Source organism: Centropristis striata, chromosome 15, assembly GCF_030273125.1.
Source record: "Centropristis striata isolate RG_2023a ecotype Rhode Island chromosome 15, C.striata_1.0, whole genome shotgun sequence".
Classification (NCBI taxonomy): Eukaryota; Metazoa; Chordata; class Actinopteri; order Perciformes; family Serranidae; genus Centropristis; species Centropristis striata.
In genome coordinates, this window is record NC_081531.1 from 36,238,922 (window position 1) to 36,351,665 (window position 112,744).

General features: G+C 37.3%; 2 protein-coding genes across 2 annotated transcripts; both read left to right on the plus strand.

Annotated features, from left to right (window-relative positions):
• Positions 1-7,590: 7,590 nt before the first annotated feature.
• Positions 7,591-55,691, plus strand: LOC131986455 (short transient receptor potential channel 4-like). The gene is made up of 15 exons (XM_059351426.1): positions 7,591-7,924; positions 15,593-15,823; positions 19,249-19,467; positions 28,048-28,188; positions 28,806-28,982; positions 30,049-30,249; positions 45,344-45,689; positions 46,653-46,792; positions 48,040-48,240; positions 49,121-49,242; positions 49,992-50,187; positions 50,967-51,161; positions 51,443-51,484; positions 52,877-52,966; positions 55,015-55,691. The coding sequence occupies exons 2-15, from the start codon at positions 15,665-15,667 to the stop codon at positions 55,675-55,677; spliced, it is 2,892 nt and encodes a 963-aa protein (XP_059207409.1). The 5' UTR covers positions 7,591-7,924; positions 15,593-15,664; the 3' UTR covers positions 55,678-55,691.
• Positions 55,692-64,005: 8,314 nt separating this feature from the next.
• Positions 64,006-100,399, plus strand: LOC131986456 (periostin-like). The gene is made up of 22 exons (XM_059351427.1): positions 64,006-64,318; positions 64,994-65,092; positions 72,952-73,016; positions 73,100-73,257; positions 73,925-74,089; positions 74,901-75,047; positions 76,081-76,222; positions 79,670-79,882; positions 79,980-80,114; positions 80,952-81,100; positions 81,499-81,635; positions 83,952-84,082; positions 85,256-85,386; positions 89,324-89,426; positions 89,559-89,626; positions 90,155-90,200; positions 90,296-90,331; positions 93,937-94,365; positions 95,453-95,476; positions 99,140-99,226; positions 99,308-99,343; positions 99,643-100,399. The coding sequence occupies exons 1-22, from the start codon at positions 64,200-64,202 to the stop codon at positions 99,696-99,698; spliced, it is 2,676 nt and encodes an 891-aa protein (XP_059207410.1). The 5' UTR covers positions 64,006-64,199; the 3' UTR covers positions 99,699-100,399.
• The last annotated feature ends 12,345 nt before the right edge of the window (positions 100,400-112,744 follow it).

The window sequence follows — 112,744 nt, forward strand, 5'->3', positions numbered from 1 at the left end:
CAAGGCAACAAACTTCGATAAAATTTTAAGTTGGACAATTAAACTTAATATTTTAAGTTTTGTTTTTGAGTTTGCTCAACTCTGAATTCAGATTTTTGTCAACTCAACTGTAAGTTGTACTAACTTATAATTTTACATTGTAATAACTTTTAATCCTTACTTCTGCTAACTTCTGCAATGTGCTGAAGTGGCACGATTGTAACGCCGCTATGAAATGTCAGCTAATGTTGCGACCACAATGTTGAGTTAGCATTGATACGCTAATGGCTACTCTTGTAGCTGTAACAAGCAGCGCCGCTAGCATCAGTTAGCTGCTAGCATCAGTTAGTCGCTAGCATCAGTTAGCCGCTAGCTTTCGCTAATAACCAAATTTCACTGCTTTCCCACATTTCCCAACAAAGAAATAAGAGTTATCAGAACTATTGTCCCTTGTTGTGAACCCCAACTTAAAGATATAAGTAACAACAACTCACCAACTTGTTTTTGAGCAGACAACTGGCTTCCTTTGTTGTGCTAACTTACATTATTGCCTTAAATGTCAACAATTTATATTTGCAAGTTTTACCAACTTAAATCACTGTTTTAGGCCAAAAAACACAAGTTGGCTTTTTTGCAGTGCAGTGAAAAGGGTTTTCTTGAAGTCCAATGGAAGGAAGGAAGGAAGGTAGTAATAAGAAATGAAATGCGGTGCAGCTCTAGTGATGTCAGGGTGCCTTAACACTGAAGAAATACAAAGTAAATGCCTTTCTGAGGAGATGTTCATCCTCTTTTTGCTCTTTTTTTGCTCACTGTATCAAACATGAACTGTGTGTCAGAGAGTCTCAGCATGCTGCATCTCCAGGGACGACAGAGAAAGATCAATTTTAATTACCCAGTAGCTTCTCAGAGAGCACCAGAGAAATGGGGATTTAAAGAGCTCACATGGCCAGGCTTACCTCAGGGAACCCCGAGAGCCTCGGACACAGAATGCAGCACGACGGTGAAAAAAAAAGGGATTATGAAAACCTGTAACTTATATAATCATGATGTTGACAAACCGGTTCTATACATGGTGCTGTGTAACTTCATGAAAGGGCGACTGATTATTCTCAGAAGCGTAGGACAGGATGAGGACGGCGCTGTGTTTCCATGGAGATAAAAGAGAAACTCTGGGTCGGAGCGCAAGTTTAGATTTGAGGGAAGAGACACACACACACACCTCTGTAACACAGAGCCGACCAACTCTTTGATAAACTTTCAACAAAAGTGGGTTTAACCTGCGGCTGTGTGAGAGAGTGGAGGCAGAGATAGGAACAAGAGAAAGAAAGGGGGAGACGGACGGAGAGAGAGATCACTGCCAGCTGGAACAGGAGGAGAGACTTCCTGTTTGAGGCTCCTCTTACCATGATAAGAACTCCGTCTGCTTAAACTCATACAACTGATCTGCTTTTTTTAACTTCTGAAGTGTCCTTGTTCTATTCTGTGTTTTTTTCTATTGTTGTTTTTATTTATGCTACCTCAGTATCTTATTCTATTGTTTTTTATTTTTATTGTACTTGAATACCGGACTGCTGTGACAACCGAATTTCCCTTCGGGGATGAATAAAGTAATCTATCTATCTATCTATCTATCTATCTATCTATCTATCTATCTATCTATCTATCTATCTACCTATCTATCTACCTATTTATCTACCTATTTATCTATCTATCTATCTATCTATCTATCTATCTATCTATCTATCTATCTATCTATCTATCTATCTATCTATCCATCCATCCATCCATCCATCCATCCATCCATCCATCCATCCATCCATCCATCCATCCATCCATCTAATCAAGAAGCATTAAGAAATAAGCTTTTCCCCATTCTGGAAGAAAGTTTATTTTGAAAATTCTGTAAAAAAACAAACGAAAACAAAAAAAACCCTAAATATTTTCCACCACTTTATGAATATCACCAAGTTACATTCCAGAAATGTACTGTATTTTATTATTTTATTATTATAATTATTATTAACATTAATAGTATTATTAAAACATTATTAACTATGGATTTTATGTAAAAATACAAAACATTTACATCATATTGCTGAATGTGAAATTAAGGGTTAACTTTTTGTTTGTTTTTTACAGTAAAACTTTAAATTTAATGTGAAAATAAAATGCAAAAAGAAACATTTTTTAAAAACTCTGGCAGCAGAATTTACGCTGAAGTTATTATACAGATAGTCTCTTTAGAAACTTGGATAATATACAGTTAATATCTGTATTTTAAAAAAAATCTGTAGAAGAATTAAAATATATACTGTATTTTTTTTTTTAGGATAATATGACACTAAGTAACTTTAAAAAAAAGCAACGTCGATTCGCTATTTCCTGCAAAAGACTCGGCTGGATCCTAAACATCTGCAGAAAGCCACCAGGGAAATAGCAACAGAAAAGTTGGATAGTGATTTTTACTTTTAGTGATGTTGCGGGGTTATTTCAAAGTAGAGACACAGAAAGCCCCACTATCTTATTTTGCTACACTGCAAAAAAGCCAACTTGTATTTTTTGGCCTAAAACAGTGATTTAAGTTGGTAAAACTTGGAAATATAAATTATTGACATTTAGGGCAATAATGTAAGTTAGCACAACAAAGGAAGCCAGTTGTCTGCTCAAAAACAAGTTGGTGAGTTGTTGTTACTTATATCTTTAAGTTGGGGTTCACAACAAGGGACAATAGTTCTGATAACTCTTATTTCTTTGTTGGGAAATGCAGGAAAGCGGTGAAATTCGGTCATTAGCGAAAGCTAGCGGCTAACTGATGCTAGCGGCTAACTGATGCTAGCATCTAACTGACGCTTGCGGCTAACTGATGCTAGCGGCTTACTGATGCTAGCGACTAACTGATGCTAGCGGCTAACTGATGCAAGAGTAGCCATTAGCGTATCAATGCTAACTCAAAATTGTGGTCACAACATTAGCTGACATTTCATAGCGGCGTTACAATCGTGCCAATTCAGCACATTGCAGAAGTTAGCAGAAGTAAGGATTAAAAGTTATTACAATGTAAAATTATAAGTTAGTACAACTTACAGTTGAGTTGACAAAAATCTGAATTCAGAGTTGAGCAAACTCAAAAACAAAACTTAAAATATTTAATTTAATTGCCCAACTTAAAATGTTATCGAAGTTTGTTGCCTTGAAATTTTTAGTTCACCCAACTTTTCTTTTTTTGCAGTCTACTTTCCCCATTTGTTTCAGGAGACTCCCTGACCAATTTAATATGTGTATGACTATTTATGTAATTGTAGTACCACTGTATTTCCATTTACATAATATCACCAGAAAGATGCCTGGTTTATTTGAGTTTGAGGTGCTCGCTCTCAGCTTGTGATGGCCCAAGGTATAGGCTAATAGGGAATAATAGTGAAAAAATGTGACCAAAAAGCATCATGAGGCCTGGACCATAAATGAGCATCTGCAAAAACATTTCTCTGTGTGGGAAAAGTTACTCCAATTTAGCTTTGAGAGAGGCACTGACCTCGAAAAAAGTGCTTAAAAATTCGTGCGGCAGCTGAATAGTTTGTGAAATAAAGTCTTATCAACAAGCACGGCAATAGCAGCGTGTTAATAGAGGCTCTGCAGGCTGCTGTAACAAGTGAGACTACATTACATTTGTGATAAGTGGAATTCACCATCATCCCGTTATGTAAAAATAGAAAAAGAGCCCGTTGTGTTTAAATCCCCCTGCTCCAGGAGCTGTGCTGCTCTTCCCCCTCGGCACAGAATTTTATCAAGCAGTGGAAGAAATGCTGCCTCCATAATAACAAAGGGTCTGTGCTCTCATGAGTCAGCTTTAAAAAAAAGTGAATAATCATTGTAAGTGGGTCTACTGTTCAGCTTTCTCTTTCCATATCATGTCAGATGTTGTTTAAATGTCTGCTCCAATCAATCTCCCCTTAAAGGTCCTTTTATGGGAGAAGAATCAGCTCCAGGACTATTTATAGAATCATATCACATACACTACTGGTCAAAAGTTTTAGAACACACCAACTTTTGCAGAATTTAATTGAAAATGATGCAGTTTAATGTCTCAGTGTACTCTGAAATGAATGCACATTTGCAACATTTAAAATTCTTGATTGAGCAAGATAGTGTTTTGAAAGTAAAAACAAGATTCAAAATCACATTTTATGTTGGACTAAAGGACTAAAAAAAGACACAAAATGACCAAAAAAAGACACAAAATGACAAAAAAGACACCAAAAGACACAAAATGACTAAAAAAAGACACAAAATGACCAAAAAAAGACACAAAATGACTTACAAAGACATAAAAAGAATTCAAAAATGGACAAAATAGCCCAAGACTCCATAGAGTTAAGTTGTTGTAAGCTGTTCATTTGACTTGAACTGCTTGAATTTCAATAAAAAACTGGAAAAATTGGGGAAAAATTCTAAAACTTTTGACCGGTAGTGTATATTTATAGAATAATACTTTCTGATTTCTGACCTGTCAGCCAAACAGACTATCTTCTGCTTAGTTAGATGTTCTCTACATATTTAGCTTTTGTTTGGAATCACACAGCATAGAGTTATTGATATGGTGGCTATTGATTATGGTGTCAGTGATTGGCTGCTACATAGTGCTTAGAGGCGGAACAATCACATTTATTTTAATTTCCTACCTGCCTGCATGATCGATGAACTGCTGCTTGGATTTTCTGTGAGTATGTGTGTTTCTGGATCACTTTGTTGGGATTATTAGATGTTATTGACCCCTAAAGGGAAGTGTTCTGTGTTATAATGATATATGGTAATAATCATAAATGAACCAGATGGACAGACTGAGAAAGGAGACACAAAGGAACCCAGGAGAAGTCTCTGCGTGGGATTCAGGGAACCCTGTTGTCCCTCAGGGTGCAGATATTTAATATGACTTCACAGAGTTCATCAAAGAAATTAGCAGCACATGAGGCCTCAGATTATTTTTAATTAGGAAACGCCTCAAGGGGCAGCCAAAAGTGCAAAAAACCCAAGGAGAGACACTTGGCTTAATTGGTATATGCTGAGCTTGCATCAAAGGCTATAAATATTGACCATATTCATAACTTACTGTAGGATACATACAATTTACGATGCAGAATAGTTCAATTATGGATACAAACCAGACATCATTTTACATCGAAAAAGATGTAAAACTAAAGATTGAGGCCATAAAATCATTGGAAAAATGTTTACTGAGTAAATAAATTAAGTGAAAAAAGTACATTTTTCTCAATACTTTTATACAGTTTAACTTCTTTCTGCAGACAGTGGTGTCGCCCCCTGCTGGCCATTAGATAGAATGTAGGTTTAAGGTATTTCTTCATTTTTCAGGATGTTGAGCAACACCAAAATAATACAATTAGTTTACTTTAGGAAACTGAAAATAGCGACTTATAAATCACAAGGTAGCTCCACCCTAAAGATGCTTTATTGTTTATTCTACCCTAAATTGGACCAAAATCTACCAAATGAACATCATTTTATATTGAAAAAGATGTAAAACTAAAGATTGAGGCCTTAAAGTCATTGGAAAAATTGGAAAAAAAGTGAAAAAAGTACATTTTTCTCATCTTATCATTAGATAGGATGCAGGTTTAAGGCATGTTGGCTTTATTTCCATACTTGGAGGTTTCAGCTTGATGAATAAAAAAACAAAAACAACCCACAAATATTTCCTCTGTCCATTCTTCACAAACCAAGTCGCAGCACTAGAAGCTTTTACTCCGTATCCAGCAGTCTGGCCCCGGTGACATTTCACTGTGACTGGAACCTGCAGTTTAAATGCAAGGCCAGCCAACATAAACTCACACACACACACACACACACACACACACACACACGAACACACACACTCACACACACACACACACGAACACAGAATGACTCTGAGACTCTATAAACATGTCAGAGGACTTTCAACAGCGTTACACACTATTAAGAAGAATTTACAGCATCAACAAGCCTGTAAGTCAAACAGAGAGAGGAAGAAAGAGAAATATTGCTGCCGTGTTTGAACTATATGATCAGTGAACTGATCAGGAATAAGTGGGCAAAACCATGATACATGATACTTATAAGCAGTGTATCCAGCCCACTGATAAATAAGTCAGACTGGCCTTGATTTAAGCCTGATTAAGTAATAAATGCACATCATATTACAGGAGCAAAGCTGGATTAAGCCTGCAGTTTCATATACAGAATATTTGAACAGTATGCATTAGAAGCATTATATATACCTTCCAGTGTGTTTAAATGTTTTTTTTTATTGTTTTATGATAAATACAACTGAGTAATTTCTAGAGTGGAATCCTTGACATCATATACAAAAACATAAACAAACAGAACCTGCAAAGTGTATGTGAGTCCTGTTTTATCTGTGAAAAAAGTCCTTATGGTTCCTGATCCTGATGCATTTAAAGCCAAATCTAAAGTCCATCATGCTGCCTCTCATCTGGGAAATGAGACAGAGATTTCCAAACAGTAGCAGAAAGGTTCAGTGAGGAAATAATTTCCAATTATCAGTGGCATGCCTCAGAGAAAAAAGTCTATAAGGTTTATATTATCGGTAACACTTTACAATAACCATCTAAGTGATGTTTATAGATTGTTTATAAACCATTTACATACATATTTAATCGTTAAATGTTTTAAACCAATTTCTTCAAGGTATATGAATGATTTCAAAATCCTTAACACACTTAATATGGTGTTAAAAATGTTAAAATGAGTGCAAAACTATTAATAAACTAATAATTATAATGTCATTGTTTGTTAATGGTAAAGTAACTATCAACTGACATTAATATACCATCTATTTGGCATTCATGAATTATAGTTCAACATTAATACATTTTCTGTTTACCATTATAAATTGCCTATATACGGTTTATAAATGATGATTAAACGTTAATAAACTATCTGTTTACCATTTATAAATGATGGTTATTGTAAAGTGTTACCATATTATCCCTTTTTACTGGACTTTTTACTGGACGATCATCAAATAAAAGTAAAATAGTATACTTTTACATCTGAGTTGTGAGCAAAAATGAGAATAATTGTAGAATAATCCGCTCTGTCTTATCTTGGATGTCATTACTGAGACAAGAAAAGCTAAATGGGGAACTGGGATGGTGTAATTATGTCATTTTTTCCTTTTTGTTTGAAGGAGAGGGGAGCTGGGAGTCTGGCTGAGGTGCATGTTTAGATGTTTCCCCCTCTCTCCTCTCTTGCAGAGCCACAGAGCTCAATGCGTCTCCAAGTGCGCACCAACAGTCTGCAGCAGCAGCAGCAGCGCTCCGCAGACCGCTCGCCAGGCATCTGGCGGCTCGCTGTTTATTCCTGGAGGCGCTGCGTTCCGCTCAATCTTCCCCAACAGGTGGAGGAGAGTGAGGGAAAGAACAGCGGTGGAGATATAAACCCTGAGGGAGGAAAACTGGACGCGTTTCTGACTGAGCCAGGTGTAAATCCACCGAGGAAACTTCGCTTAATTTTGTCTCCAGGATTTGTTTTTGCGCGGTGAGCTGAATGCGGTGTGCGCCGCTCTCTCTCTCTCTCTCTCTCTCTCTCTCTCTCTCTCTCTCTCTCTCTCTCTCTCTCTTCCCCAAATGAGACCGAATGGAAGTCGTGATGAAAATTGACCGAGTCTGGATGTACAGTGGGGATTCTGCCATGTCTCCAAACATGAGAGGAGGGAATGCAGACTAGAGAAAGACGGACTGGCATCAGCAGCACCAACACATTAACAAGGTCTTCATGCAGATCCGCTGCAGTTTGCACATTTTGGGAAAATTCAAGAAGTTTAGATTTTAGAGCTTTAAGCATCTGTTTTATGAACCCTGGGATATTTTCCAAAGGAAGAACATTAACCTCCATGAGCGAACTTCCAATGCCCAACATCCCAAAGGTTAGTTATTTGCTCCAATGTACTTTAAAATGTTGGCTTTTTCACGCTTGATTGGAGTAGACCGTAGAGATAATAACACGACCACTCTGAAACTGGATCAGGAAGTATCATCTTTTTACAACCATTCTATCTATTTTAATCTCTTCTCCTGCACAAACACAGGAATTAAAACGTCAGAATCTCACCTGTGAGTGTCCACAGGCGCCACACAGACCTGTTGTCGTTAATTAGTGAAGGCTGCTGACAATTTTATGATTGCTCTGCTGTGCATTGTAAACACAGCAGGACAGGCTTCTGTAAATGGGCTCCATGGTGTGCTGGACAGCTCATCTATGCATTGTGTGACATTTTTTATTCAACATAATTCCCTGCTAGAACACTCCAGTAGTGCTGCTGCACTCTTTGTGCAACAAAACAGCTCACATTTTTCTATTTCTAAAATCTTGTATCGATTCCAGGAAAGTGTGATTACTAGAAGAAAAGGGCCCTCTGCACAGAAGGCGCTCTCTCTCTCTCTGTGTGTGTGTGTGTGTGTGTGTGTGTGTTTCAATAATAGCACACACAGATATCAGCAGACCATCCACAAATCCTGTCTTACTGCTGTTTTCTGCACGGTGGACAGCCGCACTTTATAGTTGTACTGTGTGCCAATTTCAAGCTTTAATTGGGGGAAAAAAAGACAAATTAGAAGCACAGAAAAGCATTTTTAGGCACAGAATAGAACAGAATCTATACCTGGCAGAGTGACATAATCTGTATTGCATTGTATGTCATCTGATATCTAAAGAAAAAGTGATTTTATAGAGTTGAATTAATATAAAAAATCATTCTTTTCTATTTTCTGCATGTAAAATGTTGTAAGTTGTGCTGTTATGGGCTCATGTAACTCTCGCACCAAGTTCCACTTTCACTGAGTCTCCCTTACTGCAGTGATTGCACGTTCTCTGCAGGATTTGGACTCTTCCCTCTTCAGATTAAAGTTCTGCGGTGTCTGTGACTGCAGGGTCCCTGTGTGGCCAGTTCACAGCTACTTTTGAATCAAAGTGAAATTGTTGCACAAAGCGCCGTAGCAATATCAAACTAATGCCCTGGATCTCAAATGAGGTGTGAAACTCTGCTGCCAAAAGCGTTCTCTCTCCCTAGTAGGAAAGAAGTTCTTAGTGGTGCAAATCTTTCTTTTTATGATGATTTATATGATGAAGCTCTTCTCCTCGTGGAGGGAAAATCGAGGGCAGTGGGAGCTCTTCTGCAGCAGTGAAGTGACACCTTGAGTGTAAGAGGAAATGACAAGTGAAATAATGGGAAAAAATGTTGCTTAGGAACACCGGCAGACAGGGAATGACACCTTGTTCTGTTGATTTTCACCACTTTGGTGTTATTATCTTGCATTTAAGCCATTTTGGCTTTTTTCTTTCTGTGAGTTAGAAGAGAAGATGAAGTCATCTTTCACCTTTCTTGTGTTTTGACGAAGCGGATTACAGAATGTTGTCGCCTCCTTTTCACTCTGCTGGTATACACCACTTCAAAAATGTTTACCATGCCATGTTGGTATCATTTTTTCAGCACAACCTCACCTATATGATCTTATATTTATTTTTTCACTTTGACTTACTGGACCAACATCTTGAACACAAAACCCCCCACACAATAAGCATAAAATCGGATTTTGAATATGATGTTAACAACCTGGTCTCACAGGAATCCGTGAAATAGCCACGGATTTCGCTTAACTCAAAATCCGTGGAATAGCCACGGAATCGCTCAAATTTCCGTGAAACTGACACAGATTTCGCTACAATGCAAGTTAATGACAGTCATATTTTTCTGGCGAGATCTTGATCGTGATTATGTACATTCACTGAGTGAATATTTAGAAAATAAAACATATATTTCTCGCTAGAAATGTGATCAAAATCCATTTTTATGCAGAAACTAAGTCAAAATATTGATTTTTTCACTAAAAATGAGAGAACTGTCCGCCATGTTTTTTGTTCTGACCGCCGGGACCTTGAAAGTCACGTGACTTGGAACAAACCAATAGGAACAAATATCCATGGAATAGCCACGGGATATGACTGTCATTAACTTGCATTGTAGCGAAATCCGTGTCAGTTTCACGGAAATTTGAGCGATTCCGTGGCTATTCCACAGATTTCTGTGAGACCAGGTTGCAATAAGCATACAATCGTATTTTGAATATAATATTAATCAGGGTTAATCTGTTATTCTAGCTTGTGTGCAGTTTAATGTTCTTGGTTTGCACTTAAATTGATGCGCCACTGGCGTTACACTGTCTGCCATTAGCATTGTCATCACTGCAGCGTTGCATTGTGGGATATTTTTGCCGGCATAGTGTCCATTTTTTGCATACTGTAAAGTTACATCAGAAACTGTGTGCAATTCATTGGACATACTAAAAAAGTCTCACACACTGTTTTACCGTACTAAATATCATATGGAAGTTTGGATGCAGCCATTTTCACACTTTTTTGTACGTATTAAACACAACACATGTTAATTTATGTGTTTTTAGAATTTATATTAGCTGTTTTGGGTAACACTTTACAATAACCATCATTTATAAATGGTAAACAGAAAGTTTATTAATGTTTAATCATAATTTATAAACAGTTTATAGGCCATTTAGAATGGTAAATACATCTTTTATTACTGTTTAACTAACTAAATTATGTATAAATGGCTAATAGATGGTATATAAATGTATATTTATAATTAATTTACCATTAACAAACAATTAAATTATAATTAATAGTTTTAGTTTCACTCATTATTACATTTTTAACACCATATTTAGTATGTTAATGATTTTGAAATGATTCATATACATTTAAGAAATTGGTTGAAACCATTTAAAGATTAAATATGTATAGCACTTTGTAAATGGTTAATAATTGGTTTATAAACCATCTATAAACATTACTTAGATGGTTATTGTAAAGTGTTACCCTGTTTTGCTCTGCTTCCAGTCTTTGTGCTAAGCTAAGCTAACCCATGTTGCTTCTAGCTTCATATTTCCTGTCACATCTAACTCTCAGTAGAAAAGCAAGTGAGAGTATTCCCCAAAATGTTGAAATGTTCATTTCAATGTATTATTTTAGAATACAGAGCTTTGGGCGCAACACTCACAGTTTTATTGATATTTATAAAAGTAATTGCAGTCTTCTTCTTCTTCTTCTAAACTTATTGGGCTGCTCTGAGTCTGTTAATCCGCTCATTATTTATTAAATAGAGACACACAGAGAAGTAATGAGTTGTCCTGAGACAGAGAGAGAGAGGGGGACATTATGCACCTGAACTTCTTTCTGTTTCATATTTATTTATCTCCTGTGCTTTTAGAAATACAGCTGGTCCTTTGTGTTTATATATTGTGTGCATCTGTTACTCTCCCACTGACTGCTCCGTATTATGATTACATATTCCGAGTAAAGACTTTCCTCCTTTTTAGGACTAACTCGTCACAGCAACACTTTACAAATGCTTAACTTAAATTCTAAACACTATCTTCTCACCTTCTAGTCATGTTCAGTATTTTATTATGACCGCTGTCAGATTCCAGGGATGACTATTTCCTTGTTAGGAGACATCACTGTGCAGTGTCACAGTGGAGGCAAGCTGCACATCTAAAAGAGCTGGAAGCGTCATTTGGCTGTCACCAGGCAACAAGGGGAGTCAGCTGATGTCGCTCAATTAACCAGCATCTCTAATGACATTAACTAAAGCCGTTAGTAACTGAAGAATTAAAGATCTCGCCGTCCATTTCAGCTGCAGCGCTGCAGGCCAGATGCTGTATCATGATGTCTCTCTGTGAAACAGGTTTAGCAATCACTGTGAACACTTTGTCTATTTTTATTTGTTTAGTTTAGATGTGCGTGATAGAACGACAGAGGAAACAATGCAATGACATGTCTTCTTTTTCTTTTCTTTTGGTGCTTGCCCCGTTTTGTAACAGACATGCAATGCTGAGAATATCAGGCATCTGGAAAGCAACATATTGAAAGGTCCAAGGTCACTAAAAGATACCTCTCACTGGAAAAAAGAAAGCATAAATAGTGTCTATTTTGGGGACATTCAGGGGGCACAGATGTCCCTAATCTGTAGGGACATCTGTGCAGAGGACTTCTCTGCACACTGTAAAAAATGTCTGTAGATTTTACAGTGAAAAACTGCTCAACTACAACTACAAAAATAAGAAACAAATGGAAGCTAAAAGTGCCAAAACATGATTTGGTTGCAGGAAAAAATTGGGCCAAAAAGCAAAGCAGAAAGTAAATGTCAACAGTCCTACTTTCTCTCTGCGTACACTGTAAAAAATGTCTGTAGATTTTACAGTGAAAAACTGCTAAACCATGACAGTAAAAGACATAAAATGATAAATTAGTTAATTCAGTTTCAGTAACAATGAAACACTGTAAATGTATATATCAGCCAAAACAGTTTTTTTTTATAGTTTTTAAAAAAAAACATTACTCCACTGTTAAATACACTGTAAAATGTATATATACAAGCCACCACTGTAATTTTTGCATTTATCTTTTGTAAAAAAAAATACATTTTCTCACTGTTGAATGAACTAAACACCATATCTCTAACAAAAATATACTGTAATATTTAAAGGTAAAATCTTTCATTTATGCGTTTTCATTTATGAAGTACTTTCTTGTCAATTATATGGCAAATTAGCGTTTCTTTTGATGATAGAGTACAAATTTGAATAAAATGGCAATCTTAAACGTGAAATAAACAGTGCCAATATATTTTTACCGTAATATCAAAAGAAGTTTTGGCAACCACAGCTGCTGGTTTTTTACCGTAAAAACAACAGAGTTTTTTTTTACAGTGCAGTTCACAAAGGTTTTAGTCGACATGTATTCAATTTATAAAGTTTGAAAATGTGTTAAATTCTCTTTACTCCAGTCTTTTTTTCAGTCCAGTTGCAATATTTTCTTACCATATAAAAGTAGTGGATGTAGCCTCCGGAAGTTCCTTAAACTTGTGTTCTATCTCGTGGCCAACAGGGGGCGACTCCACTGGTTGCAACAATAAGCCAGTTTGTATAGAAATGTGAGAAAATGAGCCTGCTTCTCACTTGATTTATTCCCTCAGTAGACGTTTTTCTAATAAGTTAATGGTCAATGTATGGACTTTAAGGACTCTATTTTCACATCTTCTTCAATATGTTTTTATTTTGAGTATCTATACTGTACTGTATTTTGATAAAAATCCTTAAATGTCCTATTAATATCTTGAGGATCATTTGATATCTCCCGTGATTGAGCAGTTATGCCATTAATGGCTCTTTCAGATTGTGTTTTTTTTAATTCTCCAAGCTAACAGTTTGCCTTTTCTCCCTGATTATAAAAGGCCTGGTTCAGCCACAGTAAACTCCGTTCTTAAAATCAGTAACCGTTTTTGTTTTTCAGGGTCATCTTTATTATTTATATCTATTTCCAAAGATTTCATTTGCTTCTCTAATTTATTAATTTCTGCTTTTTGTTTCTTGTTTTTAGAGCTTGTAAAACTAATAATTTGCCCTCTAATATATGCCTTGAAGGCTTCCCATCTGATGCATGCATGTTAGTTTGGTTAGTATTAATCTGAAAATAGTCGTCAATCTTATCTTCTACATATTTAACAAATTCCGGATTTTTAAGCCAGAGAAGCAAACGTCAATTAGGGGGAGACTGTTGGAGCTTTTCCATTTGTACAGATTTAGAAATGGGGGAGTGATCCAGCAGTTCTTAATATTGGATACCAGTTCTTGTGACAGCAAAAAATAATCAATGCGACTTATATATTCCTGAGTAGCATGAGTATTCCAATTGATCTGGGTTAAGTTTTCTCCAGATTTCAGATAAGTTTAAGTCTGTGATATATTGTAAAATTGTTTTTCTAGATTGTTTTTTCAGATTTTGTAGAGCGGTCTACCAACGGGTTCAAAATGCAATTGAAACCGATAATATTGAAGCCAAATAATGAAGACAAGGTTAAGAAGAAATCTTCAAAAATCTTTGGGTTGTCCTCATTAGGACCATATATGCCGACCAAATTCAATGTGTGAGACATGATCCTGCCCTGATAGTATTGGTAAGTTGAAAAGGAATTGTTTTATGGATAAGAATCAGTACCCTCGAGCGTAATTGTTATATGTGGCATGTATAACCTGACCAGACCACCGATACGCTGTACCTGTTTAACTTCAGTCACTGTGATATGAATTTCCTGACGAAAAATAATTTTAGAGTGTAGGTTTTTAAGTCTATTCATTACCTGTTTCAGTTTGGTTATCTTATTGAGTCCTCTGACATTCCAGCTTGTAAATCTTAAATCAGACAGTTTTGGACTTTCCATGTTGGTTCATGTACAGTGAAAGAAATGAACATATTGAGTGGGACAAAAAAAAGAAAAAGAAAAAAAGAAAATAGTACAAACTTAACCTGACATATAAGAAAACACTTAACCTTTGAAATTCAAAGGTTAAGTCCCTCCCCCTTAAACTAAACATGTAACATCTGAACATTAAAACATTTTTCGTCCTAGAATGAAGCATAGCATTATTATCGCTTCTTGATTTAACTGCCTCAGAAGCCTGTGTTAAATAAACAGGTGTATCGGTCAATAAAAGGTGCATAAAGTAAAGTGTCCACCAAATATAGTAGTAGCAGCTCTGCATATACTTAAAATAAATAAGAAAAAGTACGGAATATACACAAATCCAGCTTAGCAGAAATTATATTAAACTACTGTGCACCCATATTGTTTATCATATCAGTCAAGAATCAGAAGTTTAGGAGTCTGGGATGAGGTTCGCCGCTTCTTCATCTTCTTGTTGTGTAGAACCCTCATTTTTCAAGGCCGTAGGGTGAATTCATGGTTCCCTTCATGGTTTCCGCTGATACATCTTGAGCAGAGAAGATTTTGTGACCGTCATGCGTGAGCGAGTGTTGTTTGGATGTGTTGTAGACAAACTCTCGATCTTGAACCAGCAGGAAAGGGATGATTACCGCTCTGCTCTGATCCGGTCTTGATCTTGCCAGAGTGCGGTGCGCTCTTTCCGAGGTGAACGACTTGGCGGCTTCGAGCCCCAGCCAGACTGGCAACATATGCTGGATGTAATCACTCATGGGCTGGGTCTATTCAGCTTTTTCAGGGAGCCCTACCAGTCTTAGGTTCTTTCTACGGGCACGATTTTCTAGGTCCTCCATCTTAGACTCTAAATATGTGATGCGTTTAGCAGCATCAGTCAGCTCCGTATGCTAACTCTGCAGGCTATCTTCGAGAAATAGCGAGAAATATATGTTTTATTTTCTAAATATTCACTCAGTGAATGTACATAATCACTTTGTATGTTGGAATAGCCACGGGATATGACTGGCATTAACTTGCATTGTAGCCAAATCCGTGTCAGTTTCACGGAAATTTGAGTGGCTATTCCACAGATTTTGAGTTAAGCGAATCCGTGGCTATTTCACGGATTCCTCTGAGACCAGGTTGCACAAACATAATGAGAAACTCAGAGCTCTCAAACAGAACTCCACAAGCATCATGTCCGTTTCTTTTCTATGCTCTATCTATCTTTTGTACTCGTGGACGCCGCGACACACAACAAGTGTCTTCCTGATGTAACACCTCTGCTCGTGTCCCCTGCAGGCTGACCTCCGGCAGCTTGGCAGCAGCTGTAGCCGTGTTTGCAGAGTGCTGGTGAGCTGAAGCTGCAGGGAGATGTCACAGCTGTACTATCGGCGGACTGACAGCTCCTCGTACCGGGACCGCATCCCGCTGAGAATCGTGAGGTCCGAGTCGGAGCTGTCGCCTTTGGAGAAAGCCTATCTGGGAGCTGTGGAGAAGGGGGACTATGCCAGCGTCAAACAGGCCCTGGAGGTGTGTGTGTGTGTGTGTGTGTGTGTGTGTGTGTGTGCAGAGCAAGGTTATAATAGTTTTGGATTTTTCATTAGTTTTAGTTTTAATTTCATTGTCAATTTTTGTTTTCAAATTCAGTTAGTTTTAATTAGTTTTTAGAATGAGTTTGCTAGTTTTGATTAGTTTTATTTTTTGGAAAATGCTTAGTTTTAGTTTAGTTTTTATTAGTTTTAGTGTTAGTTTTAGTTTTTTTGTAATGGGGTATTTTTGGGTGCCAGATTCAATAAGGTCACAATAAATGTTTCCTTTATTTCCTTTGTCTGATCCATCTCAGCCCCAATAAGTTTATTAAGTCATAAAACCAGATAGATGAAATAGATTTCATATCAACCAAAAAGGTTTATGTATGAAAAAAGTTGTCAAAGACGAAAACTAAGGTCATTTTCACTATAATTTTAGTTAGTTTTAGTTAGTTTTGTAACCACAAAATACAGTTTCAGTTAGTTATCGTTTTTTTAAAAACTCTAGTTTTTATTTTTATTTCAGTTAACGAAAATGTTTTTTCAATTCTAGTTTTCGTTATTTCGTTAGTTTTCGTTAACTATAATAACCTTGGTGTGTGTGTGCAGAGGTGGGCAGAGTAGCCAAAAAATGTACTCAAGTAAAAGTACTAAGTAAGAGTAAAAAAGTATGCAGTGAAAAGACTACTCAAGAGTACAAGTACTGCGTTTTCTCCGGATTTATTTTTGAAAGCAACACAAATGGTATAAAATAGTAGCAAACAACATATAAAACAGCAATCTTCAAACTAAAGATACAATATATTGCCATAAGTTGCAAAGGGTGGAACGACATCATATTAAACCCTATGGATTAAGAATAGGATGTCACTTTAGTTCATATGTGAGTCAAGGCAGGTGACGGGCCGTTAAAAAGTGCGCGTTCACTGTTGCTATGGCAACGACCAACATGACAACACTTGTCATCTGACCCAAGTAGCTGCATTTGATTGGCAAGATCATTTTCTAATGTTTTTTATTGGTTGAAAGCTGAAGACGTAGAAATAGATCTCGCATGTAATAAAAAAAAAAAAAAGATTAAAAAAAAAAAAAGTAACTACCATCACGTAGCCAAATAGAACGGCGTAAAAGTACGTTCCTTCTTTTCAATATATACTCAAGTAAAAGTAAAAGTACGGTCCAAAAAAACTACTCCTAAAATTACAATTTATCCAAAAAGTTACTCAAGTATTTGTAACGGAGTAAATGTAGCGCGTTACTACCCACCTCTGTGTGTGTGTGTGTGTGTGTGTGTGTGTGTGTGTGTGTGTGTGTGTGTGTGTGTGTATAAATACCTAGAACTGTGGATCATTTGGTTGGTAAATGGATGATTGAATACAGCCACAGAAGCTCTAAATTATGTATGGATGAAGCGCTGGAAATTAAAGCCTTAATCTATTTGTATTGATTTAGAAAATATAAGAAGATTAATGGGTAACATGTGGGGCCGTGATTATCCGATACTCATTCCCAATAACATCTGGAGCCTTTTAGTTACCTTGACAGGTGTCAGACCTTTAGTAGACACTAAATATTGCTGGAGACCAGCTGTTCAGATGTCCCACAGTACCTGCGGTGCCCAAAATGATGCAGAAAAACAAGCGGAGGGCTTGTCACATAGCAGTGTAGAATGTAACAAGGATAGAAAAAAGGAGAAAGAAACTAAAAGCTACTTAAGAGCTATTTTGTAGTGAGCAAATCTCAATTTAAAAGCCTTATTATGCTGCTCAAATGTTCATAACTACCTTTTTTTTTAGTTCGTTAGCATAAAATGTTGCTGCTATGACCAGCTAATGACAGATGTGATTGCAGAGATTAAATGATTACTACAGTGACATTATAGCATTGCACTCCTTTAACTCTGCTGCAAAGTCAATGCAACACAATCAAATGTATTGTCTTTTTTGTTCAGCATATTTCCCTTGTAAAAATGTTGGTGCCTACATTATCTACAATGCATAATGCATAATCTGGGATGCAGGTGTGTTATGCAAATATTGGCCTTAGATAAGGTGCTTCTTAAAGTCGAGGAAGGATTCTCAAATTTGAAGGTCATCAACATCCGCCAAAGGATTGTTCTGATGTTCAAAACCATGCTGGAGGAAGAACTGCTTGTAGAGATTCTACATCAGAGCTGGGCATTGGGCGGCCCGCGGGCCACATCCGGCCCGTTGGCTGTCCTTGTCCGGCCCGCGTGAGGTTACCCAGAAATTAGAAACCAATATAACCGCAGTGCTTTTATTTAGAAAAAAATAGCAAACATTAGCATTAGCACTAGAGCTAACAAGCACTTTTACTATAGTTAAGACAACAAATATAGCCACTAATATGTATGACAGTTTCACCTGTTATTTCCTGTCACTACCTTTCAAAATGAAAGCACCCGTTTCACACTGGACGGCACCTTTTCAAAATAAAAGCATCACAACATTGTTAAACACCTTGAAAATGTACAAACATGAAAAACAAGCTATATAATACAAAAATACAAATAGGAACCTTGCTAAAGGACATTTACAGTTGTGTTTAAAATAAATGGAATAGTGATATAGTGATTGGAGTATTTACTACTTTTTTACTGCTATATTTGATTTAGTCCACATTAACAGTCTTATTATAACATGTATTCTTTATCAGTAGCAGCTCAAAACCAGATATTTTACTGTATTTTATAAAGCGATTACATTAATATTGAGCAGAATTTAGTTCAGAGTTTTGGTCCGGCCCCTGCAACCTTCGTGGTGTTGGTCATGTGGCCCCTTGGGAAAATTAATTGCCCACCCCTGTTCTACAGACTCCAGGAAGTTGTTCTGCATTTACTGAACATGATTTGATTACTGTTGGACTCAAGTGAGAGATGTGTTTCTGATGATACAATACAACATCTTTTCTTATTACTCGGGTCTTATCATCTCGCAAATGTTACTATTCTGTTACTACCTCCGAAGGCGCTACAGAGCCGGGATCATTTGGTCCTTAAAATTACACCTCTAGGACGATCAGACTGAAGGCGAAACATCAGAGACGTAAATATCGCGGCTTGAAACGGCGCTCTGAAAAGGGCTTAGGAGGCATTCTTGATCTTGAGAAGCACCTTTAGTCTTGAGCTGTTAGCCTCAAGCAGAGATGAGTTTTTTTTTCTTTTTCAACTTGTGTTCATCAACCTCAAACAACAACACTTGAGGCAATAAATCAGCTTTTGCACTAAAAAACTGTAAGCTTTGTGTTGCTCTGTCAGATCTGAAAGATTCCATTCAAAAATCAATGTGTACTCTGTGTCAAAGGCTATTTTCCCCTCTAATCAATGACAGACTTTTGAGCCGAGCCCCTTTAAGAGTCGCTCTTAAAACAAACTCTGATTTTTCAATCCCAACCCTGTTTCACCAGGAGGCAGAGATCTACTTCAAGATCAACATCAACTGCATCGACCCTCTGGGCCGCACGGCGCTGCTGATCGCCATCGAGAACGAGAACCTGGAAATCATCGAACTCTTGCTGAGCTTCAGCGTGTACGTCGGCGACGCCCTGCTGCACGCCATCCGGAAGGAAGTGGTGGGCGCCGTGGAGCTGCTGCTGAACCACAAGAAGCCGAGCGGTGGCATGCAGGTGAGGAGCAGGAGCAGGAGGAGGAGGAGGAGGAGGAGGAGGAGGAGGAGGAGGGAGGAGGTTTACATTGAGAGAGATTTATTCATGAGGTCGTTGAGCTGCTGACAGGACGGCGAGGATACTCAAAGAGAAAGTAGGACTGTTGACATTTACTTTCTGCTTTTTTGGCCCAATTTTTTCCTGCAACCAAATCATGTTTTGGCACTTTTAGCTTCCATTTGTTTCTATTTTTGTAGTTGATAAAGTACACAGTGTTTGAGCCTGTTCAGTGGCGGTTCTAGACCAATTTTACTGTGGGGGCCAAGGAGGGGCCAGTGTTTAATCAGAGGGACACAAAATGACACAAAATGACCAAAAAAGACACAAAATGATAGCCTGGCTAACACCAGACCAAATCTCATTGGAGATTAGGTCTGGACACCTTCAATGCATTTCTCCGTAGAGGAGGTGTGGTTTACGATCCTCCGGAGCCGTTTATTGGACGCTTAGAATGTCTATCAAAGCGTCTGTAGGTAGCTCTTAGCCAATCAGATCAGTTATACCAGATGACGTAGTAGAGCAACAGAGATGGATGTTTGTTGTGTGTGTGTCTGTGAGAGAGTGTTGCTGCTGCTTTGCTTCTCCAGTTCTCGCTTTCTGCAAGATTATTTATTTTCACGCTTTATTCCCCCTCATGTCATTCAGCCACACATCCACTGATTTTATGGGCAATAAACAAGCTGCTGGGGGTCTCTGGGGGCTCCGCTGTCCCCCGATTCGGAGCGAGATCACCGGCGGTGACCGGCGGTCTCACCGGCTCGGCGCAACGAGCCGCAGAAACCGCCCGTGCGGCGCTATTAGCCCCGCTACCGGTGATCTCGCTACGAGCCGGGGGACAGCGGAGCTGCCGAGAGACCTTTCGCCTTTCAACTTTCGCTCTAAACTATTTAAAACACCATCTACAGCTAAAGAGAGTTTCGCGTCTGCAGCAGCCATGTTGGATCCGGAAAGCTTCCAAGTGCCGAGTAGTACGCGTCATCGTCTCACCGTCCCTCCCCGCTCTGTGATTGGATCCCTAAAACAGGGCTAGCAAAATCGCTTAGTTTCCAGACTGCCTGGAGGTTCGAAATCAAATTTGAGCGCGCAAGGCAGTCTGGGTATACCCAGGCTAACAAAATGACCAAAAAAGACACAAAATGAGAAGACAGAATAACAAAATAAAAACCCACAGAAGACATAAAAATGACAAAAAAAGACACAAAATGACCAAAAAAAGACACAAAATAACGAAAACAGACACAAAAAAGACACATAAATGACACCAATGACAAAAAAGACACAAAATTACCACAAAAAAAGCCACAAAAAGACACAGAATGACTTACAAAGACATGTAAAGACATGAAAAGGATTCAAAAATGGACAAAATAGCCCCTTAAGACTCCAGAGAGTTAAACTATTATACAATGTAACATTCTGGGTTTCTTTTGTGTACAATGAGATATTGTTTGAACAAAAAAAAGACCTGTGTCAGAAATTTGACACAGGGGCCACAGCAGGGGCCAAAGGCTTCTACACAGGGGCAGTGGCCCCTGGAGGCCCCTGTGAACCGCCACTGAGCCTGTTTTCTGTTTGAAGGGACATTTTGAGTGTAATAACCTTCTTTTAATGTGACAAATGCACTAATGTGCATCACACACCTTGAGTTTCTTGTAAAATGTATCATCTCTATAAACAGAATTAGCAGAATCTGTGTCATAGTTAGATATCGTAAGCAGTCTAGTTTCCTTTTGGAGTCCCAAGTAGAATCGACCAATCATGTTTAAGCGTGCTGTGGTTGCATGCAGGTGAAACATATTGGCCGAAATGAATTCTCTGAACCAATTTTCTGATGACGATTTAGCTTTTTATATTATAAATCTGCATTCATATAATAATAATAACAATTACTTTATTTGTGTAGCACGTTTCATACATAGAATACCATTTAAAGTGCTTTATTCTGTTGTAAAAACAAAACAATGAAAAGCGGACACAAAATGAAACAAAGCACAGAAACACCCGAAGGCTCTTTATAATTGAGAATGGCTCCGACAGATGCATATCTTTACTCAGAGGATAATACATGAAGCTGTTTAAAAACGCTGATATCCAACTCGCTCCTCGGCGGAAAACAAATAAGCTGCAGCACTTATAAACTCATCATTCAGACAGCCTGCAAAACAGAAATACAAATACACAAATTCCAGCGAAGCACAAACTAAATTTCCTTATTAATAAATCTCACTGGCAACAGAGAGGATGCACTTTTCCCTGACAGCCTTTTAATATAATCAATGAGCTTCTCTTGGGGGAATTTGGAAGTGCTGGAGTGATCTATTTTCACAAGCTGCACATGTGATGGGAAGAGGCTCTATCATTAAGTACCGAGGCATTAAGGTAAAAGGAAAATGTGCCGGCTGATAGATGTCACAGCTCGGATATTTTTGGCTTCTGCATCTACTTCTGTTTAACAAACAAGCCAGAGCTGTCTCTGTCGTGTTTGTTCCCTAATGTATTCTTTTATTTTTCCCCTTTTTTCACAATTTCACTTTATTCTATCAAAGACACATGCACAGCAACAGGGCAGTAAAAATCCCCCTTCATTTGATCGATGAAGCCAAAAACATCTGTTCCTTTGTGGTTTATGGTGCATCAGTGCTGATAGGAGGAGAGTAAACAAGGCGTGTGTGTGTGTGTGTGTGTGTGTGTGTGTGTGTGTGTGTGTGTGTCAGTGGAATTGGCAGGAACAAGTAGAAGAAAGTGCTTCTTGAGTGGAGAGCAATCAGTGCAAAGGGGCACCAATCTGAAATTAATTAGAGTGTATTTTGTTTTTTGATTACAGCGATTAAAGCTCTAAAACCGGCACTTCTCAAAGACTAGTAGAATCTTTTTTTTTTTATTAACCTTTTTTTTTAATGAGCAGCAGCAGAAAAACTCATCTGAATCCTCACAAGTTTAAAAAATAAATAATATCGTGCAACTCTGGATAAAAAATACATCATATTCTCTCTCAGTGAATGTACTCATTAAATCTCTTTCGGTGTTCCTTTTCCGAAAAAGACACAACCGGGCTCATGAAAAGCAGCTTTGAAGTGTCAGCTATTGTTGTTGCCAACAATACTGGGTCAATTATGTTAGATTGTATAAAAAGCCGCCGGCAGCTGCTTGCAGCTTCTGATAGCAGCGTTTTACTGGCTGACGCTGCACGCTGAGATTCCTCCAGAGATCTGACGTGTGGGCCACTCTGCACTTTGATCTCATCCACCAGTTTTTACCATGTTAAAATATCATTTATTCAAAGCGTCAGATATATGAGAGTTCATATAACACCAGCAAAGATCCAGTCAGAAGAACACATGAGTAAGTCCGTGGGGTTAAGCTTGAGTCAGAGAGGACGTAGGTGCCAACATGCAGAAGAAAAGATCATTCTGGGATGAAAAACAGCTCTGCTGGGAGGTTTGCTATTTGTTTAGTTTTTACAGTGGTGGAAGAAGTATTCATATCTCTTACTTAATTAAAAGTACTAATACCACACTGTGAAATGACTCCACTAAAAGAGTCCTGCATTCAAAACTTACTGAAGTAAAAGTACAAATATCAGCATCAAAATGTACTTAAAGTTAGGGTGACCATATTTTGATTTCCAAAAAAGAGGACAATCGGCACGGCCTCGAGACACAAATTCAGACAGGCTTCTCGAAGGTTGATGAACATGCTTTATTATGCTTAAATGGTGCAAAATTAACTTCTGTAATAAAATAAAATGAAATCTGTAAAAACTTGTAACAAAATAATAGCTCTCGTAGACTCTTTTCAAATAAATGAATAAATAATATGAAATCATGTTCTAAATATGAACTCTTCTGTTAAAAAAATCTAGCTTCAACAATATATCTCTTAATAACTGCAATAAGATAAATAATAGAAGAGTCTCACAAAGATACTAACTTAACAAACAAAAAGGATCTATACTTTTCATCTTTAGTTTTTTAGAACTGTGTGCAAAGAGCCGGTCAATTTACATGCACGTGTACTGGTCCTATGAAAAACAGTGAACACCGGACATTTTCGTGAATTTATAAAACCCGGCCGGACGCCCCAGACAGGACGTAAAAAGTGGACATGTCCGGGCAAAAGAGGACGCTTGGTCACCCTACTTAAAGTATGCCTCTAAAATGTAGTGGACTAGAAGTATAAAGTTACAAATGCTGGGAAAAATGATACCAGCATGGCATGGTAAACATTTTTTAAAGTGTTATATATATATATATATATATGTATACAGGCAGAATGAAGAGTCAAAAATTGCCAAAAAAGCCCCAAACTCCAAAGGATTAAAAGCATTTTTTGATGTTAGTAAAAGGACTTTAAAATCAATAGAAAAAGTGATATATGTTAAGAGATGAGCCAAAATGTCATGTGCAATCCAATAATATATTTAGATTGTATAAAAAGTACAATATTCGCCTCTAAAATGTAGTGGAGTAGTTACATTCCACACTGCAAAAAAAGAAAAGTTGGGTGAACTCAAAATTTCAAGGCAATAAACTTTGCTAAAATTTTAAGTTGGACAATTAAACTAAATATTTTAAGTTTTGTTTTTGAGTTTGCTCAACTCTGAATTCCGATTTTTGTCAACTCAACTGTAAGTTGTACTAACTTATAATTTTACATTGTAATAACTTTTAATCCTTACTTCTGCTAACTTCTGCAATGTGCTGAATTGGCACGATTGTAACGCCGCTATGAAATGTCAGCTAATGTTGCGACCACAATTTTGAGTTAGCCTTGATACGCTAATGGCTACTCTTGTAGCTGTAATAAGCAGCGCCGCTAGCATCAGTTAGCCGCTAGCTTTCGCTAATGACCGAATTTCACCGCTTTCCCGCATTTCACAACAAAGAAATAAGAGTTATCAGAACTATTGTCCCTTGTTGTGAACCCCAACTTAAAGATATAAGTAACAACAACTCACCAACTTGTTTTTGAGCAGACAACTGGCTTCCTTTGTTGTGCTAACTTACATTATTGCCCTAAATGTCAATAATTTATATTTTTCTAAGTTTTACCAACTGAAATCACTGTTTTAGGCCAAAAAATACAAGTTGGCTTTTTTTGCAGTGCACCAGTGAACAGAAAGAGTTCTCATGCCTGTTTGAATCCACAGACATTTATTTTCCTCAGTGTCATTCAAACACAGAGCAGCTCAGTGTCCCATTTTAAACCAGTTTTCTCTAAACAGCTTCTCTGATGTTGGGAGATGATGACAGGTGAAAACCAGTGGGGAGGGAAAGAAAAGCAAAAAGATACACTGTGTTTTTTCTGCAGATGCTAATTTTAATAGCTGACAGTTGCTGCATCATTCTAATGTGCATTTACACGGACAAGTGGGCTTTCATTCTTTTTCCTTCTTTTCTCCACTATTATCATAAGTTCACTCCTCCTGCTCTGTGTTGGGCTCAGGCCAAGGCTGTTTGATGTAGATTATTTGATGTCCCTCCTCCTCCCACGTGAAGAGCAGAGTATATATTTATTAGATCATCTCCTCTGTGAAACCTGACGACTCCCCGACATGGCGCTGTGCCGCTCTGAGAGTAAACTGAACAAGAAATTAGTGTCCACATTTGGTCCAATATGGATGATGTAACATTTTTTGAGAAAATGAACCAATCCCCAGGATAACAATGCTTTATATTTTGCTCCTCAGAGACGAGTCGTGGCAGTTCCACTGAAACTATTTCTGTTTTTTACTCATAACAGACGACTTTGAAGTGAAAGATTTCTTTCAAAAGTACAGTGCGGCAGGCTTTGTTTCAGTCTTTTTATGGAATCAGATTAAATATAGTATTGAGCTTTATAAGATAAAAACATTGTCAAATCAATCCAGACACAAACCAGCCAGCAGAGTGACCAGTGTCTCCTCAGCAGTGTTGGGGAAGTTACCTTTAAGACTACGTAAACTGCAAAAAAATAAAAGTTGGGGGGACTCAAAATTTCAAGGCAACAAACTTTTAAAATTTTAAGTTGGACAATTAAACTAAATCATTTAGGTTTTGTTATTGAGTTTGCTTAACATCTGAATTTTTGTCAACTCAACTGTTAGTTGCACCAACTTATAATATTCATTGTAATAACTTGTCAGCTAATACTGCGACCACAATTTTGAGTTAGCATTGATACGCTAATGGCTACTCTTGTAGCTGTAACAAGCAGCGCTGCTAGCATCAGTTAGCCGCTAGCCTCAGTTAGCCGCTAGCATCAGTTAGCCGCTAGCATCAGTTAGCCGCTAGCTTTCGCTAATGACCGAATTTCACCGCTTTCCCGCATTTCACAACAAAGAAATAAGAGTTAGCAGAACTATTGTCCCTTGTTGTGAACCCCAACTTAAAGATATAAGTAACAACAACTCACCAACTTGTTTTTGAGCAGACAACTGGCTTCCTTTGTTGTGCTAACTTACATTATTGCCCTGAATGTCAATGATTTATATTTCCAGGTTTTACCAACTTAAATCACAGTTTTAGGCCAAAAAATGCAAGTTGGTTGGTCATTTTGTGTCTTTTTTTGGTCATTTTGTGTCTTTTTTGGTCATTTTGTGGCCAATTTGTGTCTTTTTAGGTCATTTTGTTTCCTTTTTTTGGTCAATTGTGTCTCTGTGTGGTAATTTTTTGTCATTTTGTGGTCAATTTGAGTCGTTTTTGGGTAATTTTGAACGGGGGTCGCGTACAACATGCATGTCAAATTGGGGGTCGCGCCTCAAAAAGGTTGAGAACTACTGGTTTAGATCACTCAGTTAAACCTGTAGCATAATTTACCTTATTGGCGCATTCATTCAGAAGGAAAAGTCAGCTAGTATTTAGTTTTTAGAGACAAACAAAGTCGTACAACTTATTTAGGCTGTAACTCTTACATTTCTGGTTGCAGCATAGAGATAATCTGCTCTTCTCTGCATCAAGTTGCAAACTATGTCCTAACCTGTCAGTTATCCCTCAACATTTGTCTGACTCTCTCTCCTCCCTGTTTCTCTAACCACAGAATCAGATAATAAGCCTTCTATTAAAAGAAGTGAAAAGGGTCGGCTTACCCCCGTGCAGCCTGCAGCCATGTTTTTCCTCTGAGTGACACGGGAATAGCACTAGGCTTAGCTGGAGAGGAGATAAGAGGGAGAGGTGGAATGAGTTTCATTCTCAGCATAATGATTGCCTATGAAACGTGTGTAATACTGATTTTTTTCACCATATATCCTTGACATTGTCTGTGACTTTGACCGAAGGCATCAGTCTTTAAAAACTGTTGTTTTTTTTGGTGCTGCTTATTCCATTTAACCCATTGACGCCGGGAAAGCATTACCGCATTTCTACCATTAAAACCGGGATCGCTGTTGCGTCACTCTACCATGTAGTATTTTTTTCCACCTTTTTTCGGTCTCTTGGCCAATGAAATGCATCAGAATCATGATCAGAATATATGTGGGAGTGTCACAATGCATCATGGGACTTTTCCAGAACTTTAAATCATGGAGGAAGACGACTATAGCGGAGGCATATCTATATATATATATATATATAAATATATATTTATATATATCTATAGCGGAGGAGCTCAGCAGGAAGTGACGGAAGAGATCTGATGAAAACAGCGCCGATGATTTAATTGCTGATCCGGACTTTGAACCCTCGGAACCAATCGACCGGCATTTATGGATGAGGAATATGTTTTTAGACGACATATTTTCACCGAAGAACAGACAGATTTGTGGCCACCTGGAGATAATAATAATATTATTAATAATATATTAATATTAATAATAATAATAGGCTAATTGATTGTGATGATGATATAAGAAATCATGACTGTTTATGTCTTATATTACTTTATGCGTCGTTGAGTACCCTGAAAAGTGCAATATATACAATTTATTATTATTATTATTATTTATTATTATTATTATGATTATTATTTTTTTATTACAGTAGGCTAATGAGAATATGTCTTGTTCTTCCAGTGGTCATATCATGTTAGCATCTTGCTAATGGGCATGTATTAGTATTATGCATAGGATTTTTTATTCAGTCAAATGTAACATTTGCTGAGTTTGTTAATTTTTTAAAAAACTTTATTGAAGGTTTGGACAAATAAACTGAACTTCGTATGAAAGCCACGGGTATAAGCTCTCAAATACTTTTTGAATTTCATTTTTATCTGCTACAGAGGCTGAAAAATCTTCTGTTGAATTTCCAGAAAAACTTCAGGTTTTAGGGGGTCATTTGAAAATCGCCCAGAGGTTTTACAGGCATTTTTCTCCAGCCGCTTTAGGCCTTAATGGGTTAACTTCACTGTAAAGACCTTTGAACTAAACTCTGAGGTGAGCGGAGGATCTTTTGTGTTTAACCAAACCAATTACTTCCACTGTGCACTGAGCATGTCAATTAAACCTGACAAAAGGATAAAAAAGGCTCTGAATTGCCAACAGGCCAAGACCAAATGTACCAACTGCTTGTAGAGCTTCATTCAACAAATGTGATTAAAGCGTTTTATTCTCTGCTCTCCCCCTGAAAGGTTCCTCCTATCTTATTGGACAAGCAGTTCTCTGACTTCACCCCTGACATCACTCCAATCATCCTCGCCGCACACACCAACAACTATGAAATTATTAAGCTTCTGGTGCAGAAAGGTGTGTCCATGCCGCAGCCACATGAGGTGGGTGAACCATTTGTATTTTGTTATTTATTATCAGCGTGAAACCCTCAAAATGTCAACAGACGCTCAGGGAACCAACAACAGTCTTGTGTGCAGACAGATTAAAGTTCAGTTCTGACACTAAAGTATCACCAGTGGAGTGATTTTATATTTTATCATTCAATATAATCCATTCAGATCATATAGAAGACACACTGCTGAGTTTTTACTCAACTGCATCAATTTTATTTAAATTGTTTTTATATTTCCATACTTGTCTTTTATAAAAAGGGACTGCTCACCTGGAAAAATTGGGGTGTTCTAAAACTTTTGACCGGTAGTGTATATTAACAGCTTCATCACATATTCAATTCATCCTGCCACATTTATGCATTTATGCATTTTTTACAAGAAACAATGCCAAAAGAATAAATAAATAAGTAAATAAGATATTCATTTTTAATTGTTTGCTTATTCAATGAATTGTTGCATTAAGGAAAAGAAAGAGAAGAAGAAAAAGAAAAGTGTTAAGTGTTAGTTGACTTAACGGAGACGGTGGTTGAATTGCAGGACTAAAATGTGGTTATTGAACGATGGGACGCCTCATTAAAACGTGTTTGTTGTGTCTGATGCTGCAGGTTCGCTGTAACTGCGTGGAGTGTGTGTCGAGCTCCGACGTGGACAGCCTTCGCCACTCGCGCTCCCGCCTCAACATCTACCGAGCGCTGTCCAGCCCCTCGCTGATTGCGCTCTCCAGCGAGGACCCGTTCCTCACCGCCTTCAGGCTCAGCTGGGAGCTGCAGGAGCTCAGCAAGGTGAGGAGCATCTTTAGTTTGGATCTGATGAGTCGTATGTTGCATATAATGAGCTCTCATGCAACCTGGTCTCACAGGAATCCGTGAAATAGCCACGGATTCGCTTAACTCAAAATCCGTGGAATAGCCACGGAATCACTCAAATTTCCGTGAAACTGAGACAAAATGACTAAAAAATGACAAAAAATAGACACAAAATGACAAAAAATAGACACAAATTGACTAAAAAAAGACACAAAATGACCAACAAAAGACACAAAAAGACACAAAATGACTAAAAAAGGACACAAAATTACCAAAAAAATACACAAAATGACCAAAAAAATGCACAAAATGACACAAAATGACTAAAAAAAGACAAAATGACCAAAAATAGACACAAAATGACGCTTAACTCAAAATCCGCGGAATAGCCACGGAATCACTCAAATTTCTCTGAAACTGACACGGATTTCGCTACAATGCAAGTTAATGACAGTCATATCCCGTGGAAAAAGTATTTTTACAAAAAATAAATGCAAAAATTATGGCTTGTGTATATATATTACAGTATATTTTTGCTATGAACATGGTGCCAGTGTATTTTACAGTGGAGTAATGTTTTTTTTTTTTTTTTTTAATTTTAAAAAATACTGTTTTGGCTGATATATACATACACAGTGTTTCATTGTGACTGAAACTGAATTAACCCATTGATCATTATACGGTCTTTTACTGTCATGGTTTAGCAGTTCTTCACCGTAAAATCTACAGACATTTTTTACAGTGTGGAGTGTTTGTTATTCAGCAACTCTGTTGGACCTGAATTGCATTTTAAAGACGAATAAATAATTATGAATAAAAGTATGAAAATATACAAAAACTGGATCCTTGCCTGCTGTAGTTAATGATATTCCAGAATAAATATTGTAAAACCCCCAAATTCATTATTTAAGGCTAAACAGTAAATAGAAATGAGAAACACCCAGAGGCGAGGTCTGATTTAGAAACCACCTTCTACATCTCAGCTTCCAGGTCCTTGCAGGCGTCTGGGAGGTTTCACTTCTCTGTGTTTTCTCTTTCTAAGGTGGAGAACGAGTTCAAATCGGAGTACGAGGAGCTGTCGCAGCAGTGTAAACAGTTTGCCAAGGACCTGTTGGACCAGACGAGAAGCTCCAGAGAGCTGGAGATGATCCTCAACTACCGAGACGACATCAACCTGCTGGACGAGGAGGAAAACAACGACCTGGCTCGACTCAAACTGGCCATCAAGTACCACCAGAAAGAGGTAAATACATAATATTAGTCTATTATTATTATCTATTATTATTAGTCTAATATATAGTCTGTAGATGTAGAACAACGTATTTAATTGATGGTTAAAACTACGGTGGCCCTGAAGTGCAAATCGCAACGGCAAATCAGAAAACACAACAAATCAAGAAACACAAGTCTAGACGGAATTGTACAAAAAGTGAAAGTGAGGAGCATTTATGGGTACAAGTCAGGAACTGGCCTACTTTACTTATTTCAAGGGTGCTGAATCCAAAAAAAATGGTTCCCAAGAGAAATTTTGAGCTTTTGACTCTCATTTGCATATCAATATGGCGGCCAAATTGCCCATCTTGCTCAGTTGTTGGACCATTTTCCCCAAGTTTTTTTGTAAGTAGGCAATCAAAGATGAGGAAATTAAGTTTTCTAGATCTATAGTCTAGGGTCAGAGCAAGGATATAGTGGAGGCTCAGTGTCTTTTTTATGTATATATATGTATGCAAAATACCAACTTTTAAGGTGAAATTAAGCATTATTTGTGTCATTTTTTAAGGCGTACATAAATATTCAATCAATATCACTTTTAAATGTTCCAGTTGGTATTTTGCATACATATATATACATAAAAAGCCACTGAGCCTCCACTATATCCTTGCTCTGACTCTAGACTATAGATCCAGAAACTTAATTTCCTCATCTTTGATTGGCTACTTACAAAAAAAGTAAGGGGAAATGGTCCAACGACTGAGCAAGATGGGCATTTGGTGGCCATTTGATACAAATTAGAAGGTCAAAAACTCAAAATTTCGCTTGGGAACCATTTTTTTGGACTCAGCACCCTTGAGATATGTAAGGTAGGCCGGTTCCTGACTTGTACCCATAAATGCTCCTCACTTCTTATAGGAGGCCTTTATTCTGAAATCCGTCTAGACTAATGAGCCGTTTTGTCTAAAAGTTAAAATTTCAACAACAGTGTGTGGTGGGTTTCAGAGGGTAAAAGCCTGATCCTTCTAAACCTTTCTGCCTGCTGTGAAAACATAAAAAGGCAGTGTGAGTGAATCAGTGCCATAGTTTGAAATCTTTAGTTAATTTAATACTCACAATGCCTCGAAGGACGAAACACGAAGGACACAGAAACAGGTGGTTCTTTATATTCTGAAGGGAAGCAGGAATATCATCCTCTCAGCTATCAACACACACACACACACACACACACACACACACTTCCTCTCAGTCAAGTGCACCTGCCGAGCTGTGAGAGACAGATATGACTGCAATATCACACTTTTAGACTTTTAAATTGTGCAATATAAAAAAGATCATCTGGGTTTTTTCAGGCATATCCTTGCTTCTCCTCTTTATTTCCCCTCTGGCTGGTATTGTTTGCTAGATCATCTTTTTTTTATTTAAATGCTCCAGGCAACATTCACTGTATGGGTAGGACTGCCAAGCATGCAGTTTTGTTTTTTGCTGCATCAAGCCAGTGACTTGTTACAGGTGTTACTGGCAGCCAGTGCAGCCAACTGGTGTAATGATGCTGGGTTAGCGTTCTGTGCCAGACTCTGGTTAGGAGAGGTATCATCTGTTTCCCTTTGGCAGCTTTTACTGCATTACCAAAACATTAGAGCTGCAAGCTAAAACCTGACTGCATTTTTAGTTTGCCATTGTAGTAGATTCACAATGGTGTAATGCAGTAGTTCTCAATCTTTTTGAGTCGCGACCCCCAATTTAACATGCATGTTGTCCGCTCACTGAACACAATCTCACACGCACAGTTCAGATCCTACAAAATGACCAAAAAAGACACAAAATGACCAAAAAAAAAAGACACAAAATCTTTAAAAAAAGACATAATATGACCCAAAAAGAACAAAATGGCCAAAAAAGACACAAAATCTTTAAAAAAAGACATAATATGACCCAAAAAAGAAACAAAATGACCAAAGAAAGACACAAAATGTTTAAAAAAAGACATAAAATGACCCAAAAAAGAAACAAAATGACCAAAAAAGACACAAAATGTTTAAAAAAAGACATTAAATGACCAAAAAAGACACAAAATGTTTAAAAAAAGACATAAAATGACCCAAAAAAGAAACAAAATGACCAAAAAAGACACAAAATGTTTAAAAAAAGACATAAAATGACCCAAAAAAGAAACAAAATGACCAAAAAAGACACAAAATGTTTAAAAAAAGACATAAAATGACCCAAAAAAGAAACAAAATGACCAAAAAAGACACAAAATGTTTAAAAAAAGACATAAAATGACTCAAAAAAGACACAAAATGACCAAAAATGACACAAATTGACCACAGAATTATCAAAATAACACACAAAATGACCAGAAAAGACACAAAATTACCCAAAAAAATGACATTAAGTGACCAAAAAGACTAAAACACATGAACACTTTAACACAGTGGAGACAGAGCTGACTTCCAAAATGATTTGGCGACCCCCAGAAATCATCTCAAGACCCCAATTGGGGTCCCGACCCCAAGGTTGAGAATAGCTGGTGTAATGTAACTAAGTACATTTACTCAAGTGCTGTACTAAGGAACAATTTTGAGGTACTTGTTCTTTGCTTGAGTAATTCCTTTTTGTGTCAGTTTGTAGTTTTTACTCCACGACTTTTAGCTGCAAGCTTTAGTAACTTTTCAGTCGAGATTTAACTTAAAAAACATGCAAAATCTAAATTCAACCTCATAACAGTATATTAAGTAGTTAAAATGAGCCCTACCTTGAGATATGTAAATGCTCCTTACATAAATGCATCAATAATAATAATAATCCCATAATATATTTTGAATAATAAACAATCTGAGTGGCTCCATTCAGTTCATTTTGATGCTGATACTTTTGTACTTTTACTTCAGTAAGTCTGCATGTAGATAGCGACATAAAATAATGTTTACTTAATGTTTATTTAAGTCTTTAAAAGACAATAACCTGCAGGAATTCCCACACGCCGTGCATACAACTAAACATTCATTCTCTATAATGGTCTGTAGTGTTTAATGCAGGACATGTACAGAACATTAATATGCTGCAAAATAGGCTGCAATTTGGTTTTTATTACTTTCACAGTTCATTTTTAGTGGCTTGAAAGTAAATTGGAGTGTTTTTTTATCAGCAACTCTGTCGGTCCTGAATTGCATTTTAAAGACGTATAAATAATTATGAATAAAATGATTATAATTATGGTTCAAACCTGATAACTCCCTTTACACTCCACTGATTGCTTCTGTTTATATTGTGTGTTTAAAGTTTGCTCAGTGGGTGCTGGTATGAACAGTTGGTGTGCAAAAGAAAGCTTATTGAAATGTTCATTTTAATTCCTAATTATATTGAAGATGTTTCTAAATTGCATTGCAAATTAAATTGATTTAAGTGGGTAATTTGTTGTTAATGTTAATGTGCATATTCACCGGCATAATATTTGCTTTTATCGCATTTTTATCCATTCAAAGCTTATTCCTGTGGATGAATAAAAAAGGAATTTGCAGAAATTCATATAAACGACACATGAGCGATGTCTTTCTGGGCTCAATGGAGGAGATGGGAATCCCGGTTATGGCGCTGCTAAGTTATGGGATGTGTGATGGCGTCCTCAGGCAACATGAAGGGGCTCAGATAGATATTGCAGCGCAGAATTGTTTGGCTGAATAAAAAAAGAGGTGAAGTGAAATGATGAGGAAGCAGACACATTACTCCCAGGAGCCAGTTATAATTCATTCAGCTGTCTTCTGCTGCCTGGCTCACGGAGCAGATGCACCTTTTTTTTTTTGGAGGCGCCTCGATTTATGACGCCGCCGTTTCCTGCTTCATCCATCCAGCAGCTCAGGCTGCAGGAGAGGACAGAGTGGAGCAGCGTGCAGGTGCACAGGTGGACGTGATGATCGACAGTCTTTTGTCATTTGTCCTGGCAGGAAATCTGTCCCGCTGTAAACAGTCAGCCCACCTGTTGCCTCTGGTTTAATTATTCAGGAGATCTCCCAACATGCCCTTCTCCTGCATCCCATCTATTAAACCCTTCGATCGCACCACTTTGATGTCAGACAGGCTAACAGTCCACCTAGCTTGACCTTTTTTTTTTTTTTATTAACGAAGAAACAAAGAAAAGAACAGTGGATTACTTATTTGGAGCCACAATATGAAAACAAAACACTAAAACACAATTCTAGACAACAAAGACTCAGAAACATATTTACAAATTAGACAATGTACACACAAATAACATACAAAGAATAATATAAAGGATAACCACAACAACAAAAATGAAAACAACGATACACCAGTACAAAGCCACACCACGAAAACAGACAGACAACCAAAAAAAAAAAAAAGCATTTTAATCTTTCTCAACCTGTTTTTTAGGCAAGGCAAGTTTATCCGTATAGCACAATTCAACACAAGGTAATTCAAAGTGCTTTACATACACATTAATAACAGCAAGTAACAATTGAAAACAGTAAAAACAGTCAATTAAAACAGGGAAATAGAAATAAAAATATAGATACAGCAGGATAAAAAAAGAGATAAAATAATAAAAAGCACAAGTCAAACATTGTGTAGTTAAAAAGTAAGGGCAGTAGAGTAGAGCAGATAATGTTCAAGTTAAGAGTATGCTGCAGTGTTTTTAGTCATAATTTAAAGTGTGCATTTTAATCTTTCTCAACCTGTTTTTTTAAAATTCATTATCCAGAATCTAATTATATTCTCTTCATTCTAATGAAGCAACCTTCTTTATTCTGTCTTTTTGTCATTTTCTGGTGAAAAACCACATCAATTGCCTGCATTTGGAGATTTTCTTTCACCTATTTTCAGCAGAGATGATGTAATTTTCACATTTCTTTCAGAATATGCAGTAATACATGTTGCTGTACTGTATTGTAGCTACCTTTAGTGTGTGGAGGGAATATAACGGAAGCTGTGTGACACTTGATTTTTTTTATAAAGCCAATTATAATATTGTTTTAAATGACAAAATGTCCCAGCTGCCTCGACTGGTTAGCACTCATTTCAATTAAAGTTTTTCTGCTGGAAATGCTCATTCTATGGCTACAAATAAATCTAGAGTGTTTAATCTCCTTCTTATAAGGTCATTTCTCTCTTTAAATTTTTTCCCACCTAAAAATTAAGGGAAAATCTGTTTTCAAACTAGTTTTAATGAGCATTTTTCTAAAATCTAATGATACATTTTTTTATTCTAATGAAGCAAGCATTCATTATTTTTCAAAAATAAATTATTCCAATATGTTGATTCCTTTTGGAAAAAAAAAACAATGATCAACTGCATTTGGAGATTTTCTTTCACCTATTTTGTGTCAAATTTAGTCAGAAATGTCTTAATTTACACATTTCTTGCAGAATATGCAGTAATATATTTTTGCTGTGATATAGCTACCTTTTTAGTGTGAGGAGGGAATATAATATATATAATAGAACCTCTATTATATTATATGTGGCACAGGATTTTATATAAAGCCAACCATCAAAGTAAATATTTCCTTTTGCAGCATCCATCTCAACCTCACCTCAACAATGCCAAACATTACACAAATATAATTATATTTTCCTGCATTGTAATCTTTCTTGTTTCAAGCCCTCGTTCTAATAATAAAACATGTGTTTTTTTATGTTTTTACAACAGAAAGGAACCTAACAGTCAACCACACCTGAGTTTATTTGACCTATTTTGACATCAAACTTAATCAGAGATGACTTAATTACACATTTCTTGCAGAATATGCAGTAATACCTGTTGCTGTGCTGTATTGAAGCTCCTTTTGTAGTGTGTGGAGGGAATATAAAGGAGGCTGTGGGGCGCTGGGTTTTCTATAAAGCCAGCCACCCAAGCACATATTTCTTTGACAGTAACAACAGTTATCTTGGCAGCGCTGTACCATAAGGTGTAACATTCTGTGGGATTTTTCAGCCAACAGTTCATTGAGTCAGAGAGAAAATATAGAGTATGTGAAGCATTACGCAGCAAGAGAATTTCCTCTCAAATGAGAATTTACAATGGAAATGGTTCAGCAGATCTGTCAATATAACAATGCAGATGTGATATCTGCACACGGTTACAATAACCATCATTTATAAATGGTAAACTAATAGTTTATTAATGTTTAATCATCATTTATAAACCGTATAAAGGCCATTTAGAATGGTGAATAGAAAATGTAATGATGTTGAACTATAATTTATAAATGCCAAATAGATTTCTTTACCATAAACAAACATAATTATTAGTTTATTAATAGCTTTACACTCATTATAACATTTTTAACACCATATTAAGTATGTAAATGATTTCAAAATGATTCTTATACCAAAATGTCCTCACTCTGTTGGTTAAAAACGTGTTCCGGTCCTCACTATGTAGGAAGTACAAGAACACACACACACACACACACACACACACACACATGCATGCAGAGCTAATTAAATTGATTGCTTTGTCTCTGTGACAGCTGATATTTGCGCCCCCTGTGAGGCGTCGAGGGTTAAGTGGACACTTAGTTGGACTGGAGACGTTTGCAAGACAGTTTGTGCAGAGAGCATTGATTGTGTTTGTGTGTTTGTGTGTTTGTGTGTTTGTGTGTTTGTGTGTTTGTGTATTTGTGTGTTTGTGTGTGTGTGTCTGTGGTGAGACAACCTCTCAACACTCCTGTTATTGGCGTGACGCTGAGTCTGGACCTGTGATTGTTTTTTATAGCAGCGACTGTTAATGAGTGTTGCAGCGTCATGAGGAGCGTTTCTGACCCTCCACTGGAGAAGATGAAGGACGTTTCTCCTCACAACCCTCTTGTTAGTCCTGTGTGTGTGTGTGTGTGTGTGTGTGTGTGTGTGTGCGTGTGTGTGTGTGTGTGTGTGTGTGTGTGTGTGTGTGTGTGTGCGTGTGTGTGTGTGCGTTTGCTTAACGTTATCCTTGTAACTATTTCAGTTTTTACATTTATGTGCTTTTATTTTCTTTTTTTTCACTTATTCTCCTCCTCCTCCTCCTCTTCATCCTCCTCCACTTCCTCCTCCTCACACCTCCTCCTCCACCTCACACCTCCTCTTCCTCCTCCTCCTCCTCCTCTTTCTCACACCACCTACCCCCCCTCCTCCTCCTCACAATTCCTCCTCCTCAAACCTGATTTTTCACTTCCTCCTCCTCACACCTCCTCCTCCTCCCCATACCTCCTCCTTCTCCTCCTCTCTTCCTCCTCCTCCACCCTCCTCCTACTCCTCTTCCTCCTCCCCCTCCTCTTCCTCCCTCCTCTTCACACCTCCACCTCCTCCTATCTATCCTCCTCCTCCTCTCGCCTCTTCCTCTCTCCTCCTCTTCCTCCTAAAACCTCCTTTTTCTCTTCCTCCTCCTCTTCCTCCTCCTCCTCCTCCTCTTTCTCACACAACCTACTCCCCCTTCTCCTCCTCACACCTCCTCTTCCTCCTCCTCCTCCTCCTCCTCACAATTCCTCCTCCTCAAACCTGATTTTTCACTTCCTCCTCCTCACACCTCCTTTTTCTCCTCCTCCTCCTCTTCATCCTCCTCCACTTCCTCCTCCTCACACCTCCTCCTCTTCCTCATACCTCCTCCTTCTCCTCCTCTCTTCCTCCTCCTCCACCCTCCTCCTACTCCTCCCCCTCCTCTTCCTCCTCAAACCTCCTCTTTCTCTTCCTCCTCCTCACACCTCCACCTCCTCCTCTCTATCCTCCTCCTCCTCCTCTCGCCTCTTCCTCTCTCCTCCTCTTCCTCCTCAAACCTCCTCTTTCTCTTCCTCCTCCTCACACCTCCACCTCCTCCTCTCTATCCTCCTACTCCTCCTCTCGCCTCTTCCTCTCTCCTCCTCTTCCTCCTAAAACCTCCTTTTTCTCCTCCTCCTCCTCTTCATCCTCCTCCACTTCCTCCTCCTCACACCTCCTCCTCTTCTTCATACCTCCTCCTTCTCCTCCTCTCTTCCTCCTCCTCCACCCTCCTCCCCCTCCTCTTCCTCCTCAAACCTCCTCTTTCTCTTCCTCCTCCTCTCTCCTCGTCTTCCTCCTTAAACCTCCTTTTTCTCTTCCTCCTCCTCACACCTCCTCCTCCTTCTCAAACCTTTTCTCTTCCTCCTTACACCTCCACCTCCTCGCATCCCATCCACCTCCTACTCACAACTCCTCCTCTCTCTCCTCCTCTCTCTCCTCCTCCTCCTCCCCCTCCTCTCTCCCCCCCATTTTCGGTATTTATCCTTGCATCTGTGCGTGTTTTTGGTCTCTGCTGCTGTGCTCCGAGGGTTTATAACCTCAGTTTATAATGCTGCGTAGAGAGCTCTCCCCAGGCTTCTGGACTAAAGAGCCGAGCTAACAGAGCAGTGTGAGCTTTGATGCAGCAGGAGGCCAAATCAGATAAATATGATCAGTAACACGTACACAATAAAGTGCAGATTATCCCCAGTGGCTCCCTGAGGGCTTCAGCAGTGGATTACTCTCATTTATACTGATGTAGTTGCAGAAATGTAGGTGAAGATTCCCAGTGTGGGCAGCAGCAGACGCTCTCTTTAATGTTAGAAACTCTCAGAGGGAAACCCATCGATATTTACATGCTGTAGTTTGACTTTGCCCCCTTGTGATACGTCGTAAAAACTGCAGTTCAGTATTTCAAGATGTTTTTTAATGGCTCCATTAAATGCAGATGAAACCTGACTAAGAGGAAGAAGTGTTATGAAGTGAAGGACCATTAACACTCAGCTGTTTTAGCAGTTTACCGTCTTCACAGTTCAGTCTCCAGTGTTCAGCAATGTTCTGCTTACTGCTTACTAATACTCATGCAGAATAGTTTTAATTACAAAAGTTAAAATAGCTCTAAACCACAGCTATATTTTCAATAGCAAACTAAATGAGCCGTTAGATCTGTTAACAGGATGCTGTGCTTTATCAAAATCATAAATCAGAAATGCTTTATTCATCCCTGACGGGAAATTTGTTTTGTTCCAGTTGCACCTGCTCTTGAATAGAAATACAGTTAAATAGAGACAGACAGGCATAGACAGATAGATAGATTATTATAAGTAGAATAAAAATAATATGTAAAAATAATAATATGCACATTATACTACCATATATAACAACAATACCAACAATATAAATGTAAATAACAGAAATAAAACAAGAAGATACACTACAATATATGCAACAATGTAAATAATAATGAGAAAAATTGATCTATGATTAAGTTTATTGAGGCAATAATTGTATAAAGAATAGTATGAATATAAGTTTAAATGTACAGAATAAATGTGCAGCATTAATGGAGTAAAAAATTACATTGCATAGTTAGGAGTTAAAAAAAATAATATTGCACATTGGATTTTTGCATGAAATGAATCAATGTTGCACTCATGAATATGTACATGTAAATTATTTATAGGTTACAGGTGGTTATTACTGCAGTACTCATACACATGTACACATATTTATGGCCATAAGGTCTAAGATTTTTGGATATTGTATTGTATGTTATGTTTTCCTGGTTTACAGGTTATGTTACAATAATCTACTTATCTATAATTTCCCTTTACCCACTAAGTCATTATTACTGATGATTATTTTTCAAATATCTTAATAGCACCTATAGTCAAGAGTAAAATAAAGGCACAATTTCTATTTGGATGTAGTTTGATATTTTTCCTATGTCTAGCTCTTCAGGGACACATTTTCATTGGACTATTTTCAGAACAAGCTTTCATGTTTTTGTGCTGTTTTGTCTCTGTGGTGTAAAGTCCACTGACACCTTGTTGTCATGAGTGTGAGAGCACTTGAGCTGCATTAAAGGTGACAGACTCACTCAGAAACCAACAGGAAGTTCAACAAGGAAACTGCAGCAAATGATGAGTGGATGGATGAAAGTCATGCATTTTCAAGAATAAAAGCTTTGGTAACACTTTATATTAAGGTCCTTGTAATAACCATTAATTAACAAGTAATAAGGCCCTTGTAAGTCCTTACAAGATGCTTATTAACATTACTGTGTGTTTACAAGCCTCTATAAGTGTTAATAATGGCATTATAATACAGCTAATAGCAGGCTATAAGAGATGTGTAATAAGAACATTAATAAAAGCCTCATGAGTATCTTATAATTCTTCATAATAGCATTACAAACACCCATAACCCACCCATTATGTCTTTGCCATGCCTTTATTAATCTTTTGTTTGCTTATTGATATTAAAATATACTTTATTGCTCATCTATTATAAGTTAACTATGCACTTGTTAACAGTTAACTATGCTTTTTTGCAGCTAAAGGGATCTAAAGCGAGAACAATGCTTAATTACTTGTTAATTAACCTTTTCATGCACAACATGGGTAAAAAATGACCCACATTCATGTTATTCAATGCTGCTGTGTGCTCTATCTTTTGATATCAACTTATTTTATGATTGAATATTCCACATATTCTTTAAATATCTTTTTGATAACAACAGATCATTTATTTCCATTTTGCTTCTCATACTTTATGAAGGAAAAAATGGTTTGTATTATTACATAGCTAACTTCTTGGCTAAGTAGCTTGCTAAGCTAAATACTTAGCCAAGAAGTTAGCTACGTAGTTAGCTTAGCAAGCTACTTAGCTAAATACTTAGCCAAGAAGTTAGCTAAGTATTTAGCTTAGCAAGCTACTTAGCTAAATACTTAGCCAAGAAGTTAGCTAAGTATTTAGCTTAGCTTAGCTAAATACTTAGCCAAGAAGTTAGCTAAGTATTTAGCTTAGCAAGCTACTTAGCTAAATACTTAGCCAAGAAGTTAGCTAAGTATTTAGCTTAGCAAGCTACTTAGCTAAAAAATGTATATGGGTCATTTTTGAAGCATTAGAAGGGTAGACAACACAAAAAGGGATTTTATTCCAAAATGAATAAAGGAAACATAAAAATTAGGATGTATGATGATCAAAAACAAACTAATTGAGGAAAACCTGGAATACTGAATGATGAAAATAATTTATTGCAAAGATATAGAACATAAAAACTCTGCACCATGTTGTGCATCAAAGGGTTAATGGTTATTACAAGGACCTAAATATAAAGCGTTACCAAAGCTTTTTCTTTCTTTGCATTTAAACTCTTATCAAAGAAAGAAGCAGCTAAAACTGAGCGAGTTGTAAGTGAGTTTCAGCAGAGCTTTCATGTGGGAGAAGCTGCAGGGGAACCTGTCTTCACAGTTAGAAAGCTCCCCACTTGTTCTCTCTCTCACGCTGGTTTTTTAAGCACTTTCCTGGCACTTTTTGGACATTCGAGAGCGGAGAGAGAGAGAGAGAGGAAGGGAAGGTAGTAGAGACACTTTCCCCGACTGGACCGGAGGGCAGAAGGATTCAGTCTGAGCTGTGTGAACAAGCCACCTCAGGCTGATATGACACTTTACTGCTGCTGAAGTGATCCTGACGGATGAAGGGAATAAAAAGAGGTGTTTGACATGTTTTTCACAGTGTAACAGGAGAAGAAAAAGACGTTTGTATAAGAAAGTTGCTGTTTGTAATAAATGGATTCAAGATTTTGGAATTTAAATTGATTTTGTAGCAGAAAACAACATAAATAATCCAAGCAAATTAGTTTATTTGGTAACACTTTACAATAACCATCATTTATAAACGGTAAACAGATAGTTTATTAATGTTTAATCATCATTTATAAACTGTTTATAGACCATTTAGAATGGTAAATACATAATTTATTAATGTTTAACTAACTTAATCATGTATAAATGGCAAATAGATGTATATTTATTTATAAACATGTCTATTAATGTACGTTTATAGTTACTTTACCATTAACAAACAATTAAATTATAATTAATTGTTTATAAATAGTTTTAGTTGCACCCATTTTAATATTTTTAACTCCATATTAAGTATGCTAATGATTTTGAAATGACTCATATACCTTTAATAAATTGGTTGAAAACATTTAACGATTAAATATGTAAAGCACTTTGTAAATGGTTAATAACTGGTTTATAAACATCTATAAACATTATTTAGTTGGTTATTGTAAATTGTTACCGTTTATTTTGCCATTAAAGCCAGTGTATGAGTAAATACTCATTTCTTAGCTGTTTTTACTCATTCTAACCAATATTATATATGTTTTATACCCCTTCTACTGTACTGTGTAGATCCTCTGCATATTTAGATATATATTATTTATATGTAGAAATATTATTTTATATATTTATTTATTAATTGATTGTTCATTACTACATACAACAACCTATTTTACATGTTAAAATATATTTTCTCTAATGTACTCTCTGGTAAAAAATAAATAAAAAAATAAAAATAATAATTATTATTATTATTAATAATAATAATAATAATAATAATAATAATAAATAATAATAATAATAATAAAATAAAAAAATTAAAATAGCAGCCATGTAAGTATTTTATGTTATGTATATGTCTTGTTTTTTTATTCTTAATTCTGTTTTTATATCTTTGGAAACTTCCCTATCTGTACCTGTCTATTCACCGATTCATCCCTGTAACAAAATACTGTTCACAAAATAAGAACAACTTCTTATTAAGTCCACAGATTTGCCTTTGTCAAGTACATAATCTTATTATGTTTTTGGAGATTACATTATTATTACAGCTCATGTGCTAAGACAAATATCAGCGTGGATACATTTCCTAATTAGAATGCTAATTAGCTTAATTTCTGACCTCATTAGAATCACTGTGAGTGTTTAATATATCATGCTGATTAAGGCAAGACATCCGGCAGCTTGAGTGCCTCCTGTTTACTGTCATTAATTAGGAATAATGTTCTGAAAAAGCAGACAGATACGAAAGAAACTTTTCTTGCAATCACAATTATCAAAGCTACCTTTAAATAGATAAGAAACAATTCCATCTATCTATAGCTGCTGCAGGATTTCAAACAGTGGTTTGTTTTTTAGTATTTTATATTTTATTCTCTCCCGGGTTAAAGTACTTCATTATAAGCCTGCACCAGCGGTCTGCCTCAGACTTTTGGCTGCTACTTAATGAGGTTAGCCGTTTTGTCTATAATAAGGTTCATGCTCAATGGAGTCTAATGAACAGGGACGATCAGCAGTGAAGCTTTCTCCTTTTATTCTTTCATTGCCACAATATGAAGGTAATACACAGAGTGAACCCCTTGTCATTCTGTCCCCTTTCATAGAGGATTGTGGATTTGTAGGGGGAGATAGCAGGGCAACAATTCATGCCACATAGAAGTGGTGTGGTTTTAGGTTTAGGTTTTATTTTATTTGCACAGTCCGAATTACATAAAATGACAAAAATAACATATAATGTAAAGTGCAGGGGGAGGCAGAAAACCCAGATGAGCTTATTTATTTAAAGCCTCCACCTAAAATTTCATTAGAAAGTAATAAACTGATAATAGAAAAAACAAATGTATAACATCAAGAAGTTATAATGACAATAACAAAAACAATTAAAAACAAAAATGAACATGTTAAAAAAGTGTATTTGTGTGTGAACTAGAATTTTAAAGCTGCAGTAAAATGAGCTTTTAGACATCTTTTGAAGCATTTTACAGAGATGGAGTCCTTCGTTTCTCCCTTCCTCGAACCCTCATTGTCAGTTGAACTGTGGCCAAACAAAAGCTAAAAAACAAAAATGTGACAACATCATGTTCTGGTCATAAATCTGTACTAAAACTTTGATAAATCATCTATTAATTAAAAATATTTAGATGAATAAGAGTCCAGAACATTTACGGGATAGTTTGGAAATTAAAAATCCATTCTGTGATTTTGATTAAAAAATTTGGAGATTTCTGTATTTTCTGCGATTGGATGACGAGCACTTTTGTTTGTAAACTGCTGAAGAATCTTCTTATTGACATGAAATATTACTACCAATGGATTCCTCTGATCTTCCATTTTCATATGACACCAGTATTTTCTCAATACACTTAAAATGTAGTGCTTTAAAGCCTCTGAAAGAAAAGAAAAACAGCATAATAAAAGAGAGAATTTCTCTCCTCCACTCATCCATGAATTTCTCCCCCTCTTTTTTTCCCCCTCTGCATTTCCTCTCAAATTTTGTGACAACACTGTAGTTAGAGTATGGAAATATGAGCCGTTCTCCTCCAGACCCCCGACACAGATAGGGATCTCTGGTTCCCATGGTAACCAGGCTGCAGAGTTGGTGAATTGGCGCCCAACGGTGCCGGTGAACACTTTGACTCTGATATAGAGCTTCACTGTGATATTTCACAACACTGTGAGTGTGTGTGTGTGTGTGTGTGTGTGTGCCCATGCTGTGAGACTCATTTATATAATACTGTATGTTTGTTTTTGTTTTTTTTTAAAGCGGCAATTTATCCCAGATACGTCTCGATCATCACCAGATGCTGCTGATGCTTCAGTCCATTTGGCAGAAGAAGCACATCTGCAGTTTTGATGCAACTGATATTTTGGCCTCGCTGATCGTTTCAAAGCTGCACCTAGTTACCAAGAGGAGCATGAGGATAAGTTAGACAAGATTCCCTTTTGTTTTTCCCTTTCATTCGCTCAGGTCACATAAGGTACTGATCCCACAGAAAACAGAAAACATCAAACAGGCTAAACAATGCAAAAGAAGACAGAATATTTCCCACGTCTAGTCAAACATTTTCAATTATTCCGATCATGGGAAGGAGACATAAAAGGCTGTCTGTTTCAGATGAAGGTCCCATCATATTCTCAAGAAGGAGTACCAGGTTGTAATCTCAAGAAAATCATCCAAAAACATGATTTTATTCCTCTTTCTTGCATGTAGATTCCTGTGAAAGCTTCTTTTTTTTGCTTTTTTCTGTGCCAACACAGCCGTTACCTGATTTCCCTCTGAAATATCTGTGTGTCTATGATTACTCTTCAATTTTTGACACCACCAACACATCCTACTCCTACGTTTGCTCTGAACTGGAACTTGCTGCAGTTGCTAATTCTAGCTCCGTGGTCACCAGGGCATTATGTGTTAAAATCACTGCCTAGCCTTGGGCTGAGTCTCCCAGCAGGGCTACATGCAGGAACCAGACCTTGGATTAGTGTTTTAGGACTTTATTTCTGTAGATCAAACAGAAAAGTGAAACTCTCCCTTGTTTCTAGTTTGTAGCTCAGCCCAACTGCCAGCAGCTGTTGGCGTCCCGGTGGTATGACGAGTTCCCGGGCTGGCGGCGGCGCCACTGGGCGGGGAAGTTCATCACCTGCGTGTTCATCGGCCTGTGTTACCCCGTGTTCGCTCTCTGCTACCTCATCGCTCCCAAGAGTCGCCACGGCCACTTCATCCGCAAGCCCTTCATCAAGTTCATCTGCCACACCTCGTCCTACCTGACCTTCCTGTTCCTGCTGCTGCTCGCCTCCCAGCACATCGTCACCACGGAGCAGGACCGCCAGGACCGCCAGGGCCCCGCCCCCACCACCGTGGAGTGGATGATCCTGCCCTGGGTGCTGGGTGAGTAGAGGGGAGGTCTGATCTACAGTACCAGTCAACAGTTTGTAATTAACCCATTTAGGCCTAAACAACTGGAAAAACATGCCTGTAAAACCTCTGGGCGATTTTGAAAGAACCCCCTAAAACCTGAAGTTTTTCTGGAAATTCAACAGAAGATTTTTCAGCCTCTGTAGCAGATAGAAATGAAATTCAAAAAGTATTTGAGAGCTTATACCTGTGGCTTTCATGAGAAGTTGAGTTTATTTGTCCAAACCTTCAATAAGTTTTTTAAAAAATCAACAAACTCAGCAAATGTTACATTTGACTGAATAAAAAATCCTATGCATAATACTAATACATGGCCATTAGCAAGATGCTAACATGATATGACCATTGGAAGAACAAGACATAGTTCTCATTAGCCTACTGTAATAAAAAAAAGTAATTATCATAATAATAATAATAATAATAATAATAATAATAATAATAATAATAATAAATAATAATAATACATTTTATATATTGCACTTTTCAGGGTACTCAACAACGCATAAAGTAATATAAGACATAAACAGTCATGATTTCTTATATCATCATCACAATCAATTATTATCAATATTAATATATTATTAATATTATTATTATGGCCCTCACTCTGTATCTCTACCACCATCAAAAAAATTAGAAAAAGCCCAAAAATAACTTTAAAAAATAGAAAGAAAAGGAGCTATATTATCCCATCAGCTCTTAGCCCAGGGCTGACGAATATGTAGTGCAGAAAGCCCTTTAGTCCTGTTAATACAGTTTTAATGTATTAATAAAACTCATGCCCACCAGAGCCAGAAGCGTCAGAACTCCCACTCACCTAAAGTTGTCTATGTAGACTTTTATTTACACAATTTAATGCCTAAAATAACTCGATACTATCCATTCAGAAACAAGTATTTTGTGTATTTACTGAAAGGATGATTTCTGTATTTCTAGGTTTCATCTGGGCAGAGATCAAACAGATGTGGGACGGTGGTTTCCAGGACTACGTCCATGACTGGTGGAACCTGATGGACTTTGTCATGAACTCTCTCTACCTGGCCACCATCTCCCTCAAGATTGTAGCCTACACTAAGGTAATGTCGTGGCAATTTTGACAACTGCCCTAAGTTAATGGGTGAGCTGGCCAAACACAAAGCACTCAATACTCTGTTCAGCAAGTTTTATTCGTGTTCCATACACCGCACAATCCCGAATGGCTCTTTTACAGTACAACAAAGTCCCGTACACCGCATGACTTATGACTGTTGCTTTACAATAAAAAATAAAAAAAAACATTACTCCACTGTAAAATACACTGGCACCATGTTCATGGCAAAAATATACTGTAATGTATATACACAAGCCATCATTTTTGCATTTATTTTTTGTGAAAAAATACTTTTTCTCACTGTTAAATGTACTAAACACCATATCTCTAACAGAAATATACTGTAATATTTAATGGTAAAATCTTTAATTTATGCGGCATTTATAAAGTATTTTCTTGTCAATTATATGGCAGAACAGCGTTTATTTTGATGGAAAAACTTTTTATTTTTTACGGTAAAATATGGAATAAAAGGGCAATCTTGAACGTGAAATCAACAGTGCTTTACCGTAATGTTTACAAAAAGTTGCACCGCATTTATTACGGTAAAGTTCTGGCAACCACAGCTGCCGTTTTTTTACCGTAAAAACAACAGTGTTTTTTTTTTTACAGTGCAATTTACTTTCAGGCCACTAAAAATGAACTGTGAAAGTAATAAACACCAAATTGCCGCCTATTTTGCAGCATATTAATGTTCTGTACATGTCCTGCATTAAACTACAGACCATTATAGAGAATGAATGTTTAGTTGTATGCACAGCGTGTGGGAATTCCTGCAGGTTATTGTCTTTTTAAGACTTAAATAAACATTGAGTAAACATTATTTTATGTCGCTATCTGCATGCAGCAGTGGTGGAAGAAGTAACTGGATCCCTTTTTGCATTTTCAGTGCCATTCATTTTAAGGCTGGGCTATTGCATTGACAGGCCACTGAATGGTATCATGAGAGATCTGGTCTCACAGGAATCCGTGAAATAGCCACGGACTCGCTTAACTCAAAATCCGTGGAATAGCCACGGTTGTTATCATGGTGTTATCATTGTTAAGTTCACAGAGTCAGTTCCCACAATGCCTTGTGTCTTGAATATCAAGTACCTCATGTCCCACCATGCAGGAAACACCAAATTTCCTTCACAGTAACCACCTATACTTGAGAAGCAGTAAAACACCCAGGTGTGGAGTCACTTTCTTATGTTCTCTCTTGATGTGTCTGCCCTCCTTCGTCCTGTTCAGTACAGTGGGACTAAACCCAGGAACCAGTGGGAGATGTGGCACCCGACGCTGGTAGCGGAGGCAGTGTTTGCTATCGCCAACATCTTCAGTTCGCTGCGCCTCATCTCGCTGTTCACAGCCAACTCTCACCTGGGGCCGCTGCAGATCTCTCTGGGCAGAATGCTGCTGGACATCCTCAAGTTCCTCTTCATCTACTGTCTGGTAAACACAGAATTGTTTGCACATATAAGCACGAATACAGAAACACATGGTTTGGCTTTACCTTTTTAGGGGCGATTTTGTCCATTTTTAACCCTTTTCATCATGCCAATTCAAGCCAAGTTGTTGTCATTTTAATCTATATAACCTGATAATAATTTTTTCACTTTGACTTAATGGATGAACATTTTTAACCCAAAAACTCTGTAGACAACATGATCTCACAGGAATCTGTGAAATAGCCACAGATTCGCTTAACTCAAAATCCGTGAAATAGCCACGGAATCGCTCAAATTTCCGTGAAACTGACACGGATTTCGCTACAATGCAAGTTAATGACAGTCATATCCCGTGGCTATTCCAACATACAAAGTGATTATGTACATTCACTGAGTGAATATTTAGAAAATAAAACATATATTTCTTGCTAGAAATGTGATCAAAATCCATTTTTATCCAGAAACTAAGTCAAAATATTGATTTTTCACTAAAAATGAGAGAACTGTCCACCGTGTCACCAAAATTTGAGTGATTCCGTGGCTATTCCACGGATTCCTGTGAGACCAGGTTCCAAAAAACACACACACAGAAAAATGAAAATTTAGTTTTTCTACTTTCAAAAACACGCTCATGCTCAATGAAGAACTGAAAGGTTGCAAATATAACATATAAGAGGTAACATGAGGAGAACATCTAGTTCTATATTTTTATACTCAATGTATTTGACCATATCTCCGGTTTTACTTACTATAATGATCAAACAAAAACTGGCGTGGAGTTTCAAGCCACAACAGAAGGAAGCTGACGGCAGGAATCACGCTGCTGAAGTTTTTTAAAGTTTATTTTCAGTGCAAGCCTCACACACTCTTCTCTCTTTCTGCAGGTCCTCCTGGCGTTTGCCAACGGGCTGAACCAGCTGTACTTCTACTATGAAACCAAGGCCTCAGATGAGAAAGGAAAATGCAAAGGCATCCGCTGTGTGGAGCAGAATAATGCCTTCTCCACGTGAGTCCAAACTAGTGTAGCGTAAATGTGTGATTCTATTAAATTAAGTGGCAAAGAGAGAGAGTTGTGGCTGCAAAATATGTGAAAACTCTTTAAAAACAACAACATTTCAGTATTTGAGTAACACGTACACTACCGGTCAAAAGTTTTAGAACACCCCAATTTTTCCAGTTTTTTATTGAAATTCAAGCTGTTCACTTTACTTGAACTGCTTGAATTTCAATAAAAAACTGGAAAAATTGGGGTAAAAGGTAAGTGGTGAACTGCCAGAGGTAAATAAAAAAAGGTAAGGTTAACAAAAACTAAAAAATAATGTACATTTCAGAATTATACAAGTAGGCCTTTTTCAGGGAACAAGAAATGGGTTAACAACTTAACTCTATGGAGTCTTGGGCTATTTTGCCCATTTTTGAATTATTTTCATGTCTTTGTAAGTCATTTTGTGTCTTTTTTTGGTCATTTTGTGTCTTTTTTTCGTCATTTTGTGTCTTTTGGTGTCTTTTTTTTGTCATTTTGTGTCTTTTTTTGGTCATTTTGTGTCTTTTTTTAGTCCTTTAGTCCAACATAAAATGTGATTTTGAATCTTTTTTTTACTTTCAAAACGTTATCATGCTCAATAAAGAATTTTTTGCAAATGTGCATTCATTTCAGAGTACACTGAGACATTAAACTGCATAATTTTCAATTAAATTCTGGAAAAGTTGGTGTGTTCTAAAACTTTTGACCAGTAGTGTATGTTTCTCTTGCAGGTTATTTGAGACCCTGCAGTCTCTCTTCTGGTCCATCTTCGGCCTCATCAGCCTGTACGTGACCAACGTGGATGCAGACCATCAGTTCACTGAGTTTGTCGGCGCCACCATGTTCGGCACCTACAACATCATCTCCCTGGTGGTGCTCCTCAACATGCTGATAGCCATGATGAACAACTCCTACCAGCACATCGCTGTGAGCAGAAATCAAACGAAGCAAAAGGCTGCAGCACGATTGTGTGTCTGTGGAAAAGAAACTATTTGTTAGTGGTGTCAACAATAATCGATTTGGCCATGCATCGCAATGCGGGGCATGCACGATTCAGCATCAATGCGGCAAAGTGCCATAATCGATTATGTTTATTTCCTGGTTCATTTGAATATTCAAATGGCTCATTTGAATATTCAAATGAGCCATGTGTTGATGCGTTGATATGTTGTGGTAGTATTTGACAGAACTTAACATTTACCTTTTTATAGAAAGTACTATTGATAGGTAATTACCATTGTATTTGCCTATTTAAAGTCAACTCGTTAACGTTACATTTTTGCCTCATGTAAACTAGCGATAGCTAGCTAGGTGGGATAGCGCTAACGTCTTCCCTACCTCAGGAATCAGGGCTCGACATTTAGCTGATGTAAATTTCACCTCAGCAGGTTCCCTTTTTATGGCAGGAGGAGGCATTTCTCTTTCCTTACTCTTAGATGAACTCAGGCAGGAGATTCATTTTGCCATCTTTTCAAAATATAGCCAATAAAATCCATTGTTATTAGGCCTATCTGACTGCTTGTATTGCCTCATGACTGACGAAAAATGTCCCTTGTTGTGTGCAGAATAATTGTGATGCATCGTAGAATCGAATTGAATCGAACCGTTACCTGGTGAATCGTAATCGAATCGAATTGTGAGGGCAGTGCCAATGCACACCCCTAGTATTTGTGTTGGTTTTTCATGTGCACTAATGTCTCTTTCAGGATCATGCGGACATCGAGTGGAAGTTTGCCAGAACAAAGCTGTGGATGAGCTACTTTGAAGAAGGGGCCACTCTGCCAGCCCCCTTTAACATCGTCCCCAGCCCCAAATCATTCTGGTATCTGATATGCTGGATCAAGAGGCAGGTGTGCAAGAGGACAAGATCCAAACGTCCAGAAACCTTTGGAAATCTTGGAGTAAGTAACCAACATGAGTTTCATAGCGATGGAAAGCAAAGGGTCTGGTAAAAATATGTGTTAAAAAGTAGAATCCATTCTTCTCAGATGATAGAAATGTGGAGTCTTTGTTGTTTTTGTGCTGCACCACTCGGGGGGCCGTAAGCAGCGAGACCTGCAGACAGCAAGGTTTAATACAAATGTGTGATACTGTGAAGAAAAAACTACTGTGAATATGCTTTTTCCTCTTATCTCCCACTCTTTTACGAACTTGTGCTCTCTGGCATCTGATGTCTGTGCAGAGGCGAGCAGCAGAGAATCTGAGGATAAACCACCAGTATCAGGTAGATGTAGAGAAAACAATTACTGCCACATATTCTACCTTTCTACATTTTACATTTACATCTGTCAATCAGTGGCGGTTCTACACCAGTTTTACTGTTTGGGCCAAGGAGGGGCCAGTGTTTAATCAGAGGGGCACATTCGCACATTAACAAATGGCAAAGATGATATTTGAGCATTCAAAATCTTTATTTTAGGTTATTCAAACATCTCATTTAAGTACATTTTTGGAAGATACAAATACATTGATTTAAATAATGGGACTCACCAACAATAACAGTTTTTTTTTTTTGTACGACAATGACATTTATCATTTTTGTCACTTTCACTTTTTTTATTTTGAAAGTGAAAACAAAGCAGACCAAAAGAAAAGACACCAATGACAAAAAAAGACACAAAATGAGAAAAAAAGATACAAAATAGCTAAAAAAAAAAAGACACAAAATGACTTACAAAGACAAGTGTCTTTGTAAGTCATTTTGTGTCTTTTTTGGTCATTTGTGTCTTTTTGTGTCTTTTTTGTGTCTTTTTTGGTCATTTGTGTCTTTTTTGGTCATTTTGTGTCTGTTGTTGTGTCTTTTTTAGCTATTTTGTATCTTTTTTTCTCATTTTGTGTCTTTTTTTGTCACCAACAATAACATTTTTTTTTTTTTTGTACGCCAATGACATTTATCATTTTTGTCATTTTTACTTTTTTTATTTTGAAAGTGCAGTAAAAAAAGACACCAATGACAAAAAAAGACACAAAATGAGAAAAAAAGACACAAAATAGCTAAAAAAAGACACAAAATAGCTAAAAAAAGACACAACAACAGACACAAAATGACCAAAAAAGACACAAAAAGACACAAATGACCAAAAAAGACACAAAATGACTTACAAAGACACGTAAAGACATGAAAAGGATTCAAAAATGACAAAATAGCCCAATAAGACTCCAGAGAGTTAAACTATTATACAATGTTCACATTCTGGCTTCCTTTTGTGTACAATCAGATATTGTTTGAACAAAAAAAAGGTTAGAAGTGTTCCATTGTTCATCGTTATAAATTGATCATTTTATTATTAATTTGACAGAAGAATAGAACCGCCACTGCTGTCTATACAATGCATTTGCAGCCGCTCATACAGTGCATCTAACAATTACACCCAGTGGGATATTTAATCACCGTTCTCTTTAGAAGATATCCTATTTGTTCATATCTGCAGCTGGTTATTGTAGCATTTTCACACAATATGCACTCTGCAACATGCTTCTTTTGTGCTGCTAATATCATTTGTCATCTCTTTCCTGACTGATTGACTGTGAGTTTTGTAGTGAAGCGACACTTTTTGATCACTATGAGAGGATGTTGTTTAGTTCAAATATATCTCTTTTCTTTTCACGCATGTAGGAGGTGCTGAGAAACTTGGTGAAGCGTTATGTGGCCGCCATGATCAGAGATGCCAAGACAGAGGAAGGTCTGACTGAGGAGAACTTCAAGGTAGGTTTAGTTCCTGCAGAGAAAAAAAGATTAAGACTCTAAGCAGCTGGAGTCAATATTTCAGTTTCAACTCTGTAATAATTCTGCAGTCAGAGTGATACCTCTACAGCAGGGGTGTCAAACTCAAATACACAATGGGCCAAAATTTAAAACTTGAATAAAATCGCGGGCCAACATTGAACAAATAAACCTTTTAATATATACCAAACATGTTTTGCTTTAACATTAAATATGGAACCAGCAACGCTTATAAACATACAATATATAACTAAATAGTGCAGACATGCAAAATCAAATTTCAAATAAAAAACACATCAATGTCATTAATTTATTAAATAAAAAATAAATAAAAATCGTATGCCTCTTTTCTATTTGCATCCTTCTGATTTAAATATCAAAATAAACTTTTTCAACAGGTTAATAAATTCTGCCTTTCTTTTCTCCATTTTTGGGAAGGGGTAGCTAGGAGACAGCTCTAGCTTGAGGTTGCTATGACGACTGATTGACGCGCCAAAACAACAGCAGGGCATTGTGGGATTTGTAGTATTAGCGGTAAATGCGCCGTATAATACCGGCGGGTCAGCTTTTATAGTACAATAATAATATAATAATTTGGTATTGCCTCGCGGGCCAAATAAAATTACACTGCGGGTCAAATTTGGCCCGTGGGCCAGAGTTTGACACCCCTGTTTTATAGCATCTTTTAGCTCATTGTTTTTCATTTTCCAGCTTTAAACACTAAACACAGCACCTTCACAGCACTAAACGTCAGATAGCCACAGTCAGCAGCTTAATGGTGAACATAGTGCACATAGCATTTAGCATTTAAAGGTTTCAATATTTCCCTCAGGAGTTGGTGGAGACCCAAACCGGAGCTAAAAGGAGTGCAAATATTGGACTGACATTCTACAAATGCACACAAATGACTTTAAATGTGTTCTAATGTTGCTATGTAAGTGCTTGGTGTGCAAAGAGGCCACTGTTTACTGAGAAATGTTCAACCTAAAGAGTGACTCATTGATTATAGCTCACAAGTGACCGAACGAATCAATACCTGCAGGATTGAAAATTATTTAATTGTGATATTTAGTTTTTAGGCAGCAACAAATGTCCAAACACAGAGGAAGAGTTAAATTGCATTTCAGTTATTACTTGTAAACACATTATAAAGGTTCATTATTTGTCTATTAACTGTTTTTTTTACATCTCCCAAGAAATGCCTGAAAAACAGAATGTGTCCCTCTTTTTAATTCTTTGTGAGAAAACGGAATCGATGTATGATTATTTTATGATTTACACTTTGTCCACTTAATATTGACTGAGCTGAAATTAAATCATTATTCTGCAGGAACCTGGTCTCACAGGAATCCGTGAAATAGCCACAGAATCACTCAAATTTCCGTGAAACTGACACGGATTTCGCTACAATGCAAGTTAGTGACATGACTTTCAAGGTCCCGGCAGTCAGAAAAAAAAACATGGCAGACAGTTCTCTCATTTTTAGTGAAAAAATCAATATTTTGACTTAGTTTCTGCATAAAAATGGATTTTGATCACATTTCTAGCGAGAAATATATGTTTTATTTTCTAAATATTCACTCAGTGAATGTACATAATCACTTTGTATGTTGGAATAGCCACAGGATATGACTGTCATTAACTTGCATTGTAGCGAAATCCGTGTCAGTTTCACGGAAATTTGAGCGATTCCGTGGCTATTCCACGGATTTTGAGTTAAGCGTAATTTTGTGTCTATTTTTGGTCCTTTTGTGCATTTTTTTGGTCATTTTGTGTCTTTTTTTAGTCATTTTGTGTCTTTTGTTGGTCATTTTGTGTCTTTTTGTGTCTTTTTTTAGTCAATTTGTGTCTATTTTTTGTCATTTTGTGTCAATTTTTTGTCATTTTGTGTCATTTTTTAGTCATTTTGTGTCTATTTCACGGATTCCTGTGAAATCATGTTGTCTGCAGAGTGCTTTGCAAATATCAAAAAATGAGGCCAAAAGTCAAAGTGTTAACAGGGGAGCTTACTTGTTGCTTTGCTCTCCCAGGAGCTGAAACAAGACATCTCCAGTTTCCGGTACGAGGTGATGGGCATGATGAAGACGGGGAAGCCCGCTCTGCAGGCGGCCAAGGCCAGCTGCAGCTCGGTGGAGTCCAGCCTGGCTTACCCCAACGCCTCGCTCAAGGTCTCTCCGTCCCCGCAGAGCAGCCAGGCCAAGAGCAAACTCAACCGCTTCAAAATAATCGCATCCATCCTGAAGCAGGGCTCTTCTACAGCCTCGCCCCGGCCGCCAGAATCCTCCAACGGTCTGCCCAACGGACTCCTGGCCGCCGCCGCCGCCGCCTCCGATGAGAGCGCTGGACTAAAGTCAAGCCAGAAGAGAAGTTCCCCCAAAGACAGCTCTGACTTTGGCTTGTTCCAGAAACGCCAAGCAGGAGAAATGTCCAGAGAGATGTATTCTGTGTCGGAGGAAGCAGGAGAGTCAGAGGGCCCAGACGCAGAGCAGCAGGAAAAAAAAAAGGATATAAAAGGAACGGAGGAGGAAGCTGCAGCAGCAAATGAGGCTCAGGATGAAAGCGAGGCTTCGAACACTAACAACAGCTCAGATGAAGGTGGAAAGAAAGAAGGCGAGGCGAAGGATAAAGAGAGCGAACCCTGTAGTGACTCAATAGCCGGTGAATGTTTGTCATCCAGAGAAGAAGAAGCATAAATATGTGCAACTTGGTCTCACAGGAATCCGTGGAATAGCCACGGAATCACTCAAATTTCCGTGAAACTGACACAGATTTGGCTACAATGCAAGTTAATGACAGTCATATCCCGTGGCTATTCCATGGATATTTGTTCCTATTGTTTTGTTCCAAGTCACGTGACTTTCAAGGTCCCGGCGGTCAGAACAAAAAACATGGCGGACAGTTCTCTCATTTTTAGTGAAAAAAAAATCAGTATTTTGACTTAGTTTCTGCATAAAAATGGATTTTGATCACATTTCTAGCGAGAAATATATGTTTTATTTTCTAAATATTCACTCAGTGAATGTACATAATCACTTTGTATGTTGGAATAGCCACGGGATATGACTGTCATTAACTTGCATTGTAGCGAAATCCGTGTCAGTTTCACGGAAATTTGAGCGATTCCGTGGCTATTCCACGGATTTCTGTGAGATCATGTTGCCAGCGGCGACGAGGAAACTGACAATCAGAGGGAGCTTCCAGCGAGGATGTTGTTGTTCTGCAAAGAGTCGAACTTTTCCGGTTCTTACCAAACATTTTAATGATCAGATTTGATCTTTGGAGACTCAGGGAGGCCTTAGGTTTAAATGTTTTAAATGCTGTTATATTATATTAGCAGTTGAGAAGGTAAACGGAGCATCACAAGGATTATAGGATGAATTCATTTCATCTTATCTCACCCTCGCAGATAATTGGACACTAATTATTTTCAGAAACTGATCATTTTCACCTTTTTTTAACCTCTTTGTCGCTTCCCTACCGTGTCCCCTTCTCTCCATCATTCACTCCTTCATCAACCTCTCTCTACCTCTTTTTCCTTTCCCGTTTTTTTTCTCCACACTGCTTATCTCCCCTCATTTTATCTCACTAGAGCAATAGATGTGTTTAGTTTTTAGACCTGAATCTCTGCCTTACTCTGTCTGTTTCTGCACTTTACACACTTTACACTGCGGTATCTCAAAGACGTGTCGGGCTCTGATCATGCAACAAACAATTCTCTCGTTGATGTTTTTCTATGCAAAAACTGGGATTGTGATTCTCGTCATTCTGAAGAGGACGACAACGGCGACAGTATTATCATATGTAAAGTAGAACGGAGCTGATAATGGGAGATATACAGTCAGAACAGCCTATTAACCATTCAAAGCAACATATTATTCATGTTTTATCTCTCCTACAGAAAACTGACTTGTTCTTTTGAAGAAATTTGCTGTTTTTAACTGGTAGATGTCATGTTAGTTTGAATGAATGATGTTATAGAGATTAAAACATAGATCAAATATACTCTTTATTTGGCTTTTTCTCTCTTTAATTCAGATTGCAGATAGCTACATACATGGATAAAACACTAATGATGGATTTACTGCAGTACATCAGTTAGTTTTCACATATAATCAGTGGTGGAATGTAACTAAGTACATTTACTCGAGTACTGTACCTAAGTACAATTTTGAGGTATTTGTACTTTACTTGAGTATTTCCATTTTATGTAACTTTTTACTTCTACTCCACTACATTTTTAGGCAAATATTGTACTTTTTACTCTAGGATAAAGCTGCCAGCTTTAGTTACTTTTCAGGTTGAGATTTAACATAATATATATGATCAATGTAAAGTGATTAGACGTTTTTTTTTTATTAAATCTTTTAACTGTATATTAAGTAATTAAATGAGCCCAATCTTTACAAAATTAAAACACTGCAAAGCCATAAAAGCACAGGACCAGAGCACAGCGACCTGATGAAGATGATGCATGCATCAAGCATCCTTAATGTGTTAGTTGACATGCAGCTTACACATTTATGTTTGTCTGGCTAGTTGGTAATCTGACTGACTCTCACTCCAAGCCTGCAGATTAAAATCACATACATTTATAATGAGGGCTGGTGCAAAGCATCCAGATAAGTCTGGTTTTAGAAGGAAAGAATTAGATGCAGAGCCAAAATATTCAAATAAATGTTTTAGATTATAAATTACAAATGAACCTGTTCTGCCAGACGAGATATTTGTTAAATCATTAAGTCTTGAGAGAGTTATTTAGTCGATCTTTAATTAAAATAATCTTCAGTTACATGCTGCCCTGATCATTTGACTTTGACTTGACCAAAAAACACAAAATGACCAAAAAAAGACACAAAATGACCAAAAAAGACACAAAATGACAAAAAAGAGAGACAAAATTACAAAAAGACACAAAATGACCAAAAAAAGACACAAAATTACCCCAAAAAGAAACAAAATTATCAAAAAAAGACACAAAATTACCAAAAAAGACACAAAATTACCAAAAAAGGAAACAAAATTACCAATTTACCATTTACAAATTGATCACAAAATTATCAAAAAAAGACATTAAATGACCAAAAAGACTAAAACACATTAACACATGAACACTTTAACACAGTGGAGACAGAGCTGACTTCCAAAATGATTTGGCGACCCCCAGAAATCATCTCGCGACCCCAATTGGGGTCCCGACCCCAAGGTTGAGAACAGCTGGTCTGGAGGACGAGATGAACCTTTAACCTCTTGAAATGATTCTACTACATAAAGTGCAGCAGCCACTGTGTTCCTATGTGGCTTTTTTTTTTTTTTTACTAGTGTATGAATATGCCCATGCATCAGTCCTAATGACTTTATGTAAATGCAGAAAGATATAGAGGACACATGTGTGGTTTTCTTCACTTTAAGACAGTAAATAGAATATGAAAAAGAAGTGAAGCACAGCTGAAACCAGTCACACTGTTCAGAGACCGGCTCATGAAAGCACAGTGTGTTTTCCCACAAAAACTGGACATTTTGTCCTCCCTGAACTGATCTTTTGGCTGTTTTCTGTCTTTCTGTCACATTCCTGTTTGTACTTCAATAAGTTAAATCGTCGAACAAGTGACTAAGCGAGTGAAGGAACAAGATTAAATATTCAGCAGATGATGAAACTGAGCTCCATGTGTGATCAAACGGCAGCTCTGAAACGCTCCTGGGTCTGTGATGGCGCTTCTCTCTGCAGTCAGATACAAAAACACATCAAGAGGAGACTTTAAACTAGCGTGTTTACATGCATTTCACATTACACGTTATATTGGTATCATTTAATGCTACATAGGAGTTCAAAATGTGTGATTTTTCATTATGATTGAACTGGAGTTAAACCTCCAGATTTTCCATTAACACTAAAAATCCTATTGCTCCAATAATACATCAAATATCCTGGCATGTGATGGATCAAAACGGATCAAATTATAACATTAAATTTAAAAAGAAAAAGATTAATCAATAGATGAAATCAGATTCCAGGAATTCAAAATTAATGTGAGTTGTTTGCTTAGTGATTGTCCTCACATTTTAAGGATTTTTTTTGTCAAAAACATGTTAAAAAAATAAAATGAAACCAAAAAAGTGTGGCTTCTGCACACTGGACTCCATAATAATATATTCACTTATTATGTGACATACATCAGCTCCAAACATATGCAAAAATGAACAGGTATAATCTTTTTTTGTCCTGAAAACATAAAAAAAATATGTATTTGCAGATGTGTTCACATCAAATGTACACTACTGGTCAAAAGTTTTAGAACACGCCAACTTTTCCAGAATTTAATTGAATATTATGCAGTTTAATGTCTCAGTGTACTCTGAAATTAATGCACATTTGCAACATTTAAAATTCTTTATTGAGCATGATAGTGTTTTGAAAGTAAAAAAAAAGATTCAAAATCACATTTTATGTTGGACTAAAGGACTAAAAAAATACACAAAATGACCCAAAAAAGACACAAAATGACCAAAAATAGACACAAAATTACTTACAAAGACATGAAAAGAATTCAAAAATGGACAAAATAGCCCAAGACTCCATAGAGTTAAGTTGTTAACCCATTTCTTGTTCCCTGAAAAAGGCCTACCGTACTTGTATAATTCTGAAATGTACATTATTTTTCAGTTTTGGTTAAGCTTACCTTTTTTTATTTACCTCTGGCAGTTCACCACTTACCTTTGGACCCTTTCAAGCTGTTCATTTGACTTGAACTGCTTGAATTTCAATAAAAAACTGGAAAAATTGGGGTGTTCTAAAACTTTTGACCGGTAGTGTATATTGGTAAATAAGACAGAAATAACCTGTAAACACTTTTCCTGAAACACAACTGCACTGACAGGTTCTCTCCACTAGAGGGCGATGCTATTATAGGATGCAGCTCCTGCTTCCTCTTTCTGCAGGATCTGAGATCTAAAACAAACACCTGCAACCTGAAGAGGACTGTGCTGCAGCAACAGGGTGACAGAAGGAGCTCCACAGGGTTTTTATTATTATTTTTCCACTTCAGAAGCTGACAGAACAGACACAAAGGCAAGATAGGCATTATTTTAACTGTAAGAGATGATCCATCATGTCCTGTAGGCGTTTGTTTATGTGTTGATCTCAGAGGAAAAAGGAAATCAATGTGGTTTAAATTAGGATAAATTGCAGCCTGGGCTGAATGTGTGTGTCCCAAACTCTGTAAAGTTTGTCTTAAGTGCTCTGATAGCATCTCAGGCAGGAAGTTGTCTCAAAGGGAGGAGGCTGTTCCGGCATGCTGCTGTCCTCCCCGGGGGTCAAAGGTCATGCAAGTTCATAAGTAAATCTGTGCGAAGTGTGCTGTGGGTTAAAAATATCATTTCAGTTACTTGGTCAGAAGAAATGTCTTGGTAACACTTTACAATAACCAACTAAATAATGTTTATAGATGGTTTATAAACCAATTATTAACCATTTAGAAAGTGCTATACATATTTAATCTTTAAATGTTTTCAAACAATTTCTTAAAGGTATATGGTCTCACAGAAATCCGTGAAATAGTCACGGATTTCGCTTAACTCAAAATCCGTGGAATAGCCGGAATCACTCAGATTTACGTGAAACTGACACAAAATGACAAAAAAATGACACAAAATGACAAAAAATAGACACAAAATGACAAAAAATAGACACCAATTGACTAAAAAAAGACACAAAATGACTAAAAAAAGACACAAAAAGACACAAAATGACTAAAAAAAAGACACAAAATGACGCTTAACTCAAAATCCTTGGAATAGCCACAGAATCACTCAAATTTCTGTGAAACTGACACAAAAAGACACAAAATGACTAAAAATTGACACAAAATGACAAAAAAGACACAAATTGACTAAAAAAGACACAAAATGACCAACAAAAGACACAAAATGACTAAAAAAAGACAAAATGACCAAAAATAGACACAAAATGACGCTTAACTCAAAATCTGTGGAATAGCCACGGAATCACTCAAATTTCCGTGAAACTGACACGGATTTGGCTACAATGCAAGTTAATGACAGTCATATCCCGTGGCTATTCCAACATACAAAGTGATTATGTACATTCACTGAGTGAATATTTAGAGAATAAAAAATATATTTCTCACTAGAAATGTGATCAAAATCCATTTTTATGCAGAAACTAAGTCAAAATATTATTTTTTTCACTAAAAATGAGAGAACTGTCCGCCATGTTTTTTGTTCTGACCGCCGGGACCTTGAAAGTCACGTGACTTGGAACAAACCAATAGGAACAAATATCCATGGAATAGCCACGGGATATGACTGTCATTAACTTGCATTGTAGCCAAATCCGTGTCAGTTTCACGGAAATTTGAGCGATTCCGTGGCTATTCCACGGATTTTGAGTTAAGCGAAATCCGTGGCTATTTCACGAATTCCTGTGAGACCATGTTCGAATCATTTCAATATCATTAACATACTTAATATGGTGTTAAAAATGTTATAATGAGTGCAACTAAAACTATTAATGAACTTTTAATTATCATTTAATTGTTTGTTAATGGTAAAGTAACTATAAAGTTACCTTAATATACCATCTATTTTCCATTTATAAATTATTTAGTTAGTTAAACATTAATATATTATGTATTTACCATTTCTAAATGGCCTATATACGGTTTATAAATGATGATTAAACATTAATAAACTATCTGTTATTGTAAAGTGTTGCCAATTTCTTAATTAAGCAGCATTTGTTTATTATTTTTTTAACGAGAAAAAAAAGAAAAATCTTCCTGATATCTGTTTTTCTGCATGATGTCGATAAGAAACCAAACATTTACCTCAGGATGCATTCTGTCTCTGCTCATATTAGTCCAGATTAAGCTCCTAATTTAACAATTCAGCATCAAGAAAGTCTTTAATTTAGGTTGGAAGCATTCCTGTTCATGTTCACAAGTCAAGACAACGTCCATGTGAGGCTTTTATTTGTTTGTGTCATGATTTTTCATGATTTTTCCTTTGAAGCTTCATCAGATCAGAACTTCCAAACTAGAGTGTATACTGTACATGCTCAGTAATATTTGTATCATTAGTTGATGATTTAACTTGTTTTAAACCTCCAGATTGACATTAATACTTAAATGTTTCATGCTGGAAAATGTGGGAGAAAAAAAACTATTTTCCTTACTTTTAAAGGACTTTTGTTGCCCTTCGTGTCTACCTCTAGATCAGCTATTCTCAACCTTGGGGTCGGGACCCCAATTGGGGTCGCAAGATGATTTCTGGGGGTCGCCAAATCATTTTGGAAGTCAGCTCTGTCTCCACTGTGTTAAAGTGTTCATGTGTTAATGTGTTTTTGGTCATTTAATGTCTTTTTTTGATAATTTTCTGGTCAATTTGTGTTTTTTGGGGGGAATTTTGTTTCCTTTTTTGGTAATTTTGTGTCTTTTTTTTGTCATTTTGTGGTCAATTTGTGTCTTTTTTGGTCATTTTGTTTCCTTTTTTGGTCATTTTCTGTCTTTTCTGGTAATTTTCTGTCATTTTTGGTCATTTTGTTTCCTTTTTTTGGTCATTTTGTTTCTTTTTTGGGTGATCCAAACTGTCCGTGTGAGATTGTGTTCAGTGAGCGGGGGTCGCGGACAACATGCATGTTAAATTGGGGGTCGCGACTCAAAAAGGTTGAGAACTACTGGTCTAGATGAACATATTTGTCAAGATTTAGCTCTTAATTTAATGATTCAGCATCAAGAGACTCTTACCTTCTTTGGAAGCATACCTGTTCATGTTCACAAGTCAAGACCGTACATGACAACGTCCATGCAAGCCTTTTTTTTTTTTGTGTTTGTTTCATGATGGATTTTCCCTTTGAAGCTTTATCAGATCCGGCTTCCACACAGGACACGAAGAAACTGCTGCAGGGAAGGAAAAGTTGGGACGCTGATGAACGATGAACATGACGGCAGGGAGGATGAATGAGGAGAAGAAGAAAAAAAAGAAAAGAGAAGCAGCCGGAGCACAAACAGGAGTTCAGGGGAGGAAAGGCTTGGTGGAAATGATGAATCCTCCTGGTGAAAGTAATGAGGAGGAGAGTGGCGTCCCAGAGGAAGGATGATAAAAATACAGTCAGGCTTCTGTCAGGGAGAGTGTAAACCTCTCATCTATGCAGAAATATCACCACGGCTCTGTGAATTTGATTTATAACCATATTTTATAGCCTATTTAGAACACTTAGAACACAGTCAACTAAGTTAATTCACATGATCAGCTGCCAAATGTCCCAAAGACACATATTGGAGTTGTGTGTACACTGTAAAAAATAATCTGTTTAATTTACGGTAAAATACCGGCAGCTGTGGTTGCCAGAACTTCACCGTAAAAATTGCAGTGAGTGGATTTTCTACTCTAAATTGAAATGTAAATATCAGCAAAAACTGTAATTTAGTCTGAATAAACCTGTTATTTTTAGGGTAATTGTGTCATTCATTCACACATCATGGTATTTCTCCATAAATTTTGCATGAAAATGTTATATTTTACAGCAAAACTGTGTGTTTCTTCCAGTTTATGACAGCTATTCTTTGATTTACGGTAATTAAAAGTGTCTAATACGGTGATATACTATTTCTGATGTATTTGACAGAGTTTTACTGTAATTTCTACAAACCTTTTTTACAGTGTGCACATTGGAATGACTTCTAATTACTCCCCATGTTTTATCCATAATCCCTCTCTAAAGTCTTAAATGCATGGGTCAAAACTTCTGCAGAACATAGCAGTATAATATTCTTCTAAAGAGAGGAGGAAAAGCCGTCTCTATGGGGTGTAAAGCGACGTAAAGCTGCAGCTGCAGGGTGTCCTCGGTGCTCTGGGATGTGATGGTGGTAAAGAAATTTCATGTGCAACAACGTGAGGGAGGGGGAGACAATAAGTTGGAGTGAGAGCAGGAGGGAGGGAGGGAGGATGTTGGCTGCAGAGAGAAGGGTGTGAGAGGGTAAAACAGCACGTCATGGTATGGAAAAGACAGTGGGGGAGTAAAAAGAAAGTGGGTGGGTATGGGTGTGTGTTAGAGAGCTGGTATAAAAGCTCCCTCTCTCACTCACACTCCCATACTGTATCTCCTGTGGGTTTTTTTAGGGTGTGTGTGTGTGTTTGTGTGTTTGTACAGAGGACCGATAGATAGATTGATAGATTGATTGATAGATTGATCTCCAGGATGCATCAGCTGATCGTGGTCTCCTTGGTGCTGGTGGCGCTCTGCTCTCTCGGGAGCGTGGATTCTTCAGCTTATGACAAGATAGTGACCCACAGCCGCATACGGGCCAGGAAAGAAGGGTAAGGAGAAGGGAGGTGGGGGAGGAAGGAAGGAAGGGAGGAAGGAAGGAGACAGGGACTGAGGGAGGAAAAAGAGGCCAAACTTCGATAACTTTTAGCTGCTTTTTTATTGTTTTAAATTTATGACATTGTTTGTGATTTTAAGCTCGGATCAACTTGTTTGCAGATGTTGGAACATAAATTGTCTGACATATGTCTGTGTGAATATGAAAGGCTGTAAATGTCAGATTTATATGCTCATGCTGTGTTTTAAGGTGTATTAAATCACAGGGAACACTCAATCATGATTTGAGAAACAGGTCAACCACACTGATGAAAATATTGATTCAAGCCATAACGGAAAGTTCAATATTGTCTGTCACATTCATTATTCACTCCTCAACTGAGAAGAATGGGCCAAATGTGCCGTTTGGAATTGACTTTGAGGTGAATTTTTTTCATTGAAGTTGAAGAAAATTAATGGTTTAAGGTATGAAATTCAGATTAGAGTGAGATTATTCATTGTTAAAACATGTTCCCATCATTTTTTGACCTTCTTGACCTTACTTGTCTTTCTCCCACATCCTCACCTCCCCTCTCCTTCTCCCCTGCTTCTCACTTTCTGTCACTCCCTCATCACCCTCCTCCTCCTCCTCCTCCTCCTCCTCCTCCTCCTCCTCCTCCCTCCTCTTACAGCCCCAATGTGTGCGCTCTGCAGCAGGTCCAAGGGACCAAGAAGAAGTACTTCAGCACATGTAGGAACTGGTACAAAGGCTCCATCTGTGGCAAGAAGACGTGAGTGTTTATTATTATTAATATTATTTGCACAGAACCAAAATGAGCTCACTCAAAGTGCAAACCGCTCCCAGCTTTCATCACACCTCCTGCTCAAACACAGCTCAGAGAAACATCAAGCAGCAGGCAGGCCTGTGATTGGCTCGTACACATGTTTCACCTCTTCAGCTGTTACCTGTGGAGGTCAGCTCTGTGACCCTGGAGGTCCAGAAGGTCCAGACCTTCAGGCTCTCCTCGTCTTAACGCGTAGCTCTATTTTATCTGAACATTACAGAATAAAAACGCCACAGGGTCCTTGATCATGATGATTAGATTTTTAGAATTTCAACCATTTTTGGCAACCTGGTCTCACAGAAATCCGTGGAATAGCCACAGAATCGCTCAAATTTCCGTGAAACTGACACGGATTTCGCTACAATGCAAGTTAATGCCAGTCATATCCCGTGGCTATTCCATGGATATTTGTTCCTATTGGTTTGTTCCAAGTCACGTGACTTTCAAGGTCCCGGCGGTCAGAACAAAAAACATGGCGGACAGTTCTCTCATTTTTAGTGAAAAATCAATATTTTGACTTAGTTTCTGCATAAAAATGGATTTTGATCACATTTCTAGCGAGAAATATATGTTTTATTTTCTAAATATTCACTCAGTGAATGTACATAATCACTTTGTATGTTGGAATAGCCACGGGATATGACTGGCAATAACTTGCATTGTAGCCAAATCCGTGTCAGTTTCACGGAAATTTGAGCGATTCCGTGACTATTCCACAGATTTCTGTGAGATCAGGTTGATTTTTGGGGAGGCTTCTTTGAGGACTTTTGGGCATTTCTGAAACAAAGAAAGAGAGAAGAGCCAAACTGAAGCGTATCACGTCTCCTCCTCGTGTCGGGGCACGCTGTGCAGCCTCGGGCGGAGGTTTCTTCTATTGTGGGACTGTTGACGGTGTAAACTACTCAAATGTGATTGATCCCCTTCTTCCCCCACTGACCCCTTTCAGAGGCAGGGAAAAAGTAGACGTCATGCTTTTACTGTGAGTGTGAGTGTGCAGTTAGAGGATCTAGTGTTGCAGCTTTAGTTTCACCAGATTTGGGATTCCTGGTATGGATACTGTGTACTCACCAAGGTTATTATAGTTAACGAAAACTAATCAAATAACGAAAACTGGAATTGAAAAAACATTTTCTGAATGTTAACTGAAATAAAAATAGAAACTAGAGTTTTTTAAAAAACGATAACTAACTGAAACTGTATTGTGTGGTTACAAAACGAACTAAAACTAACTAAAATAATAGTGAAAATGTCCTTAGTTTTCGTTTTTGTCAACTTTTTTCATTCATAATTCAGTGTTTCTATTTGAACATGCAACACATGGTGAATATGTTTACTGAGACTGGGATGTTTACACTAGAACCAAAATACAAAACACCCAGAACTGTAAGAGTTAATAACCTTATTGGGGCTGAGATGATAAACCAAAGGAAATAAAGGAAACATTTATTATGAACTCTTTGAATCTGGCACCCAACATATAGCCCATTACAAAAAAACTAAAACTAACACTAAAACCAATAAAAACTAAACTAAAACTAAGCATTTTCAAAAAATAAAAACTAAACTAAAACTAGAAAATTCACTCTAAAAACTAACTAAAACTAACTGAATTTGAGGACAAAAATTCACAACGAAATTAAAACTAAAACTAATGAAAAATCCAAAACTATTATAACCTTGGTACTCACACTATTATACGTGTGCATGCAAGAATGTGTGTTTGTGTCTCATAATGAGTTTTGAAAGTTTAACTTTTGGGGCAAATGACTCTTCTCTGATTGAGCTGTAAAGGACTGGCACTGTGATCATTTTAATAGTTTTCTGTCCCACTGCGGGAGTGAAATATGCCAAATATAAACATAGTAATTTGCCAAAAGTTTGGGCAATCAGCTACACCACAGAGTGCATAATTGTTTTTTGTGTATTTGAACTTCTGCAGGTTGTTCTGTTTAACATCAGAGGACCTAAACTGTTGGATTTAAAGTCAGTGTAACATTTTCTTGTGCCAAAAATCATGTGAAAAATGAGCTATAGCTGCTGATGTGTTGATGGAGTGTAAGGCTCGGCTGGAGCTGTTTGCACACATGCACACACACACACACACACACACACACTTTCTTTTATTTTCTTTTAGTCATGCAGTCAGCTGTCACACCTGCTGCTGTGTGAGAAATAGCCTGAAAATGAGGATATTGAAGAAGAAAAAAAGGATGACTGATTGGAAAAGTGAGTCATTTGTTCCTAAAACTGTGCAGCGATAGACACTACTGAGATAATCTTACATGGACCCGCCCGGCAATTACTTTATTTTTCCTAAATGACAAGATAATATAATTTGAGGGTGGATAGCTGGAAGGTTTTTGAACATGTTTAATAGTTTTTGTCTGTTCTTTATTTGCATAAAAGTGCCTAAAAAGAAGTTTAAAGAAGAGTTATACATTTTGAATATAAGGTTAGGGATAGAAAAGATTTCAGTTTCCCAAAAGATGTGACTAAAATAACAAATTAATGTTTGTTTTTGTTAAAAAAAACACACCAAACTAAAATGTATTCACATACATTTCATTGTCTTGACTTGAAGCAAACGAAGAGTGAAAACATAAAGTTCATGGGAACATTTCAACCTTAAATTATACAGATATCCATCACATATACTGCACTATGTTTATTCAAGGTATTCATATTTCCAAAAAGGATCATATGAAGCAAACAGAGAGAGAGAGGAGCAAGATTTTTCTGGCTTTGCTTCGTGTTTTTTGTCCGTCTGTGGTCACAGTGAGGATATTGTTCAGCTGCAGTGGAGGAAATCCACACAGCTGTCATTATGTCTGAGTTGGGTTTAATGTTGATGAGAGATTGGGATAATGGATCTCTGAGTCTTCAGTAGGACGCTCCACTGTACATCGCAGCCTGTTGAGGTAATAATACTTGAGCTGAATCTCTCAGAAATGTTGAAATTCTCTCCTCTGGAGTTAAATGACACCCAGGGGATTTCTTAATGCCCTCATTTCCACAAAAAACTCTTTGCAGGAGGTTCAGGTGGAAGCAATTTTCTTGTTCTCAGAGTGAGGTGCTGTAGGTGGTGACACGACATGCAGGGAGCACTTAATATGCCCTCCGATCATTATACACTGTAAAAAATGTTTGTATAAATTACAGTAAAACACTGTCAAATCGCATCAGAAATAGGGCGGAAAATTTAAAATTGTGCATTGCCGTAGCAGACACTTTTAATTACCGTGAATCAAAGAATAACACTAAACTTTTACTGTCATAAACTGTAGGAAACACACAGTTTTGCTGTAAAAATATAACATTTTCTTATAAAGTTAATGGATAAATACCATGATGTCACAATGACACAATTACCCTAAAAAGAATGTGATTATTCAGTCTAAATGACAGTTTTTGCTGATATTTACATTTAAATCTACAGTAGAAAACCCCCTCACTGTATTTTTTACGGGGAAGTTCTGGCAACCACAGCTGCCGGTAATTTACCGTAAATTTAACAGATTATTTTTTACAGTGTAAGGAGAGATGAAGTCCATTCCCATGTATTAATAAAAGGGAAATGTTGGCACAGTATTCAGGAAGTGGCTGGAACTGATGGGAACAAATAAAAAACACTTGATGAGGACACAAGAGACACTGTTGTTGGTTAATTATATAACAGGAAAAAACTGTAATGTTTTTATCTGATGCCAACCCCACCTAGTGTTTTTGCATTCGTGCAGAGTGTGTGTGCATGCATGTGTGTGTGTGTGTGTGTGTGTGTTCATGCCCTGTGTTTGCACATCTGCTCATCTGGAAGCCACATTGAGCTGGTTGTTGCAGTGACAGAGCCAGAGGGGCCGGCTGGTTCTGCCTCTCGTCTACTCTGCATCATTATCCTGTCAGAGATGCATGACTTCATAGCGTCCTGACAGCCAGCTGTGCGTGCACATTTATGTATTTTTACATTTTAACAATTAGTGTCAGCACATATAACGATGGCAATGTAAGCGACATGGCTGTGTGCACAATAATAGCTAATTCACAGCACACATTTCCATAAACACACACACACACATGCTGGGTTAAAGTGGATTAGAGAGGTTTGCCAACATGTGACTCATTTTAGGGAGTTGGTGGGAGAAAGTGAGTGATGATGCTTTAAAAATAAATAAATAATAATAATAATGTGTGTGTGTGTGTGTGTGTTTGAAGTGGTTATAAAGGGAGTGATTCCCTCTTGGTTAATATATCACTACTGTAAAGTTCTGACAGGAAAGCAAGCACTTATTTGTTTTGGATGAAAACGCTGAAGAGAAACTACAGTAATGTCGTATTTTCAAGGGAAAACAGAAAACAGGAAACCTTAAAACTGCCCCAAACCTCTTTAGCAAACACACCAAACGATCCAACTGGAACATGTGAAGTCCTTCAGGTTAAACCCCAGTTGAACTTATTCCACTCTGTAAAAAAAAACTCCAAACAAGTTGCCAGACACTCATCCATTTCATGTTAAGGGTCTTTGAGTACCTTTAAAAGCACAATATAAATCCTATGAATTAATGTTATTATTATTACTTCCCATCAAATAACAGTAAACAACTGTAATTTACTTTACAGACAATTTCTGAAAAAAATATGGGTAATATATAGTAAATATCTGAATAATATGACTTATATATACACTACTGGTCAAAAGTTTTAGAACACACCAACTTTTCCAGAATTGAATTTAAAATGATGCAGTTTAATGTCTCAGTGTACTCTGAAATTAATGCACATTTGCAACATTTAAAATTCTTTATTGAGCATGATAGTGTTTTGAAAGTAAAAAAAAAAGATTCAAAATCACATTTTATGTTGGACTAAAGGACTAAAAAAAGACACAAAATGACAAAAAAAGACACCAAAAGACACAAAATGACAAAAAAAAGACACAAAATGACCAAAAAAAGACACAAAATGACTTACAAAGACATGAAAAGAATTCAAAAATGGACAAAATAGCCCAAGACTCCATAGAGTTAAGTTGTTAACCCATTTCTTGTTCCCTGAAAAAGGCCTACTTGTATAATTCTGAAATGTACATTATTTTTCAGTTTTGGTTAAGCTTACCTTTTTTTATTTACCTCTGGCAGTTCACCACTTACCTTTGGACCCTTTCAAGCTGTTCATTTGACTTGAACTGCTTGAATTTCAATAAAAAACTGGAAAAATTGGGGTGTTCTAAAACTTTTGACCGGTAGTGTATGTAGAATAATTAAATAATTAAATTATAATTAAACTATAATGTCCCATTTTATTAATTTACAGATTCCAACCTCCATTTTATGGTTATTATTTGTAATAAAGGTAATTTACTTTGCGTTTGCACTTAATGCAGAAAAAAACAAGATAAACCCTGTATAAAATTCCTTTTTTTATTTTTATATAGTGCATCATTCAGGAGCTCTGTGGCTCTGTTGGATCATTGACTGACTGCTAGTTTGTTTACATCCTGGAAGATTAGTGTTAGTTTGGGATAAATCCCATTACCGTGTATGGTTTTATTTTCAGCAAAACTCTAAAAAAATTTATTTATTCCTCCATTCAACCTGCAGTTTATAGACTTCTCACTCACGCTGCCAGTCTCCTCACACCTCGTTCTGTTATTCACAGCGCCGCAGTAAAGTGCAGCTTGATTTCCTGTAACCTGCAGCACTGATTGATGTTGCCGGTCAGCTGTTGGCGTGCTCGGCGTTAGCAGGTCCTCTCAGCTTCCTGCCTTTCTGCTTCTCCAAACTCTGTTTTCATAAATGTTCATAAGCTGCTGCATCCGCCCCAAAAATCTAAAACTATTGCACGGTCACAAGAAGTCGACTGTACAGTATGTCAAGAGTCTGTTTTTCTTGGAGGCTTCCTTGGGAATCAGATTAATGGTCAAGAGAAAGTTCAGGGGAGGAGGCAAAGTTACAGTAGATGGATATTAATTATATTTTGCAAAGTCTGAGACTAAAAGCAGCCTTCATATTTTATTCAACAATAACTTTGAATGTTTTTTGGCAACATGGTCTCACAGAAATCCGTGGAATAGCCACGGAATCACTTCAATTTCTGTGAAACTGACACGGATTTCGCTACAATGCAAGTTAATGCCAGTCATATCCCGTGGCTATTCCAACATACAAAGTGATTATGTACATTCACTGAGTGAAGATTTAGAAAATAAAACATATATTTCTCGCTAGAAATGTGATCAAAATCCATTTTTATGCAGAAACTAAGTCAAAATATTGATTTTTTCACTAAAAATGAGAGAACTGTCCGCCATGTTTTTTGTTCTGACCGCCGGGACCTTGAAAGTCACGTGACTTGGAACAAACCAATAGGAACAAATATCCATGGAATAGCCACGGGATATGACTGGCATTAACTTGCATTGTAGCCAAATCCGTGTCAGTTTCACGGAAATTTGAGCAAATCCGTGGCTATTCCACGGATTCCTGTGAGACCAGGTTGTTTTTGGAGCTGTTGGGGGAGAGTTTAGCTTACATTTGTTTTTGTTTTTCTTTCTAATTTTCTGGGTTTATTGGTTGCATGAGATACTGGGAATGCTTTCTTTCTTTCTGTCTAAGTCCGGTCCAGCCCTCCTGTGATTGGCCTGCTGGGAGCCGTGCATGCTGCCAGGTTTCTAGTGGAAGTGTTTAATGAACCACTTTCATGTAAATGGTGTTTTTCTTGTCTTTTTTTATTCTCTGTGACTTGCTTGCTTTTTTTGGATGTCATTTAACACCATCACTTTCTCTTCTGCTCTGACTGTACTGTGCTCTGCCCAGTTCTGGATGTGTTATTTAGTGAGTAAGATCTGCTCTCCTGTCTCAAATATCCTCACAGTTTCTCAGTCCAAGGTCTCGTCATTCTCCCCCGTTAAAGCTCCAGCGGTTGTTTTTCATTTCTCTCTGATGTCAGTTCTGCTCGGTTGGTCTGGCAAGCTTCTCTTGCATTGCATTCTCATTGCATCTTGCTCATTTGTTTCTGTTGCAAAAACAGCAAATGCACGGTACAAATGATTTGTTAGATCCAGATCAGCTGATCTATTGTATCACAGGTCTAACATACACTACTGGTCAAAAGTTTTAGAACACACCAACTTTTCCAGAATTTAATTGAAAATGATGCAGTTTAATGTCTCAGTGTACTCTGAAATTAATGCACATTTGCAACATGTAAAATTCTTGATTGAGCACGATAGTGTTTTGAAAGTAAAAAAAAAGATTCAAAATCACATTTTATGTTGGACTAAAGGACTAAAAAAAGACACAAAAAGACCAAAAAAAGACTCAAAATGAAAAAAAAAGACACAAAATGACAAAAAAAGACACAAAATTACCAAAAAAAGACACAAAATTACCAAAAAAGCAAACAAAATGTCCAAAAAAACCCACAAATTGACCAGAAAATTATCAAAAAAGACACAAAATGACCAAAAAAGACACAAAATGACAAAAAAGACACAAAATTACCAAAAAAAGACACAAAATGACTTACAAAGACATGAAAAGAATTCAAAAATGGACAAAATAGCCCAAGACTCCATAGAGTTAAGTTGTTAACCCACTTCTTGTTCCCTGAAAAAGGCCTACTTGTATAATTCTGAAATGTACATTATTTTTCAGTTTTGGTTAAGCTTACCTTTTTTTATTTACCTCTGGCAGTTCACCACTTACCTTTGTACCCTTTCAAGCTGTTCATTTGACTTGAACTGCTTGAATTTCAATAAAAAACTGGAAAAATTGGAGTGTTCTAAAACTTTTGTGCATTTTTTTTGCCAGTGTGGTCCTCTATGAATGCTGTCCTGGCTACATGAAGCTGGAAGGCATGAAAGGATGCCCTGCAGGTATGAGCCTCTCACCACATCTTCTTTCTGCTCGTCTTTTCTGGTCAACAATGCATCAATTCCTCTCTGCTTTCCCCCCACAGTGGCTCCCATTGACCATGTCTTTGGTACGCTGGGGCTCGTAAAGGCCACGACCACACAGCAGTACGCTGACATGTCCAAGCTGAGAGAGGAAATCGAAGGCAAAGGCTCTTTCACCATGTTTGCACCCAGCAATGAGGCCTGGGATGAGGTGGATTCTGTAAGTACACTGTAAAAAAAAAACTGTTGTTTTGACGGTAAAAAACCGGCAGCTGTGGTTGCCAGAACTTTACCGTAATAAATGCGGTGCAACTTTTTGTAACATTACGGTAAAGCACTGTTGATTTCACGTTCAAGATTGCCCGTTTATTCCATATTTTACCGTAAAAAAAAAAAAAACGTTTTTCCATCAAAATAAACGCTGTTCTGCCATATAATTGACAAAAAAGATTTTACCATTAAATATTACAGTATATTTCTGTTAGAGATATGGTGTTTAGCACATTTAACAGTGAGAAAAAGTATTTTTACAAAAAATAAATGCAAAAATGATGGCTTGTGTGTATATATATATATATATATATATATATATTACAGTATATTTTTGCTATGAACATGGTGCCAGTGTATTTTACAGTGGAGTGATGTATTTTTTTTTTTTTATTGTAAAAAATACTGTTTTGGCTGATATATACATACACTGTGTTTCATTGTGACTGAAACTGAATTAACCCATTGATCATTATACGGTCTTTTACTGTCATGGTTTAGCAGTTTTTCCCCGTAAAATCTACAGACATTTTTTACAGTGTAGACAATAAGGAGACAAATGAATGCAATAATTACTCCCACTTGCTGCCCTTTGACTCTTGTTGTGACTTCCACAGGCGGTTCGCTCTGCTCTGGTGGGCAACGTGAACATCGAGCTGTACAACGCTCTTCACTACCACATGGTGAACAGACGTCTTCTGACCAAAGACCTGAAGAACGACATGACCGCCACCTCCATGTACAATGACCAGGGGCTCTTCATCAACCACTACTCCAACGGGGTCAGTTTTAGTCAAACTTAGGACCAGATTTAAGAATAAAGGGGACACGCCGGACAAAAGCACCACATTCTTTCCACATGCTCTCCATCACTATAGGTTTCAATTTTTGGTCGGAGCCACTTCATCAAGATTGCGGATTGGAGATGGCAGCCATATAAAGTCTATGAGAACCAATATAACTTCCAAGCCAATTAGAAGGTCAATCTGAGTGTCAAAATCTACATTTTATGGGCAAAAAAATCATTTAAAGCGATTGAGAATATCACTAGATGACTCACTGTAAATAATTTGTTAATCAAGATTTGACATGAGATGAAAGCGTTCCCTTGATTTTTTTGAGCAGTGTACATGGCAGCTAATCTGAACTCTCCCATGAATATAGACTCCAAATATTTTCAGCTCAGGATTCCCTGCTGCAGCACTTGCAGACCTACCAGTCTGGGTGAAAATGAACATATCTCTTGGATCAAATAATTGTGATATTCTCAATAGCTTTAAATGATTTCTTGACCCAGAAAATGTAGATTTTGACACCCAGATTGACCTTCTAAGTGGCTTAGAAGATAAAGCATTCCTCATAGACTTCATATGGGTGCCATCTCCGATCCACAATCTTGATGAAGTGGCTCCTACCAAAAATTGAAACTTATGGTGATAGAGAGTATGTGGAAAAAATGTGGTGCTTTTGTCCAGCGTGTCTCTTTATTTGGCTAAGCCGCCTGACTATTTGGAGTTGAAATGCACAGAAACACATGACTGAATGATCCCCAGTGAAGGTCTTGGTTTAATGCAACTTCTCCTCTCTGTGCAGGTCGTGACGGTGAACTGTGCCAGGATCATCTTCGGTAACCAGGTGGCCACAAACGGCGTGGTGCACGTCATCGACCGGGTCATCAGCGGCGTGGGCAACACCATCAAGGAATACCTGGATGTCGACGACGACCTCGCCTCCTTCAGAGTACGTGAGCAGGAAATGGGTTACAAAGCCAACCAGGCTTGGAATTTCGTCATTTTAGGGGCAAGGCCATTTGGCCTTCCTGTTCACACTTATTTTAAGGGCACAAAGGCCACATGACAGGGCATAAAGGCCGTTTGGTTAAATTACGCTGGTTTTACCTTTCAGATTAATACCTTAACATTCTCATTCACCAAGAAACATTAATGCAAAATATATTAAATATATTAGAAAGGACCTTTTTGGAAAATGACAAATGAACCTGTTTTGAAAAGACGGCAAATGCATATATTTTGAAAAGATGTCAAAATTAATCTCCTGCCTGGGTTCATCTAAGAGTAAGGAAAGAGAAATGCCTCCTCCTGCCATAAGAAAGGAACCTGCTGAGGTGAAATTTACATCAGTCGAGCCCTTGTTCCTGAGCTAGGGAAGACGTTAGCGCTATCCCACCTAGCTAGCTATCGCTAGTTTTCATGACGCAAAAATGTAACGTTAACGAGTCGACTTTAAATAGGCTAATACAATGGTAATTACCTATCAATAGTACTTTCTATAAAAACGTAAATGTTAAGTTCTGTCAAATACTACCACATACTTCAGTCATAACATATCAAAACAGCTGGTCCCGCTAGCTTACCTGTGCTGCATCAACACATGGCTCATTAGAATATTCAATGAGCCATGTGTTGATGCAGCACACTTCTCGAAGGAAGGGGAGTAGGTCGGGTTAGCATTGTGTTTACTAGAACTTTGACAGGGGCGCAAAGGCCACCTTGGCCTTAAATTGAACAATTTTTCACAGGGCATCAAGGCCAGAGTGTGGGGCCACGACGGCCAGGGCCTTCGTGGCCGTCGTGAAATTCCCACCCTGAAGCCAACATTAATGTGCTTAAAGTGAAACGATAAAAATACAATACAATAAAATAAATACAATACAATAAAATAAATACAATACAATAAAAAGAAAACTGATTCTTTGGACCAGTTTGGTATAGCACTATACAGAATGCTAAATGTGAGCCTCCTCCTTCCCCAGGATGTGGCCGAGGCTTCTGGTGTGATGGACCAGCTGGACCAGCCGGGTCACTTCACCCTGTTTGCTCCCACCAGTGAAGCTTTTGACAAACTGCCACCAGGCTTCCTGGAGCGTATCATGGAGGACAAGGACGTTAACACAGGTACGTTGTGCAACATATTATATTTTGGTTGATTTTTGTTGTGCAGAGGTTAAACACTTTGATCTAGACTTAAATATCTCAACAACTGTTGGATTGATTGCTGATAAATTCTGTGCAGACTTTTATGTTTCCCAGGGGATAAAGCTGACTTTGGTAATCCAACGATGGATTTCACTCTCCAGTAAAATACCACAACGTGATATAAAATATATTATTGAAATAAAACTTTGTACAGACATTCGTGGTTCCCCCATGTTTTAACCTAATGAGTTTAAAGATCTTCTAGCACACAATGTTATTTTATTATATGTTATTATATCTTTTAGTACTGATATCACAGAACAGAAATACTCTGTTATATTTAAAGGTCCTGCATTCAAATATATTTTATTGAGTAAAAGGACAAAAGTATTAGGATCAAAATAAGCTTTAAGTACTAAAAGTAAAAGCTTTCTGTAGAATAGCTTTAATGAACTTTGACAATAGTTGTTAAAGGTGAAGCTAATTTATCTACTTTATATTCTTTTTGCTTTAGTTTTATTATGTTACATTACGTTACATTACATGTCATTTAGCTGACGCTTTTGTCTTTGCGACTTACAATAAGTTTCAAACTTATATTCACATTTTACTAGTTATTATATTTTGTTTTATTAATCTGAATCGGGATATTAACTCAAAGGATAAAAAACATCTACTGTAGTAAAATATATCTACACACATATTTATATATATACACAATGTTATCCTAAGTAGTGTAATGAGAAGTATAAAGTGGCAGGAAATGGAAATAGGTTTAAGTAAAGCACACAGATTGTACTTAAGTGTAAGAAATGTTAAATTAGATCTCCTCTCATAATTTGGTTAACATTTTAATTAGTTTATAGCTAATTACTTGTGAACTTAATGATATTCCCTCTTGCTTCAGCTACAGAAAAACTATGTTGTCAGTCCTTGAAAACATTACGCTGTATGTCTTTCATCAACATGTTATTATTGTTAATAACATTAGCATTTAGCTCAAAGCGCTACATCCGGACAGCATCACAGAGCGGTTAGTCTGCATGTCTGCTCTTAATCTGGTTTCTGATCATTTAACATCTTACATTAATGCGTCCTGAAGTGAAATTCATTTAATAATGCCGACAGGTTAATGTCGAATCTAAACTAATGGAAACATCCAAACCCACCCTGCAAATTCCTCCCAGAAGCATGTCTAAACTAAACGATAACCATCAAATCCTCAGGAGCAAAGGAGTAGACACACACACACACACACACACACACACACACATTCTTGTACTTCTATCTTTGTGAGGGCCCTCATTGGAATAGTGCATTCCTTGCTAAGGTTATAATAGTTTGGGATTTTTCATTAGTTTTAATTTTAATTTCATTGTGAATTTTTTTTTTTCAAATCCAGTTAGTTTTAATTAGTTTTTAGAGTGAGTTTGCTAGTTTTAGTTTAGTAGTTATTTTTTGAAATGCTAATGAGGTCACAGTAAATTTTGCCTTTATTTCCTTTGCCTTATCCATCTTCATTATGTTTGAAAAATTTGATAAAGACAAAAAACGAAGGACATTTTCAGTTAGTTTTGTAATTACACAATACAGTTTCAGTTAATTATCTTTTTTTTTTGTAACCTTAACCCTAAAACAAAGTCTTAAATCTCAAAAACAAAAACCTTTAAAGAAGTGAGGACCGGCCAAAATGTCCTCACTTTGCAAAAATGTCCTCACTCTGTTGGTTAAAAACGTGTTCCGGTCCTCACTATGTAGGAAGTACAAGAACACACACACACACACACACACACAGAGGCATGTCTGCAAACCACACAGTGAACCTCATGTCTCCACAGTGGCAGCTTATCTGCTTACTTGGCGTGCCAGGAACGTCCATTAGCATGAAGCGAGTCTGCGGTGTCCTCAGTGAGCCGCTCCCTCTGGGGACACAATATAACCTCAGATAAATTCTCAGACACTTGGCGAACAGGTCTGCTGACCAACCATGAAAGATCAGCCTCCAAAGTAAAGATGATACGGAGCCTCAAGGCCTTGTTTCTACAAGAAAAGCTCTGGGCTGAGGAGCGATTTGGCCGACGGTGCGACACTGATTGCATTCTAGTTTTTGTTCGTCTGGAAGAGGTTTTTCATGTTGTCAGAGCATTGCTTTTGCTTGTTTGACAGTTGGACTCACTCGGAGGTGTAATCCCATATCTAAATGGTAACAGAAGTTACTGAATGTTTCCAAAAGAGCTGACAGAATAGTATGTATGTGTGTTGAGTAATGATCCCAACGATAAACCTCATATTGTGTAACCAGAGTGCAAAAATAAATGCCTCAAAGTCAAACTTTTACTGTTTCTCACATGTTTGGGCTGCACGCTGGTTTGCATTTTGGCCTCACAGCAAGAAGGCCACAGGTTCAAATCTGGCTTACAGCTCTGGAGTTTGCATGTTCTCCCTGTCACAGCGTGTCCAACAGTCCAAAGACATGCAGCTTAGGTTTAATTGGTGACTCTAAATTGCCCGTAGGAGTGAATGAGAGCATGAATGGTTGTCTCTCCATGTGTCAGCCCTGTGATATTCTGGAGGCCTGCACTGCAAAAAAAGAAAAGATGGGTGAACTGAAAATTTCAAGGCAACAAACTTCGATAAAATTTTAAGTTGGACAATTAAACTAAATATTTTAAGTTTTGTTTTTGAGTTTGCTCGACTCGACTGAATTTCTCTGGCACGATTGTAACGCTGCTATGAAATGTCAGCTAATGTTGTGACCACAATTTTGAGCTAGCATTGATACGCTAATGGCTACTCTTGTAGCTGTAACAAGCAGCGCCGCTAACATCAGTTAGCCACTAGCATCAGTTAGCCGCTAGCTTTCGCTAATGACCAAATTTCACAACAAAGAAATAAGAGTTATCAGAACTATTGTCCCTTGTTGTGAACCCCAACTTAAAGATATAAGTAACAACAACTCACCAACTTGTTTTTGAGCAGACAACTGGCTTCCTTTGTTGTGCTAACTTACATTATTGCCCTATATGTCAATAATTTATATTTCAAAGTTTTACCAACTTAAATCACTGTTTTAGGCCAAAAAATACAAGTCGGCTTTTTTGCAGTGTGTCCATGTTGCCCAATATCGCCCAATGTCAGCTGGGATTGGCTCCAGTCCCCACAACCCGAGTTTGAACAAGGTTCAGGATAATTAATGGGAGGGCGTCCCGGTGGCTTACTGGAAGAGCCATACCATTAAGGCTGAGTCCCTTTTGCCACGGACCGGGGTTCGAATCTGGCCCGAGGTCCCTTTGCTGCATGTCTTCCCCTTACATTCTCTCTCTGTCACTGTCAATAAAGCACAAAAAATGCCAAAAACATAATCTTAAAAATTACAAAGAGGATAATGAATGACATTTTACCTTTCTCTCTCTTTGATCCGCTCAGCTCTGGTGAAGTACCACCTGTTGAACAGCGTCCAGTGCTCTGAAGGAATCATGTCGGGGACGCTGCTGGAGACCGAAGAGGGCACCAACATCCAGATCGGCTGTGACGGCAACAGCCTGACGGTCAACGGGATCAAGATGGTGCTGAAGAAGGACATCATCACCACCAACGGCGTCATCCACCTCATCGACCAGGTGCTTGTCCCCGACTCAGGTAACAAACATCTTTACATCTCTCTCAGAAAAGACCAATATCTGTTCAAATAATTTCTATGATCACCAACACGTCCTGTTGATGTGATTCCTATCAGCCAAGGAAGGAATGGACATGATGGGAGAATCTCAGAGCACGTTTGGCGACATGGTGTCCGAGTTGGGTTTAGCTGCCGCCATGGGTCCGAAGACAGAATACACGTTGCTGGCTCCTGTCAACAATGCATTCACCAGTGAGTTAAACCCTGAACAAGTCTTAGCTTAGCCAAATAAAGGGGACACGCCGGACAAAAGCACCACATTTTTTCCACGTACTCTCTATCACCAAAAGTTTCAATTTTTGGTAGGAGCCACTTCATCAAGATTGTGGATCGGAGATGGCAGCCATATAAAGTCTATGAGGAATGCTTTATCTTCTAAGCCACTTAGAAGGTCAATCTGGGTGTCAAAATCTACATTTTCTGGGTCAAGGAATCATTTAAAGCTATTGAGAATATCACTATCACGATTATTTGATCAAATAGATATGTTCATTTTCACCCAGACTGGTAGGTCTGCAAGTGCTGCAGCAGGGAATCCTGAGCTGAAAATGTTTGGAGTCTATATTCATGGGAGAGTTCAGATTAGCTGCCATGTACACTGCTCAAAAAAAATCAAGGGAACGCTTTCATCTCATGTCAGATCTTGATTAACAAATTATTTACATGGAGTCATCTAGTGATATTCTCAATCGCTTTAAATGATTGTTTTGACCCAGAAAATGTAGATTTTGACACTCAGATTGACCTTCTAAGTGGCTTGGAAGTTACATTGGTTCTCATAGACTTTATATGGCTGCCATCTCCAATCTGCAATCTTGATGAAGTGGCTCCGACAAAAAATTGAAACCTATAGTGATGGAGAGCATGTGGAAAAAATGTGGTGTCCCCTTTCTTCTTAAATCTAGTCCTAAGCCGCCTGACTAGATGGGCTGCAGAAAAGTCAGATATTTCACAGATAGAAAACTGTATTTTTTAATGACTGGTACATGAGTCATTTTAAATCCATAACTTTCCTTCTGTGTCTGTCAGACGAGGTGAAGACAACAGAGCAGAGCCGGCTCAGATACATCCTGGAGAACCACATCTTGAAGCTGAAAGTAACGCTGAGTGAGCTCTACAACGGACAGCTGCTGGAAACACTGGCTGGCAAACTGCTCCGAGTCTTCATTTACCGCACCGTGAGAACCCTTTCTGTGTGTTTGTGTCAAACCGAGTCAGGACGGGAGAGGAAAACAGGATAAATAAGAAGTGATAGAAAGACAATGAAGCGCGCCGGCTTCCATGTTGGAAATCTGAAAGCGATTCTCAAGTGTCGACATGATTTCACTTTCTCTCAACTGAGCAAGCAAATGCAATAAAACAGCTAATTAGTCTTGGTCTTGGCAGATAAAGTGTGTTTCTGCTCGAGTGGTTCAGATATTAGAAACAGCTGGGTTACATTTACTCACAGAAACGTTTGTATTCTTCTTTTTTGATTGATTGCAATCAAAGAGGATAGTGTGACAATCCCGCCTCCCCCTAATTTTAAATGGTTGCCAGATTTGACTTTTCGACCTGCTCTCTTGCTTTTTTTCAGGCTGTCTGCATAGAAAACTCATGCATGTTGCATGGAACCAAAGAGGGAAGCCACAGCGCTCTCCATGTTATGAATTCTCTCATCAAACCGGCTGAGAAAACAATGTACGAGCTCCTGATCGCTGACGGACGCTTCAAGTAAGAGCAACATCTTATTTTTTGCTGCACTTTATTTGTTGTTATAATATATCAGTGTAGTGGCAATTTTGTCCGAAAAAATAACAAAATTAAACTTAAATCAGGCTGCAGGTCATTACCATGTGTTCTGGGAATGTCCAAACATACAAAGTTACTGGAAAGATATACATAAAGCAATACAGGATGTTTTTAACACACATATACCATTTGATTTCAAAATCATGTACTTAGGTTATATCCCCCCAGAACTGAATGTTATTAACAAATATTTAATGGGTGCATTACTGGCAGCTGGAAAAAAGGCCATAACTAAAAGATGGATGTTGCAGACTGGACCTACAATTAATAATTGGATAGATGTGACAATAGATATTTATACCATGGAAAAGATAACTTTTTCTCTCAACCTAAAGTTAGACATATTTATGAAACATTGGGAAAGATGGGTGCAGTTCATCAGACCTTTAAGACCGGATTTTGTAAAGGTAACGAGTTGAAGAAACTTATAGTTTGATTTCCTTTTTCTTTTTTTTTTTTTTGGGTCTCCCGCTGTATATCAATGACATGAATACAACTGAATGATGCCCAACTGCTACAGACATTTATATTTATTTATTCATATTATGTATTTACTTTTTGCCTCCATACCCCTCTGGATGTAGATAGTTAAATTGTATGTCTTTGTTTTTTCTTTACATATTCATATTATTAAAAAGGGAATGGACAATGAACATTTGGAACAAGAAGCTATTGATACAAAACCTTTGGCTCTGTACAATTTTGATACTAACAGCTGTAAATCCATTTGTACTTGTCAATTGTTGTGAAATTTCTTAATAAAAAGATAATTACAAAATAACAAAATTAAACTTAAAACAAACTTAATCAAAATGCCACTGATGCACCATGAGTGTGTGGTGTACACAGGCAAAGAAGGTGAAGTCCATGCATGATTGTTGGTTCCAAAGGTTTATTTTATCCATTGCGAGCAAGCAAACAAAAGAACAAAGAAACATGGCTCCTGCTGGTAATAAACCATCGGCCCACCCAGGTGCATGCTGGTCCTCTGCCTACCCTCCTACCTATATAACATCAGGTGCCCATGGTGCCAACCCAAATTCCATAAAACACAAAATATAATACGTAAACTAAATATGCTGAACAATAATGATGATTAAACTAAACAATTAACCCTATAAAGCCTGAACCATGAAATAATTGCCAGAAAATTAAATTTTTGTAAAAACTGAGCGCTTATTAACCTGCTGACGAATTTTGAGAAATAAATAAATTGCATATATGAATTCTAATTTGTATCATATTTGATACATCAGGTCTTTTTGTGCAATTTGTATATATATATATATATATATATATATACATATATATATATATAAACCCTAACATTTTTAACCTATTAAGACTTTGACTTTTCCTTTTTCCTCAACCATGCAAAATACATATTTTTTCCATATAACACAACATCATACATCTGCTGATATGAAGTTTTTTAATGCAGCAATGATCCATTCGTGGAACCTGCATATCATTTTTGCTACATCTGGTATTTTTGTGCAATTTGTTGCTCAGTTTGTTTATCTTCAACACATGTATACATCAGGGTTTTGATGATGTAGAGGTCTCAAAAATAACTGTATCTAATATGAAACACTTGGCTTTATAGGGTTAACTAGCAAAACAAAATATTATCAAAATAAACAAACGTCTAAAATAATCAAACAATACTCATTGTTAATAATAAACTAAACAGACAACTAAATACTAACAAGAACTAAATAGCTCCAACAATCAGCTTTCCTGACTGTTACAATAGCTATTTTTAGTGGCCATACCTTACATTACTGGTTCTGTGACAGATATTGGCAGCAGTAGAGGTGGTTTATCACTGAGGAAGCAGATGTTTAAATCAATGGGGACCACACAAACATAGAATCCTTCACCTGAACTCCATCGGATCACGTTCCATCCAAACCCTAATCCTCCTGCAGCACACTGCTGGTTTTTTGGTCCAAATATGACAAATCATCTGTTCTCCTCGCAGCACACAACTCACTACGCTGTTATAGCCAGAACTCCTGGTGGAGGGATCTGATGTCCTGACTGGCTCGTAGTTCATCACGATGAAGAATTGAATTTGACAACAAAACGTTCTCAACATCTCTATTTTACATTTTTTACAAAAAATACAAGTTGGCTTTTTTGCAGTGTAATTCGTCTAATGTTTAGGCTTTATTTCACTCCTCCATTACTGCACATTGATTGTGATCATTCCTCCTTTGCTTTCAATAAATGTAGGATCTTCCTGTCTCTGATGGAGACAGCTGGTCTGACTGATTTGCTGAAGCAGGAAGGCTCCTTCACCACCTTTGCACCGACTGACGAAGCCTTTGAGGGCCTCAGCCAAGACGACATGACTCTGCTGACCAGTGAGTGAGCCACCGAGCCACTTTCCTTTCATGCTGCTGCATTTTGAGAATTTCTGTCAAGCGAGTGTATTTTGATAGTTAGATCAGCTATTCTCAACCTTGGGGTCGGGACCCCAATTGGGGTCACGAGATGATTTCTGGGGGTCGCCAAATCATTTTGGAAGTCAGCTCTGTCTCCACTGTGTTAAAGTGCTCATGTGTTAATGTGTTTTAGTCTTTTTGGTCATTTAATGTATTTTTTTGTGTGGTCATTTTGTGTTATTTTTAGTAATTTTGTGTCTTTTTTGGTAATTTTGTCTTTTTTTTTTATTATGATTTTGTGGTCAATTTGTGTCTTTTTTGGTAATTTTGTTTCCTTTTTTTGGTCATTTAATGTCTTTTTTTGTCATTTTGTGTCTTTTTTTTGTCACTTTGTGTCTTTTTTGGTCATTTTGTCTTTTTTTGATAATTTTGTGGTCAATTTGTGTCTTTTTTGGTCATTTTGTTTCCTTTTTTTGGTCATTTAATGTCTTTTTTTTAGTCATTTTGTGTCTTTTTTTGTCACTTTGTGTCTTTTTTGGTCATTTTGTCTTTTTTTGATAATTTTGTGTTCAATTTGTGTATTTTTTTGTCATTTTGTTTCCTTTTTTTGGTCATTTAATGTCTTTTTTTTAGTCATTTTGTGTCTTTTTTTTTGTCACTTTGTGTCTTTTTTGGTCATTTTGTCTTTTTTTGATAATTTTGTGGTCAATTTGTGTCTTTTTTGGTAATTTTGTTTCCTTTTTTTGGTCATTTTATGTCTTTTTTTTGTCATTTTGTGTCTTTTTTTTGTCACTTTGTGTCTTTTTTGGTCAATTCGTGTCTTTTTGTGGTCATTTGTTGTCATTTTGTGGTCAATTTGAGCCCTTTTTTGCTTAATTTTATGTAATCTTTTGGTCATTTTGGTCAGAGAGATGTTTTAGTTGTTGTCTGCTTCATTATTTTTCCAAAATTCATTGTATCAGCTGAGTTTGTATGATCTGAACTGTGCGTGTGAGATTGTGTTCAGTGACAACATGCATGTTGAATTTGCGGTCGCGACTCAAAAAGGTTGAGAACTACTGAGTTAGATAATGCTGGAATGAGGCGAGGATAATATGAAGAATTTTATTTGTCCTGTGCAACATTTAAGTGATGTTTTGTTGTCGCTAACAGGTGATGTGAACGCTCTGAGAGTCATCCTGCTCTACCACTTCAGTAACGGGATCTTCATCAACGGAGGACTAGAGGGCGGAGTCACCAATCTGCTCAAAACCCTGCAGGGCAACAACCTGCAAGTTATGTCTGTACGTACGATTATTATTCCATATTATTCATTAATATTTACTGAAGCATGGATAAAAGTTTTTGAGTATTTCCATTTTATGTAACTTTATATTTCTAATCAAGGACATTTTAGTGGCAAATGTTGTACTTTTACTCCACTACATTTAGCTGAAAGCTTGAATAACTTGATCAATTTAAAATGATTATGCATCCTTATAAATTAAACCATAACAGCATACTAGTATATTAGTATATTTAGTAGTTAAAATGAGCCCTTCTTTGTCAACATTAATGCTGCTTACATGAATGCATCAAAAATAATATCCATAGCATTCTGCAAAACAAGTCTGTTTACTTTTGATACTTTTAAAGAACATTTTGATGCTGATACTTTTGCACTTTTACTTCAGTTTTTTAAAGCAGGACTTTTACTGTAGTGGAGTCATTTCACAGTGTGGTATTAGTACTTTTTTTTGAGTAATGGATTCGGATGCTTCTTCCTCAACTGCTCTGTAGAGGAAATATTCATTTCTACACCAACAGATGCATCGGCATTTAAAAATATATTTTTTTACTAAGATGCACAAGAATGAATGGCTGACAAGCACTTAGCTTTGAATTCCTGCCCACAAGTAACTCTAAAGCACATTTAAACTCAACACTATAAAAAGGTGCATAAAATCACAGTCAAGACATAAAAAACAAAGGAAATTCACAGTGACAGTAGTCACACGAACATCATTAAAAGAATGCAGTCTCAACAGGCACATATCAAGCCATATCAGAATCAGAGGTGGGTCGATTCTCCCTTTAAGAGCATATTTGTATTATGCAATCAAGTCTTAAGCAACCCCAATCTTTCCCTCTTCTCAGTGGCTCCATTGTGAGACGTGAGCCCAATCTCTCCCCACATTCTCATTTGAACAATAGCATCAAAGAGCCAGCGCTAATCTATTACTTCAAAGCCTGATCTCTCTGGAGAAAAGCCAGCAGGAATGAAACCTCTCTCTGAGTTCAGCCTATCCTCCCATTCTGATGCCCTCCCCCTTTACTTTATCTCCGTCTGTCTGCCGTCTTCATGTCGACTTTATCATCATCTCACCCTCAGTTTGCCCTCCCTCTCGCTTTCCTGTCGCACCAGAGTCTCATATCAGGACTTCCTTAGTGCAGTAGTTCTCAACCTTTTTGAGTCACGACCCTCAATTTAACATGCATGTTGTCCTCGACCCCCGCTCACTGAACACAATCTCACACGCACAGTTCAGATCACCCAAAAAAGAAACAAAATGACCAAAAAAGACACAAATTGACCACAAAATGACGAAAAAAGACACAAAATGACCAAAAAAGACACAAAATGACCAGAAAATACATTAAATGACCAAGAAGACACAAAATGACCAAAAAAAGACACAAAATGACCAAAAAAAGACACAAAATGACAAAAAAGGAAACAAAATGACAAAAAAAGACACAAATTGACCACAAAATTACCAAAAAAGACACAAAATGACCAGAAAAGACATTAAATGACCAAGAAGACACTAAATGACCAAAAAAAGACACAAAATGACAAAAAAAGACCAAAAAAAGACACAAAATGACCAAAAAAAGACACAAAATGACCAAAAAAGACACAAATTGACCAAAAAAGACACAAAATGACCAAAAAAGACACAAAATGACCCAAAAAAGAAAAAAAATACCAAAAGAAGACACAAAATGACAAAAAAAGACACAAAATGATCAAAAAAGACATAAAAATGACCAAAAAAAGACACAAAATGACCAAAAAAAAAAAAAAAAAGCACAAAATGACCAAAAAAAGACATTAAGTGACCAAAAAGACTAAAACTCATTAACACATGAGCACTTTAACACAGTGGAGACAGAGCTGACTTCCAAAATGATTTGGCGACCCCCAGAAATCATCTCACGACCCCAACTGGGGTCCCGACCCCAAGGTTGAGAACAGCTGCTTTAATGGACACAAGAAAAGCTTGTTTGAGATAGTTCACCATAAAGAGGGGCAGTGACTCATGGTGGTTCGGGTTTAAAAAACATCTGGAGTGACGTGGCTCAAATCGGAGGGTATGAAGAGTAAACAGAAACCTTTCCCTCACTGACTCAGCATGTCCACCTTCAGACACCTCCACCTTAAATTGCAGGAAATTCATCATAAATGGGATTCCCAGATTTTACTTCAATAGAGCACTCCATCTGGGATTCCTATTAAGTGTCACAGAATCTTAAAACCTCTCCGCAAACCACACTTTGTCAGGTTTTCTCATTTCAATTACATAATAAATTTATTCCCAATAGAGTCAAGTAATTCTACCCATTTATGTAATTCTATCATATAAAATTGAAATGAACAGACTATAAGAAATGTATCTAATAATAGCTAATATAATTGACCTAATTTATATTAATAAAGTTATTTATGTAATTACTGTTAATGCATTCTGTTTATGTATGTGATCAAGCAGATTAAAGTTAAATAATTTCCGTTGGATATTCATTTGTAATTGGAACAAACACATTTTAAATACAGAGAATTTATTTAACAATATTTAAACTTTTTCAGTGTAAATAAGGTAAATTGTATTACTTATATTTAAATACATTCCTTATCGTCTAGTCCTCTCAATTTTTATTTTATTTTAATGAATTACATTAATGGTACATTTTTGTTTTACCTAATTTGGATCACATTTTTTTTTGTTATTACCGTTAATAAATTCTATGTATTTAAAATGTGCTTTTGGTTCCAAAAACAAATAAAATTTCTATCCAATTTTAAACAAATTCATTAACTGAATACATCAGTAATTGCATTTTTATCATAAACTTTTTTATCTTAAATTTGGTAACTTTTATCTGATATAGTTAGATACATTTCTTCTCATTTATATTAACATATTCCTCTCAGTTATATTTTATTTAATTACAGAAATTTTAGGTTCATGTGAAAATTACTTGACTTGGATGGAAATTAATATGTAAATGAAATGAGAAAACCTGACAAAACAGACCAAAAACTTCTTTGATGTATATAGAAAATTTGTACGTCTCAGTGTGGTTTCTTATGGTTTGATACCCTTGAAAAATAGATAATAATAATATACACTACTGGTCAAAAGTTTTAGAACACACCAACTTTTCCAGAATTTAATTTAAAATGATGCAGTTTAATGTCTCGGTGTACTCTGAAATTATTATTGATAATAATAATTAATAATTCTTGATTGAGCATGATAGTGTTTTGAAAGTAAAAAAAAGATTGAAAATCACATTTTATGTTGGACTAAAGGACTAAAAAAAGACACAAAATGACCAAAAAAAGACACAAAATGACAAAAAAAGGCACAAAATGACAAAAAAAGACACAAAATGACCAAAAAAAAGACACAAAATGACCAAAAAAAGACACTAAAAGACACTAAATTACAAAAAAAGACACAAAATTACAAAAAAAGACACTAAAAGACACAAAATGACCAAAAAAAGACACAAAATGACAAAAAAAGACACTAAAAGACACAAAATGACAAAAAAAGACACAAAATTACAAAAAAAAGACACAAAATTACAAAAAAAGGACACTAAAAGACACAAAATGACCAAAAAAAGACAGAAAATGACTTACAAAGACATGAAAAGAATTCAAAAATGGACAAAATAGCCCAAGACTCCATAGAGTTAAGTTGTTCACCCATTTCTTGTTCCCTGAAAAAGGCCTACTTGTATAATTCTGAAATGTACATTATTTTCCAGTTTTGGTTAAGCTTACCTTTTTTTATTTACCTCTGGCAGTTCACCACTTACCTTTGGACCCTTTCAAGCTGTTCATTTGACTTGAACTGCTTGAATTTCAATAAAAAACTGGAAAAATTGGGGTGTTCTAAAACTTTTGACTGGTAGTGTATATCTAATGTATCTATTGTTTTTTTCCAGGTGAACAACTCTATCCATGTGAACTCTGTGGATGTTCCCGCCAGCGACCTGATGGCAACAAACGGTGTGGTCCATGTGGTGAAGAATGTCCTCTATCCTGCAGGTGAGAGCAGCATTTATTATTATTATTATTATTATTATTATTATTATTATTATTATTATTAATAATATACAATCATGCACTGTGCACTGTGTGCTGAGATGCATTATCTCATGATAATTATATTACTTACAGACCTGCCTGTGGGCCGCCAGGACCTCCTGGTCCTCCTGAAGAAGCTGATAAAGTACATCCAGATCAAGGTAGAGAAGAGAAAATACACATTAATACTGAAAAATGTACACTACCGGTCAAAAGTTTTAGAACACCCCAATTTTTAGGCCTTTTTCAGGGAACAAGAAATGGGTTAACAACTTAACTCTATGGAGTCTTGGGCTATTTTGTCCATTTTTGAATTATTTTCATGTCTTTGTAAGTCATTTTTGTGTCTTTTTTTAGTCATTTTGTGTCTTTCGGTGTCTTTTTTTTGTCATTTTGTGTCTTTTTTTGGTCATTTTGTGTCTTTTTTTAGTCCTTTAGTCCAACATAAAATGTGATTTTGAATCTTTTTTTTACTTTCAAAACACTATCATGCTCAATAAAGAATTTTAAATGTTGCAAATGTGCATTAATTTCAGAGTACACTGAGACATTAAACTGCATCATTTTCAATTAAATCCTGGAAAAGTTGGTGTGTTCTAAAACTTTTGACCAGTAGTGTATATTTAAAGATAATTTATCGAATATTTTGTGTATTTACCTTTGATTCTGTTATGCTTTTTGTCTTTTAGTTTGTTTCTGGATTTACCTATCATGAGATCCCACTCACCTTCATCAGTAAGTTCCATTTTCACGACATATTCCATATGTGAATATTATTATTATTATTATTACATCTGCAACAACTTTAATCTCGTTGTGTTGCTTCACAGAGAGGATCATCACAACTACACACTATATTGAAACAGGTAAGACCACTACGACTAACTACACTGCAAAAAAAGAAAAGTTGGGTGAACTCAAAATTTTAAGGCAACAAACTTCCATAAAATTTTAACTTGGACAATTAAACAAAAATATTTAAAGTTCTGTTTTTGAGTTTGCTCAACTCTGAATTCAGATTTTTGTCAACTCAACTGTAAGTTGTACTAACTTATAATTTTACATTGTAATAACTTTTAATCCTTACTTCTGCTAACTTCTGCAATGTGCTGAATTGGCACGATTGTAACGCCGCTATGAAATGTCAGCTAATGTTGCCACCACAATTTTGAGTTAGCATTGATACGCTAATGGCTACTCTTGTAGCTGTAACAAGCAGCGCCGCTAGCATCAGTTAGCCGCTAGCATCAGTTAGCCGCTAGCTTTAGCTAATTTCACCGCTTTCCTGCATTTCCCAACAAAGAAATAAGAGTTATCAGAACTATTGTCCCTTGTTGTGAACCCCAACTTAAAGATATAAGTAACAACAACTCACCAACTTGTTTTTGAGCAGACAACTGGCTTCCTTTGTTGTGCTAACTTACATTATTGCCCTAAATGTCAATAATTTATATTTCCAAGTTTTACCAACTTAAATCACTGTTTTAGGCCAAAAAATTATCCGTCATGAGTATGTACTGGTGATTATAAAAGAAAAAGCTGCTTTTTAAGCCAATTCATGTCCCTTTTTTTGTTGTTGCTAAAATGAGCATCTGTTCTTAACGTAACCTGCAGCCACACGCCATTACCAACATGTCATCGCTCCATTCTTTCCTCCTCCATGGATATCCTCCTCTGATTATCCACTCTTAGCATTGCTTAAGTTCACTTGGACCTCTTGCCATATTTAATCAGCTCCTTCAGGCATGAGGTAATTAGGCTGTCAAAGCAGTGCCGGGTCAGAGACCAAGGCCGACTCTTGGATGTTGTTCATGTAGTTGGACTGAGTCCAGACACTTTCACACAGATGGGAGCGTGCCTTCATGTATTGGGTAACATAGGAGAGATTGAAGAAGTCTGATTCTTCAAAGGTAATTAAGCACATTACACGGACTATAGAGCCGTAGCTTTGCATCCCCGGGGGATCAGGTTTTTAGAGTTTTAAATGCTTTAAATGTATGCAAATATAAATCTAAAATCTGTATAATTTCTATTTTCGACTATGCTTCTTTGTAAAGCGGAGGATTGGGGCCATGTGGGAGAAAAAAAAGGAAACAAAATGACAAAAAAAAAGACACAAATTGACCACAAAATGATCAAAAAAGACATAAAAATTACCAAAAGACACAAAATGACCAGAAAAGACATTAAATGACCAAGAAGACACTAAATGACTAAAAAAAGACACAAAATGACGAAAAAAGACACAAAATGACCAAAAAAAGACACAGAATTACCCAAAAAAGAAAAAAATTACCACAAAATAACAAAAAAAGGAAACAAAATGACAAAAAAAGACACAAATTGACAAAAAAAACAAACAAACACAAAATGACCAAAAAAAGACATTAAGTGACCAAAAAGACTAAAACACATTAACACATGAACACTTTAACACAGTGGAGACAGAGCTGACTTCCAAAATGATTTGGCGACCCTTTTTCAAAGGTAATTAAGCACATTACACGGACTATAGAGCAGTAGGTTTGCATCCCCGGGGATCAGGTTTTTAGAGGTTATAATTTTATGCTTTAAATGTATGCAAATATAAATGTAAAATCTGTATAATTTCTATTTTCGACTATGCTTCTTTGTAAAGCAGAGGATTGGGGCCATGTGGGAGAAAAAAATAATGAGAGGAGGATTTTTTTTTTTTAATTATACAATACAAGAAAAAAGTTCAAATGTCAATTTTTTTGTGTTCGTTAAGTTGGAAAAACAGGTTGTAGCTTGCAGTCTACTTTACTTTATTCTCGACACTCTCAACATTGTATTTTGCATAATTATTTATTTATTTTTTCTCGTACCTGGCCCTAATCCTCTTCTGTTCCTCTGTCTGTCATCCAACAGAAGAATTTCAGAAGAAAACAATCTTAACTTGAGCCGACTGTGATAGAGTTTAGAAGTAGGCATAATTTTGTTTTAATGCAGGAGAGAATCAGCCTGCGTCGTTTAAAAGATGGAATGATTTATTATTTACATCCTGCATATCCAAGTCTAAATTACCTAAATCTCTTAATAAATAATTCAATAACCGTTTGAAAGACAGACATGAGTCTGGCTCTGATTAGCGGACCAAGGGACCCGGGCCAAAGATTAGAAGGCCTCTGATACAAACACACATCTGTCAGCTTTCATCTCTTTATGCCCCATATAAATACTGACACATTAAAAGATCATCGCTCAGAAGCAGAAAATATAAAAGAGGTAAAGGAATGTCCCTGGCTGAAGTTTCTGAGGAGTTGTAAGGTTTTACAGAGATATCTGGCCCCAGATGGGAATTCATTGACTATAGAAAAATGTGTTCAAGGATTATGTGTAACATGCCACATTTCTCCTTTTTTTTTACCAGTAGTCAAGATTCTTTAAATACCAAAACTTGAACATAAAATATGTGATAGAATATAATATCCTGCACGCCTCTATTTGTTATGCATGCTTTGATTACTTCACATATTGCACCTCCTAGATAGATAGCTAGATAGATAGATAGATAGATAGATAGATAGATAGATAGATAGATAGATAGATAGATAGATAGATAGATAGATAGATAGATAGATAGATAGATAGATAGATAGATAGATAGATAGATAGATAGATAGATAGATAGATTACTTTATTCATCCCCGAAGGGAAATTCGGTTGTCACAGCAGTCCGGTATTCAAGTCCAATAAAATACAATAGAATAAAATACTGAGGTAGCATAAATAAAAACAACAATAGAAAAAAAAACACAGAATAGAACAAGGACACTTAAGAAGTTAAAAAAAGAAGAACATCAGTTGGTTTGATGGTTGGCAAGATGATGGTTATAATTAAACTGGTGGTATGATGGCAACAATGCTATAGTGACTAGACGGTATATAATAATAATAATAATAGTACAGTATATAATATAATATGTAATAATAGATAAACAATATAAAAATAAAATGAAAAATATAAATAAAGTAATTATAAGTAAAATAATATGATATATAATAATAATAGTAATAATAATAATAAATAAATAAGGCCGGTAAAATAATAATAGTAGTATATTACAGTATATAGTAATAATAGTAATGGCAGCAACAGTATTTTTTTTTTTTCCTCTGGCAAGTGCTAGGGAATAGTGTACCCTAGAAATCCCACAGTGCTTTTAAAAAATATCCCATTTTCTTTTAATTTATTTTAATTAAATTTTGTTTTGTTTTTTGTTTCCTTTGTTACCTTTGTCAATTTTGTCAATTCTGTATTTTATTGCACTTTCTTGCACTTTTATGTGAAGCACTTTGGAGCGGCTCAGCCGTCTGTAAATGCGCTATATAAATAAATCTGACTTGACTTGACTTGATATAATAATAATAATAGTAATAATATTAATAACATAGCAAAGTGTCATGCATAGATTTAAGGTATGCTGATGTAACCTCTGCCTCTCTACAGTCCCCGAGGAAACAACGGTGACCAGAGTCATCAAGGGAGAATCAAAGGTCATTGAGGGGCCCATCGTTACCAAGGTGACCAGAGTCATTCAGGGAGAACCAGTGGTCGTCAAGGAGCAGCCCATCGTTACCAAGGTGACCAGAGTGATTCAGGGAGAACCAGTGGTCGTCAAGGAGCAGCCCGTCGTTACCAAGGTGACCAGAGTGATTCAGGGGGAAACAGTGGTCATTGAGGGAGAATCAAAGGTCATTAAGGGGGATCCTATCGTTACCAAGGTGACCAGAGTCATTCAGGGAGAACCAGTGGTCATCAACCAGCCCATCGTTACCAAGGTGACCAGAGTCATCGAGACGGGTGCTCCCATCACACATGTGACCAGAGTCATCGAAGGAGAGCCTCACAAAACCAAGGTTACAAGAGTTATTGAGAGTAAGTTCCTCAACATTAAAATCACTCATTTATTTTTCAAATGATACGGTCGATGAGAAAATTTGAGTCTCCTTGGGGGGTCAGGACCCCAATTGGGGTCGCGAGATGATTTCTGGGGGTCGCCAAATCATTTTGGAAGTCAGCTCTGTCTCCACTGTGTTAAAGTGTTCATGTGTTAATGTGTTTTAGTCTTTTTGGGTCACTTAATGTCTTTTTTTGGTCATTTTGTGTTTGTTTGTTTGTTTTTTTTGTCATTTTGTGTCTTTTTTTGGTCATTTTTATGTCTTTTTTGATCATTTTGTGGTCAAGTCTTCGGCCAAAAATTACAGCAGACGTTACCATCAGCCTTCTATTATCAATATTTACCTTCACTTCAATGGCGACTTCTAGTGGCTGTTATGACAAGAGCAAAGGAGGAGGTCAGGGGAAGAGATCAGTATAAAGAGCAAAAAGTCTGTGCAGGGAGGATGTCGAGGTGTTTGGATGGTGTTCATGTCTTGTGTATTTTAACTTTACATAACTTCATAACTAATGACGCAAGAAATGTGCTTATTTTTGCCATCTTTTCATAGAGCTAACAAAGTAGTTTCGTCATCCAAATCGGACCAAACTGCACAAAACGTTTTACAATATTAACCGTGTTTAAAACCACATGATTCAACCATTATCAGACTATTGAATGGGAGATTATCAGCAGTTTTCATCCCATAAATATAGGCAAATATGGGCCCAATCCACCTGCTGGTAGGCCAGTAGGTTGTTATCAGCCCGCAGCAGACAGCTATATTAATGTGTATTGTTTAGCAGAACACTCTACTAAATCTAAGTCATTATTAAAGAGAATAATGAAGTGAGAAAAGGAGTATAATTCAAGAACTCCACTTCTGGTTGCCCTTCACTTCCAGCATTCACATTCATTTAATTCACTTTTTTAGCTTACTTATATAACTCCTAAATGGAACTTTTTTCTACAATTAAATGAGCTGTTAACAATCTTCTCAACCTGTCTGTACTTTTGGGAGGAAATCTGTACTTCATAAACATCTTACCACAGATTTGATGACACCACTCTTTTTCTTTAATACAGGTGGAGATGCAGATGGACAAACAGGTATGTTTCTTTTAACACATTACCTCCCTTAAGAGTATGATAGTGTATCTTTAAATCATCTTCTAACAGCTCCTTTAACAAATGCATCTGCAGTCCTGTTGACCACAATTCATTTAGCATAATCATCTAATGTGAATTTCATTTCACGTTTCTTTGGAAGTCATCAGATACATCATTTCATGGTGTGCACCATTTTAGCCTAACATGTTTTGTTGATTGTTTAACAATAATTCATCTGAAAGTCACAAGCTTGGTGGACTTTTTGGCTTACAGTGTTGGTTCACAGGTTTATCTTTATTTGCTTAGTTTGGCTTACCACTGGTGGTTTCAAGGACAAACTAAAAACCAGGTGGTTGACGTCCTGCTCTGCTGCGGCTGGTGCTCAATGCTAAGATGCTAAGCCTGTCTCTTTAACTTCTTGATCAGCATTCAGTATCTAGATCTATTATCCTACTGATGCGATTAAAACAACACAGAGAATTACATCGAACTGGTTGATATTTCAGAAGTCATGGCCATTATTTTGTTAAATTGATCACATATTGGGAATCTAAAAGGTTTCCTAATAACAGCTGTTTTAAAAATTAACAGCAGCTGTTTGGCAAGTAAATGTTGATAAAGCTGGAGACTCCAAGCAAAGTAGTCGTACTTCTGCTCTAAAATGGTAGAAAGATTATATTATAGCGCCATATGGAAGCACCCAAGGCAACGATTGGCCAGCAACTATTTAAAACATCACAAGCTCATTCAGGTTTATGATGTTTGTTTAGGCTCCGTAATGGAGGAAGGCGGTTGATTTTGAGAGTCCATGTTCAGTTTATGCTTGGCGTAAAGATACCGCTCTTTTACTGCCAATGGTGCGCCATGATTTGGATGTCTGACCATCTCATCACTCATCCACCTAATTTCATCTCTCTGTCAATGTTTCACATGCAAGAATCCCATCTTTTTACCCATTCTCTATCTAATACAGCTACAAGGCATACACTGCAAAAAAGCCAATTTGTGTTTTTTGGCCTAAAACAGTGATTTAAGTTGGTAAAACTTGGAAATATAAATTATTGACATTTAGGGCAATAATGTAAGTTAGCACAACAAAGGAAGCCAGTTGTCTGCTCAAAAACAAGTTGGTGAGTTGTTGTTACTTATATCTTTAAGTTGGGGTTCACAACAAGGGACAATAGTTCTGATAACTCTTAGTTCTTTGTTGTGAAATGCGGGAAAGCGGTGAAATTCGGTCATTAGCGAAAGCTAGCGGCTAACTGATGCTAGCGGCTAAATGACGCTAGCGGCTAACTGAAGCTAGTGGCTAAATGACGCTAGCGGCTAACTGCTGCTAGCGGCTAACTGATGCTAGCGGCGCTGCTTGTTACAGCTACAAGAGTAGCCATTAGCGTATCAATGCTAACTCAAAATTGTGGTCGAAACATTAGCTGACATTTCATAGCGGCGTTACAATCGTGCCAATTCAGCACATTGCAGAAGTTAGCAGAAGTAAGGATTAAAAGTTATTACAATGTAAAATTATAAGTTAGTACAACTTACAGTTGAGTTGACAAAAATCTGAATTCAGAGTTGAGCAAACTCAAAGACAAAACTTAAAATATTTGGTTTAATTGTCCAACTTAAAACTTTATGGAAGTTTGTTGCCTTGAAATTTTGAGTTCACCCAACTTTTCTTTTTTTGCAGTGTATGTGTGAGCAGCAAATAATAATGTGTCATTATTAGGGTGCCCATTCATGCTCATACAATGGGCCATTGGCTTGTGTGGGTGCAGGTGAGCTTGAAGCTGTTTTCACCTCCAACTGCTTCACTGGCGTCTTGCAGCTCAGTTTGCAGGCTAAGAACAACCTTGCAGTCTGTCTGTGAGTGTGTGTCTGTGTTCATAAATACTGCACAACTGTGCTTGACTTTGTGTTGGCGGCGGTGGCGGAGGAGGTGTTTTATGGGGCGTATGTACCTGTCAGTCTGTCCGTCTGTCAGTCAGTACAGTTGCTAAGTCGTTAAATGACTTTCAACACCCTTCTCCGCTGCCGGTCTGAAGGTGGAGCCCGACACAGCACGGTGAACGAGCCCTTTATCATTGAGGGTAGGCTCCTCTTACACAAACTCTTCATACCCAACAGGTTTCTTTCACATATTTGTGTCCTTTCCTCCTTGAAAAAAATCACCCGTTTGACTGTTATAACATGATTGAATGGTGCATTATGAGCCATTATAATGAGTAGGGCCTGCTCCACCTGCTAGCAGGTTGAGAAGGTTGTTATCAGCCCATTTTAATGCCCGCTTGCTGAAAACAAAGCGATTATGTTTAGAAGATCAGTATTGACTAAACATCTTGTAAACAAGCTTCGTATTTTATTATTATCTATTTTATTATTATATACACTACTGGTCAAAAGTTTTAGAACACACCAACTTTTCCAGTTTTTTATTGAAATTCAAGCAGTTCAAGTCAAATGAACAGCTTGAAAGGGTCCAAAGGTAAGTGGTGAACTGCCAGAGGTAAATAAAAAAAGGTAAGCTTAACCAAAACTGAAAGATAATGTACATTTCATAATTATACAAGTAAGCCTTTTTCAGGGAACAAGAAATGGGTTAACAACTTAACTCTATGGAGTCTTGGGCTATTTTGTCCATTTTTTAATTCTTTTCATGTCTTTTTAAGTCTTTTTGGTCATTTTGTGTCTTTTTTTAGTCCTTTAGTCCAACATAAAATGTGATTTTGAATCTTTTTTTTACTTTCAAAACACTATCATGCTCAATAAAGAATTTTAAATGTTGCAAATGTGCATTAATTTCAGAGTACACTGAGACATTAAACTGCATCATTTTCAATAAAATTCTGGAAAAGTTGGGGAGTTTTAAAACTTTTGACCAGTAGTGTATATTCTTTAAGGTCTTCCTCATTGTCAGTACTTCGGTTCATTTTGTATAAAGAGGAAAATATGTTTAATGAAATCTCAAGAATAAGAGGTAAAAATGAAGCACTTAAAAAAAAGGCTGCAGTTTCCTTGTGATTGCCCTACAAAGCCACTTCTCTAAGGTTAGGGCAAAAAACTTCCTGGTTAGACGTTATAAATAATAAATAAATAGAAACATTTTAGGGTGGCCTAAATTTAGGGTGTGACAAGGATGGTGTGAACACTGGAAGTGACTAGAAAAACGTGATGCACGGACGTTAACTGACAACTTCAAATTACATTTTCGACTTATTCAGTTTTGACATGGGACATGAACCCTGATGTCCTGGGTGGAAGTCTGGGTTTGTTTGGCAAATTCACTCTAAGAGCAACTTTACGTGTTTTATACTTCGTTTTCAGGCTTCCCCCTTCAATGTCACACTCCGTAAGGTCACTTCTGCCTTGGCGGCGTTCATAGTTACTACGGCCAGTAGGGGGTGCTGCTGATAACGACCTGCTGGCCTACCATCAGGTGGAGCAAACCCCTTCTCCACCATTCTTATGGGCTGATAACTGCCATTCAATCGTCTGATAACTTTCAAATCAGGTGGAAAAAGAAATCACGTTTACTCAAACACTAGTCTGCATTCAGTCAAGTGTTTACTTCAAGGTGGAAAAGAGAATGAGATACTTTTTTTTTTAAGTAATGTGACTCCATTTGTGTTTTGTATCTAATTGGTTTTATTTTTGAACGTTCAGGACCAGACTTCTCTAAGATCACGACCATCCACGGCAACCCAAATCTGCTGGAAGAGGAATCGGAGAGAATCACCAAACTCATTAAAGGTGAATATTCACAGCTGCAGATCTGAACAGATTCTGTGTGCCCGTCTGTATGATTGATTGTGTTTTCTCTTTGTTTTACAGAAGGAGGGAGATTCGCTGCTGCCAGGAAAGCTCCAGGTAAGAACATAGTTACCTGATGACACATTCATCAACACTAACGTTGGATCAGACTGAAAAGAGTTTGCCAAAAAACACATAATCAGAGCTGGAAATATGCATAGCGAAAGGCAACTGTAACCACAAATTGTCATTGTTGGATTTTCCTTTCAGCCTTTTTCCTTTTTTTTTCCTTCCATTATGCACCTTTAAGTCCTTCCTGCTATTCTTCAGGCTTCGTATCTTTCCACCTGACATGTTTTCTTTTGTCTGTGTCACTCCTCTGATTCCCTCCATTAACTCTAACTCCTCTTTTACAGCTGGAATGAGGAGGAGAACAAGGCTGGTCAGGCGCCACCACAAGCCAAGGCAGTGAATGTAAAAGAGAGAGAAAACACCTTCGGGCTCACCGCAGAGACTGAATGAATCTCCAGTGCTCCTGGTCGAGTGCTGGAGGATCGAAACACTTTGGACCGATAGGGAAAGATCCAACCAATCTAGCTATTTCTTTGTCCAAACCACCAGTAAGAATGATTGTTTTCTATTCCATCTGGACCATACTGTATGTGATAGGCATGATGTGTAATAGCAATACAATGAAATTAGAATACCCTTCATGTAAGTAATATAAGTGTGCGAGGGAAAGACGGATTTTTTGAGATATATTCTACCACTGAGAGATTTTTGTAAAGGTTTGCTTTTTTGTTTTGTTTGTTTTTTTAATCATGTCACTTTGTAAACAGATGGCTTGGGAAGATTTTTGTATGCTTTTTATGGTGCTTGCATTCTGCACAATGGATGCATTTCAATGACGAATGAAACAGTGTTTTGCTACTATAAGATGCTGTACTAAACCTCTGTAAATTATCATATGGTGATTAAAAAATACAATTCATTTTTAGACAGTTTTCAGTCATTCTTTTCCAGATTCGTTGGCTGGTTTTTACGCCACAAAACCAACATATTTCATGCTGTTGAATGTGAGCCTGACTGGTGTGTGTCCTTGTTCAACCAGGCTTCACAATATGTTTGTTTTTACCTCAAAGAAAAAGTGGTAAATAAAATGTGCATAGAAACTTCAGGATAATTATTGCTTTAATTTGTGTTCCATTTCAATGCATCTTATCTTAGTAACAGAAATGTTATTGTCCCATATTTATATCTGCTTCAATAATATTGAAATTTGCATGCTGGCCAAAATAAAAAGAAGCTTTAGCACCACATTAAGTTTGAGATATACTTAACTTAAGCTATTTAACCATGTGTTCACATACACAACTGGTTGTGTAAAACCTGTGTTACTGGGGGTTTATACTAGAGGGCACCCCAGAGGATTTAGGTTTAGGTTTTATTTTATTTGCACAGTTAGAATTACATAAAATGACAAAGACTACATATAATGTAAAGTGCAGGGAGAGGCAGAAAACCCAGATGGGCTTATTTAAAGCCTCCACCTAAAATTTCATAGTTAATAGAAATAAATAAACTGATAATAGAAAAAACACAAGTTATAATGACAATAACACAAACAAAAACAAAAATGAACATGTTAAAAAGTGTATTTGTGTGTTAATTAGAATTTTAAAACAGCAGTTAAATGAGCTTTTAGACATCTTTTGAAGCATTTTACAGAGATGGAGTTCTTTGCCAGATGGGAAAAGGTATTTATTCCATAATTTGGTCCCTAAATCGAACAATAAATTGACCTCTGCATGTCAGAAATGTTGGAGGATGAAGATCTAAAGATTGACGCGTTGAATAAGAGTGAATCTGAGAATTCAATTTAAAATAATAAATAATTATAATTATAATAATAATTAGACCATTTAGAACAACCAGACATGCAGGATGTAAATAAATATGGCAAAACTTCAGACACTATATTGTTAATTCTGAGATCACTGCCGAAAAAGTGACAGCAGGGTCACCATAGTTGATATGTAGGTCATGAAATCAGGCACTTCATGGATATAGAGACCTGTGCTCCTACAATGACCCGACTGTCCATGTGTGCATTGCATCTTGCAGAAGTGTAGACTTAGTTTCTGGCGACATGCACAGGAAACCCACAATTCATTTAGCATCATCATCTAATGTGAATTTCATTTCACGTTTCTTTGGAAGTCATCAGATACATCATTTCATGGTGTGCACCATTTTCGCCTAATATGTTTTGTTGGTTGTTTAATAATTTATCTGAAAGTCACAAGCTTGGTGGACTTTTTGGCTTACAGTGTTGGTTCCAAGGTTATTATAGTTAACGAAAACTAACAAAATAACAAAAACTAAAATTGAAAAAACATTTTCGTTAACTGAAATGTAAATAAAAACAAGAGTTTTTTTAAAAACGATAACTAACTGAAACTGTATTGTGTGGTTAAAAAACTAACTAAAACTAACTAAAATTATAGTGAAAATGTCCTTAGTTTTCGTCTTTGTCAACTTTTTTTATTCATAATTCAGTGTTTCTATTTCAACATGCAGGAACACATGGTGAATATGTTTACTGAGACTGGGATGTTTACACTAGAACCAAAATACAAAACACCCAGAACTGTAAGAGTTAATAACCTTATTGAGGCTGAGATGATAAACCAAAGGAAATGAAGGCACATACCCATTACAAAAAACTAAAACTAACACTAAAACTAATAAAAACTAAACTAAAACTAAGCGTTTTCAAAAAATAAAAACTAAACTAAAACTAGCAAACTCACTCTAAAAACTAACTAAAACTAACTGAATTTGAAAACAAAAATTCACAACGAAATTAAAACTAAAACTAATGAAAAATCCAAAACTATTATAACCTTGGTTGGTTCACAGGTTTATCTTTATTTGCTTAGTTTGGCTTCCCACTGGTGGTTTCAAGGACAAACTAAAACCCAGGTGGTTGACGTCCTGCTCTGCTGCGGCTGGTGCTCAATGCTAAGAGCTAGCTTCTGTTGCTGCCTAAGCCTGATTGTCTCTTTACTACTGTCTACTGTCCATGTGTGCATTGCATCTTGCAGAAGTGTAGCCTGAGTTTCTGGCGACGTGCACAGGAAATGCTCCAAACAGATGCGGGGCACATGAAGCAGACATCATGAATCAGCAACACATATTTAGCAAGTATTCTGGCCTTAGTTTATGTCAAATCATGTACAAAAACATAAGGGCGCTAAAGGAATAGGCAGTGGGGCAAACCATAACATTTTGAAGCAAAATTTTTGAAATGTTGCATTAAAGAAAATGCAATTTAGTGTCGTTTACATCAACTGGTTTAGAGCCAATAAATAAAGCTTCATAGATGAACTTTGGTCAGAAGATGTCAGTGTAATGTGTTGCACTGAAAAAAGAAAATAGTTGAACCAACTTAATTGAATTGTTTCATTTGGTAGCACCTAAATGAATTAAGTTCTTTCAAATTAATTTAAAATCAATTGTGTTAATCTAACTTATTAAATTAATTTGAAAGAACTTAATTCATTTAGATGTTACCAAATGAAACAATTCAATTAAGTTGGTTCTTTTTTCAGTGTGCTTTAGGCTGATCCCTCAGTAACCAGAAGGAAAAGAGAGACAACAACAACAAAAAGAGGTTGGTCATAGGACAGCTTCGGCCACCAACGAGAGAAAATGGAGAGAAGTCTTCTGGAATTGGATTAATTTGGGACTCTTATAATTGTTCTTTCATGTCAGAGGAAACAGCTGATCAGTCGTTTGAGTTAAATGTTCGCTAAGCCAGAAAAAGTGTTTCCATCTCCCTTTTAGCGCATTAACTATTTTACTCTTTTCTCATGCAAATCTTCAAAATGTACAGAAAAATGTGTTGATGGAAACATGACTAATGCTCTCCACAAAAGTCTTTGACAAATGTTTCTCAAGTTTGGCCATAGTACATGAATGCATGTAGAGGTTTTCTTATTGGCCACTCCCACTGTCACACACACACACACACACCCTTTCCCCAGCTGACATGAACAATCAGCTGTTCTTTGGCTCATGTCCAACCTTTGCACAAAATCTTGTGCAGGTCTGTGAATCCATAGGGAAGTTGTGCTAAGACATTCCCATTGCTATGCTGCATTTTAGCCACGAAAACAAACACACACATTCAAAAGCACACACGCTTACCCTCCATGGCAAATTCCCAAGGGTGAAAAGTGTTGCCGTTAAAGAAGAGGAACATTTTGTGGACCAAAAAACAAAAAAAAGCTGGTGGCAGCCAACGAAATCTGCATTATGTCATGTAATTTTATTTACCAACAAGATAAAGCTTCTATGTGCCTCAGTTAAGTTAAGTTCAATCTCCATATGGATCTTGAACAAATGCTTTAAAGAGCGTGAAGGAAACTTTATATATATACAGTACAGGCCAAAAGTTTGGACACACCTTCTCATTCAATGCGTTTCCTTTATTTTCAGACTATTTACATTGTAGATTCATCAAAACTATTAATGAACACATGTGGAATTATGTACTTAACAAAAAAGTGTGAAATAACTGAAAACATGTCTTATATTCTAGTAAGCAAAGGGTGGTTACTTTGAGGAATCTAAAATACAAGACATGTTTTCAGTTATTTCACACTTTTTTTGTTAAGTACATAATTCCACATGTGTTCATTCATAGTTTTGATGCCTTCAGTGAGAATCTACAATGTAAATAGTCATGAAAATAAAGAAAAACGCATTGAATGAGAAGGTGTGTGTCCAAACTTTTGGCCTGTACTGTAGTCCTTAAATGTATTTTTCTCTGACTGGATTTAGGTTCACATAAGTTCATATTTCATAGCTTTTCAAAAATACTGTACACATTTTCTACTAAAGTCTTCATCTCTTGAGTCATTCTCTTAAAATATCTCACTTTTCATCATATTGTTTACTCGTATTAGTCACTGTTCTCTACACAATTTCTGACCAGGTTTTAATATTCAGAACGACAGGTGAACATACACAACACCCAAGGACACAACATGTTAAAGTTTGAACACACAAAAAAAAATGCATTAAATAAATATGACCATGTATGCATAAAGAGCATGAGGGTGTGTCAAGTTCTTTCTCTTGAGTATTTACACGTGCAAATCTCACTTTGGAAAGCATGTAAAGTGTCAAAAGAATTTCCAGAAAAGCTCTAATTTGGTACATTAGTGTCTTTTGCATCTCCTGATAAAAACATGTCTGCATGATAAGAATATGTTCATAAATATTGTACACAAAAGCACTCCAGAGTCGAGTTACATAACAGTTACACAATGCTCCAATGCTCCTTAGCTCATTTACCGGTAATATTGCACAACGTGAATCTCATGTGCGGCTCATATTTTCCTGATGTTTATCATATCATATTTTCCTTCTGAGAAGAAAATGAACATGGGACTGTGAGCTTGAAATGATGAAATAATATGTGTAGTGCAACTCTGTGTTAAGACCATTAAAATGATCCAGTGCAGCAGCAGAGGGGAGTTCACTGCAGCTGAGGGGAGTTTGCACCAGAACTGCTGGATTAACGTCACAAGTGGTGATAAAAAGGTGATGAAAAGAGATGATGTGTGTTAGTTTACTAGGTTTGCTCATGCAGCACAGAGGTAAAGACTCTTTGCATTTCTTTTTCAATTGAAACAGTCAACACGAAGATTATTAACTGATGAGAATCTGTTGATTTGTATTGGCAAGCTCCTTATTTGAGTCACTCAGCAGGATGAAATTCTGTCTTAACTCTGAATTCATCCATTGTCATCTTAACATTGCACTTCTACATTCTTCATTTAATCCCCAAATTGACTCTTGTTATAATGATGCTTTTACTGTCAGTCATTTTCCTCTCAGTAGATGTGTAGGACTAGAAAAGAAGAATCAGTAAAATGTAAAAACAAAAGAAAGAAAATAGTTGGTATAGTGCAAATTGCATTACAAGAAATAGGTAAATTACTTTTATTACAAATACTAACCATTAAGTGGAAGTTGAAATCTTTAAATGTATATATATATATATATATATATATATATATATATAAATTCACAGTATTAATAAATTGCTTAATGGTCGTGAATGTTTAAAAACATTGAAATTTTTTACAAATTTTCTCATAGTAAAATTTTAAATGTAATATAAAAAAGCCGGCAGCAGAAGTTGCCAAACACTTTCCTACCTTGTCAGAGTTCATCTGTGGTTCATTTGTGGTTAAACAAATAAAAATGTTCAGGCTGAGTTGCTATACACTGCAAAAAAAGTTGGGTGAACTCAAAATTTCAAGGCAACAAACTTCGATAAAATTTAAAAAATGGCTGCATTTTTGAGGGTTTTTTGGTGAAAAGAAGTCTCTGTCCACATGTTAAGGTGTGTTTAATGTTCTCCACTTCGTGCCTCCACTTTTGCTTTTATCTTAGGACATTGTTATGAACTCCTCCACTGAACTGTCCTCTAGTGGACATCATGCTTAACATCCAAGCCAATGTAAAGGATGCATGGAAGTATATGGGTAGTAACTGAAATACACATGTCTATTTTCATAAATAAAAGGAGCATAAATTATCCTTAAAGCTCACCAATCAACACAATATATGCCAATTCTTACAATATCCATTTCAAGTCTTTGCTGTTTGCCTGGAAAATACTCAATGACCTAACTTTCTCTTGCCCAGGGAGTTGAGCTACAATTCGTATCCAAAAAATCTTGGCAACAATGGCACAGCAACTCATGGTCATCATTAATTTATGTCATGAGAGCCCACTTGTCTTGGTACCAGACATCAAACTGGACGAGCTTTCAGCTTTATCTTTATATCTTCCAGAAGATGATTATTAGTTAAACATTGGATTATGATTCTCAGGCTTCACTTCTCATTACAGAAACAACCCAACGTGTTTTGATTCAACGTCACATGAACCGTATTATAGTTCTCTCTTCAGAAGCCCAAGTGTAGAAATCGATGGTTCCCCATGAAGATGCTATGTGTTTGACAGAATGGCCTCATTGTTTCAGTCTGTCACGAACAATCGAAGAAATAAAACTGTTGGATGAAAAAACAATCCTAAATGTGATTCAGATCATGTCATTTGTTCCAGAAACCACAGTTGGCCAAGTATGAACTCACAGTCCTCCACACATTTCTGCAGTAAAGTGTACAATAACTAAACATGGGAAGAAATAAAAGAATTGAAATCTGCCTGTGAATATGGACATGGAGTCCGAATGGGCCATGTTCAAAGCCTCAATTGATGACGGATTGGTAGACTGGAGTGGTGGTTCCCATTTTCAAAAAGGCGGACCAGAGGGTATGTTCCATTTACCATGGAATCACACTTCTCAGCCTCCAGGGAAAGTCTACTCCAGGGTGCTGAATTGCCAGCCGATTGTCGAACCTCAGATTCAGGAGGAACAATGCGGCTTTCGTCCTGGCCGTGGAACAACGGACCAGCTCTTTACCCTCCGAGACTCCTGGAGGGGTCATGGGAGCTTGCCCATCCAGTCTACATGTGCTTTGTGGATTTGGAGAAGGCTTGTCCTTCAGGGAGTCTTGTGGGGGGTACTGCGGGAATATGGGGTACCGGGCTCGTTGCTACGAGCTATCCGGTCCCTATACAACCAAAGTGAGAGCTGTGTCCGCATACTTGGCACAACATCAAACACGTTCCCAGTGGGCGTTGGCCTCCACTAGGGTTGCCCCTTGTCTCCGATTCTGTTTGTGGTTTTCATGGACAGGATCTCAAGGCTCAGCTGGGGGGAGGAAGGGATCCGGTTTGGTGACCTAAGAATTGCATCTCTGCTTTTTGCAGATGATGTGGTTCTTTTGGCTTCATCAGACCGGGACCTCCAGCACTCACTGGGGCGGTTTGCAGCTGAGTGTGAAGCGGTTGGAAAACGGTGGACTGCCCACTCCAGGTGGAGAGAGGTGCTGCCCCCTCTGGGTGGAGACAGGTACTGCCCCCTCTGGGTGGAGAGAGGTGCTGTCCCCTCTGGGTGGAGACAGGTACTGCCCCCTCTGGGTGGAGAGAGCTACTGCCCCCTCTGGGTGGAGAGAGGTGCTGCCCCCTCTGGGTGGAGACAGGTACTGCCCCCTCTGGGTGGAGACAGGTACTGCCCCCTCTGGATGGAGAGAGGTGCTGTCCCCTCTGGGTGGAGACAGGTACTGCCTCAAGAGAAGGAGTTCCAGTATCTTGGGTTCAGCAGTGTGGGTAGAACGGAGTGTGAGATGGACAGGCGGTTTGGTGCGGCGTCAGCAGTGATGCGGGCGTTGTACCGGACCGTCGTGGTGAAGAAGGAGCTGAGCCGGAAGGCAAAGCTCTCGATTTACCGGTCCATCTACGTTCCAACCCTCACCTATGGTCATGAACTTTGAGTAGTGACCCAAAGAACAAGATCGCGGATACAAGCGGCTGAAATGAGCTTCCTCCGTAGGGTGGCTGGGCTCAGCCTTAGAGATAGGGTGAGGAGCTCAGACATCCGGAGGGAGCTCGGAGTAGAGCCGCTGCTCCTTCTCCTCTAAAGGAGCCAGCTGAGGTGGTTTGGGCATCTGGTAAGGATCCTCCCGGGCGCCTCCCGTTAGAGGAGTTCCAGGTCCAACTGGTAGGAGGCCCCGGGGAAGACCCAGAACACGGTGGAGGGATGATATCTCTCTCCTGGCCTGGGAACGCCTCGGGGTCCAGGAGGAGCTGGACGTTGTGGCTGGGGAGAGGGACGCCTGGAATGCCCTGCTTAGCCTGCTGCCCCCGCGACCCGGCCCCGGATAAGTGGACGAGAATGGATGGATGGGTGCATTCTTATAATCGACCGTTTTAACAGTTATCCAAATACTGGCTGCTCCATGTGACTTTTTTATCCTCTCTTCTTTTTTTTGTAATTTAGTATATATTTAAAGATTCCCTCCACTCAAAATTGTGTTTTTTCATGTCAATGTCCCCTGAAATTTCTGACCTTTACTATAGTGCAAAGTTTTTAGAGCTAGAGAGATGCATCACAACTTTGAAAGCTAATCTAAAGCCAGAAATGAAACCTGAAACCTCCAGCTGACTCTGTCAGTACAGAGTGTAAACACACTGTAACATCGCAGCAGATATTATTGTATGTTTCACAGCTGCCAACACGGCTGGTGACTGCCAGTTACAAAGCTTACAGATATCAACCCAGTCGCCAGAATAAATGCTGGCAGTGTACGTTTCTGCAAACCACAGATAACATTAAATATCTACATTTGTTTTTGGACCAAAACATGGAAAATACTACAAACACTTTGGTTAAGCTTAGGTATATATAACAGGGTTAGGTTTATTCCAGACATAACTTCCAACAACGGGACATAAAACCACAACATCCGTACAACAATTCCATCAACGTTACATTAACTCTGGTCTCCCAACAAGTATGTGGCTATAAACATCACATTGCTACATCACCAAACAAAAAAAGTTGCTGGTTAAATGGTTTCCAGATACGTACAATGCCAACATTTTTGTCTGGCGACTGACAAAGATACTAGAAGTTACTAACTCCAGTTAATTTTCTTTCTTAAGTCTTATGTCGCTGATTTTGGTGCACAACTGACTCATCATCTGAATCTGTACGCTCAAACACCTTTATTTCTCCAATTCTTTCTCTATTTTTTCTCTCCCAAACTATTGAGCTCATGGACAGCTTGCACTGCTCCGTCACTGGTCAACGTAGCACAAGAAGGAGCTGCATCCAGAATTTCTCAATGAGGTAGAAAGAGTAAATGTGCTTCCAGGGCCTTTTACGTGGGACAAATGTATTAAACAAAACATCAATCATTGTGTCGTATTGTTACATACTTTGTTTTCTGCTCTACTCCTTGGGCTCACTCCACTTCTACCCTGGTGAACCCACGTTTTGGACAAATGTTACCACACTGAAACTGTACAGAATCCCCTCCCAAGACTTGACCCGAAGTCTTAGCGCACTCTTCCCTTCTAAGCTCAGTGCCAGACAGCTCTGTTGTGTGTCCTCCAACTCTAAATTACATCCAGCTGACCAAGGCTATGGATCTGAAATTTATAGGGATTGAGGGTAGTTTCTGCAGAGACACGAGCAAAGTGCCATCCAGGATCCACTTCATGAGCAATACGCTGTGACAGAAACATTCCCAATCCACTCTAAACATGCCACTTCCACTGATCTCAGACAATATGCTAGGATTTTATATGCTACAGTAAATTAAGATTTGGATGTGCATTACTAAAGCATATAGTGTTTGCAGATGTTATCTATAGGACTTTACACTGCATACGTTTAAATCAATTGCTAAATAATTCCTGCATAGTGTCACAGTTTGTAAACACCTGGACTAAATTATCTTGAGATTGCAAATTATTAGTACATGCCTGCAGATATTTTATGTTCACAGTCAATACTATACTTATATTTAGAGCCTTACTTTGCCTTTACCTTTGTCTGTCAGAAAAGTCTATCTGATTCGAATATATTTTGACATTTGAGCTGCTGAAAACAAAACAAACTTGAAAAAAAGGTGCACTCAGTAAAGCGACAATCTCCTGCCTAGTATATATCAATCCAAACTCTATTTATAAAAATTCACTGAGCAGTGCATTTCTCTGGATATTAATAATGCAGACTCCACATTGTTTGCTTTCCAACATTTGTGGAACTTCCAAAAAACAGGTACAAAGCAGCAGTGGTGACAATTTCTGCCACGTTGATGCTGTCATTGTTAACACTGGCGCATCTTGTGCAAGTAACACAAATAAACATAAATGTGGTCCTGCAGTCAAAGGCAAGGCAAGGCAAGTTTATTTGTATAGCACAATTCAACACAGGGTAATTCAAAGTGCTTTACATACACATTAAAACAGCGAAAACAGTCAATTAAACAGGGAAATAGAAATTAAAATATAAATAAGGTAAAATAAGATACAGCAGGATAAGAAAAGAGATAAAATAATAAAAAGCACAAGTCAAACATTCAAACTCGAAATGAAAAGCATGAGGTTCCACCATGCACATCGATGCACATGCTGCATAGGCCAAAACTAGGCCTGCAAGGCTTGTTTTTAGCTTAGCTTGCAGGAAATGCATTTACTATGTAACTAAAGCAGCTATTATTGACTTAAAACTCCTACCGCTCGGAGGAGTGAGGAATCAGCGCTCATGATAAAAATACACTACCGGTCAAAAGTTTTAGAACACGCCAATTTTTCCAGTTTTTTATTGAAATTCAAGCAGTTCAAGTCAAATGAACAGCTTGAAAGGGTACAAAGGTAAGTGGTGAACTGCCAGAGGTAAATAAAAAAAGGTAAGCTTTACCAAAACTGGAAAATAATGTACATTTCAGAATTATACAAGTAGGCCTTTTTCAGGGAACAAGAAATGGGTTAACAACTTAACTCTATGGAGTCTTGTCCATTTTTGAATTATTTTCATGTCATTTTGTGTCTTTTTTAGTCATTTTGTGACTTTTGGTGTCTTTTTTTGGTCATTTTGTGTCTTTTTTTAGTCCTTTAGTCCAACATAAAATGTGATTTTGAATCTTTTTTTTACTTTCACTCTAAACTCTATCATGCTCAATAAAGAATTTTAAATGTTACAAATGTGCATTCATTTCAGAGTACACTGAGACATTAAACTGCATTATTTTCAATTAAATTCTGGAAAAGTTGGTGTGTTCTAAAACTTTTGACCAGCAGTGTAGGTTAATCAAAAATGAATCCCTGCAACCATGAGAGATCCTTGAGATCCTAAATGTGACAAACAAAATGTTGGCTGATTGGTCCAGTAGTATGCAAGATAGACAGATACACACACTGCGCATGCAGCCAAATGCATATGATAAAACTATACGATAAAACAGTGAGAAGAGAAAAAAATGAAGACAAATGTAGAAGAATAGACCCAAACACTGCATGGGGTGCAGCTATGTGTTTAGCCATATGATCCAACAGATTCTGGAGAATTGATGATGCGCTCTGTCTGAGAGAATTCCTCATGTATGATTTAGCAGACCCAACAGACAGCAACACGTGCAAAAACCCAACCGAAGCAGAGCGAGATTTGCTGTGCAAAATCAGTGGATTACTTTGTGCTTCTGGCCAGTAGTTCCTCTGTAGAGAGAGAGCAATTAATGTGATCTGTGTGTCTGTGGAGAGAATGATGTCACGCCTTGCAGATGCCCTTTGGGAGAACAAGCCAAAGAGGCTGAATTTGTGTGTTGAGTGATGAGAAAGGTCTATATGAAACTGCAAGTGCATGCTTGTTGCTGAAAGAGCAGAAGTATGAAGCAATATGGGCGCCATTCACACACAGAAACTCAAGCCTTGGGAGATTTTACAGTATTGTAGCACTTAAGTATCAGCTAATTTTTTTTTACCAATTTAGTTTTTCTCTTTTCTATTCGAGATTTATGGTTGCAAGCAATCTTATACAGATGCCAAGTCAAATACTGAGACCTCTTAACGTCCTAGTCCAAAAATATTTTCATTACAATCAGCTGGAAAAATAAATCAGTCAGTTTAGGCGTGTGTGTGTGTTTTTAGGCTGAATAATTAGAGGTTTCTGCAGCCCAGAATGCAGGCAAATGAATGTGTAACTAGACCAAATATCAGCTGTAATTTCTTCCTTTTCTCTAAAACAATGAGCAAAAATCTGACTTTTTTTCCCCTTTGTCATTCCTTTTTTTATTTGACAGTTGCCTAGTTATATATTTAGCCTTTTATTGTGTAGAATCTAGTCACTGGTGAATGTACACTACCTGTAATTTAGCTTTTAATCATATGTTGGGGATCTGTTTTCTGTGCATTTACAGCCCGGCCTTGACAAGCCTCTAACACAGAACATGCACAGTGACATCATCCAGTACCAACCATGATCACAGGAAGGATTTTCCATGAAAAACAGGGGGTGCAAAATGAGAGAAGGGAGAAGGGAAGAGAGCCAGAGTTGAAAACAGACTGCAGGAGGGATAATATGAGGACAGGCTGCAAACTCTCTGCCACAGTTGCTGATACCAGCGACCAGACAGAGAAATGCACAGCACCTGTTTTATGTTTGTCTGCAGGCTTTTCCTACAGCAGATGTTAAGGTGTCTGACCTTTAGTCTGGACCGGTCGAGGCGTCCCTCAGGGCAAAAACGTGGAGAACTACACGTAAGAGTTTTGCAGTTTGCAGCAATTTAAAATTATGTTGTTGTTTTTTTACAAAAGTAGAGTTGCATCAAGGCCAATCCTTGACCTTCTGTACATTTACTCTGTCATGTACAGTAAAAGTGATGCATCTGCCTGACACATTTTTGCAACACAATGGAGGTATGTGAGTTTGGAAGTGTTGCATCTGACTTGAAAAAGGAAAACTGGACTGCTTGCACAATACTTTAAAGACATGCAGCTATTTCATTTCCACATAGAGACAATATAAGTCTGTTTATGTCTGCTTGAGTATGTTGGACCATTTCAAATGAGTTTTGTTGACT

What these genes read in the sequence shown, in the direction of transcription:
- LOC131986456 (XM_059351427.1), top strand. Translation starts at nt 64,200, where the DNA reads ATGCATCAGCTGATCGTGGTCTCCTTGGTGCTGGTGGCGCTCTGCTCT. An exon ending in CATGAAAGGATGCCCTGCAG is followed by an intron (nt 73,017 to 73,099) that starts GTATGAGCCTCT and finishes TTCCCCCCACAG; the next exon opens with TGGCTCCCATTGACCATGTC. An exon ending in GAATGTCCTCTATCCTGCAG is followed by an intron (nt 89,427 to 89,558) that starts GTGAGAGCAGCA and finishes TATTACTTACAG; the next exon opens with ACCTGCCTGTGGGCCGCCAG.
- LOC131986455 (XM_059351426.1), top strand. Translation starts at nt 15,665, where the DNA reads ATGTCACAGCTGTACTATCGGCGGACTGACAGCTCCTCGTACCGGGAC. An exon ending in TCAAGTACCACCAGAAAGAG is followed by an intron (nt 30,250 to 45,343) that starts GTAAATACATAA and finishes CCTTGTTTCTAG; the next exon opens with TTTGTAGCTCAGCCCAACTG. An exon ending in GATCCTGCCCTGGGTGCTGG is followed by an intron (nt 45,690 to 46,652) that starts GTGAGTAGAGGG and finishes CTGTATTTCTAG; the next exon opens with GTTTCATCTGGGCAGAGATC.